Here is a 144,179-nt window from a genome sequence, read left to right as displayed (position 1 = left end):
TTGGGGTGGAACACAGTAAATATGACACATCTTTGTGAGATCGTCGAAGAAGGACTGATCAGATCAATACGGAATCGATATGTCTGCAGTATGTAAGCGTAAGATGAGAGATTGATCTGGATCTCACGCCAGCAGAGCTCTGAAATGGAAAGCCATATAAGAATAAATGGTCAGCATGGCGCTCGGCTTTCTTTTTACCGAATCACTCACACGAAACGAAAGACAGATTCCTTCATTCCGCGTCTCACCGTGAGTGATGAAAGACAAAACACGCTCGTCTTTCCACACGGTTCCGCTCCAGCGCCTGAGATTTGTTCTGCGCCGATCAGACGCGCCTCCTCAGAGCGGCTCTTAAGAAAGCGGAGAGATGATTTCAGAGCGCTGCTTTCCCACAGCGAGCGTCTCAAACACACACACACACACACACACACACACACTTCACATTCACAATTTTACAGTGACTTGACACGACGTGTCTTAAAATGAACAGAATCTACTGGAGACGAGTCAAGCGGCTCTGATTCAGACTCTACTGTAAATCACACTATGAATACAGTATGAGCCGCACGGACGGCCCCTGATGAGATTCACTCAGACCAATCGCACAAAAGCATGTTTACTTGATTATACAATCAATAGAGTACAGATCACCTCCAATTCGGTGTAAAAATGCAATGGCGCTTATTAAAATATGCTGCTTCTCACCCTGCGTGAAACTTTGCTGTTGTCATGACAATCAGAACACGTTCGGTTTCCTGCATGAGAATCAGTAAATGTCTGTGTAAACTATACACTATAGTTCAAAACTTGATAAATGTCTAAATACAGTAAAATATTATTAGAATAAAAACAGCTGTCTTCTACGTGAATATCTGTTCAAATGTAATCTATTTCTGTGATGCGCAGCTGAATTTTCAGCATCATTACTCCAGTCTTCAGTGTCACATGATACTTGAGAAATCATTCTAATATACTGATTTGCTGCTCAACAAACAGTTGTCCTGCCCAATATTTATTTTTCAAGATTCACAGATGACTAGAAAGTATCATTATAAATGTCTTTACTGACACTTTTGATCAAATTAATGCATCCTTGATGAATACAAATACGAATGTCTTACTATAAGAGTCAGTATGATTGTACCTTTTGTGGCGCTGTTTCAGATGTGACTCTTTTGCAGTAGATGACTCAGTTAAAATAGTTGGTGGGTTGTGGTTTTGTATCTTCATCAGGACCGGAATAACTGTATAATACCCTATAATAAGCACACAGAGCATTAAAATCAGTATCTGTTTGGACAAAATCAAACTGTTTTAGTTTCTGTTTAAATAACTTACAGAAATACAGTGAACAGCACCGTTGCACTTTACTGGTATTTAAGAAGCAGACGTGCATTTCTACAACAGAACAGAGAGAAAACGCTTCATTTGCATAGGTCAGTTTGTCAACGACAAGATTACACACACACACACACACACACACACACACACACACTTGAGCTGCATCAGCAGGAAAACTAGAATGAAAAAATGAAGGTGTACTGAAAAATAGAGTAAGAGAAGATCAAATATATAATGAAGAGAAAGAAAGAACATGATTCATCATCTGATCTGCTGTCATCTGCTGCGCTCGACCAACACACGGCTCTGCCAAACGCCAGATCTACCAGATGTAAACACACACACACACACCAGTGTCAGAAACTAACCACAGTAAATAATCTCCTATAGTCAACTAATATCTGTCATTAAATACAGATTTTTTTTTTTTTAAATGTTTTTAAAAATGGTCTCTTCTGCTCACCAAAACTGCATTTATTTGAGCAAAAAATAAATATATAAATTCAGCATCATTACTCCAGTCTTCAGTGTCACATGATCCTTCAGAAATCATTCTAATATGCTGATTTGCTGCTCAACAAACATTTATGATTATTATATTTTTGTGGAAATTCAAATTCAGATTTTTTTTTTTTTAAGAAATTAATACTTTTATTCATCAAGGATGCATTAAATTGTGACAGTAAAGTAAATAATAGACAGTAAATAATATTTCACAGTGTTTACTATACTTGTGCAGTGTACTTTTTCAAAAGTATTGCATTGCAATTTTATGTTTACGTTAGTAATGTGTTACATTACTTTTGCGATACTTTTTAAACCTGGGCACAGCTTCCTTCTTTTTTTTCTTTTTTTTTCTTATTATTATTCTAATTTTGGCAAACGTAAAAGTCTTTTCATACCAAAAGTCAAATTAATTCACCTCAGGCTGAAAGAAAAGTATTTAGCAATAAAAAAAAAAAAAAAAAAACCATGAAGCACAAATGTTAGTTTATGTAAAGTGATTTTTGCTTAGTCATATGGCTGAATTTGATCATCAAAGGTCAGCAGCAAAGACACTGGTTAATAAACAGGATTAAATACATAAAGGATATTTGTATTATTTAACATTATTGTAGGTTTTTGTCATATTCTGAGTTTGCATTTCACTGTTTCTATTCATTTTGAGGAATACTAAATCTGTGATGTTTTTGTGAGTGAGATGAAGTAATGCATGTTCACATTTTATCTAGAACTACTGTAATATCATGTTTACTCCAGAGATTTTTCAATCAATAAATGGGGAAAAAAGTAGCTGGCGTTACTTATTTGAAAAAGTAACTCAGATATTTTCTTAGAAATTCAAAAGTAATGTGTTACTTTACTAGTTACTTAAAAAAAGTAATCTGATTACATAACACTGCTTGTGATCAAATAAATGCAGCTTTGGTGAGCAGAAGAGACGTGTTAAAAAAAATAATCATCTTACTGACCACAAACATATGAATGAAAGCATGTTTGATTATTTTAGTTCAGTCTTGTGCTGATTTGCATGGTGTGTTTTCAGATACCGTCAAACATTCACAGTCTCACAGTGAGTGTTGTTGAATATGTGCAGTGAAGTGCTGAAAGAAAAATCAGCTCTGAGAATATTTAATGCACAGCAAATGTTGCTTATAACATGACAGAGAAGAAGAGAACTGTAAAATCTAACCGGACGCTGATAAGTCTGTTATAAGTCAACATGCCGTCCACTTTACAGGCCACACACACACACACACACACACACAGGCTGTGTTTCAGCATTCGCCTTAAGGAAGGATATTTTTCATTGTCAGATGAAGCGACTGCAGTGGCAGAGGGTGTAGTATGCTGATATCAGCAACACACTGATAAAGACATCACACACACACACACACATCACTCTCAACACTGCACACCACATCAGAAATATGAACAAATGTTAAATAAGTTCAAAAAGACAACGTTCAAGCAGCACAAAACACTGAACGCACGTTTCAGTGACCGTCTGATGTGTTTCACAGACAGAACAGCCTCAAATGCTTCTTCAGGTTATATTTATCATCTGGAAATTCCACATTCAGAGTTTCAGGTTTACTGTATATGGGTAAACAATTCTGTTACTGGCTACCATTGGATGAACAAAAATTCAACAATAATTCTATACTAATATCTTCTGCATTTTTGGTACAACTTCAAGTCTATTCTGCTCACCAAGACTGCATTTACTTGATGAAAAATACAATAAAAATTGTGAAATATTACAATAAAATAACGGTTTTCTATATGTGACTCTGGACCATAAAACCAGTCATAAGGGTCAATTTTCTGAAATTAAGATGTATATATCACTGAAAGCTGAATACGTAAGCTTTCCATTGATGTATGGTTTGTTATGATAGGACAATATTTGGTTGAGATTCAACTATTTGAAAATCTGGAATCTGAGGTGCAAAATATTGAGAAAAATCACCTTTAAAGTTGTCCAAATGAAGTTTTTAATGCATATTACTAATCAAAAATAATTTTCTATATATTTATAGTAGAAAATGTACAAAATATCTTCATGGAAGATGATCTTTACTTAATATCCTAATGATTTTTGGCATAAAAGAAAAATCGTTTTCGACCCATACAATGTATTTTTGGCTACTACTACAAATATACCCGTGATGTGCTCCAGGATCACATATGTTAAAATGTAATTTAATTCTGTGATCAAAGCTGAATTTTCAGCATCATTACTCCAGTCTTCAGTGTCAAGTGAAAGTTCGAAAGAACAGCATTTATTTGAAACTGAATTCTTCTGTAACATTATGTCTTTACTATCACTTCTCTGCACCAATTTAATGCATCATTGCTGAGTAAAAGTATTAATTTTAAATATTAAATGTACTCATTTACATTTCTGCATTGACATTTATTTGCAAGATGCTTTTATCTAAACTTACATTACACTCTGTAAGTTCACGCATTCACTGGGGATTGAACCCATGACCCTACAATTGCTCTACTATTTGATCTACAGAAATACTACAGTATGTATTTCAGATAAACCGCACATAAAACAAATTAATTGGGCCAGTCGCTTTGCATGTCGCTCAAACTCTCTCTCTGGTTAATAAGGCCGTCACAGGCTTTACATCCACAATCAAACGTCTGTCTGTGAGAATCTCCCACACACTTCAGCAGAAGAGGATTTCTGCTCTCTAACAAACAACAGACCAGCGTTGTGTTTACACATGAGCGTGTGAGTGTGTGCGAGAGACTGTCTTTTGATTAATTGCTGGTGTTGCTCATTGTTTGAGCTGAATGAAGGTTGTATGTAATTGCACACACGTGCTCTACAGCGCTGCTCTCCTCCAAAGCGTTAGTTCTGTTGCTTAACCTTTAGTGAAAGACGGACGACAGGAACAAACGACACGAGCATCGTCCATCCATAACAGGGAGCGAACATCTGTCCTAACCGCAGACATGACTGACACGACAACGGCCTTCTACTATTAGTGGTCGTCAACGATAACAATGATTTGTTGATGACAAGATGAGGATGAGACGACGCTGCCATCATTAAACACCAACTCTGACTGTATCAACATGCAATCACGCACTGACACTAAAATGTAGTGATAAAACAAAAAATTAAAATTCTATATATATTCAAATTTTCTGTTTTTTTTTTTTTAAAAGAGAAAAAAATCTAGGCCTACAGGAGTTTTCATGTTTGCGGTTGCAAACAGTCAAAGCTTCTTTCAAAAAATAGAATTTCTTGTTTAATTTATCTTCACAACCTGGCAACCACTGGCATGCACACTCTCTACACTGTGGAAAAACGCTGATGATCTGAAAACATCTGCAAGCATGTCAGTTTGTGTTTAGTGACTGCCACTGATATATTTTACTCAAATAAAAGTGTAAAACAGCCAGTCTGTACTGCTACTTCATTTTAACTGACTCAGACTAGGTTGACTAACTAAACAGGATATTTAAATGAAACAAAACCTGACAAAATGAACAGTACTACTAATACGAGCCGCCAAACAGCAGGAGCATCAGTGCGATTGTACACATCTTTGTTTGCGTGTGCACGCGCGCTTGATGCACGGCTCGAGGCGCGCGGCAGATATAATAAAGGCTTATCGTTTGGAGGCAATTTCACAGCAGCACGCGCCTAATTGAACAGTCTGTTTCAAACATTCTATTCTCCTCCGCAGGCCGACGCCGAGCCGCCGGGAACAATCTGAGAAATGACACCTTCCTCGAGTCATTGAGCAGGAGAGCGTGAGAAGACACTCTTATCGTCTGCAGGCGAAGCCGGACGGTTTGCAGGGCCTGCTTGAGCTGGACGCTTACACAGGACGCCTAAGACATTCATGGTCAGAGGAAGCAGCCATGGCTGTGAACCATTCAGAATTTAATTTCAATCAAATTCCTGTTCAATTAGTTCATTAAAATGACAGAAATTTCAGGTAGCAAACTTCAAATAACCCAAAAAAATGTTTGCATGTTGGCTTTACAGTTCACGTTAATAAAATAAAATATGAAATAATCACATCAACAGTTTAACTAATTAACTGGCTTTCCCAGTAAGATTCACTTCAAACTGTTGCTCTGCCATGACTAGGCCCGCAAGGGGGGGTGTCCCTCTCGGTAGAAATTTGCTTTCCGGGCCCCATCTCTCTCATCAGGCCCTTGGAATCGTTCTAAACTTCCACCTAGTAAGTAGGGTTGTAAAATCAGAATTCAGAGACAAAAAGTGAGAACTACGAGAAATTAACTCAGAATTGCAAGATTTGCCCCCGGTTTCACAGACAAGGCTTAAGCCTAATCCTAGACTAAAATGTAAGTCTGAGTTGTTTCAACTGAAAGAACATTGCACTGACTGATTAAAAAAAAAAATATATATATATATATACATATATATACACATGATTATATTATTATAAATATATATTGTTTTTATCTCAAAATTCTGGCTTTTAGTATTTAGTAACATTTAGTTATTAGTAACATCTTACTAATGTTTTCACAGAATTACAAGATATAAACTTCAACAAAGTCAGAATTCTGAATTTACGTTTCACTATGTTTTGTTTTGTCTCAAGATGCACACCAGAAATGTTTTTTCTAAGGTACATTTATAGGCACATTTATAAAATGACTTAAATGTCTCAATTAAACTATGGCCTAATCCTGGCTTAGTTTTAGCCCTGACTATAAAACCAGGCCATAAACTTGGACTTGCTAAAAGGAAAGTCAGAATTCTGAGTTTATATCTCTCAATACTGAGAAAAAAGGCCGGAATTGTTAAAAAGTCGCAATTACCTATTTTTTAAATCCTTTAATCCTTTTCTTTCCTTCTTTTTTTTTTCAGCGAAAACAAGCTTAAGTACAGAAAGAACAACATGTGGTGGTTAACAGTTGACTGCTTGTGTTGATCGAATGCAGCATCATCTTATAATACATTTTATCATTCACACTGTTTTCTTTCATTCTTAATTTACAGTAGGACCATGTTTCTTTGCACTATTTTCATTTTGCACTGTTTTAACTGAATATAGTAACGTTGCTTTGCCAATATGAATGTAAATCTGTACATCATGCCAATTAAACACCTTAAAACTCAAACTAGTACAGCTCTATATTCATACTTGTCTTATCTATCATAGATTTCACACGCATATTAACTTAAAACTCCATGTTCTCTTGCTGTTGTTCTGCACCTTTTCTCTTGCACATTATCCGAGAGTGAGAAATCTTGGTCTCTCTGTCATCACCCTGTGTTCATCAGCCCTTATTACTGTTGCACTAATTGGAAGATGAGTCCCGATTAATCACACGCACACACGCGGGTGACGGAGTCACGGAGAGACTTAATTGGGCCACGGATTGGCTGAGACTAATTGAGCATTGATGGGAGAGCATGTGTGTACGTGAGAGCGCGACAGTGACACGCCGCTCCAATTAAAACACACACACACACACACACACACTCCTCTCGTGTCTACACTTTAATTGCCGGTTGAAGGTTTGAACTGTTCTTCTTCTTCTTTATACTAATTGTCCGGCTTCCTTTAGCGAGACACAGAGGCCCGAACAACATCTAACTGGAAAAACAAACACATGCTTATTAAAGACGAGCTCCGCGAGACGTGTCGCTTTCTGCAGTTTTGCTTTTAATGAAACGGGTGGCATGTCAGAAGCATGATGGGAAGCTCTTAAAAAAAAAGGAGCCGGTTCCGCCCATCTGTCAGCTGGAAATGCAAACACGACCAACAATAACCGCTAAACAAATGGTGCATTTATTGCTATAGCTATTAATAAGCTAGATGGCTTTATTAATAGACGTAAAACGTGCGCGTTTGAGGATAATGATCTTACATAGCCGTCCGATAATGAGAGCGTAATGAAAAATTTAATGAAGTAAAAAAATCCAGCTAGTGTAGGAGAACACGGTGCACTCTGGGAAACTCTAAGGCTTAACTAGACGTCATCCATCACGGCTCGTGCGCGGGCCAAATATTATCTGTGAACAGTATGGAGCTGTCCTTCTGGAAAATAGAGCCATATTACCCATGCATTTCTGGGTCAAGATGTGCTGTGGGAATAAAAACGATTCCTATGAATGCTTAAGACTAACAAGTTACTCTGAACGCAGCGGTGAACTTTATGCATTTGCTCTTTGCACTTTATCCAGGTACAAATAAAGGAGTTAGTAATGAGAGAGAAAAAGAAAGTGAGAACGCAGAGCCGCTGATAAATGCGCCGAACAAGAGCTAGAAACTCACAGACAAAATACAACAGTCAAACAGCCAAATGTATTCTTAGATACAATTAACCCGCTGCCGCCTCGTCGTTGACGTGGGGAAAGAGGCTGAAACGAAGTGAGATACTGAGCCATTATAACCACTCTGTTATTAGGGGTGTTTGGTGAGTCAAGAATCACTGTTATTATTGCTCAGAGTTACAGTTAACAAACTTCAGCATCCAGCAGCTCCTTCCAGACGGGAAGAACAGAAACTACTCGGAACACCCTAGCAACCCCATAGTAACCACTCAGAACACCCTAGCAACTCTTATAGCAATCACTCAGTAAATTCCAGGACCACAAAGCTCTAGTAACCTCATAGCAACCTTTTATCAACCACTCAGAACACCCTAGCAACTCCTTAGGAACCCCTCAAAACAGCCTAACAACCCCACAGCAACCTTTCAGAATACCCAAGTAAGCTCAACACCCTAGTAACCTATTCAGAATACTCTAGGAACCTCTTATAAGTTACTCAGAACACCTTAGTAACCCCTTTTCAGCCATTTGCAACACCTTAGCAACTCCTTAGCAACCACCTAAAACATCCTAGCAACCCCATAGCAACCACTCAGAACACCCCAGAAACCTTAAAACAGCCATTCAGAACTCCTTAGCAACCCCTTATCAACCACTTAGAATTCCCTAGTAACCCTAGTCTACCATTCAGAACTTAAAAAAACAGCCTAGCAAACCCTTATCAAGCACTCAGAACATGTTAATAACCTCAAAGCCCTAGCAACCCCATGACAGCACTCAGAACACCCTAGCAACCCTATAACAACCACTGAGAACACCCTAGTAACCCCTTAGCAACCATCCAAAACACCTTGTATACACCTTGTATATCCAAAGCAACTTGTATAGAATTCACTCAGAAGATTCTAGTGACTACAAAGCTCTAGTTACCTCATAGCAATCTCCTACCTACCACTCAGAACACCGTAGGAACCCCTTATCAAGCACTCAAAACACACTAGCAACCCCTTAGCAACCACCCAAAACACCCTAACAATGTTTATAGCATTCACTCAGAATATCTTCTAGTAAAGCTCTAGTAATATAATAGCAACCCTTTATCAAGCACTCAGAACACATTAGCAACCTCAAAGCCCTAGCAACCCTATGACAGCACACCTTAGCAACCACCCAAAACATCCTAGCAAACACATAGCTACCCCTTACCAACCACTCAGAACAACTTAGTAAAATCTTATTAACTAGTCACAACATTCTAGCAACCTCACAGTCCTAGTAACCCCATGACAGCACTCAGAAAACCCTAGCAACCCCTTTATCAACCATTCAGAACACACTAGCAACCCCTTAGTAACCACCAAAAACACCTTAGCAACTCATATAGAATTCACTCAGAAGATTCTAGCGACTACAAAGCTCTAGTAACCTTATAGCATTTTCCTACCAACCACTCAGAACACCCTAGTAACCCCTTATCAAACACTCAGAACACACTAGCAACCCCCTAGCAACCACCCGAAACACCCTAACAATGTTTATAGCAATGACTCAGAATATCCTAGCAACCCCAAAGCTCTATTTCAGGGGTGGCGAACATCTGTCCTGGAGAGCCGCAGCCCTGCAGAGTTTTGCTTCAACCCTAATCAAACGCACCTGAACAAACTAATCAAGGTCTGCACGATTATGAGAAAGCTACAGGCAGGTGAGTTTTAATTAGGGTTGGAGCTGAACTCTGCAGGGCTGCGGCTCTCCAGGACTGGAGTTCGCCACCCCTGTACTAGTAATATTATAGCAAACCCTCATTAACCACTCAGGACACACTAGCAACTGTTCACAGCACAGCAGCTTGATCTGTACAGGTGAACACCACTCATGTGTTCTTTAGCTCTAATTTAAGATTCAAAGAGCATCTCGGTGGGTGATCTGAAATAGAGAAACTCATCAGATTTCATCTCTTCATCATCATTTAGACTCACTGACAGAAACAACTTACTGCAGCAAGTTTAAAAAGACAAAACCCAACTCCACACACTTCATCTTCATGAGGAACAAAATGCTGCCGAATGACACGATGATATAGAAACTCAGTTCAGTCTCCAGATCTCTAATGCAAAGCTGTTTGCTGAATCTCTCAAAAACATTCCAGACAGTAAGCAAGCTTTAAAAAGTTTAAATATGGTTACAAATATTATCATCTCACTTACATGATTCTACACTGTGCTGTCACTCATATAATCTCCTACAAGTGTGCTTATTTTCTTAAAAAAAAAAGAAAAAGAAATCTATTAGGAATATTATACAGTTGTACCAAAAACTGGAAATGACAAATAAACAACTAAACAAATCCAAATGGTTGTGTTTATTAATTAGAATTCTGTTCCCACTAGCACCGTTTATAGAAGAAACTCAAAGCAGACTGCTGGAGCTCTTGAGCTCTCAGGTCGTGATGGATCTGGATCTGTCTGGATCCGTTCAGTCTGGCTGAGAATGAACATCAGTCGCTCAAACTCTCGCCGGGACGGTCTCTCAGCCGCTCCACCACCTGCTCCTCACCCAACAGAATGAGTGCATAATGAGAGGAAGAATAACAGAGGCGAGCAGGGGGCGGCAATGTGGCTTTGTGGGGCAGTTGATGTCCTCCAATGGAGAATGAGAAGATCTGTCACTAGCTATTGGCGCCTAGATGTTCCTGTTAATTGCCAAGAGCTGCGGAGGAGCAGAGCCAAACTGAAGAAATATAAACAAGATTGCCTGTACAAAACTCACTCATGAAGATGGTTTTTTTTTAAACACGTTGCCATGCAATTACTACGGTGTTTTGAGTGGTTGCTAGGGTGTCTACTAGGGTGTGTTGAGGGCTTTCTAAGCAGTTGCTATGGGGTTACTAGGGTGTCCTGAATAGTGGCTATGGGGTTGCTAGGGTGCTGTGAATCATTGCTGTGGGGTTTCCATAGTGTTCTGAATGCTATGGGGTTACTAGCATGTTCTGAATAGTTGCTATGGGGTTGTTAGGGTGCTCTGAATGGTTGCTACGGGGTTGCTAAGATGTTCTAAATGCTATAGAGTTGCTAGGGTGTTCTGAATGGTTACTATGGGGTTGCTGGGGTGTTCTAAATAGTTGCTATGGGGTTACTAGGGTGTTCTGAATGTTTACTATGAGGTTACTAGGATGTTCTAAATGCTTTGGGGTTGCTAGGTGTTCTGAATAGTTGCTATTGGGTTGCTAGGATGCTCTGAATGGTTGCTACAGGGTTGTTAGGGCGTTCTAAATGCTGTGGGGTTGCTAGAGTGTTCTGAATAGTTGCTATGGGGTTGCTAGGGTGTTCTGAATTGTATAGGGTTACTAAGCTGCACTGAATGGTTGCTATGGGGTTGTTAGGGTGTTCTGAATGGTTGCTAGGGGGTTGCTTTGGTGTTTTGAATGCTGTGGGGTAACTATGGTGTTCTTAATAGTTGCTATGGGGTTACTAGGTATTCTGAATAGTTGCTATGTAGGTTGTTAGGGTGTTATTAGTGGTTGCTAAGGGGTTGCTAGCATATTCTGAGTGGTTGCTGTGAGGTTACTAAGGCTATGAGGTTGCTAGGGTGTTCTTAGCAGTTGCTATGTTGTTCTGAGTGGTTCCTATGGTGTTCTGGGTGGTTGCTATGAGGTTACTAAGGCTATGAGTGGTTGCTAAGGGATTGCTAATGTGTTTTGGGTGGTTTCTAAGGAGTAGCTAGGGTGTTCTGAATGGTCATTTTCAGGTAAAAAGGCTACGAATTCACTAGGGTGTTGTGAGTGGTTGCTAAGGGGTTGCCAGGGTGTTTTGGTTGGTTGCTAAGGGTTTGCTAGGATGTTTTGAATGGTCATTTTCAGGTAAAAAGGCTACGAATTCACTAGGGTGTTGTGAGTGGTTGCTAAGGGGTTGCTAGGGTGTTCTGGGTGGCTGCTACTGATTGCTACAGGGCTTTGGGTGGTTGCTATGGGGTTGCTAGGGGGTTGCTTTGGTGTTTTGAATGCTGTGGGGTTACTACGGTGTTCTTAATAGTTGCTATGGGGTTACTAGTTGTTCTGAATAGTTGCTATGGGGTTGCTAGGGTTTTCTGAATGCTGTGGGGTTACTAGGTGTTCTGAAAGGTTGCTATGAGGTTGCTAGGATGTTCTAAATACTATGTGGCTACTAGGGTGTTATGAATAATTTCTATGGGGTTACTAGGATGCTCTGAATGGTTACTACGGGGTTGCTAGGGTGTTGTGAGTGGTTGCTACAGAATTGCTGTGCTATAGTATGCTAATGCTACAGGATGATGCAGAGCAATGCTCAGCTTCAACTTAGCGCTAGAGGTTTGATCACATCACCAACATTAACTAGCACTAGTAGTAGTGATGTTTGCCTGTAAGAATATCCTGATACGCTGTTAATGTTGAAGTTCTACATGCATGTGTAATGCAGTGTGAGAATGCCTCTGTATGTATATGCTGGATCTGAAGCATGCACAGCAGGGCTGTTCTGTACTGCTGGAGGTGTCTGTGCTGTAATGGTCTGCTTTGAGGGAACAAGTGTGACACACTGGAGCAGTAACTGAACATGATGTCAGGGTGGAAATGCCAGAGCAAGTGTTTAAGTCGATAACAATCCAGAGAACTGCAGCTTTAATAAGAGGACACACACACTCACACTCACATGCTCACAATGGCCCTAATGAACTACATCTGGTTTTCACACCCTCCCACTCACAGTCAGTTTGCATTGTGTGCTGGTGTGTGTGTGTTTGTGCGTCTGTGAGCAACTACGTGACAAAAAACAAAGCAAACAGCCAGATGAGAATTTTCTCACCACCTCAAAAGCAACGCGAGCGGAAGATCCTCTGCCCTGCAAATGTTAAAAAGAGATTGAATATTTCCACGGATCATTCACCTCCACTAGTCAGGGGAAATCAGAGGTTAGCGCTCTGGAACAACTTTATATTTTTGGAATCAGTTTTGGCGTAATTGATCACCAAGGCCATCTTTCCATTGAAGTTCATCTGTGCCATGTGTCATAGAAAATAATCAAAATATATTACTTTTCAAATCCAGATGACTAGAAATGCATTTCATTCGACACATTCGGGATAAATCACATGACAGAAATGACAATCTGTCATTATCTGGCCGAGCTGCCAAACCCATTTAAAGCACAGGAGAAACAGATGGTTTATAAAAGCAATAAAACCATCTGACGTTGTGTGGTAGAGTAATTTTACCACAGTTACAACTGTTAGCTGTAAAAGTATGTCCCCCATATTATTTATTTTGCTTTACTAAATGCTTTCTTTTTAAAATAGGGAGAAAATATCTCACATTTGACATATTTTCTTCTGTGGCCTTCAGATGTTTGATTCATGTAGTTACTTACATGTGATCACGTCTGTAGTCAGTTTCATCTGTCCTGCTTGAGGAATGACTGCAGCGGTAAAGCGGTTTAAGGTCTCTGGATGTCATGTGTCGTTACTGGAAATGTCAGGTCATCACGCTGTCCAGCTGGAGGTCGAGTGTGTGAACATCAGCTTTCCCTACAGTTTAAAAGCACAAAGTCTCTACAGAAAGAAATCTATTTGTATGATGTTATGAGTGGTTGCTATGTGGTTACTAAAGCTATGAGTTTGCTAGAGTGATGTGAGTGGTTGCTATGAGGTTGCTAAGGCTATAAGGTTGTTAGGATGTTGTAAGTGGTTACTATAGATTGACAGGGTTCTTAGCAGTTGCTATGTTGCTTAGAGTTGGTCCTAGGGTGTTCCGGGTGGTTGCTATGAGGTTACTAAGGCTGTGAGATTGCTAGGGTGTTGTGAGTGGTTTGCTAAGGTGTTTTGGGTGGTTTCTAAGGGGTTGCTAGGGTATTCTGAATGGTTACTATCAGGTAAAAAGGCTATGAGTTCACTAGGGTGTTGTAAAAAGGTTGCTAAGGGGTTGCCAGGGTGTTCTGGGTGGTTTCTACAGATTGCTACAGTGCTTTAGGTGGTTGCTAAGAGGTTGCTAGGGTGTTCTGAATGATTGCTATCAGGTAAAAAAAAAAGCTGAGTTCGCTAGGGTGTTCTGCTACAGACTGCTACAGTGCTTTGGGTGGTTGCTAAGGTGTTGCTAAGGTGTTCTGAATAGTTACTATCAGGTAAAAAGGCTATGAGTTCTCTAGGGTGTTGTGAGTGGTTGCTAAGGGGTTGCTAGGGTGTTCTGGGTGGCTGCTACAAATTGTTACAGTGCTTTGGGTGGTTGTTAAGGGGTTGCTAGGGTGTTCTGAATGACTACTATCTGGTAAAAAGGCAATGAGTTCTCTTGGGTGTTGTGAATGGCTGCTAAGTGATTGCTAGGGTGTTCTGAATGACTGTGATGAATGTGTTCTGAGTGGTTTCTAGATAGAAACCTACGGTTGAAAAATAATCTTTGAAGCAAAATATTAAAGAAACATCATTTGACTCTTTAATACATTAAAAGCTCACTTCTATTATCACGATTTCGTAAACCCCTCTCAGGTCTGGTTTGTTCTATTCTTGATGTTTGTGCATTCATACTGCTGACACTACTTGCATTATTGCCTCCTTAAGATGACTTGCTTGTTCTATTCCTCATTTAAATAAAAGCATCAGCCAAATGAATAAATATAAAATGTAAACAAAAGATGATTTGTGCATACTGATTAATTGATTGTACACAATTTATTCAAGCAATACTCTCTGACCTGCTGTAATAGTAATAGTGCTGTTAATAGTTAATGTAACTTATTGCACATGTATGCATATTTGTTTTATACTCTATTTATTAATATTACTGGTAGTTCTTTCTTTAAGGATCAATTCTGTGTCCCCAGGTTTGATTAACCGAAATCAAGATTTTCCATCATCATTCACTCACAATCATGTCGTTCCAATCCAAAACTCACATGACACACATTCTTCTGTGGAATGTAAAAGATGATTAGAAAAACATTCATGCTGGTTTATACAACAACAGAACATAATGATCATATTTGTAAAGCAAAAAGGGAAAAAAAAACATGAATGTATCATTACAGAACACTGAATATACTTTGGTGCAGAAAAAAAATCACTTAAAATTGCTAGTAAATTTCACATAATTACAAAGAAACAGCAAGTAACAGTGAATTACACATTATATTTTTTCTTGTAAAACATGAAATGTTTTATTTACAACTTAAAGAAGGTTTTCTTTTCTTTTTTTTTCACAAAATCTTTATTTCTTTCCTTCATATATTATATTCTTTTTTCTATTTTTTATTCTATATTTTATGATGTGTGTGTACATCTACGATTCCTCTTGGTTCTGTTTATTGTTGCAGTGTTGGACGAGGAACTGAGGAAAAACATTTCACTGCGTTACATCACATGCATGTAATATAAACGTGACAAATAAAGAACCTTGAACTTCATTTGTCTTCTGAAAGTCTAAATGAATCTCATTTTTTTCCTTTTTGAAGCCTGATGAAAATACAAATTTGGAAGAACATGTGGGTGAGCAAATAATGACAGCATTGTAATTTTTAGATAAACTCTTGCTGTTAATGCTGAATGTGTTTATGTGTGTGTGTGCAGCAGGAGTGAGTTGTGTTTGACCTTTGCTGTGCTGTAGAGGTGGCGGCGTCTCTGACAGTGTGACAGAGAGACCAGCAGCAGCAATATAATGGATGAGCTCTCTCAAGGTTAACACCTCTCTCTCTCTCTCTCTCTCTCTCTCTCTCTCTCTCTCTCTCTCTCTCTCCTCCTTCCTTCTTTCTATCATCCATTCTTTTCCTCCTCACCCACTGCTGTTGCTTCTGTTCTGGCCTGGTTTTCCTTTTTATTTTTTATCTCTTCCTTGTTCTTTCAATCTCGGACATCGCTCCATCCGTGTGGCGTAACCTCTTTCCATCTCGGCTCCTTCAGCTTTGACTCGCTGATTTACTTTTACATTTGTGCATTTAGCAGATGCTTTTATCAAAAGCGACCCACATTGCTTTAATACAGTTCGTGCATTGCCTGTTTGCAACACGGGAGCGCTGTATTAGAGTCCTAGAATCTTCACTTACAGGTGGATTTAGTATTCACAAATACATATGCATGTTTGTCAATACATTATTCATGTGGTAATCTAACTATACATGAAGTACCAGGGTCGGTTCATAATACAGTGACACTATCAGATGATAACACCAACATACGACATGATTAACATTTATTTAGATGACACATTTAAGGTGAGGAAACTAAACCTTTTTTTTTTCATGCACAGGTCAGTTTCTATTTGGGTTCTATTATATTTCTAACATATGCATTTGATAGTCTTCTCTTTCTGACTAGTGGAAAGAAAACATGCATATTTGCAGGTTTGCTGAAGTGCACTTACATCAAAAACTCAACAGTCCAAACAAATGTCAACCAAAAAGCTGACGGTAGCCATTGACTCCCATAGTATTTTTTCCATACTAGGAAGTCAATGGCTACTGTCAACTGTATGGTCACAACTAATATTTTGTTTATCTGTCTACTACAATAAAAAAAAATGTATCTAATTTCACCTTTATTTTTTTGACTAGTGGAAAGAAAAATTTCAAGTTTCCTGAAGTACACTTATATTCTCAGTATTTGAACATCAAAAACTCAGTGGTCCAAACAAATGTCAACCAAAAAGCTGACGGTAGCCATTGACTCCCATAGTATTTTTTTCATACTATGGAAGTCAATGGCTATCGTCAACTGTATGGTCACAACTAATATTTTGTTTGTCTGTCTACTAGTTTAAAACATTAAATTAAATAATTATTTTGCCTTTTAACATAAATTTATCTAATACACTTTTTTGACTAGTGGAAAGAATACATGCAAAACTGCATGTTTCCTGAAGTGCACTTACATCAAAAACCATAGCCATTGACTTCCTTAGTATTTTTTTCCATACTATGGAAGTCAATGGCTACCGTTAACTGTATGGTCACAATTAAAATCAAATTAAATCATTATTTTGTCTTTTAACATAATTTCACCTTATTTGCACAATGCTTTTACACAGTAAAACATGGTATCATGAGGGTGCATATTCAAAACGTGTCATACTGCATGCTTAAACAGTCTAAAAATGTATATTTTTGTATGTTAAGACTCGCCAAACAAAACAAAAACACACAGCTAGACATTTGTGAATCAGACATACTCATGTTCAGTAGGATGAGTGTGAAAGAGACGCTGATGTGTCTAAATGAGCTGTTAACCTGCGGTTTGCTGGATGTTGCAACTATTGCACTGTGAAACACGTCATTACCGAAACATCGCTGGAGACCCGCGTGCAAACGGTGTTCATGCTACATGTGCGAATCATTCGTGTGAGATATCTGCAGGTCGACTGACTAGAAACAGCAAATAATTATCAGGAACATAATTCCAACAAAGTGCGACTCTACCTCTGACACGTCGCTCACAAAGTTCTAATTGCACGGTTAGCGACGCTGCTGTCGGCGCTAAGCTCCATGCTAGGCTAGCTGTGAGTTCTGCCGTCCGCGCGCGTCAGTGACAAACAGCATTCGCCGCTCATCCATCATAAGTGCCAAACTGAGACATTCATTACAGAGTTTGCCGATCTTTGCTGTTCTCCTCGCCGCTTTTCACTTAATCTCTCTCGGCGCTTTCTCAGCCGCTACCGATGCTGGAAAGATGCTGAACAGCAGTAAAGGAAGCACTACATTAATTAAATGCAGAAATTTGCCTCCCTCTATTTTGTTGCTGAGAAAGAACTGCTAAGATTGATGAACTTCTCTGAGATTCGAGAGCGCTCCGCTAGTCTCAAATCTGAGCTTAATTGAGATGGAGCGTCTATTAGGTGAGCCGCATACATTAAGGTGTCAAAACTCGGTATTCTAATCTCGCCCGCCTTATTTTTCTCGCTTCACTCTCTGAGCGCGGGCCTTCTTTATATGCGGCGCTGGGGTTAAGGTGCACGCCGTGTGAGAAACATGCTCTCGGGCGCCGGGGTCAGGAACACGGAGTCTCCGGAGACGCGAAGGCCTTTGTCTTTGGCAAGGTTGATTTTAGAGTAATTCAGCTCTGGCTGACTCACACTCATACGAAAGCAGACGACCCTGACCGGCTTTACTAATTATTTTAACATAACACAAAAGTACCACAAAAACTGCCATGGTACTGTTGTTTTTTTTTCTACTGCAAAAAACTGCTGCAAAAAAGATATTTCACACTATAATTTGTTTTGCATTCGACTTATTGTGTAAAAATAAATATATAGCTAATACATATGTGACCCTTGACCAGTCATATTCCTCCCGTAAATATATCAAAAATTAATTTTGGATTATTAATATGCATTGCCTCAAACTTAATTTAGACAACTTTAAAGGTGATTTTCTCAATTTTTTGCACCCTCAGATTACAGATTTTCAAATAGTTGTATCTCGACCAAATATTGTCCTATCATAACAAACCATACATCAATGGAAAGTTTATTTATTCAGTGATGTATAATACAAATGTAAATGTATTTTAACAATTTCTACACACACACAGAAATATGACACATATGTTTATATATGTTTTCATTTAAGTTGTATTTGAATATTAATTCTATGAATACATAGAATATACAGAAATATATGTATTCAATGATAAAATTCAATACAATACAATACAGTACATTATATTTACATTTAAATACATTCTACATATATTTTCACATTTTCTATCTGTATTGGCATTGGCATTGTTGGACGGTTCATCAGACGCTCAGACTAGCAGCAGAAGGGTAAGTGTGTCTATGCTGAAAACACCTTTGAATCAGAAATTGTTTTTTTTAGATTCTGGATGCAAAACGTGACCTGTGCGAGCCAAGAAGCTCTTGACGAGAGCAGAGCGATCTGGAGCCTGAGCCGGTGATTATTCATTCAGTCTCAACAGCAGCTCACAGCTGATCCCTGACATGTCAGGACTCTCTCATGATACGCTTCATATTTAAACATTAATACCACCTACAAAGACGGACACGAGCACAGTCTGCTGAAATATGAAAGCTCAAGGAAAGAGGAGGAAGAAGAAGACATGATCAGAGACTCATTTACACAAAGAAACACACACACAATGAGCCGTGTTGACGAAACACAGAAATCAGCCATAAATTCATTTTTATGCACGTCGCTGCATGGAACGGAATGAGACAATTTATAAAAGAAACGATTTACGCTGACATTCGTTCTGCTCCAATAAGTAGCAGAATACAAAATAACACAATGATTATTTTTAAGTTACACTGTACTGAACATGCAGCTCCGCGTTCAGTCATTACTGTGTTTGTCTGAACTCTTTTTTTTTTTTTTGCCCAAAATATATTTTAAATACACGCCAAATATATATTGTAACCAGTGAAGCTCAATGAAATGTGTTTTTGAAATTGAAAATAATTTTCACCCTGGTATACCAAAATATTTTTCAAAATGTGGCAAGAAAATACATCTGCAATCTTACAGTAGCCTACATTTCGGCTTTATTCATGACTTATTTTTATTTAAATGTGTTTTATGTTTACACGTGTTACAGACAACAAAAAGTTTTTCTTCAAATGTCACATTTGTGAATGCATTTTCTTGGACTGAAATACATGGATGGCAAAATACATTTTTAATGCTTTTAAAAAATTATATTTATATTTTTTAAATATATTTTTAAAAAATTGCCAGAAATATATTGGTTAGTATTTTAGCAAATATATTTTAGGCATTTTTTTTTTTAAATTTAAAAATATATGTTATTTTTTTACCTTTATTTATTGATTTACTAATTCATTTATTTTTGTTCATATGTTCACTAAACTTTAAGACTTAATTACATAATAATTGCAATTTAAATTAAATGATGATGTATAATTGTTTAAAATTAAATTAAATGCAATTAGCTGAACATTTGATCCACTAAAGCAGGACTTGTAATTTACTTGATTAAATTACCAACTTATGTACATTAACTTATACCAACAAATCTCATTTCTAGAAATAGAAATTTAAATTAACAACTGCAGGTTACCACTTTCTACATTGTAGCCTATAATAAGGTCAATTTATAATAAAGTTGCAATTGACTACATTTAAAATATATATACATTAACCCTCCTGTTGTTTGAAACACTGATTAAACTCTTTATTTCTTCTTGAAATGTCATGAATATTTCTCGTTTCTTGTCACGACTGTCCACGCAAATCTCACAAGGATTTCACACAACGAGGGTTCCCTCGCTACTGTACATTACGAGCAGCCTGACAATCTACAGTCTGAAAGCACACACTCATTAGCAGGACGATTGCACGGCTGCAATTTTCCTCCACGAGACGAGATTCACACGTCACGTCAAAAAAGAGAGTAAAATAAAGCTGCGTTTGAAGGCCGAGCGTAATGGCTGCGATTATGATAGCAGAACTCAAAACGCAACTGTCTGTGTGAAAATAAATAGGACGAGCTGTAAAGCGCATCAGTGCCATGGAACAACTCCAGCCATTGATTTTTTTTTTTTTTTCTTTTTTTTTTTTTGCAAGTGCATCAGTGATAAAGGTCCATAAATGGAAGAGAGTCTCTGAATGACCAGGACCGTGATGCAGGTCTGGTCGATATGAAGTGATCGTTGTTTCTTTGCACTGATGGCGCCTGGATGAGCCGCGAACGCTTCGAGGAGAACCGGACGAATATCTGCGTTATTCCAGTAATAATTAGGAACATTAGCGTCGGCTTGGGAAGAGCTGTGTGCAACCGATCTGACGCCTGAGAATTTGGTATTATGAGGGGGAAAAGATTCAATTTTAAAAGAATCTTGATCTCAACGAGAGAGAAAAATGTATTTAACCCATTCAAAATCTCTTGCTGAATCATTATTTTATTAAACAGTCATAACTAAAACCATATTGAATCTGATTATCAACTTCTCATTAATGAGAGAATGTGAAAACTATTTAAAGTATTAAATGTTCCATGTTATTACTGCATTTACCACTTTTTTAGTAATTAAAAATTATGATTTTTAAAAAAAAAATCAAATTCTACATGTGTAAAATTCACAACTGTAAACTAACTCTAACCCTACACCAGAAAAAATTAATAAATAAAATGAAAATGTTGAATTTATCAATGTATGAAATGTATAAGATATATTCTGAGAATTACCAATATGAACCCCACTGGAATTAATGGAATTTTTATTAAATTCCTTCAAATTTATAAACCACAATTGCTAAAAATAAATAAATAAAAAGTTTTTAAACAAAATAAATTCATTTTACTTGTAGAAACCTTCACTTTGAGATGCGTAAGTGAACAATTTTTCATGCTGCAGTGGTTTGTCAATAGGCATATATATATTTATGTTTATCATAAAATGTTAGTCCCAAAAGTGTGTGAGATATGGAGAAAATCCTTAATAAATTTCACAAAAGTTTTTTGAAACTAATATAACTTCATAGATAATTTAAGGAGTATTTTTGACACCTAATGGGACTCCGCACATACTTGGGTCAAAAATGACCCAAACATTTTAAATGGTCATATCTCTTAAAAAATAATTGTAAAAAAAAAATCTATAAAAAATAAACAATGTGTATTTTAAGGCTCTTAAAGCATTTACAGAGTTTTGTTTCATTACTAAATACTATGCTTTTTTTTTTTTTTTTTTTTTTTTTTTGACATTTTATGCATCTGTTCCAGGTCAAAACAGACCCAAATGCATTATGAGGGCAAACAAACATTTTTATTAAAATAATATATGCATTCATTTATATTATTTTATTCAAAAGTGTTTTATGTTCACACGTTATAGAAAAAATATAGATATATGTCTTTTTTCTTTCTAAAAATCTAAAATATAAAAATACAAAATTATATTCAATTGATATACAAAAATGTACATAAAATATAGAAAATATTTATGTAAATATATTTTGAAACATTCTTTAGCAAATATATATTTTTGGCTGTTTTTGTTTATTATTTAAAAATATATATATTTAAAAATTATTATTTTTTATTATTATTATTATTTTTATGTATCTTCTGGGTAAAAACAGACCCGAATACATTACAACAAACAGTTTTGTTGTGTTGGACCTCCACCTGATGTCCAATACAACATGTGGCTCCTGAAGCAGAAGCAGTGATAAGGAGGAACTGAAGGTGATCAGAAGCAAACATCTGTGTTTCCAGCTCTTGGGAATCATCTGTCCAGCAGATCTGGGAACAGTTATCTCACACACACTAAATATAGACGCCTCTGGCCATTATCCAGACACTTGTGGACCAGGAGGGTTTCCATCTAATTATCAGACAGAAGCCTTTCCAAGAACAAAGCGAAGCGCATCTGAAAACACCACGCTGCATCTCACGGACAGCCGGATCATCAGGCGTCCATAATGTGTGTCTCGGATGAATCAGAAAAGCAATACTGAAGCCATTAGTGTTAACAAGCCATCAAACACTGACCTATCTGCGGCTCGCAGCCGTCACTCGGGATTGATCGCGCTTTATTACCTTTAAGGTGCTTAAGAGGGACTTCTTATCAATTTAATTACCGACGCTCGTTCATTAATGAAGAGTCTGAACAACACAGTACTGTTCCTTTAAGAAGAACTGCTCGTTATTTAGATCAGCTCCTCCCTAAAGTCCACAAAACATCAAGTTTGACCTTAATTCACACCAAAAAAAAAATTACTGTCATCATTTACTCATCCTCGTCACATTCTATACTATTTTTTTCAAAATAAATAAAAGATTTTACAACTGCAAAAATAAAAAGTAGCAGAATGTTTTGTTAAGTGCATAGAAATGTATATCAATGTACAAATGGAACAAATTTGAAACTTTTTTTTAAATTATTGAACAATCATGAATTGCAAATTAAATTCTATATAAAATTCTATTTTTCCTAATCTGATACTGAACTGAGTTAATCTGAATAATGACTATTGTCTTGTGGAGCGCTGCTTTACAGCTCAAACTGAAGTTGTTTCATAATTGATGAATTTTACTACTGCTATTTTTCTGTTTATTAATGTAAAGCTGCTCTGAAACAGTATCTGTATCGTTAAAGCACTATAGAAATAAATATGACTTGATCTTTTGACATCTAAGAGGATGTCCTTGTTAGTCCAAAAACAGCTTTTATTGAATCCTTGACTCATTTTTTCCTTCTACGTTTTTCATGGTTAATTAATATAATATATTAAACATATTAAATGTTCTGAAAAGAGTTTCAGGTGTAATGCTTATTTCATATGCGAAAAGTTAGCCAATCGCAGCAGTGGGCGTTTACAATGAAGTTTTAAAGGGACACGCCCATTTAAACAATGTTTAAATCAGACAACTAAAACCAGGGACTTTTATTTATAAATGATGAGTTTCTGAAGTACAAAATATAAGTGCACCTCAGGAAACTTTATATGATTTTAAAAACATGGCCCGAACAGTCAAACGTCAACCAAAGCCATTGACTTCCACACTACTTTTTTCCATAATATGGAAGTCAATGGCTACCGTCAATTTTTTGGTTCCCAACATTCTTTGAAATATCTTCGTCTGTGTTCAACAGAAGAAAGAAACTCATACAGGTTTGAAACAACATGAGGGTGAGTAAATACATTTTTGGGTGAACTGTCCCTTTAAGAAAGCTTACTAAGTAAAATTGTCACCTGCTTGCATTAAACGCAGAGCATGATCGTTTTTGCATGAAGATTAATTTAAGTCTGATAATCTTGTTGTTGGTTCTCACTTGTCATGTGACTGATTGCATTGCAACAAGATTGACTTTTTGACACAAATGCACTGTGAAATGACCGAATGTTGATTCAGTGTGGAAGTAACCCTTGAACGTGCTGTTGAAGGATATTTAGAGATGAGTTTTCTCAGGAGGACGGAGGGTCTTTAACAAAACTGCACGTAAGTGACACCAAATGAGTGCGTTTCTACCTCTCTGCATGTTGGGATCGCTTCTGCTCATCTGTGCTGCCGTTGTTCAGTGGAGCAACATCTCCACATCTGCCGAATGACACTTCACTGAAGAGCTTCCCTGCAAAGGCATCATATTCAGAGGCGTGCAGATTACAACCTTTACGTGCCTGTAGTAGGTCACAACGGCGTCTGTATTTGACCAGCGCTCGGATTCTGTATCTATAATAAAAGTCACACACCTGACAAGCAGACGCTTTATCAGTGATCTCCACTTGAAAAGGTCTTCGTCTCGCTCTCCCTCTGGAAGAACCAACAAAAAGACAAATGGCTAAAACGGTGCGGTGACAATATTGGGCGTGATTCTTCTTTTTCTGTGTGTGTGTGGTGGCGTTTGGTTAATAATGCCCTGACCGTTTCATTATAGTAATCAGAGAGCGATCGGCCGGCGCTGGCAGAATGAGTGAGAGCTCACACACTCGCCTCATTAACTCACACACACACACACACACGCTTCCGCGGAGCTCGCGACAAATTGGAATTGCCTTTTGTGGTCGGCGGCCCCTACAAAACACACCCCCTCTCTCTCTCGTGCCCTTTCCCGCACGCTCTCGTGAAGAGCCGTATCTCTCGTGCCATCGTGTCTCGTACGCTCACATTACTCCTACATCTCCAACAGGGCGGCAAAACAGAGAAAACACAAAGAGAGACGGGACATTCCTGTTATCATGCGCTAAACATTAGTAACTTGTGATGAAATTTGAATTCAATAATGACTGTTCACATTGTATTAGATATACATTTTTAATCAAAAAAAACAACACAGAATTCATTAAATACACTGATACTGATACATCTCCCTCCAAAATGAGGTCACTTCCTGGAGGATGATGTCATTAAAGGAGAAGTCCACTTTCAAAACAAAGATTCACATATAATGTAGTCACCCCCTTGTCATCCAAGATGTTCGTGTCTTTCTTTCTTCAGTCGTAAAGAAATTATGTTTTTTGAGGAAAACATTTCAGCATTTTTCTTTTATAATGGACTGATGTGGAGCCCAGAGTTCGAACTTCCAAAATACAGTTTAAATGCGGCTTCAAACGATCACAAATGTGGTTGTAAACGATCCCAGCCGAGGAAGAAGGGTCTTATCTAGCGAAACGATCGGTTATTTTCATAAAAATAATACAATTTATATACTTTTTAATGTCAAATGCTCGTCTTGTCTTACTCTGCCTGAACGTTTTTGTTCCGGTTCATGTCAGTTAGTGTATGTGGAAAAACTCTCATCTCATGTTCTCCCTCAACTTCAAAACCATCCTATATCGCTGTTTTACCTTTTTTGTTAAGGGTGTTTGATCTTCTTTGCATGTTCACTTTGCAAACACTGTGTCTGTTCTTCTGCAGTGATGTAGGATGATTTTGAATTGATTTTGAAGTTAAGGGGGAAAATACGATTGGAGTTTTTCGACGTACCTGAACTGTCTTGAGCCACAATACACAGAGTTCAGGGAGAGAAAGACAAGACGAGCATTTGAGATTAAAAAGCATTTAAATTGTATTATTTTTATGAAAATAACCGATCGTTACTCTAGATAAGACCCTTCTTTCTCGGCTGGGATCGTTTACAACCGCATTTGTGATCGTTTGAAGCTGCATTTAAACTGCATTTTGGAAGTTCAAACTCAGGGCACCATATCAGTCCATTATATGGAGAAAAATCCTGAAATTTTTTCCTCAAAAAACATAATTTCTTTACGACTGAAGAAAGAAAGACATGAACATCTTGGATGACAAGGGGGTGAGTACATTATATGTGAATCTTTGTTTTTTATAAGTAGACTTCTCCTTTAACCCTGTAAAACATTATAGTTTAGTTTTGGAACAGTTTACGGAGCATATAGACAAAAAAGAAATGTTTGCATGTGTTGTTATAGTTCATATGTGACCCTGGAACACAAAACCAGTCTTAAGTAGCAATTTGTAGCAATAGCCAAAAATACATTGTATGAGTCAAAAATCATTAGGATATTAAGTAAAGATCATGTTCCATGAAGATATTTTGTAAATGTCCTACCGTAAATATATCAAAACTTAATTTTTGAATAGTAATATGCATAGCTAAAAACTTTACTTGGACAACGTAGAAGCGATTTTCTCAATATTTTGATTTTTTTGCACCCTCAGATTCCAGATTTTCAAATAGTTGCATCTCGGCCAAGTATTGTCCTATCCTAACAAACCATACATCAGTGGAAAGCTTTCAGATAATGTATAAATCTCAGTTTCCAAAAATTGACCCTTAAGACTGATTTTAAGCTCCAGGGTCAAATACATTAAGAATATGGGGGGAAAACAGTTTAATTTTATTCAGACTCAAACTCAGAACAGCAGAAATCCTGCTGCATGTAATGTAAATCAATGAGATCTTTATAACAGTACAGCAGATACTGACATAAAACGATCTGAATATGAGTGGTCACTCTACGTCTCCAATAATATGTCTTAGTAAGATGAGATTGAAATAATCCAAACACTGTAAAAAGTTGTTACAAGTTTAAAAATTTAAAATGTTTAAGTTAAATCAACTTAAAAGTACAAGTTATTTTAAACTTATTTCATTGTAGTGAGTTGAAATGACTTAAAATTTTAAGGCAAGTTTTTAAGTTGAAACTGGAGAAAATGTTTACAGTGTTCATATACTGCAATACAATTCAATGATGATGAACAACTAAACGTTCCTCAAAAGATGCGAGATGTTTTGGAGGCTTGTGAAGATCATTCCTCCACTGAGAAACAGTGAAAGTAAAGATTCTGGAAACAAACGTTCCTAAAAAGATCCTGATGATCAGATTTGAGACTAAAAAATTATTCAGAGAATCAAGTAAAGCCGAGCTGCTTCAGTCCAGTAAGTGTTGAAATATGACTACAGTTATTCTGACGTTTACTTGATCAAAATCCGTCAAGATTTGACAGCCAAAACACACGTGAAGCACCAGCTGAAGGTGGATGTTAAAAAACTCTAAACTATCAATTAGACGGCAGAAGACATGGAGTAGATCGTGTGTGAAACAGCAAAGTTTGATCATTTAGAAATTCAACTACAATACAGTAGATCTTATAGGGTTATTAAAGGAACTGGCTTTTTAAAATAACATTCCCAAGGGGAAAATACTAAAAGTACCTGATTCTCTATTATCCTGGTTCTCCACATTTCGACTGATTATCATATTCTGGTTCCTCAAGCGCTTTGCAAAGACGATCTCCATCGCTTCATTAGTACAAGTGTGTTCTCTGTGCAGGAACTCCAGACTGTTTTTGGCCTGTGGGAAAATAAAAGCACACAGAAGCGTTCAACAGCTCGTAATAGAAAGAGCGACGACACGTTTTAAATGCAAGTTTGTCGAGGCAAATGTCAGAGTTTCCAGTCTGAGAGCAGATGAAGCGCTCAAGCACACGTCACTTTGATGGAGCGCGCTCCATTTACACATGATTGACAGCTGTGACTTACGGTACCGGCCCAAGATAACGACACAGAGATGCAAACTTCTGCAAAACACACTACAGCAAGAAGAACAACCAGTGGTTTTTACAGTTTAGATCACTAAATGCTGCTTTTAGTCTGGAGAGGACGTTTTTTAATGAAATTTTCAATATATTTCAAAATATACTCTGCCGCTTTTGGATTTTTAATGGTTTTTAAAGACATTTTTATGCTCATCAAGGCTGTGTTCATTTGATACAGAATACAGAAAAAAATGTAATATTGTGAAATATTATTACGATGTAAAACAATGCTTTTCTATATTAATACACATTAAGATTCAATTTATATTTGTAATTAAAGTTGCATTTTCAGCATTATTACTACAGTCTTCAGTGTCACATGATCCTTCAGAAATCATTCTAATACGCTGATTTATTATCAATGTTGAAAACAGTTGTGCTGCTTAATATTTTTTTGGAACCTGTGATAGTTTTTTTCAGGATTCTTTGATCAATAAAAGGTTAAAAAGAACAGAATTTAATTAAAATAGAAAGGTTTTCTAACAATATACAATAATTTTTATTCTTTTTTAAGAAATTAATACTTTTATTCACCAAGGATGTGTTAAATTAATAAAAAGTGATAGCATGGATTTACACTGTTACAAAATATTTATATTTTAAATAAATGCTGTTCTTTTTAACTTGTTATTCATTAGAATCCTTAAAAAAAGACTCACAGGTTCCCAAAAAATATTTGTCAGCACAACTGTTTCCAACATTAATAATTCTAATAATAAACCAGCATATTAGAATGATTTCTGAAGGATCATGTGACACTTAAGACTAGAGTAAGAGCTGATGAAAATTCAGCTTTGCATCACAGGAATAAATTATATTTTAAAGTATATTAAAACAAAAACCATTATTTTATATTGTAATAACATTTTGCAATATTATTGTTTTTTTTTTTTTTCTGTATTTTTGATCATATAAATGCAGCCTTGATGAGCAGAAGAGACTTCTTTAAAAATACATCACAAGTCTTACTGATCCCAAACTTCTGAGTGGTAGTGTATGTTTCAGTATGTTTCAAAATATACTTTTTGTAAATTTTTTTAAATAAAACATTTAAAAACGTTTTCATTTAATATTTGCTTTAATAAATAAATGTTTTTATTATCATTAAAAATATATTAAAAAATGGTTAAAATATTTATGTAGAAAATATATTTACGTAAACATTTTAATTTATAGAAATATATGTTTCCTTAACTTTTATTAAATCAAATTTTTAAATAAAATGCCTTTAAAGAACCCAGAAAGCAACCCCCTGATCTCCAAAGATCCATATACTCCAGAAGCTCCACCTCGTAAAGCTCAGGCACCTTTAAGCTCAGTGACATATAATACATCTCTGCAGCCCAAACAGTCGCGGCTTTAATAACCTGCACACCTTCCCCTTCCGTGACACTAATGTTAGACCGATCGGCCTGAACACACACGTCGGCTCGCTGCTTCCTCCCTTTCTCTGCGCCGACCGCTGTGACTTATAGCAGGAGACTTCAATAAGCCAGCGGCTAATGCAATTAGAAACAAAGAACACTATTTATTATAGCGGTGCGGCGCTGGAGCCGCGGGCCAGAAGATGCTGCATGTGTGTGGAGATCAGGAGAACTGGACACATTTCATTAGGAGAACACATATTCAGAAATGATTGAAGGAGAGAAGTGGAGGAGGAGAATCATATTCCTCTCAGGATGAACTCTAGATTTGAGAGTCTCTTAAGAGGGAATATTTCAGGTTTCCTACAGAGAGATTAAAAACACATCTGACTACAGAAGAAACCTGATGATCAGACCAAACATCACCTGCAAAGTCATGAATACATTTTTTAATCGATTCAAGGTCATGGGTGAAATTTCCATATTCAACAATTACAAACAGTAGTATTTACCTAAATATACTTACTAAAACACTTCAATCTAATAAAATGCCACATGGAGACTTAATATTAATAAACGATAATGCAAATGGATTATTGAATCGCAGGCTTGAATCGATTCATGAAAATGGACAGTCTGAACTGATTCCTGGAACTGAACGGAACTTGCAAACTTTTTATGTACTTGAATCAACTTGTTATCAAAATGTCTCTGTCAGACGCTCTCATCCGTGTTATTTCTGCACGTTAACTAACCTTAGAAAAGTAACCTTAGAAATATAGAAATATTGCTTTGGCAACTTAAAGTATTGAAATCACTAAAATAATAATAATAATAAGTTTTAAATAAATATAAATAAAATTACAAAAAAATAAAATTACAATAAATTAATTAATTGCAATATTATTAATTACAATAAATAAAATTACATTATTACAAAATTAACACAACTGACTAAAGCACATTACAAAATTACACAAACCTGAATTCAAATTAAAAAACTGAAAATATAAACCTTTTTTCAAAATATGAATAAAAATATAATAGGAAAATAACGTTTAAAAATGTAAATAAATAAATATGGGTAAAATTTCTGTTTAAAAAAATAATAAATTCAGAAATTTCCTTTATACTAATACAACATATTATGCCCTCTTGTTCAGATTTCTTATAGGGCGGCTCTCATAAACTAAACTAGTCTAATGATGCTGTATTTGGAAACTTAAAACCAACTAAAAAAGCACATTTAAATCATTTTGATATTCATAATGTGATATATTTACATCTAGCTTAAAATTCATGCGAGTATTTAGTGATAGTGATTTTTTTTATAAATATGTATATTGTCCAAAATTCACTGAAAAATCAAAGACTTACTCTGTGCTTATATTTTAATCATAGTAGTGCATTTTTAGAAAGAACAGAACATTTTAATTGCTTTATATTGAACTTATCCTTTGTAATAGCTGATATTTTCAGCGCAGGGATGTTGTGTGTTGTGCGGCGACACACTGATGGTAGAAGGTGACCCTGTGATAGCGTGTGTGATGGTAACAGGGCAAAGGCTCCGACAGCGGCCACCTGGGACGAGAGACAGAGAGAGAGAGAGAGAGAGACACAGAGAGAGAGAGAGAGAGAGAGAGAGAGAGAGAGAGAGGTGCTGTCTGATGCATTTATATCTGCTGATTACAGTCAGTAGCTCTGATATCAGTGTGTGTTTGTTTGTGTGTGTGTGTGTGTGTCGCTGCGACTGGATCTGTACCAGAGATCACTGACACCAACACACGCTCGCATTTATCTAAATGAGGCCATACCTAGAGATCTATAGTTTTAAATAAAGGAAATGACTTCACACTGACTAACCCTAACCAAACCCCTAAAGAAAAACGCACACACACACACACACATAAACGCACACACAGTGTCCTGTAATGTGTGAATCTCTCATTACTCATGCAATTAAAGAGCTGAACGGCCACATAAATAACCATCGGGCTTCATTCCCGGAGGATCTGCGGACAGACGGAGGAGGAACTCTCACATACAGGTAAAGGTGTGACACGTCAGCACAAATCCAGCGTTCAGCTGATTCCAGGATTCTGGAGACGATCACACACTAAAGTTAATGTTGAGCAAGTTCAGATTCAGCAGTCAAACTTCGAAAACACTTTCAAATTCTACAATGTATAAAACATGAAGGCTGCAACTGAAATTGCAAACTTCATACTACTGTATATAGCAGGCGAAAAGCTATGTGAAAGAGTCTAAATATAAAGTCTCAATATACAGTATTTATAAAACAGTAAATACCCAGTGTGCATCTGATTCAGTTTTTCTCCTGTTTATTATTGTGAAGCTGCTTTGAAACAATCTGTACTGAATAAAGTGCTAGAAATACAGATAACAGTGGTTCTTCTGCCTTCTGGCTCCGCCCACCACTCTGCCTATTGCCCCGCCCACCCCAGCACAGGTGTCAATCATCACAGGCCTCACACCCCCAGTGTATTGACATGATATTTCCAGTTGTTTGTGATTTGCTGAATAAGGACATAAAAGAACATAAAAGGACATAAAATACTTTTATACTCACAATTTCTACTTAATAAAATATTTTAAAGTTTGAAATAACTAAAAGGCATATTCCTTATGAAAAATGGCCATTTGTGACCCCAGACCACAAAACAAGTCAATTTTCTAATTCACATGAATAAATAAGCTTTCCATTGATGTATGGTTTGTTAGGATAGTAGATTTGTCGAGATACAACTCAATACAGATGACTTGATTACCTACAACTCCCAGTGGTTCTTCTGCCTGGCTCCGCCCACCCCTCTGCCTATTGCCCCGCCCACCCCAGCACAGGTGTCAATCATCACAGCCCTCACACTCCCAATGCATTTACATGATACTTCCAGTTGTTTGTGATTTGCTGAATAAGGACATTTTAAAATACCATTTACTCACAATTTCTACCCTATATATGATTATGAAGTTTGAAATACCTAAAAATCACGTTCCTTATGAAAACGGTCATTTAGAGTTTGAAGATTTGATTAATTTTCAAGACTTTTCCAGGTCTAAAAATCTCACTTTTAAAATTAGGATGCTTCATATGTTCAGGTTTTCCAAGAATTCTGAAATAAATGCAATAAATAAATAAATAAATAAATAATTAAATTAAATTAAATTAAAAACTAGATTTTCTAAATAATTCACGTCATCTTGTGGCCCCTTGTTGGACCCCAGACCCCTGGCTGAGAAACGCTGTCCTAATAAAGCAAGTTTCTAAAACCACAGATTTAGCATTATGAAATGATATTAATATTACCAAAACATCTTTGTTTGTTTTATCAAATGGAATGTAAAGACAAAAACACATTTGTATTGAGTTTCATATAGCGACGCCTCAGATCTGCTGAGATTCAGCCTAATGTTTTGTGACGGCTCCTATATAATCGCGCAGATGTACAGTAAACGCTGTGTTTCAAACACACACACACACACACACACACTCTCTCTCTCTCTGTGATTCTGGCTAAAATCAGTGTTAGAGCAGCGGTTCATCTTCTTTCATTATCAGACCCTTGTGAACGCTCATCCTGACAGTCCAATTCCTCAGCGCTGCCACACCGTCATCCCTAATTCATTTTCCTCTTCCGCAATTTATTTCCCCTCCTGACCCCGCGCATAAAGAGCGACAGACTCTGCTCTCAGCACAGACTCACAGATCTTCAGTACATACATCTTCATCTTCCTCCTCACGTGCCTGTCAGCGCACTTTAACAATAGCAGCGGATGAAATACAATTAGCGTCGCTCACTGGCGTTTCCAAACGTTACGCTCGCGCTCCGTCAAACTCTACAAAAGCCATTACAAAGCTCTATACTACAGAAACTGATCTTCTTGACATGTTTTCCAATACAAACATTTAAACAGTCTTCAAGCAATTTTTATTTACTGGCAGTGTTGGGGAAAGTTACTTTTAAAAGCAATGCATTACAACATCGCATTACTCTCTAAAAAAAAAAGTAACTAATTACGTTACTTAGTTACTTTTTATGGAAAGTAATCGGTTACGTTACTTTTGCGTTACTTTTTAAATCTGGGCGGGGCTTGCTTGTTCGTTTTTTATATAAAAAGTTAGATTTTTGGCAAATGTAAAAGGTCTAACGCCAAAAATCCTCAGGCTGAAAAAAAAAGTAAATTCACAACATAAAATAGGAAGTCTTTAAGTAAAAATAAAGTGAGTTTATGCTTAAAATGGGAACAAATATCTCGCAATGTGGTCAGAAAATTGCTTTCACCTTTAAATTAAGCTGATTTTTCAGACTCCACTGGCAAATATTTGTTCATGTTTTAGTCTTAAACTCACTCACGTCTTGTTTTCTGAGAAATGTGTCTAAATGAAGTGAATTTACGATTAAAACAAGAACAAATGGGCTCAGAAAAATCAACTTAATTCAAAAGGAAGTTTATTTTTCTGATCCCACTGGAATATTTGTTAATCGTAACCTCACTTCATTTTTGTAAGAAAAGTCTTGTTTTCGGGGGGGGAAAATGTCATTATGCATCTTAAGTAAATATATCCTGACTTAAGAATGTTTTGCACTGGAAAATAAGACAAAAATACTGAGGAAGAAGGTCGTTTTTGCAGTGTTTGGGATCATTCAGATGTTATTCTACACTTTACACATACATTATTCTCATTCTCTGACCTATAAACACTCTCATGCCGTGTCATAACCAGGAGAAACGAAGATTATCTTACATGTTCTGTTGAGTTTCTGTCCTAACATGCCGCTTAGTTTCTTTTTATGCAGTGTTGATGTGGAAAGCCCTGCCCACCTGATGCCTGATTGGATCAAAGCTACACTCCTCATGTATATTAAACAAGATTCTGCCATCATTTACTCACAATGTTCATCCAAACCTGTATCATCTATTTGGTTTGTGGAACATGAAGATATTTTTTTTGTTGTCGTTTGTTTCAGCGTTCTTCAAAATATCTTTGTTTACATTCCACAGAAGAAAGAAAGTCTTGTAAGTTTAAATGACATGACATGACAGAATGAGGATTTTTGGTTGATCTATTCTGTTCATTGCTCCTAAACAGCACGCATAGATTGTGTTTGGTCAGTTTACATTCAGTCTGTCGGTCTCTTAGTGTGTGTAAATAGTGTGTCTCTGTGCGCTATAGTGTGATGCAATGACATCTAATCAGGACAAAACTATTTCAACATGCAAACCTCATGAGTCAACACTAAATTACATCTCATTTCTCCACTTCAGTCAATGTTTTCCTCCCCATCACCTCATCTTGCCTGAGACATGTACACACACACACACACTAAGTAAAGTGTGTCACAGGAGATGATTTTGAGCTTCTGGCATGTTTTACATTTGAAGGCGAGAGTAAAAATCTATATTTAACATTTATCCAGTGTTCGCGGCAGACAAACAAGCTGAAATGTGCAGCCGTGCAGCATGAAAACACACCACCCATGAGGACGATTTGAAAAAGCACTCACAAATCACAATTATGAGCAGAATACAGATGTTTACTGACTTCAAGCAGCGGAATATCGTTCACTGAGACTCTGAATACATTTACAACATGATGAAAATGACTCCTGTTGAATCTCATCATATTCTCAGCCTCTCTTTGGCCCATTTAAGAGACCTTTATTTGTTATTATTTCATTTCCAGAAAGGCGAGAGTGGACGCAGGATACAATACCGGATAAATAACAGCAGTACTAATATTAATACTCGTGTGTGTGTTCAGATTCATGTTCAGAGCAATGTTATTTTACTATCATTTATATACTATTTACTATTCATATATATATATATATATATATATATATATATATACATACATATACATATACATATACATATATATATACATATACATATACATATACATATACATATACATATACATTTCTCTTTTCATTTTAATTAAAGTTTTAGTAATTTTGTGCTTTTGTTAATATTTTGAACTAAATTTTATTTTTAAATTCTTAGTTTTCATTTCAAGTTGGTTGCAATAATTTGATTGTGCATCTTTCTTGATATTTTAAATTAGATTTTTTAATTTTAAATTTATTTTAGTTTTAATTATTTAATTGTGCGTTTTATTAATATTTTAAATTTGATTTTAATTTTAATAGTTTCTGTTTTTGTTTTAATTTTAGTTAAACCTGTAGTATTTTTTGTGCTTTTTGTTCATATTTAGATTTTTTTAGTGTGTGTGAAAAAGTTTAAGTAATTTTGTTGTGTTTGTCATTTGTTTTTATAAATATGCCTTCATAGTTCTATGTTTTGTTTTTTTTAGTTTTAGTTATTTTACTACAACTTAAACTAAACAACAATAATAAATGTTGCCTTTGTTAACTAGCTGAAATAAAATCAGTTAAATTTTGATTAATCACATCTAAAATAAAAGATTTTGTTTACAGTGTGTACTGTGTATATTTATTATGTAAATACACACGCATGCACACACATATATTTAGGAATATATAACAGAAGAATACACATTTTTTAAATTAAACATATTTATATAGAATATAAATTATATGAATATAAATATTTTGAATATAAATATAAATATGAATATAAATATTTTCAAAATATATACTGCGTGTGTATTTATTTATAATAAATATACACAGTATACACACATACATTATGTAAACAAAAACTGTTATTTTGGATGTGTTGGATTGATTGTAATTAAGTGTTTGACAGCACTATATTTATATATTTTATTTAAGCTAACGTTTATGTTATTTAGAGTATTTTTTATGATTTTGGTAACTGTTAATATCCCTAATTCAGAGTGATAATAATCTGTCATTATTCAGCAACTGTGACTCTTTCACAACATCGATCTGTTTGTTTGAGTGTCCCGATGTGATACTGGCAAAGAAATGACACATTGCGGCTTTAATTAAAGGAATAATTTAGAAAAAATATGAAGATTCTGTGATCATTTACTCACATTCATGTTTTTCCAAAACAGTTTCTTTCTTCTTGTTTGTGTGAGGAACAGACTGAGATCTCCCCTTCACTGCAGCTCACAAACATCATTTGCAATTCGGTCACGTGATGCTCAAGAACCAATGAGCTGGTGACCGTCTGCCTGCACTGTATGGAAAAGAGCAGCATGAACATTCTGCTAAACATCTTCAGATAAGAAAAAGTGTGAATGCATCATTTCTGGCTACACTAACCCTTTAATTTCCTACACGCATCTCACAAACATTACATTCACGCCCAGAACTCTGCGCCTGACACCCTGATGCATTATGGGTGAAGATGCTACCAGACAACGTCTCCCCAATTTTCCCCACAGGTAAGAAAACTGCTTACTTATCGACATTCTTTTAATATCGGTCCAGAAATTCTGCAAACGCGTCACTTTCTGCCTCTATCTGGCCGTTTGGCGCGCAGCGGGAGATAAGAGTGGATGGGTGACATTATTCTCACTGAGGGCGGGATCAATGCGGAGCGTTAAAGGTGAAAGATCACCGGGAGAGTAGCCACAGCTAGTTAACGTAATGGCGCTTTGGACGGGAAGCTGCGCGGAAGCAGATTGAGCCGGACGGGTCGGCTGAGACGCATTTAGAGAGAAAACAGGACAGAAGTTACCAATTCAGAGAGGAGCCGTGCAGGAGGATACCGAGCTGAAAAATATCACATATACACACACACACACACACACACACACTCAGGCAGCGGCCCGCATGCGCCCATCACTTCAGTCTAACGCAGCAGCGTGTGTCCGAACCATCTGCCGCGCTACGCAGGAAAACAACTTCATGCTAAATGAGAGAAGAGGGAGGAAACGGGAAGGCGAGGATGTGACGGGGTCCGTGTCTGTCGAGCTGACAGTCTGAAAACAACAAACACACGCCTGAATTTCACCAAACATCAACGCTTCACCTCAAAACCAACAGAGAGAAATGTATAAACTGTGAAACTACTCTCCATTATGAGTTATGCATTATTATTATGACACATTGTATCTGACAAATCAATTATCATAATGTATCTGGGTTTTTTTTTCGTAATTCTCATTAATATAATTATTATGAATAGTCATTTGCATTGACATTACATTTCACGCATTTGGCAGAGCTTTTATCCAAAGTGACTTTGCACTGAAAATATGCTGTAATACAGTAATTCCTGAATGAGATTTACATGCATTTCAGTAATGACAACTTTTCTTAATTGCTATAAAAATATAGTCACTTGCAAATCACCTTAAGCATTACATTAAATTGGCAGATGCTTCTATCCAAAGCAACTTGCATTGCATTCCATATACACATTATAGAACATTTGCTGTATTTCTGTAATTCAGCAATTCGTGAACGGGATTCACGTGCATTAATGGGAACTTTTGTAAATGTTCTTTATTTTCATTAAAATAATGTCACAGTGCAAACCACCTTTAAAGATATTTATATTTATGCATTGGTAGCAACATTCCTCAATGAGAATTTTATGCATTACAGCAACAACAACTTGAAAAAATATTCTCAAATATCATTAAACGTGAAGTCACAATGCAAAAACAATACATTTTCAGACCAAAGCAACTTTTGTTGCATTCTCGGTCATAATTATAAAAGATTTACTTCCCTATTCTGTAATACAGTAATTCCTAAATGGGATGTTTAAGCATTACAGTAAGGATACTGTATGAAAATGTTCATAATTGCCATGAAAATAATGTAATGTCACAATGCAAACCACCATAAGCAATACATTTCATGCATTTGGCAGAGCTTTTATCTAAAGTGACTTTTTAAAAAATATGCTGTAATACAGCAGTTCCTGAATGAGATTTGCATGTATTCCAGTAATGAAAACTTTTCTTAATTGCTATGAAAATAAAGACACATTGCATACCACCTTAGCATTACATGTATGCATTTGGCAGATGCTTATATCCCAAAGTAGATCCTTTAACCCAAAGTAACTTGCATTGCATTGCATTCCAGAAAAACATTTAAAAAATGTGCTGTATTTCTGTACTACAATCATTCCTGAATGAGATTTAAGTGTTACTGTAATGACAACTTGTAGAAAGTTTCTTAATTGACATGAAAATACTGTAATGTTACAATGCAAACCACCTTTGTCAGAAGCCCAACGCAACTTGTATAATTTTTTAGAAGAAAATTTGCTGTACTTAGAAATACAGCAAATGTTTTAAAATGTGTACAGTGAATGTAATGCAAGTTGCTTTGGATGTAAGCATCTGCCAAATGAGATGGTTTGCAACCACCTGTATTTGTGATTTTTATAAAGAGATTCCTATGCCTTACAGTAACATTTATGGTATGTGCTATGTTACTATTCATGCTCTGCTGCCTTAAAGCATTCCTTTTCTTCATGCAAAACAATTTCTGATTTGTTAATTGTGATTTTGGGGTCAAATATGATGAAAATACACACCTAATGAGAGCATGCAGGCTATGCGTCACATCAGGGCGGCAGCGGTCACTCAACAACAATCGCTTTCATCCCTGTGATCAGGAAACGACAAAACAAACAGTGTTATAATTAACGGTATAAAGGCAGAAGATGGCCGAGCGCTCGCGCTCGCTACTAAAGGGCCCGATATCAATTAGCACTAAAGTCAAGGGCCAATGTTTCTGCTCTAAACTCATTACAAGAGGCTTGATTTCAGCTTTAATTAAAATAGATTCGTGTTTAAAGCATTATGTGCTTCACACGCTTTACTCACAGCTTCACAAACACGATCCATACGCAATCTGTGCGAACTGACAGACGCGTTTCCATCTTACTGACACCACAAACACATGATCAACATCCACAAACATCCACAGAAATAAATCTGATTCCATCTCACCTGATCAAATGATATCAGCCTGTAGACAAGAAAAATCACAAGATATCACTTTAATATCGCAGGTGTAATAGGTCATCTTTCAGAAGAGATTTCAGGAATGTGTCAAACTGATCAAGATCCCAAGAGATCTCAATATGAACCCAAATATTATGATCTGAGCTGCTTCATATTCATTTTCTCTTTTAATTCTTATAACGCCATGTTATGCGTTTTAAGATGACAGAGACACTGACCAGGAAGACAGAACTGGAACTGTAGTTTTCATAAATTTGATTTTCCAGTTATGACTGTGTGATATAACTGCACATGGAGTCGTGATTATGCTAATATGTCATTGAACATAAATCATTTCTAATGTGCCCGTGACATTTCAATAATGCACTTGTGCTAATGGAAACAGCGATGAGACGGGACACAAAATTAGAAGAAACAGCGAGAAAGAGATGCTGAGATGAAGAGGGTGGAAGCAAATGGATTTCTTTATTTTGGTAAAAGGTAAGCGACATCATTTACACCCCTGCCCTGAAGAGCAGAGAGACAGACAGTGCGAGAGAGAGAGAGACAGTGAATATAGATGGGCTCCGGTGAGCGGGTCTCCTCCAGGCCAGCTATTAAAGACAAGAGCCAATCAGCATTTCATCAGGCTGTCCTTTTTATCTCTCGATCATCTTTTCTTTCTCTCTTCTCCATCTTCCCTTCACTGACTGTCTGTCTCTCTATTTCACTCGTGCTGCATTCGTCTTCTGAATCTGCTGCAGTAAAAGCTCTCAGAGAGTTTCGCCTCAGAACTGTTATGGGCCGGCATCATTAAAGTCAACAAGAAACACTGTTCAAGACCAACCGCTCGAGGTTTAACTGGTCTGAATGGTAAGCATATATATCTCAAATCAATTTAAAAATATATAATACAAATATTTTATAATATCATACAGCTGTTCCATCTGCTGTTTCTAATTCATGTTGCGACGTGAAGCTTTGTGAGATGTGTTCTTGTGGTCATTGAAAGTAAAGCGACAGAAGCGAGTCTGACAGCGGCGGCCCTTCTCACTCACACCTCGGCCTCCAGGGCCGGCCACATTATGAAACAATTACCCTGTTAATTGACACTTAATTAATCTAAAGTCAATTTAACCTTGACAGCGCAACCTTCAGATCCACGTCCACAACAGACATGACAGAGAGAGAGAGAGAGAGAGAGGATGAAGATCTGGCTCCTCAGCTCTTCATGTGTGGGTGTGTGTTTATCACAGTGTGTTGGTGTTTTGCTGAGTTGATAATTTAGATAATTATCACCTGACTGTCACCTCACCGCATCACTCACTGCAGTCGCTCGCCCCTCGTCTGCATCTGTGTATGAGAGTGAGTGTGTGTTTTTACTGAGGTAAGCATTACTAGTACTAGAACTCATGCTGATCAAACCCTTAACACCAAGTACTAAAATTCAGAAAAATCACAGACACTTCACGGTGGGCTCTTTCCATGCCAGATAGGAAGAAAACCCCTAGAAACCCCATAGCAACCCCTTAGCAACCACTCAGAATACCATAGCAGTCACAAACCCCTCATAACCTCATAGCAAACCCTTCTCAACTACTCTGAGCACCCTAACAACCTATAAGCAATCACTAAAAACACCCTAGCAACTCCTTAGCAACCACCTCAAACACCTTAGCAACCCCATAGTAACCACCCAAAACACTATAGCAACCACAAAGCCCTAGCAACCCATTTTCAACTACTCAGAACACCCTAACACCACCTAAGTAACTACCCCGAACACCCTAGCTACCCCTTAGCAACTATTCAAAACATCATAGCAACCACTCAGAAAACCATAGCAATTACAAACCCCTCATAACCTCATAGCAAATGCTTCTCAACTACTCAGAGCACCCTAACAACCCATAAGCAATCACTAAAAACACTCTAGCAACCACCTCAAACACCTTATCAACCCCATAGTAACCACCCAAAACACTATAGCAACCACAAAGCCCTAGCAACCCATTTTAACTACTCAAAACACCCTAACACCACCTAAGTAACTACCCTGAACACCCTAGCTACCCCTTAGCAATCACCTCAAACACCTTAGCAACCCCATAGTAATCACCCAAAACACCATAGCAGCCACAAAGCCCTAGCACCCTCATACCAAGACCTTTTCAACTACTCAGAACACCCTAACGCCACCTAAGCAACCACCCCAAACACCTTAGCAACCCCTTAGCAACCAGCCCAAACACCTTAGCAACACCATAGTAACCACTCAGAACACCCTAGCAACCACAAAGGCCTAGTAACTTAACAGTAACGCCTTCTTAACTACTCTGAACACCCTAACAACTTCTATGCAACCACCCAAAACACCCTAACAACCCCTTAGCAACCACCTCAAACACCTTAGCAACCCCATAGTAACCACTCAGAACACCCTAGCAAACACCAAGCCATAGAAACCTCACAGTAACCTCTTTTCAACTACTCCCTAACACCCATGCAACCATCCAAAACACCCTAGCAACCATCCACAGCGCAGCAGCTTGATCTGTACGGGTGAACACCACTCATGTGTTCTTTAGCTCTAATTTAAGAATCAAAGAGCAGCTCTGTCAGTGATGTGAAATAGAGAAATTCATCAGTTTTCATCTCTTCATCATAATTTATCTGTCTCACCGACAGAAACGGCCTACTGCAGTGAGTTTATAAAGACAAAACTCAACTCGACACGCTTCATCTTCATGAGGAGGAATAAAATAATGATGCTGAATGACACAACGATACAGAAACTCAGTTCAGTCTCCAGATCTTTAACACTGAATCTCAGAACTCACATGGATGCTGATCTTTCTGAATTTCTGCTTTTTTAAACATATATTTGCTTGCTAACACTCGCTCTCTCTTTCTTACACTTAGCCAAAAAACACCAGCCGCGAGGAAGGGTGCGGGAAAGAATTGTGGGTAAATTTGTCTCCTGTTTGTTGCCATGACGAGACAAAGCTCTGCCTTCACGCCCAGCTGAGTCTGTGTGATTAAAGAGACGACAAGCAAAACCATCTGCCTGTCACACTCATCCGTCATCACACTCATTCTCCATCAGCAGCCCCTCCATCACTCATACTTTCACTCTGACACACACACACACACATACGTGAACGGCTTCGGCTGGAGGTTTTAGGGAGAGATCAAATGGAATGAGTGATTTAGAAGCATCACAGAAGGAAAGAGGAAACACTGAGGGTTTGTGTGTTGTACAGGTATAAAACACTTCTGACACACGTATGTGAGCGTGAATCTGTGGAAATACACAGGTTTGATTTCTCGCATTGTGAAATTTGTCAAAACACAATTCAGAACAAGTGCACGCCGCATCACGTCAGAATAAGCATGAAAATGTGATAATGTTAATATATGTACTATATGTTCATTAGACTCATTAACAGGTGGAAACTCTCAAACTTTACAACATCATGTAACATTAGTAAAGAACCACTGACAATAAACCAGGTAATGCTGATAATCACCATGATTCTGACTAAGGGGAACACAGTATTAAATGTATTTCAAGTGGAACCAGGAATATTGTAATTGTGGGTTCTTGAGCACATGAATGACCAAATGAAGTATTCACAAGTGGGACAATAGCAATCACTCAGAACACTGAACAATATTTACAAGTGAGAAACCTGGAATTCTAGATGATACATAAGTTGCAAAAAGGGAGATGATACAGAGTAACAATACAAATCACCATAGCAACTACTCAAAACACTATAACAACCCCTCTGATCACAGAAGAATATTTACAGGTGGGAATTCAAAATGATACATAATTTGCAACAAGGAAGAACACTTATCACACCAGAAAAAATGAAAATAAAAAACACCCTAGCAACCCCACAGAGAACCATTGTAACCCCATAGCTACTATTTAGAACACCCTAGCAAACCCAAAGAACACAAAACATTTTTTTTAACAAGTGGGAAACTCTGAAATTCCAGATTATACACAAGTTGCAATGAGGGGAATTCTTTTCATGTCAGACAGGACAAAACACCCTAGCAACCACACAGAAGACCTTAGCAACCCCCTAGCATCTACTCATAACACAGAACAATATTTACAAGTGGGAAACTGCTTTGAGTTTAACAAAAATATCTGTTTTTTTAATGCATAATAATTTTCATAACTCAGATGTAGTTTAAGCTACCAGGTTGTTTGGGCTACATGCATGTTTTGTTTCTGACTTGAACACTTGAGATGTCGCAGTAATGAACGCCTGTATGATTTTCCCAGATGCACTTGAAGACAGCGCAAGTGTAAACATTTCTATGGTCAGTTTTCTGTTTTCAGGACAAATACTGTCAGCAAGAACACCTCTATTGCCCCCTGGAGTTCTGAAGTGTGCTACCAGCAAAGTACAGCAAGTTAAGTGCATGTTAAGATCTGACGGCACCTGGAGAACCGAGATCATCTGATCTGATCTCAAGTTGAACCTCCTTCGGGACGCTCCAAAGGAAAAGAGTCAGATGGATAAATAACGGCAGCGCTGGAGTTCACACGGCGTCAGCCAAATGCACAGGAACATCATCCGAGACCTGAAGCAGAGGAGCAGAAAGAGCTTATGCTGGAGGAGCGTCTCTCTCTAGTGGTCTAACACAGCTAGTTTTTTCTCCTGGACTCTATTATCAGGCCTCTTTCTCTCCATATGATGTGAAAAACGCAGTCAGCAGTGATGCAGCGCGGCCCTGAGAGACGCAGGAGAGCCCGCGCTCATCCCTCATCCTGCGATTCGTCCGTCTCTCCTCATGCACCCCATCTGGGCCTGAATATCGATTAAGCGTAAAGAGAGATTGAATCTCTCGGTCGGCGGTCGGCGGTCGGGCCCCTGAGGGCCTCCAGCACAAAGAGTCATGACTCTAACACTCTGACCGTCCGTTGTCCCTTCAGCTCCACTGCACTAGCATACTTAGTTTAGTGCTCTAACTAACCTTGACTGCAGTAGGTTAGTGCTCATACTGTGACGGAAATGTGCTATAAATACATTTTAAAGATGTGACGTCACTAACCTGGCAAACTTCAGCGAAGCCAGTGATCTGTTCTTCCTCGAGAACTTGATTTGTTCTTCTTCAGAGACACACAGCTAGTGGTTGGAACTCTTTTCACCTAGGACAGGAGGAAACATCTAGCAACACCCTAACAACTCCATAGCAACCACTCATAACACCCTAGCAACTCCACAGCAACCACTCAGAACACAAAACAATATTTACAAGTGGGAAACTCAATTCTACAGGATTTGCAAGTTGCAGTGAGGGGGAATTCGTCATGCCAGACAGAAGAAAACACCTAGCAACTCCATAGCAACCCCATAGCAACCACTCAGAACATAGAACAATATTTACAAGTGGGAAACTCAATTCTGAAAGATATGCTAGTTGCAGTCAGGGGAAACTATTTTCATGCTAGACAGTAGAAAACCCCTAGCAACAACTGAGAACACCCTAGCAACTCCATAGCAACCACTCAAAGCACCTTAGCAACCCCACAGCAACTACTTAGAACACAGAAAAATAAATACAAGTAGGAAACTAAAAATTCTAGAGGATTTGCAAGTTGCAGTGAGGGGGAATTCATCATGCCAGAAAGAAGAAACACCTAGCAACTCCATAGCAACCCCATAGCAACCACTCAGAACATAGAACAATATTTACAAGTAGGAAACTTGAAATTCTAGAGGATTCGCAAGTTGCAGTAAAGAGGAACTTGTCATGCCAGACAGGTGAAAACAACTAGCAACCCCATAGCAACCACTGAGAACACCCAAGAAACTCCATAGCAACCACTCAGAGTGCCTTAACAACTCCATAGCAACTACGAGAACACAGAACAATAATTACAAGTAGGAAAATCAGAACTCTAGAAGATTTCATGTTCAGGGAGGAAGAACTCTTGTCTCGCCAGACAGGATAAAAACAACACATAACTCCATAGCAACCCCTTAGCAACCACACAGAACACCCAAACAACTCCATATAGCGACCACTCAGAAGACAGAGCAATGTAAGATGCTGTAAAAGGGAAGTCATCATGCCAGACAGGTGAAAACAACCCCATTGCAAGCACTAAGAATACTCTAGCAACTCCATAGCAACCACTCAAATCACCTTAGCAACCCTACAACAACTGCACAGAACAAAGAACAATAATTAGAAGTAGGAAACTCAGAACTCGAGAAGATACACAAGTTCCAGTGAGGGGGAACTCATCACACCACACAGAAGAAAACACCTAGCAACTCCATAGCAACCACACAGAACACCTTAGCAACTCCATAGCAACCACCTAGAACACAGAGCAATATTTACAAGTAGGAAACTTGGAATTCTAAAAGATGCGTAAGTTGCAGTGAGGGGGAACTATTTTCATAATAGACAGGAGAAAACACCTAGCAGCCCCACAGCACTCACTGAGAACACCCTAGCAACACCATGGTAACCACTCAGAACACAGAACAATAATTACTAGTAGCAAATTCTCGAATTCTAGAAGATACATAGGTTGCAGTAAAGGGGAACTCGTCACGCCAGACAGGCGGAAAACATCTAGCAACCCCATAGCAACCACTGAGAACACCCCAACAACTCCATCGCAACCACTCAGACCACAGCACAATAAATGCAAGTATAGGAAACCTGGAATTCTGGAGGATATGCATGTTGTAGTAAAGGAGAACTTGTCATGACAGACAGGCAAAAACAACCCCATAGCAACCATTGAGAACACCCTAGCAACTCCATAACAACCACTCAGAACACCTTAGCAACCCCACAGCAACTATGCAGAACACAGAACAATAATTACAAGTAGGAATCTCAGAATTCTAGAAAATATGCAAGTTGCAGTGAGGGCGAACTCTTGTCATGCCAAACCGGTGAAAACCTTTGGGAACTTCATAGCAACTACTCAAAACACCATAGCAACCCAATAACAACCATTCAGAACACCCTAGCAACCCCAGAACCACCCAAAAACAGAACAGTATTTAAAAGTGTAAAACTTATAAAGAATTCTAGAAGATGCTCAAGTTGCAGTGAGCAGGACTCATTTTACACCAAACAGGATAAATAACCTAGTAACTCCATAGCAACCACCCAGAACACCCTAGCAACCTCATAGCAACCACAAAGAACACCCTAGCAACCCAATAGAAACCCCTAACCCTATGTGGGGGAACTCTGAATTCTTGATGATACTTTGTTAATCTTTAATCTAGTCGAGTTCAGCCTCCAACTTTACCTGCCAAATAGTAAAGAAATGATTTATAATGCCTGACTCTGTGTGTGTGTGTGTGTGTGTGTGTGTGTGTGTGCAGGTTAGACGACTTCATCAGGAGGAAGGTCTCCGTAAAAACGCTTACTGCCGTGATTTATGAGATGATATTTTTCAGCCTCCTCTTATTCTGATGACTGGACAGTGTAAAAGCAAACGCTCTCAAGCGCACAGATAGTCAAGGTAAGAACGCCGCTGAATACTCACACGTCCAACCCTGAAGTGCCATGATGAGCTACAACTGGACAGAGACACTCATATTAACACAAACACACAGACAGAGTCAGACGAAGAGCCAGTGTCTCATTTAAGAGAAACAGAATCAAAGCTTACAAAGAACATGAGCACAAACACTTCCAGCAGCACGAGCTTGATTTCATGTGCTGTTGTGTCCGTCAGGGATCCAAACTCATCAGAAAAAGACAAGCATGCAAATGCCCTGAAGGAGGTTTGGGGGCTTTTGGAGGAAGAAAAAAAAAAAAAAAAAAAAATCAGCTTTAAAATGTGGATTTACAGTCGATTTTATGAGGATACAGAGAAACTCACCTTAGTGCAGTTATTTGCTAAAATAAATAAATAAATTGTATATAGCTCTTTTCACAATACACATGGCTTCAAAGCAGCTTTGCAGAAAATCATGTTAATGTTTATAATATCTTATTATCTTCATGTGTTATAGTCTTATATAGCAGATAATAGTTGCATTTTGTGACTATCTAAACAATCATGAAGTTGAGATTTGCTATACAGTATAAATCGCTTTATGTGTTTGCACTGTATGCATACGGATAAAGTTGGTTACGCTTACATATTAAAATATGGAATATATACACCAAATTCTAATATATAATTATAATTTCTTTACATTTCATTATTATTACTATATAAATAATACTATTGTACTGCAAAAAAAACAAAGTTTTTTTTACAAAAAAAATTATTTTTAAATGATTCTCACTACAAATTTGGTTGGTGCATGTGGCAGTTTGAAAGGCCACACCTATTTTGGTTTGAGAATGGCATTTTTTGCCAGATGTTAACAGCGTTGCATCCCTGGTCTACAATTAATAATACAGCTATTGCATCCTCAGCATTAGACATTGAACATTTTCTATGGTCAGTTTTCTCCTTCAGCTCAACTACTGTGATGACAGTGCAAGTTTATGAGGATCAGTTAAATTAGTTAAACTATTGCAGTTAACTGAATAATAACCAGACGTTGGACATACTGTAAATAATCCCCTTTTGCACTGAGGTTTAATTGTGTCAAAGTAACACAGACCAGTGTGTTTCTGACCAGAGAAAAAGATCTCAGCATCTGAAACACTCCTGGAGGTTTGACGGGCCAAATGAAATTCTGTGACCTTAAATACAGACAGATACAAGACGCCTCACAACACTGACACAAAATAAAGATCAGCTCAGCATGGTGGATGTGGAGAGTGTGTTGACTGGTTGTGAGGAGTGTGTGAGTGTGTGTGTGTGTCTCTCACACACGCATGCAGACGCTCATTGTAATTCGTGAATTCTATTAGTGCGGCCCTGCAGTGAGCCTGTGCTTAGAGAATAAATAATGCTAATGACGATGATCGCTCACGCTGTCACACACACTCTCACTGGCGTCCCCAGGGGCCACGGGCCCCCAACACGCACAGGTGTGTGTGTGTTTCTGAATCTGACACTCTAATTGCTCCCAACCCTGAAGCTTCCTCTCCAGCCCTGCGTCCCTAAAGGCCACCTGAGCTCCGTCTGTGTGTGTGTGTGTGTGTGTGTGTGTGTTCAGAGCTTCTCAAGTGCTCATCTTCCTCTCAGTCGACTGTACACTCGATTACTTTGGTTAATTATATAGCGCTGTAATAGCTTAAATGATCCTGGAGCATCACAGCGTGTGTTTATCACTCACACACACTGATCTGCAGTCAGTGTCTCTTCATTCAGCACTGATTCTCAACATGTTCGGCTTTTGCAACACTGAACACTGAGCAGTGAAATAACACAATGTTACAAATTATTTACTGAACAAAGTAACAAATGTTTAAAAAGTAACATTATAGGTCTGAATAAACAAATGACCTCTGACATCAAGAACTAAAGATGGAGAGAGTTTTAAAGGTTACTTTTGTGACTGAACCCTATCATACACATCCCTGTCCCATCTGACAGCATAAAGGTGAGTTTCTCTTATATTTTAAGGTGGCAGCATGGACCCTTAATATACTAATGTGCCCCTTTTAGGGTTAGATAAGACTCAGATGTGTACTTCTGAGGGTCTGTCTCAGTCACAAGTTGTTGTGCCCCTAAAGCTACTTTTTGGCACATATTTTCTAAAAGAATTGATAGTTGCAAAATTGACTTTCAAGACTATGCTTGATTAATTTTTTTTTTCTTTTTGGCTAGTGGTGTAGTATTGATTTCTCTTTCTCTCTCTCACAGACACACACACAGGTTTCCATTTTTGTGGGGACATTCTATAGACACAATGGTTTTTATACTGCCCAAACTGTTTTTTATATCCCCTTACCCGAACCACACACCTAAACCTACCCCTCAAACAAAACTTTCAGCTATTTTAGATTTCCAAAACAGTATGATAAGTGTTTGGGGTCAAATATATAAGACTCAGACATGCCATATTTATGAAATATATGAAATATCATGTGGTGCGACCATCGAGAAACTACCATTTTGGGACTATGCTGAAATCCATTCAAAGATAGGACTTTGCATGACATACCAATTTGCCAATGACCCATGGAAGCATCAAGCAGGTTTGTAACTCTCTTTCAAATTTGGAAAAAAATAACCTTTTCAACGGCCGGTATGTAGTTATCACATTTGGATATCATGTGGTATGACCTCAAAAAAACAATGACTATTAAGTATTTATTTTTATTATAAATTTCATAGTGACCTTTTGTGGGAAGCTAGCTTTTTGTTTAGGTGGCCAATTCTGTGCTTGTAAATTTTGACTCAATCTGAAATATCATGTGGTGCAACCACTGCAGAGTGTTTTACATTACAGATACATGTCCCAGATTGGCCAGTTTTTGTGCTTTTATATTCAGTTGAAGGTTTATATATAAATGCCTGCAGTTAATGTCAGGTGCTGCACTTTTCACACATTTCTTTAAATAATGATATAAGGCCTTTGCATCATTTGGAGCGACCACTCGTCAAGTGGTGCGACCAATAATAAGAATAACTGTATTAAAATAAAATATATCTAGCTAACTACATTTAAAAAGGCAACTCTGAAATTATAAAACAAAAATATGAAATCACTATTTACAATATAAATGCAAATACTTAGTTTCTAAAGACTTCAATTACTGAGAACATCAAAAAAAAAAAAAAAAAAAAAAAAAGCATGAAAATGAATATTTTTTATATAAATCATGGTCGCACCACATGATATTTTTTAAGGCTATGACCAATTCATCAAGATAAAAAAACACTAAATCACTTAATTTTAAACAACATTCTTAATGTTTGAACAATTACAACAGATATTATTATATAATTATATATTATTATAGATAAATTCTGTAAAAATTATATTTTATTTTGCAAGGATGCACCAAACTGATCAAAAGTGAAATTTAAATAAATTAAAGACATTAATAATGTTACAAAAGATTTCTATTTCAAATAAATGCTGTTCTTTTAAACTTTGTGTTCATTTGTAAATCCTGAAAAATAAAACGCATCTCAGTTCTCATGAAAATATTGGGCAGCACAACTATTTTCAACATTGCTAATAATCAGAAAATGTTTGTTGAGCAGCAAATCAGCATATTAGAATGATTTCTGAAGGATCATGTGACACTGAAGACTGGAGTAATGATGCTGAAAATTCAGCTGCGCATCACAGAAATAAATTACAGTTTAACAGATATTCACATAGAAAACAGCTGTTTTAAATTACAAAAGTATTTCACAATTTTTACTGTATTTTTGATCAACTAAATGCAGCCTTGGTGAGTAGAAGGGACTTCTTTCATAAACATTAAAATCTTCAGCAATATTCGGCCAAACAACAACAACAACATTAAAGTAGGCCTACTTTGAAAGACACAGAGAGAGAGAGAGAGAGAGAGAGAGAGAGGAGAGGCGAGTGTTGGAGAACAGAAGGAAGCTTCTCTTTGTCTCAGACGGGATGTCGTCCTTGACGGGTGTGACAGCGTGTCATCATCACATTGTTTTGAGTGTCAGTTTGGACTTCAGGTGAGTCACATCACTGACAGATGGACCAGACACCGAAGAACAACAACAACCCTGAGCGGCTGCCGTCAGCTAATGAAACTCAATTTCATTACCTCACTACATAAAAACCACGCAAATATCGTTAACTCGCCAGCGTCGCAAAACCATTGAGAATCTGTGAATAATGAAGATTAATAAGCATACAAATCATATTAGATAATTGAATTCAGCGCTGGTGAAAAATGAGACAGAATAAGAATAGTTATTCTTCCACGATTTCCCAAAGAGCCTTGTCAGAGATTCAATATTATGCCTCATAGATTAAACCATTACAGACGGGCTTTGCGAAACAGACGCAGACAGACGGAGGGATTGAAACAAAGAGCAAAATGGAAGGAAAAAGACAGAAACAGACAAACACGCGCACACGCGCTCGGCGATAACGCGACGGCCTCGGAGACACGTGACGATCTCTCATTTCCGGCCCTAATGTTATAATGTATTTGCACGTCTTTGAGAAGCGAAAGCCAGGAAAGAAAGTAACAAAGTAGTGACCGTAATGGCGCAGATGAGAGGCTGAAACAATGTGTCCAATCAATATCAGCTCGATCGGGCACGCGGCCACTGAAACACACTTTTAATCCATTATTTTTTAACCACATTTGCAGCATTTCTCAAAGTCTAAAGGTGGAGATGGATGAGTCGACTTGTGAAACATAATGTGATTTGGAGCATCAAAGGACAGATGAGCTCTGAATGCAATCAGGTGGCTGATTGCTATAAAAATCTTACCCATCATGCACTGGGGTAAATTTGTGTTACACAAATGAGATGAAATACAGGGCTTTGAGTCAATAAACGCACAGCCGGAGGAGGGGAGAAGGCTTTTAACACATCAGAAAATGTTTTTTTTAAGTTAGACCTGCAGTTTGTTCTTTGTGTGCCACTAACATCAGCAAACGCAAATGCAAAAACGATGGTTTTCGGACAGGTTTCCCATCAGTCAAATCAGTGTTTCGAACACTTTTTTCAATGTCTGTTTCAGTGTTGAGGAAAGTTACTTTTAAAAGTCATTTATTACAATATTGTGTTACTCCATGAAAAAGAAACTAATTGTTACATTTGTGTTACTTTTTCTCACCTGGGCCGGGCTTGCTTATTTGTTTTTTAATAACAAAAAACCCAAAAGTTATTTTTCTGACAACTGAAAAAAAATGAAAAAAAGTAACGTGTTACTTATTTGATATAGTAACTCGGATGTTTCATTGTAAATTAAAAAGTAATGCATTACTTTACTAGTTACTTAAAGTAATCTGATTACATTGCTTGTACTGCATTACCCCCAACATATGTTAATGCATCCTTCACATTCTCGTTATATTAAATCAAGCTTGCGAATACAGCATGATGGTTCTGAACGCAAATCCACATGACGTTTATCTATAACGCTGAACATCAGCAGTGAATCAGTGCAGATGTGACTCCACATTCACTCCAGTGAGATACAGATACAGGTGGAGATTCACTGAGATCTGCATCAAACACACACACTGAAATCTCTGCACTGCATGATGGGAGATGTTACTGTCAGAATCCAAACAAAAGACAGTGTTAAAGTATTGATGCAGAAAGAAAGAGAGAGAGAGAGAGAGAGAGAGAGAGAGAGCGAGTGAGCGAGCAGAGGTCAGACTGGAGAATGGAGGGGCATTAGTGACATCTGCTGGCAGACGAGCGCAACTCTGCTGCTCAAATGGACACAAATACTGGAGAAATAAGAAACAATAAAAATGAAAAATACTGTTGAAATGGAGCTTCAGTCTGGACAGGAAAAAACAAACAAACAAAAAAAAAAAAAAAAACATTCATTTGCTCCATAAAGAAACCAGTTTATGAAAGTTTATGAAATGATCTATCCATCCATCCACCTGTCTATCATCCACCTACTCATCCCATCCATCTATCTATCCATCCATCATCTGTCTATCCTTCCATCTATCTATCCATATCTATTTATCTATATCTATCTATCATATCTATTTATCTCTATCTATCTATCTATCTATCTATCTATCTATCTATCTATCTATCTATCTATCCTATCTATCTATCTATCTATCTATCTATCCTTCCATCTATCTATCTATCCTTCCATCTATCTATCTATCCATCCATCCATCCGGTTGTATATCTATCTATCTATCTATCTATCTATCTATCTATCTATCTATCTATCTATCTATCTATCCATCCATCCATATATATCCACCCATCCCCTATCTATCTATCCATCTATCCATCTATCCGTCTATCCATCTATCTATCCGTCTATCCATCCATCTTCTGTCTATCCATCCAGTTGTATATCTATCCATCTTCTATCCATCCATCATCCCCTCTCTATCTATCTATCTATCTATCTATCTATCTATCTATCTATCTATCTATCTATCCATCCATCTTCTGTCCACCCATCCATCATCCATCCTCTATCTATCTATCCATCTATCCATCTATCTATCCATCTATCCATCCATCTTCTGTCTATCCATCCATCCATCCATCTATCCATCCATCCAGTTGTCTATCTATCTATCTATCTATCTATCTATCCATCTATCCATCTATCTATCTGTCTATCCATCCATCTTCTGTCTATCCATCCAGTTGTATATCTATCCATCTTCTATCATCCATCCATCCCTCTCTATCTATCTATCTATCTATCTATCTATCTATCTATCTATCTATCTATCCATCCATCCAGTTGTATATCTATCCATCTATCCATCCATCCCTATCTATCTATCTATCTATCTATCTATCTATCTATCTATCTATCTATCTATCTATCTATCTATCTATCTATCTATCCATCCATCCATCCAGTTGTATATCTATCCAACTTCTATCCATCCATCCACCCATCCCCTATCTATCTATCCATCTATCCATCTATCCGTCTATCCATCTATCTATCCGTCTATCCATCCATCTTCTATCTATCCATCCAGTTGTATATCTATCCATCTATCCATCCATCCATCCATCATCCTATCTATCTATCTATCTATCTATCTATCTATCTATCTATCTATCTATCCATTTATCCATCCATCTTCTGTCCACCCATCCATCCTATCTATCTATCCATCTATCCATCTATCTATCCGTCTATCCATCCATCTTCTGTCTATCCATCCATCCATCCATCCATCTATCCATCCATCCAGTTGTCTATCTATCTATCTATCTATCTATCCATCCAGTTGTATATCTATCCAACTTCTATCTATCCATCCACCCATCCCCTATCTATCTATCCATCTATCCATCTATCCATCCATCTATCTATCCATCCATCCATCTTCTGTCTATCCATCCAGTTGTATATCTATCCATCTTCTATCCATCCATCCATCCCGTCTATCCATCCATCTATCTGTCTATCTATCTATCTTCTATATATCTATCCATCTTCTATCCATCCATCCATCCCCTATCTATCTATCTATCTATTTATCCATCCATCCATCCAGTTGTATATCTATCCAACTTCTATCTATCCATCCACCCATCCCCTATCTATCTATCTATCTATCATCTATCCATCCATCCATCTCTCCATCTATCTCTTGTAAGAAATAAAAAGGAAAAACTCTGAGACAGTGATCACTCCTCGCCTCTAATCACCTAAATCAGCAGCAGAATTGATCAGGACTGAACGTGTTTAGCGTTGATCATACGCCGACGGTGCGTTCGGGTCCGTCCACGTCTCCTCTGTCTCTGTTTTCCTCTGTTTGAGCTCCACTAGGCGTCTGCGGCTGACAGAGGTCAGGAGTGAACTGTGACACGGCCGATCTGATGTCAGCGCGGCCCCGTCCTCCGCGCGTGACGTCTGCCATCCACAGGAAGTGACCCGTATCTGACGGGGGCTGCTGTTGGCCGATCATGCGAGCGCTGAAGCTTAGCGGGTACCTGTGCCGTCCTCGCCGCCGCTGACAGCCGCGCGCCGCCACACATACTTATAAAGACACGACTGAGACGCTGACAGCAGACAGACAGACAGAGGAGACGTCTGCACCAGAGTTTAATAATGTCTTATTTATGACACAGTCTCTTCACATCATCACAACTAAAGCAGAAATATGCTGCTTTAAACTCCAAAACTCACATACTGTTTCTATATTTCAGATTTTTCTCAGAGCAAACACACACACACACACACACACTCAGATCTCCTGTAAGATGTCAGCGGGGAAGAAGCCGAGTTTGCGTCCGGTGCTGACCTTCAGATATCCGTTCACCTCATCACCCTTCTTCACCACAATCTGTGCAAACCAGGACAAAAGGATGAAACAGACTATGAATATTCACTTCCTGCGCTCATCAAAGTGATACAGTATGTGAACATGACAGAACTGGATTCATGTGTGTTCTGAATAATCTAATAACCGAATCAATAATGTAACCAGTGTTTTATTAAGAATTTGTTACACTTTATTTAAATACTGGGTAATATTAATTAACAACACTGGTTTAGGTTAGTTACATGTAATTACTGCATGCATAATTTACTGTTATTACTACAGTAAGTATATGTACTGTAACATGTAATAACAACACTAAAATAAAGTGTTACCAAAAAGTGTTTTGTTAACTGAAATCTAAAATTATATGATGAATTGGCCATAGTCTTAAAAAATGTCATGTGGTGTGACCACGATTTATATTGAAATGAATTCATTTCCTTAACAGGCTTAACATTTTCTTAGATGTTCTCAGTAAATAAAGTGTTTAGAAACAAAGTATTTGCATTTGAGTTTTTGTAAATAATACCATTCACTTAAGCAAGCTGTACCAGTGATTCATATGTCAACCACAGAAATTAGATATTTTATTTTTATTTTAATACAGTTATTCCTATTATTGGTTGCACCACATGATGAGTCGTTGCTCCAAATGATCTAAAGCCCTTATATCATTAAAAATCTATTTAAAGAGATGTGTGAAAAGTGCAGCACATGACATTAACTGCAAGCATTTCTTTGAAAAGTTAAAGTGGGTCCATACATACAAAGTACTTCATATACATGACATTTTTTTAATGCATTTTAAAACCAATTTTTAACTGGAAAAAATGCAATCGGACAGAAAATTTAGGTGTCACATTATTGACCCATATATATATATATATAAATAATATAAATAAATAATATATATAAATGATAAATTAAAACTAATCAAAAATATAATAAAAAATAAATAAAATTATAATAAAAAATAAAAATATTAAAAAAAATAAATAAAGATGACGAAAGTGCATGAAATTACTATAAAATTAAAATGATAATTGAAACTATAAAATAAAAACTAAAATTCAACTTTTAATAAATAGTGCATTATAGTATTGAATAAATAATACAAAAAGCGCATTGAATATATTGTGTGTGTGTTTTGTGTACCTGGTCTTTTTTCAGTGTAATTTGTCCCATTTCTCTGTTTCCGACGAAGGATCGTGTCACTTTGTAAACTGTCTCTCCTGAACGAACACGGATGATGTAGTTGGCCGGAACAAATCCTGATCGATCCCCAATCTTTCCCTGAATTATGGATTTAAATAGTATTTAGTCATGTCTTTAATGTTGAAATTATTTGAAACGTCCAGACATGTAGTTTTTAACATTTATACTCTACTGTTAAAAAGTTTGGATGATTTTTTTTTTTTTTTTTTAAATAAAATGAAACACTCATTAAGGACGCATTAAACAGCAATGTGACATCAAAGACATTTATAATGTTACAAAACATTTCAAATAAATGCTTTTCTTTTGAACTTTCAATCATTTGTGAATCCTAAAAAAAAATAAAATGTATGACAGTTTCCACAAAAACATTGTTTTCAACACTGATAATAATCCGAAATGTTTGTTGAGCAGCAAATCAGTATATTAGAATGATTTCTGAAGAATCATGTGACACTGAAGACTGGAGTAATGATGCTGAAAATTCAGCTTTGATCACAGAAATAAATTACATTTCAACACATATTCAACATTTCACAGCTACTTTAGATTCTAATAATATTTCACTAAATTTACTGTATTTTTGATCAAATAACTGCAGCTTGTGAACAGAAGAGACTTCTTTAAAACTTACTAACCCAAAACTTGTACATATGGACTGACATTAATCACTGATACTTGCTGTGATGTTTTCTATATTTCTAAGCGTGACTGCAGTGTATGTTTGATTCAGTGAATCAGTGAATCACTCACTCTCCACCACTCCTCGTTAGAATCATCGATCACGGTGATTCGATCTCCTGGACTGACGGACACAAACACAGAGACGGATTGACAAAAACACAGACAGGTTGTGATTGTGTCGTCAATCATACACAGCCGACAGATGATGATGTGTATAGATATAGATGAGCTAGATGAGACTCACTGCACGTCCAGGTCGTCCTTCTCGATGGCTTTGAAGCGATACAGAGCCAGATAATAATGAGACTGAGAGAAAACGCCCAGTTTACCCGGCTGAGGCTTCTTACTCTGAAACAAAACACACAAAAGAGAAGAAAACCTTGTCATCAGGCCCATCACGTTACCACCATCATCATCATCATCATCTGCTGATCTCTGACCTTGTCTTCTGCTGCTGCTTTGTCTGTCTTTTCTCCTTCTTTTGCTGGACAGAGAATAAAGATGAGAAACATCTGCTTTAAGTGGAAGAACTTGATCTACATGTTCTCTGTTCAACATTTACAGTTAACTATAGTTGAACTCAGCTGAACGGAACATGTAAACATGAGTGTATTTCACTTAAAATCATAATCAATGGTTCTGTACCTTCCTCTTCAGCACCTTCCTCTGCTTTCGGCTGAGTCTCCTCTTCCTCCATCATCATCATCATCATCTGGAAAAATGGGGCAGAAAATAACGTGAAGAAGAACATGTGTTCATTGTTCATATAAACATATGAATGTGTTTTTTTTGTGCTCACGTTCTTCTTGTCTTCAGACGCTTTCTTGCGCTCCTTGTTGGCCATGATGACACCGATACGCAGCGTCTCGTACACCGGATCAGTGCGATTCGTCTGAGCTGCAGACACAGAAAAACTTCACTTACAGCTGAGCATTGCAACAACAACAACAATAATAATAAAAAAAAAAATTTACATACAAATTATTATTATTAAATACGTATATATTCATTTATTATTGTTGTTATTATTATTAATAATAATAAAAGTTAAATATTTAATATTTACTTATTATTATGTACTATTATCTAATTATATTTTGTTAGATTTGGTATATTTTAATACATTTTAGATAATAATATCCATGTTTCTGTATTATTATATAGCTATTATTACTATATTGCATTTTATATAATTTTATACTAATTATTATAATGAATAAAAATAATAATGATATACAGATTATTATTATTATTGTTATTATATTGCATATTTGACTTATTATATACTAATTATTATAAATAATAATAGACATTGGGTGATTAATAATAATAATAATAATAATAATAAAAGTTAAATATTTAATATTTACTTATTACTATATGTATTATCTTATATTTTGTATTATTAGATTTTATATTTTAGATAATAATATTCAGATTATTATTATTTTAATGTTTTTTGTATTATTATATAATTATTATTATTATTATATTGCATATTTTAATGTTCTTAATATAATTATATACCAATTATTATAAATAATAATAATGACATACATATTATTATTATTATTATTGTTATTATATTGCATATTTGACTATTATTGTATACTATTATTATTATTATTATTATTATTATTATATACTAATATTAGACATTGGGTGATGATTATATTATTTTTAATAATAATAATAATAATAATAATAATAATTAAATATTTAATATTTACTTATTACTATGTTTTATTATCTTATTATATTTTGTTATATTTTGTATAATTTAACACATTTTAGATTATAATAATGATATCCAGATTATTATAATTGTAATGTTTTTGTATTATTATATAGTTTTTATTACTATATTGCATATTTTATTGTTTTTAATATAATTACATAATAATTATTATAAATAATAATATACATTTGGTGGCTACTACTATTACATTACATTATATTATATTATATTATATTGTATTGTATTGTATTGTGCAAAATAAATCATTCTTTTTCTTTGGGCATCAACTAATTTAAAAGAGTGGAAAGACACAGAATTACATTAACAAAAAAAGTTTAACAAACACAAATAATTAATGTAAATAACAGCAATATCACTACAGTCACAGTCTACAGAAAAGCAGATGTGTGACGTAAAATTGAGTTAGTATGTCTAAAGTTGCTGGAAACCTCATTGTAATGAAATAATGAACAGAGTTGATCTTCTCCTCGTTAGAGCGAGTGAATCTTCAGGAAAGAGTATCTGCAAGTCTTTCTGCAGACGCAGCAAAGTTTGCGCATTCTGCTTTAAATAATGAGGCCCGTAACGAAATCACGTGACTGAGACTCACAGAACGGAAGCAGCTCCTTGACGGTGGCGTTCTGCTGACTGCTGTAGAGCGGAGAACTGTACGCCCGTCTGAAACCTGGAGGCTGAAATATATGAAATAATACGTCCAAACACAATTAAAACAAGCTAAATTACACAAGTTATTGCTTCACTAAGTGCATACGGTCTACTGCATTGACAGATTTTGAAGGGCAAACCACAAATGCATTCATTAACAGTCATTATAGCGCAGAAGAACATCAGGAGTCGCTCACAATCTTGCCGAAGCACCTCTGAAACTCCACGTAGCTCTGACACTGATGATGGATGTTGGTCTTGCAGTTTTTGCACCTCAGAGCAAATTTATTATTGACTAGAAGACACAGAGAGACAAAAGCGAGATTTATAACCGTGAGAGCGAAACGCGCGAGCATCGTTTGACCGTCGAACTCACGCACGATCATCCGCGCGCACACGTCGCAGAACTTCAGCTTCTTGCAGTAATGGTCTTTAAACTTGTGCGGCCTGTCGTTGACGGGTCGGAGCGGCTCTGGAGGCGGCGGTTCCTCCTTCTCCTCCTCCTCCACCTCCTCATCATAGATGAAATACACCTGAAGGAGAAGGAAAACACACACGCACAGATGTTGGTGCACGACACAACCTGCTGAAGGACAATGTGAATGTAATTCATGTAAAAATCATGAATTACATTTCTAGTTACGCTAGAAATGCTTTTTAAACTCATTACTCTTCTACTGAGACTAAAACGATCAACTCGAACTCCTTCTACAGCGTTAACTCTATTATCTATTGATTATTTCTAATATTTCTAATCTATCTCTCGAGCCAAACCTAGCAACTACAATCATGCTAGTAGCTTACCACTCATGTTAAAAACATGCTAGAAACATGCTAGTAACTGGCTAATCATGCTAATAACATGCTAATCATGATAGCAACATGCTAGTAACTGGCTAATCATGCTAATAACATGCTAATCATGATAGCAACATGCTAGTAACTTGCTAATCATGATAGCAACATGCTAGTAACTGGCTAATCATGCTAATAACATGCTAATCATGATAGCAACATGCTAGTAACTTGCTAATCATGATAGCAACATGCTAGTAACTGGCTAATCATGCTAATAACATGCTAATCATGATAGCAACATGCTAGTAACTTGCTAATCATGATAGCAACTTGGTAGTAACTTGCTAATCATGATAGCAACATGCTAGTAACTGGCTAATCATGCTAATAACTTGCTAATCATGATAGCAACATGCTAGTAACTGGCTAATCATGCTAGTAACTTGTTAATCATGATAGCAACATGCTAGTAACTGGCTAATCATGCTAATAACATGCTAATCATGATAGCAACATGCTAGTAACTGGCTAATCATGCTAATAACATGCTAATCATGATAGCAACATGCTAGTAACTTGCTAATGCTAAAACATGCTAACAACATGCTAGTAACTTGCTAATCATGTTAAAAACATGGTAATAACATGCTAGTAACTTGCTAATGCTAAAACATGCTAACAACATGCAGAAATGTGCTAATCATGCTAGAAACATGCTAATAACAAGCTAATCATGTTAACAACATGCTAGTAACTTGCTAATCATGCTAGAAACATGTTAGCAATATGTTAATCATGTTAAACATGCTAACAACATGCTAGTAATTTGCTAATAATGTTAAAATATGCTAAAAACATGCAGAAATTTGATAATCATGCTAGAAACAGACTAGCAACATGCGAATCATGCTAGCAACTTGCTAATCATGCTATAAACAGACTAGCAACATGCGAATCATGCTAGAAATATGTTAATCGTGTTAAAACATGTTAACATTAGTAACTTGCTAATCATGCTAGAAACATGCTAACAACATGCTAATCATGCTAGCAACTTGCTAATCATGCTATAAACAGACTAGCAACATGCGAATCATGCTAGAAATATGTTAATCGTGTTAAAACATGTTAACATTAGTAACTTGCTAATCATGCTAGAAACATGCTAGCAATATGCCAACATGCTAACAACATGCTAGTAACTTGGTAATGCTAACAACATGCTAACAACATGCAGAAATGTGATAATCATGCTAGAAACATGCTAGCAATGTGTTAATCAAGTTAAACATGTTAAACATGCTAACAACATGCTAGTAACTTGCTAATAATGTTAAAACATGCTAACAACATGCAGAAATTTGATAATCATGCTAGAAACATGCTAGCAATGTGCTAATCACATTAGAAAGATGCTAACAACATGCTAGCAACTTGCTAATCATGCAAAAAACAGACTAGCAACATGAATCATGCTAGAAACATGTTAACGTTAGTAACTTGCTAATCATGCAAAAAACATGCTAGTAATATGCTCAAAGAAATATGCTAATAACATACTAGTAACTTGCTAATCATGCTAGAACCATACTAGCAATATGCTAATCATGTTAGAAACATGCTAATCATGGTAGCAACAAGCTAATAACTTGCCAATCATGCTATAAGCATGCTAGTAATGTGCTAATCATGCTAGAAACATGATGGAATCTACCCATCCATCTATCTGACTATATTGCCTTCAAAACATTTAAGGTTTAAGCTTTAAAACTACTTTTAACTATTATCTAATCTGTTTCAGACTGAAAACCATCAAACTTAAAACTTTTAAAATCTTTTCAAACTTTCTCAGGCCAATTTCAAAGCTTGTCTTGACAAACTTTTGTATCTAGTTTACTTTAAATCTGTTGAAATGCAGTTCAAATGTGTCTTGAATTTAGGTCTCAGTGCCGGTTGTTCACACATCCAAGGCTGGACGTCAGGTTGTATTTTGTGATGGTGACATCAGAACCTACGGTATTGTCCTCCTCTTTGACCACGTTATCCGGGGCCGGAGGATTGTCATGGATGTCCAGCGAGTCCTTGTCATCCAGTCTGGAAAACAGCAGAGACGGAGCTGATGGAAACGTTCATAAGACACATGAGAGATTATAGATTGATGAAGAAACTACTTTGCATCTCATAGGAGGGAGTTATTAGGCAGTGACATTATCAGCTCAGTGACTCTCACACATCAGCAGATGAACAGTATTTATTCTGCATTTCCATGACTTTTTTCCAAGACTGGTGAACACATTTTAAAACTTTCTTATATTCAAGTGACAGTGGAAAAACTGCAAGAGGAGCGAGTGAGGAAGAGGAGCGTGACATACGCATCATACTGGCTCATCATCATCATCCTCACAGCGAATGCCTGCAGATCTCTGATCAACCAGCAGAGGGAACTAAAGAGAACAAACACAAGCCACTGTTCAAGACATTTACATCAATAACACATTTGTATTTTTACCCTAAAAAAAAAAGAGAGAGAGAGAGAGAGATTTAATAATATTTAAAAATAAATAAATAATAAGACACAAATGAGAAAATAGAAAATCAACACTTTTTTGGTGTTACAAAGGAAAGAAAAATAACATTAAACAATCCTAATTAAAGAATGCAAAAAAAAAAGGGCATGGTAATGAGTCCATCCAGCATAATTTATTGTCAGGAGGCTGCTAAATGGAAAATGCATTTTTTTTTTTTTTTTGGCAGAAGTGCTTGACCTTCAGAAAGTTTGTCCTTCACAGGAGGTCAAAGTAAATACAAACTTTCTAAAGAAAAAGTAAAGAAAAAACTTTCTCTTAACACAATATTGCATTTTATTTTATTGTTTTTGATTAACTACCTTTACCTATAATGTGAGTGTTTAATGTTGCCTTTGGCATTGTTGATGTACTGTTTCCTATTTAATACTGTACAGCCGCCTTGTCACAATTCTGTATTGTTAAAGGCGGTATATAAATAAAGGTGACTTGACTTGACTAGTCAACATTTGAAGTGGATCAAAACTTTTCATTAAAGTTTTCAAATCAAATTGTCTTGGTTTTAGGACAACTTTGATTAAAGGTTTTAATCCAATCCAAATGTTGACTACTGTATCCGTATGGTCATTATTTTCTAGCAAAAAACATCAAATAAGCACATTAATGTACACTGCTGCTCAAAAGTTTGGGATCAGTAAGACTTCTAATGTTTTTTAAAGAAGTCTCTTCTGTGCATCAAGGCTTCATTTATCAACAAAAATACAGGAAAAAAAAACTGTAATATTACAAAATGTTCTTATAAACCATTAAATATAAAATAATGGTTTTTATTTTAATATACTTTTAAATATTATTTATTCCTGTGATGCAAAGCTGAATTTTCATGAGCTGTTTCTCCAGTCTTAAGTGTCACATGATCCTACAGAAATCATTCTAATATACTGATTTATTATTAGAATTATCAATGTTGGAAACAGTTGTGTTGACAAATATTTTTTTGGGAACCTGTGATTCTTTTTTCCAGGATTCTTTGATGAATAACAAGTTAAAAAGAGCAGCATTTATTCTAAATATAAATGTTTTCTAACAATGTAAATCCCTGCTATCACTTTTTATTAATTTTACATCCTTGGTGATTAAAAGTATTAATTTCTTTCAAAAAAAGAAAGAATAAAAATGTACTGACCCTAAACGTTTGAACAGTAGTGTATATTGTTAGAAAACCTTTCTACTTTAAATAAATGATCAAAGAATCCTGAACAAAAGTATCACAGGTTCAAAAAAATGTTAAACTGTTTTCAACACTGATAATAAATCAGCTGATGAAAATTCAACAAATTATATTTTAAAGTATATTTAAATACAAACCATTATCTTATATTGTAATATCATTTTGCATTTGTTTCTGTATTTTTGATCAAATAAATGCAGCCTTGACGAGCATAAGAGACTTCTTTAAAAAAAAAACATTACAAGTCTTACTGATCCCAAACCTTTGAGCGGCAGTGTTTATTTCTAGTTAACATCAAAGCTTGTTTATTTATTATGGAATTAAAAAATGAATCTGATTCTTAATGAACCTGCTATTCAGTTTAGAAGCAAATACTGTTTTTTTTAGTTTTTGTTTAACATACATTCCTACCAATTCATACCACTAGTTTAGATCAGCAAACATCTTAGCAAAACAACACAATCGTGGCAGCTCAAACACTCTTCTCAGTTCATGAAGACAAAATAAAACATACTTTAGCAAGGTGGAAGACATTTATACCTGGATCTCTCTTTCTATAATTCACTTTGGTCAGAGTAAGTGGTTGATTGTGGTGTGTGGACTGCTGCTGGAGTTAACCCCGCTAGAAATTTTACGTTCCCAGAACGTCCTCAGAACGTCCCCACTGGTGTCAAGGACGTCCCCATAACGTTCTGAAACGGTCACGATGTGGAGTTCTTTAAAGGTTTGGGGGACGTTATTTGGAAAACCTTTACAGAACATTCATGACATTCTTGGGACGTTTAGAGGACCATATTTTATTTGGAAATGTGACGTCCCCCAAACTTTGTCAGAACGTCCACGCTGGTGTCAAGGACGTCACCTAGTAACGTTCCCAGGACGTTCCGAGACGGTCATGATGTGGAGTTCTTTAAAGGGTTAGGGGATGTTATTTAGAGGACATTCACAGAACATTCAGGGCGTTAATGGTTCTGATCTATATTTTATAACTTGAGCCAATGAAAAATAAATAATTTGCACTAAACAATATTTCTATGAAAACTGTTTTATTAAACCTGGCATGAAAGTATATTTTTCTTGTTGAAGAAAGTCAATTAATTTAAATTCTAGTTTTGATCAAAATAAAAAGATATAGATTTAATCAAAACAAAATTTCTCATTTAAGAAATAAGATTATAAATTATTTAGAATTACTGCAACTGACATCCAGTCACAGACGAAATCAACTGAAATAAAAGACATTACATTTCTTAAGATCTCAGCAAAGGAGGATTAAACTCCACAAACAGTTTGACTTTATTTGTCATGCAGAAGTTCTTACTGAGAATTAACAGAGGTTTATTTTCACAGTTTTAGTGAATTACATTTGAAGGTTACCATTTTGGTGAATAGTGTTTGCTTTAGTTGGTCACTTGGTTGTTGACGTAAAATATATGTTATTTTTTTTTTTCTTTTGCTGCTGCAATCCTGTGTTGAGAACGCACATTATAATAGCAGAGCAAACTAAGATAAAATGCAATCAGGTAATATTGGCCTCTTGATGCTGGTGAAACCTTTATATAGTGGCTTGACTCATTGATTGTTGCATTGTTTACTACAGTAGCTTATCAGTGTACTGACTGTGCTTTTGACCATGTGAACATTTGTTTTGTGCACAAAAAGCATTGATTTGTGGCACACATAGACATGAAGAATCGGCGTAAGAATCTCAACAATGGTGACAATCAACAAAATATTCAGATAAACAGATCTTTGAACATCATAAAAAACAAGCTACTAATAAGTTGCAACACAAATAGCAAAAATTAAAGCAAATAGTAAACATAAAAAAAATACTAAGACAATTCAGGTGCATAATTTATTCATGTTGCAATGCATTCTGGGAGCCATTATTGAGTTTTGATTGGAGTTCCCAGAATGCACTGCAGCATGAAGCTTATTTATTGTCACCATCATTGAGCTTCATATGCTGATTCTTGATGATTGTGTGTGGTTAAACAGAACCGATGTTCAAATTAAATCGTTACTTTTATCAACAATGTAAAGTTATTTTTACAGTCAAATGCTCATAGGTTTAGATTTGAGAGAGATCAGCGTGTCAGGCCAGTACATGACTACGTTACTGTTAATAACCAGCCAGCACTACCTGATCATATTTTTTTTTGGCTTTTTTTTACCGTAACAAATGTGTTTTGCAAACACAGAGTTACAACAGCCAAAGAAAAGCTAATATTAAAAAGTCAAGGGTCAAGAGCACAACTAAAGCATACAATGACCACATTAATGGTGACTTCAAACAAACCATTCAACACTAAACCTCTGTTTTCAATAAAAACTTTTTTTAGACATATGACAGAAGTTAAGTCAAACTGGTTAGTAATGAGTGAAGCTGCTGATGCTGTTTGTGGAGTTGTTTAATCCTCCTCTGCTGAGATTTTCAGAGATTTAATCTTTTATTTCAGTTGATTTCATCTAAGGCTGTGACTGGAAGTCAGTTGTAGTAATTATAAATTGTTTTAATAAATTATTTCTTAAATGGGAATTTTTGTTTTGATTAAATCTATATCTTTTTGTTTAGATCAAAACTAGAATTTAAATTAATTGACAAGAAAAATATACTTTCGTGCCAGGTTTTATAAAATAATTTTCATAGAAATTTTGTTTAGTGCAATTTATTTATTTTTCATTGGCTCAAGTTATAAAATATAGATGTGAACCATTACCCTAAATTTCTGTAATTGGATGAATGAAAACATTTTTTCAATCTAATTTTTTTAACTGGATGAATGAAAACATTTTTTCAGTGTGTTAACGTCCTAAATGTCCTCTTTGTAATGTTGTTATGTGACCACAGAATAACCAATAACGTCCTCCTAAAGTCGTACTGTGAACGTTATTATATGACTAAAAGAGGACCATGTGAGAACGTTCTGTTAATGTCCCAAATGTCATCTTTGTAACGTTCTTATGTGACCAAAAAATAACCAAAATGGAACGTGCCCCTAAAGTCGTATAACGAACATTGAGTACCAGCACTTTCGTAACCAAAAGAGGACGTTTTAGGAACGTCTCCAATGTCCTGTAAAGGTTAGGGACATTCGTCACCTTTAGAGAACTTTTAGGGAACGTTGCGAGAACGTCTCCTCCTACGTGGGAAATCAGTGATGATCTCTTACCTTCAGCAGGACTCCGGGTTCAGATTTTCACCAGTGGACCCCGTGTGGAACTGATCCTCAAAGCGGGTGGTAATGCTGGTTGTAGTGCGTTAGCTCTAGTTCAGATGACCCGCGGGAGCGACGGCCGTTCCCAAACACACACAACAGTTGGTGGATTCAGTCAGCAGCAGATCTGTGTGTTTATTTAGAGAATTCCAGCAGCTGCACCTGTCCGAATCTGAACTACCAGAGACGCTCGCACAGCTGACATTCACTGCTGACCGCAAACCATCGTCATCACAATCATCAATCAGAAATCTATTGTGGTAATGCCATGTTTGTTTTTGGATGTGCATCATGGCAGTACAGTAATAACATGGTAAAAGTACAAGTAACTCATGCTTTATGTGCTTAAATGTTTTTTTGTTTTTTTTTACTACTTTTTACTTATCAAGGCTGCATTAAATTGACCAAAAGTGACAGTAAGGACATTTATAATGTTACAAAAGATTTCTATTTCAAATAAATGCTGTTCTTTTAAACTTTCTATTCATCTGTGAATCCTGAAAAATAAAATGTTTGATGGTTTCCGCAAAAATATTGGGCAGCGCAACATTGCTAATAATCAGAAATGTTTGTTGAGCAGCAAATCAGCATATTAGAATGATTTCTGAAGGATCATGTGACACTGAAGACTGGAGTAATGATGCTGAAAAAATTCAGCTGTGCATCACAGAAATCAATTACATTTTAACAGATATTCACATAGAAAACAGCTGTTTTAAATTGAAATAATATTTCATACTTTTTACTGCACTTTTGATCAAATAAACAGAGACTTTTTTTTTTTTTTTCAAAAACATTAAAGAAAACAAATCTTGTTTCTTTCTCCAGTTATCAAATATTGTAGAAAGCTGTCAGCTCCTATCATAGGTTATTTCAGAAAGGGGTAAAAACAAAGTCAAAATCATTTTGATCCATTTGTTTGACGTGTGTCCTTGTTTTTCGGGTTCATTTGTTGTGTTCAGCTGTTTAACTCTATGAAGCTTCATTAAGTGAAACGGTTTGGAAAGATTGTGTTATGTGATGCTCAAATCCAGAAATACTTCACAGCTGTGCAGTTTTATAAATCATCTGTTAGTTACGGTTCTCCAGTCTGATTAACTGACAGCGCTGGGACTTTTCACTCTTTCTATCAGTGTTCAGTGACTCAGATCAGTGATTACAGGACGCTCCGAGTCACGTACTGTACGTTACTCAATAAGAACGTCTTGTATATCGAACACTTGTATAAAATCAGCATCACGCTTGCATCTGTGCCGTTGATCTGAATTTGAGCACGGATGTGATCACCTGCTGTCTAACTATAGACCACATTCACGTCATAATGGATTTTCTGAAACTTACAATCCTCAGAAATAAGAGAGTTTCTATAGCAACACTCAATGTTGCAACTTGCATGTGCAACATAATGACAGCAGAACGTCATCACTACATTAACTTACCACTATACGCCTCAATAAATACTTACGTATAAATAATTATAAATAATTAAGTATAAAAATAATACATGAAGAGGCTGACACCCGTTTACCTCTAATGGTTGAAACAGACACATCACAGCGCTCAAACAGCAGAAGCCCTTAAAATTCCATCTCCAAAAAACTCCAGCATGATGTGAATGCAGCATTAATCAACACCTGGAACAAATCAGCCAATCAGAATGAAGGACACAATGCTACAGTATGAATGTGCTAATCATTCCAGTGTAAACTTAAAAAGCATTTAACATTTAATATTCATTTCAACATATGTTATCAAAATCAAAAGTGTTAATATTAATGAACCTGAGCTAACATTAATAATAAGTATTTTTATTAACTATTGCTACCAAAGATTAATAAATTCTGTAACAAATGTACTGCTCACTGTTAATTAAAGCATTAAATACAGTCCACTACTGAAGCCTTATTGAAAAACATTAGCTTTTCTCTTTACATTATAATAAACAATGTTGAAATAATTTAATTACTGGTATATGTGAGTGCAAAAAGCTTGACTGGTGAACACATTTTCACATCAGTTTTTTCCTTTATACAGGGTTCATACAGATACTGTAAAATTTAATTCCAGAACTTTCAAGGACTTTTCAAGCACTACTTTTTGATTTTCAAGGACTTCAATCAGAGATCTCACTTATCGAACGTTTCCTATTTCAAAATCTAGAAAAAGAGAAATAGATAAATAAAAATGGCAAAGGATTACTACTAAAGTATTACAAAGTATACTACACTTTTACTTTAGTAAATTTATAGTAATTTTCTTAAAGAAACTGTATTTGTGTATACTTTTTTCTTTGTTTTGTTTTTATAACAGTACTGCCTTAGTGGTCTGATATTTTCTACTGTTTAAAAAAAAAAAAAAAAAAAAAAAAAAATCAGAAAAAAAGGTTTAAGGAATCATTTCAAAATCCTGATCTGAATCAAATGATTCGCACTCCACACTCCGAAATTTTAATCCTAACCAAAAGATTCACAAACCCTGCTCCAAAGTTCCCATCTAAATTAAATGAATTGCGATCCAAGCTGGATGGTGAATCATTTGATTTGATTCATTCAATTTGCAAAATGATTCACAAAACCGTTACGATCTAAATCAAATGATTCAACTGAAAGAGTGAATCATTTTGCAACAGTGCTTTTGTAAATCCTTAAAAGCGATGTCGAAATTCAAAAATGAACGGCTCTTTTAATGTGATCTGGTTTTTGCTAGTGAATCGCTTGAAATGAATGATCAAGTCACAAGTTTGAATCATTTAGAGCGGTTCCAGCGTAAATGACTCAATTGATTCGGTCTGTCTGTTCCTCTTTTCGCGTCTTCAGCCATATTTACACAACACTGGCAGTACTACTACTGGCTTAGCTCAACTGTGTTTTGACATTAACTGAAATAAGCAAAAAAGGTGTTTTTTTCTTTTTTAATTGTGTGAAAAGAGATGTGCTTTTTGACCAAATGAAACACTTCATTCACACTTCATCTTAGATACATTGTCTTTTAAAAATTTAAGCACATTTCAAGCACCTCTTTAGGAATATTGCTATTTTCAAGGGTTTTCCAGGCCTTAATAATAATAAAAATAATAAAAACATTTATAAATCCTTTTTTTTTTGGACCTAGCATGCTAGCATGAAATCTATGGAATTTAGGATCAAATCTGATCATGTGTGCATTATAAAATTAAGAAAAAAATTTAAAGTAAACAACTCCTGATTTGATTTCTGATGTGATGAACACGCTCTCATTTCATCTGGCATTCGTACAGATGTAACAAACTCAGACGCTACAGGAATCTTGGAGTTATTTTATATTTTTAAAAACAAACAAAAAATAACAGATTAAATGGAATTTACAGTAGACATTCGCAATCATTGTGCACTTTTAAATACCTCAGATACTTTCTGCACAGCTGTCAACGGAAAAACGCAAACACAACGAGGAGAGGAGGAGGAGGAGGAGGAGGAGGAGGCGCGAGAGAGGGGAGCAAAGGGCCGGGAAAAGGAGCTTCAACTTATCCACGGGAAAAGAATCACTGAATATATAGATTATTTCTTATAATCCTTACATCACTTATATAAATATACTGAACCGAGAAAAGAAGATTCATCTGAGAGAGAGAGAGAGAGAGAGAGAGAGAGAGAGAGAGAGAGAGAGAGAGAGAAAATAAACAGCGCGATACAGAAGTCCACAACAGCGTTAAGGCAAAACAGAAAGCAAGAAACGCTCGAAAGTGAAAGAGGAAGAAATCCAAAGTGAACAACGTGAGAGAGAGAAGATGAGGAGAGAGAGCTCGCCAGAGGAAGAGAGACAGACGGAGACGGATGGAGAAAAACATGAGCGCGTGGAGAGACGAGGCTTCGACGGCGAATTAAAGGGACGGTTCAGATCAAACCAGCGATTCTTCTAACGTTTCAAACCTGCTTGACATCTTTTCTTCTGTTCTGGAAGAACATCAGAGCTTTATTTGCTCATATAAACCTGTCGAGCTCCACAAATGAGAATAAAGTACCAAAAAGCCAGTCGTGTTCATATTCCAAGTCTTCTGAAGTCACATGAGGCTTTATGGGAGTCGCTGACCATCTGTGAAAGTCATACGGACCGGAACACAAACACCACTGACTTTTGCTCATATGGACCTTTCTGTAATACTTTTTCAGTGCTCGATATATGTTCTAAAGTTCTCAAAGAACGATCTTCAAAAACCTTCCGTTTGTGCTCTACTTAACGTCAAACAGGGTTGGAATGAAATGAAGACAAGGTCTTCATTTATGCCTGAACTATTCTTTTAAAGGGATAGTTCACCCAAAAATGACCGGTCATTATTTGTCATTACATGTAAGTATGCATTTCCATCTTCAAAAGCAGCATGATATAAAAAACACTGGCAAACATGTTTGGTTCCCACTGATCTCCATAAACTGTGACGCAAGTCAGTTTTGATTCCCAACATTCTTCAGAATATCTTAAGATATTCTATATTCAGACTGATTTGGAAAGACATGAATGTGAGGAAATGACAGAAATTAAATTTTTGGTCAAACTATCCGTTTAGCTCACCCAAAACCAAAAAACCTATCATTTACTCACATTCATGTCACTCCACACTTAAACGCATGATATAAAAAATGCTTGCAAACAAACATATTCGGTTCCCATTGACTTCCATTGTATTTCCAAAGAATGGAAGTCAATGGAAACCAATACTGTTTGATTTTCGACATCCTTCAAAATATCTTCTTTTAAGTTTCAGAGAGGAAATTCAGTCAGACGTGTTTGGAACGTCATAAATGAGAGTAAATGATGACAGAAATTTAATTTTTGGTCAAACTATCCTTTCAGCTTGCCCAAAAATTAAAAATCTATAATTTATTCACATTCATGTCGTTATACACTTGTAAACATCTCTTTCTTTCGCAGAAGCATGATATAAAAAATGCTGGCAAACAAACATTTCAGGTTCCCACTGGTTTCCATAGAATGGAAATCAACGGAAACCAAAACCGTTCGATTCCCAACGTTCTTCTTTTAAGTTTCAAAGATAAAATTCAGTCAGACAAGTTTGGATGACTTTAATTTTTGGCCAAACTATCACTTATCTCTTTAAAGTGATAGTTTGCACAAAAATCAGAATTGTGTCATGACTTACCTTCATGTTGTTCTACACCTGTATGACTTTCTTTTCTCTGCAGAACACACATAAAAAAGCATAAAAGAGCTGGCAATGAAATGTTGGCCATCAAAAAGTTTTGGCCACTGACCTCCATAGTATTTTCATAAAGTTAATGGGAACTGAAAATGCCTCATCAAAACATCTATTTTTCTCTTCCACAGAACAAAACAAGTCACACAGGTTTGGAACGACATGAACGTGAGAATGAATTTTCGTTTTCATCTGAACCGTCCCTTTAAGACGCCCGCGTGTGTGAGCGTGCGCACGTCATACGATACACATACAACGCGCCGCGCTTCTGCGTCACATGTGCTCTTCTGTCAATGATACAAAACAATAAAAAAGATCCCTAAGGAACACCAGGATGATCTCTTCCCTTTGACATCTTCGACTTCCTCTCCGTCCTGCGGTCTCTCTCTCTCTCCCGACTCACTGTGAGCTCGCTCGCTCCAGCACGCGCAAGTCATAGTTCTTTTTGGTGGCGCGTAGTTTGAACAAACTCCCGCCGCTGTTGTTGAGTTTGAAGGAGGCGCTCTGGGCCGCCATGGTGTTGGGGAACACGGCCACCACGGTGTAGAGGTTTGCGGGGTCGTTGGCGTCTCCCCGTCCTCCACCGGGGCCCCGGGGACACTGAGGGTCCTTCAGCCACTGGATCTTGGCGCCACAGAGCGAGAGCTGGTTGAAGAGCTTCTCGGCCTCCGGACGAGAAATGCCCTCGGGGAGGTCGGTCACCTCCAGCACCCGACTCACCACTAGAGGAAGACAAGCAGAGATCGTACTAGTGTTAAAACCACCGCTGCTGATTAGATCATGTGTTTCGTGCGCGCACAGAAAGGCCATTTCAGAGAGACTGATGAACGAATCATCATGCAAACTAAGACCAGGAACACTCTGACAGAAAATAGGCTTCATTTTCTTGTCACACTGGCTTTACATGAGCAGAAAGACTCCGGTGAGGAGTTTTTGTGTTTGGTCTCTTACCCACGTCAGTAGTTCCGAGGTCTGTAGAGGCAGATTTGAGCGTTTGTCTTTTACCCCGCGCTCCGTGCTTCATCACTCCCTGACTCTGAGAAACACATAAACACACTGTGAACAACTACAGACAGAGATGGAGATATAATATGGGGATTGATGGATCACGCAGCAGTTAATGCTCTTGCGCACAGAATTAACCATAACTTTAAAAACATGCCTTAAAAATAAAATGTTGAGTTTTTAATTTATAACCTTAGTGACAAGAATATTATAGAATATAATACAAGTAGTAATAACAACAACAACAACAACAATTATTATTAGGTTTTTTTTTCTTAGCTTTTTTCCCCTGATCTGACCTGTTTTTTTTTTGTTTTGTTTTGTTTAGTTTTTTTGTTTTTAAAGAAACCAAATAATAAAGTATAAGGAAAAAAAAAAAAAAAAAAAGTTAAATATGTTAACTTTAAACATGCATGGTAAAGTGCTTGACATGGTGTTTAACAGTAAGAGTTCTGTGCATTTTTAAATGTTGATGCTGAACCAAAGTGTGAAAATTGGGGATTTAAAGTCTAATTTAAACCAATATATAAGCAAGATCTAGCAGAAAAACTACGTTACAGTTAAACTTTTTACTCTTTACCTTTTATTTTTTTAATAGTTTATAATTTGTAATTTATGATATTTTATACAATTTAATTTAATAAACATTTTATTTAAATGTAATTTATATTAAATTTGCAACAATATGATTGAAAATAAGATGCATAAATTATTCACTAAAAAGTAGGGCTGTCAATCGATTCAAATTTTATCTAATTAATTACATGATGTTTCGATTATTGAAATCTAATAAAATAAATTTGACTGAAAATATCCACAAAAGCTTTTTTTGTCAATTTAGAAAGAAATATTTTTATTAAACATAAAATTGATTGCACAAACATTTATGCTGCAATGGCCAAGCGTAAACTATGGAACATAAAAGAAGATAATTAAATGAAAGTCTTTGTTACCAACAGTCTTCAAAACACCTTGTTTCATGTTCCACAAAAGAAAATAAGTTGTTTTTTGTGTCATTCATTCATTCAATTTGTTCAAACGGCTGATTTATTCAGGAATTAAGTAAATGGCTCTCTTTATGAATGAGCTTTTGAATCACTGGTTCACACGATTTGTTCAAAACGCGGATTCATTCAGAAACTAAACACCTGTGTGTTGCTCAGACACGCACAACAATTCTGGTATGGGTTCTAAAGTGGCTTATAATATGGCTTATAATACTGTGTTTAAATAACACAATATCAACTTCTTATTTACTGAACTGTTGTATAAAATCACATCTAGACAAAGTAAGCACTTGTGTCATGTATTGCTCTTGCTGCCCGTGTTTTTGCACCAATATCTTGAATTTTAGGGCATAACTGCACTTATGGAGTTGTTTCCCTGCATCATATGTGTCAACAGTCAACTAAATGAAATATAAGACGATGTACAGGTCTGGGGGCGGGGAAGGTCTGCGTTAAAATATTTTAAATTGCATTATTTTTTAACAACTAATTAAGTTAACACAAACTGACAGCTCTACTAAAAAGATGTAAACGCTCACTATCCATGACAAGAATGTGGGTAAACGTTAAAACGGACACATTTCTGTTAATTGACAGTTATTAACATATGTTAATAATCTCAATGTACTGGTGTGTAAAAACTAACACTAGAAACTACTTTTTTGGAGAAACTTCTCTCAACACACAAACACACACACAGAAGGCTGTACCTGGTGGGAGCTGTAGGAGGACTGATTGTGGTTGTGCATGATGGGAGGAGGACACAGACTGTACTGCAGCGGCTGACCCAGTAAAGAGTAGCGTCCATCTGCTGACACACACACACACACACACACACACACACACAGCGTCAGTCAGATAGTTGGAGGACAGCCAAACACAACACCGGCAGCTCACTGGGGCAGTAGGACACACACATACACCCACACACACTCTCTCAGTGGGTCACGGTGACTGTACACAGGCAGGGTCACCGCAGTTCCAGAGCTCATCATTATGTCATGAGTGTGTTGGATGACTAGTTATAGCTTGCATTTTGCATCATAATTCAACAAGAAAACTCAGCAATGAATCCCATCTAGGTGAATCTCAAACAGTTGTAACCAAAAACAAGCAGCAAAAGCTTCCCATTGGTTGTCACGTAGCTCCGCCCGCAGTAAAACATCAATGGTTACTTTTTTTTTTTTTTTTTTTAAATAAATAAGCCTTAAACGGCAAATTAACAAGTTAGGATACGTTCTGATATGATCAAATACGTTCTGATTGACCATTTTGCTTTCAGTGTGGACAGAAAAATGCCATGATCTAATGCTTTGTAGACATCTGATGTAATAAAGTTTGTGTGTGTACCTTGTGCTGGCCCCCCAGGCCGAGGGAACTGTGAGATGAGAGGCAGCGGGCCGAGACCCGGACACACGGTGTTCACACTGCCAGACGGAGAGGGAGCCGGAGACTGTGTGGGAGACGCCAGCGGGCTGCTGAGCTGAGTGCTGACCTACACACACACACGCGGGGGAAATGATGATTAGTGTAAATCTCCATGATGAATCAAATGCATTAGCAAATATAGCCAACTATAATGCGTGTGTTCATACCTGCGGCTCAGGCTTGCTGGGTCTCTGCTCCATGCTGTAGTACTTGCAGGGGTTCCACTGAACCAGTGGAGGATTCTGGGTTGGCTGTGGTCCGTTAGGGACACTGAGCTGCATTACCATCACACCAGGACCGGGAGGAGGGACCCCTACAACACATCCACATCAACGAGTCAGTCACTCCCAATACAAAATAAACTAGACTGAGAGGTATGATAACCCTAAATCTAATTCACACAACCTATCGCCAGATATTTACTGATGCACAATGGGTAAACTACATGTAAATTGTAGTTTATATCATAACTGATCATGATATTCAGTATTATTTTAGTATTAAATATCGTATGAGTGTAGTATTATATAATATAAGAGTATTTATTAATTATTATTTTTTTAATAGTTTGATATAGTTTTTTATAGTTTATAGTTATAGTAATGTTTTTTAAGTTTAAGATTTAAATTTATATTCTTCTATCATTTTAATTTTTTAAAAAAATATATTTCTCAGTTTTTTAGTTGCCAATGTAACATTGTGTAACATTTAATGTAACATTTAACATTTAATTTTTAATGTAACATTTGTAACATTGCTGTTACAAAGGCTTCTGTTACAAAGCTTTTCATCTAATATTTTTATTTTATTTCAAATGACAACATTTATAATTTTTTTCTTTAATATCGGTTGTAGCTAACAGTAGCATGGCTATATCTGCCGCGTGTTGTGTTTGTGGTGTACACTGTAAAAAACAAAAACAAAACAACCAAAAAAAACAACAAAAAAAAAAACAACAATTTGTTGAGTCAACTTAAAGACTTAAAATTTTATGTTCAGTCAAATCAAATAAGTTTAGTCAACTTGAAATGTTAAGTTGTGCTAAGTGAAAACTTAGATTTAGTATTTGAGCTGACTAAAGAAAATTTGGTTTGTTAAACTTAAAAGCTGCGCTTGTTACCCAGCTGCCTTAAAATTTAAAGTTGAATGAACTCAAATATCTAAGTTGTCACTTAGTACAACTTAACATTTCAAGTTGACTAAACTTTTTTTGAGTTGACTGAACTTAAAATGTTAAGGCAGCCACGTAACAAATTATTTTAAGTTGAATCAACATTGTTTTTTACAGTGTACCTGAATACTGCTGTTGCATTGGCTGTGGGCTGCAGGGTGAGGCAGACTGGGTCATCTGGTACTGATCTGAACTGGGCGGCTGCAGGTAACCCACAGATGGACTGAAACACACAAAAACACACAGTTAAAAAGAATTTGCACAAAAGTGACAATACAGCATCAAAATGTAAATTTACACTTGTCACTCTATACGTTTCTCCACTGTAGTCAATGCATATTTTCTTGTTGAATATAACAATTATGCGCCTCAATTACAAATTTTAATGCACATTTTATGCACATCTGTTATTGTTTTTTTTTTTTAAACATGCAATATCCCAAAATACTCAAAACAAAACATGGATGGAAACACAACTATTGAAGCAACTCAGGAGATTTTTCTAATCATATTACAACAGATTACATAACATATTGAAATAACCAGAGCAGAATTAGCACAAAAACAACACAGATTAAAGCATACATTTATTCATTAAAAAAATCCCCCATAAAAAAAAAAAAAAAAAAAATGGGGAACCTAAATTTGTTCTGTTTATGAAGTTTAGATGTCTAAACATTAAGTTGGAGTCACTTACTCCATGCAGTAAGAGTAAAGGTTTTTTCCAGCACTTCTGACACTGTTATGTGACAGCCAACATGTGACATGCGTGCTTAGGTGTAGCGTGTGCGTACCTTGTGCTGTTCTGTTGTGTGGGTGTCAGTACGCCATAGTAGACGGGCATGGGTGCCGCGGTCGGCATGGCTCCCTGTACGGACTGGCTGGCGGGAACCATGACGGGCTGCTGGTACTGCTGCTGCACCACAGACTGACTCTCATTGGCTACAGGCACCTGCGGCGGCACACGAGTGGAGTGGTTAGTCTCACACACACACACACACACTCAAACACACATAAACACACACAAACACACACACAGACTCACACACACCTGATAGGAGGGCATGGGAGGGTACTGAACCATCATGCCCTGCATCTGTCCGTTCATGGCCGTGCGCTGCGTGTTCATCATGCTGGCGCTCTGAGGCTGCTGGACTCCCATCATGCCCTGGTACGCAGGCTGCTGATTGGTCATCATGGGCTGGAGAGGAGCTGATCGCGCAAAACAAAAGCACATCAAACTTCTAGCGCTCATCGTGAGGGAGCCGTTCAGAGCTTTAATAGTCAGTTTAATGTGAGACATCCATATAAGAGAGCATAAAAATGACAAGAATCAGCAGAGACAGACGATCATGGAAGTCATTTGCTCCACATGAGAAAGAAAATCACGCTTTGGTAAATCAAGTCAAAATTATGGAAAAAAAATTACTTTTTATTCTATAATTGTGAGTCTAGACCACGAAACCAGTCTTAAGTAGCACAGGTATATTTGTAGCAATTGGCAACAATACACTGTATGAGTCAAAATGATAGATTTTTCTTTTATACCAAAAATCATTAGGATATTAAGTAAAGATCATGTTCCATGAAGATATTTGTAAATTTCCTACTGTAAATACATAAAACTTAATTTTTGATTAGTAATATGCATTGCTAAGAACTTAATTTGGACAACTTTAAAGGCGATTTTCTCAATATTTAGATTTTCAAATTATTGCAACTTGGCCAAATATTGTCCTATCATAACAAACCATACATCAATAGAAAACTTATTTTATTTATGGATAATTCTAGTTTTTTTTAATTGACCTTTATGACTGTTTTTGTGGTCCAGAGTCACAATTATGACTTAGTATGTCATATTTCCACTTCTCATAAATGACTCACAAAAAAAAAAATAAATAAATAAATAAATTTTGACAATTTTGATTTCTCAAAATTACAGTTTCTCAATCTCATAATTATGGATTAGGATGTCATAATTTTGACTTTTTATGTGATTGCACATCATGATTCAGTAGGTCAATTTTCACTTTTTAATCTTTAAATTCTAACATTTTATTTTAAAACGTATGGCATTTTTTATATCATAATTATATCTTTTAGCTCATAATGACTTTTTATAATTTATATTTTATTAGTTATATTAATATTTTATATTTAAACTTTTTTTTAATAATTTTTATTTTGTCATAATTTAGAGTTTTTCATAATGATGACTTAGTATGTCATAATAGATTTTTTCCTAATAATGACTTAATATGGCATAATTATGGCTTTTTTCCTCATATTTAGGACATTTTGTCTCATATTTTTGATCTACTTTCACATGATTTTTTTCTTAATCGCTGGAAACAGGCTTCCATGAGTGTCTCATCTGATGAGCTCTGCTCCAAAAGCATGTGAGCTGGTTTTACAGGGAGGATATCATGATGCTGTCTAGAAGCAGAGGAACAGGAAGTGATGTCACACTGACCAGAGGGCTGCGCCGGCGGAGGCAGCGGCTGAGAGCGCTGTGCGGGGTACGACACCTGGTGAGAGATGGAACGGTACTGCTGGCCTGAATTCGGATACTGTCCTCCAGTGGAATAATACTGAACCTGGATCTGAGACAGCAGAGAGAGAGAGGGATGATGACAACACATACTGCACATCATTACCTCTGATACTGCCCACACACACACAACCTTGAGTATTATGTGCTGCTCATATTACAGGAACGCTCTGATGGAATATAAAGACTGTGATTCACCGTTTATTATAGCGGTGGGTGCAAGGACCATAATCTAATATCACTGTATGAGTCATTTATTAATTATATCACAGTATAGTAACTTTGCTGGATGTTCAATAAATACATGGGATATATTTTATACTACTCTTTTGCTTTATACTCCGGTTTGTTAAATATAAACATTTACACAGTGGATGTCGCAAGTTGATTTCATGACAGATTTATTGAAACACATTAAATGTTGAAAAAATATTGATATTCATCAAAATGATAACTGATTAAAAACAAGAAATCAATATTTTGAAGCCAGCTCTAAAAATTTTTGCACAGGATAAACAATTCTCCCGCTGCACGTTATCAGCCGCTCGGTATAAAGCGCAGCGGAAACAGCAGGTGTGTGCGATTACAGCGCGTTTGCACCAGGAGAGTGTGATTCACAAACACAAACATTCCTTCACAACAATCACACTCAGCTTCCTTCTCACACTTCCTTTTCTAACTAAAGTTCTCCATCCCTGCTGTGCCAGCTTCCCGTTTCCTCCTCGCACAGCGAAAGAGAGTCTGCTAATACTTTTTGGAAATTACAGCTTTTCACCTCAGGATTGGAGCTGAACGCATTTGACAGCTGCTGTTTTGTTTTAAATCCGGAGTATCTTGTGATTTGATGAGAGGGTCAAATGCATGTTTTTTTTTTAATTTGTTTTTTTTTTTTTTTTTTTTTAGATTTTTACTGTTTTGATACAGTAAAAGTTGTAAAATATTATTACAATGCATAAGTACAGTTTTTTTTTTGTATTTTAATATGTTAAACTGTATGCAAGTCAGCTTCTGCCACTGAAATAAAAAATAAAGAGAATTTCCACTTTCTTTCACAATTCAGATTTTGTTTTCTGCAATTCAGAGAAAGTCAGAATTGCATGATGTAAACTCAGAATTGCAAAATGCAAGTTTGTATCTCACAACTGCGAGTGTATAATGCAGAGTATTATAAAAACATAAAATATACAAACTTTCATTTTGCAACTGAGTTTAGATCATGCAATTCTGTTCCTTTTTTCAGAATTTTGACTTCACATCGTGCAATTGTTTTTTGTTGTTGCCATGGAATAAAAAAATCAAATAGGCAACTTTTATCTCACAATTCTAACTTTTTCCCTCAGAATTGCAAGTTTATATCTCACAATTCTGAATTTAAACAGAAAACCTGAATTGTATTTCCAATTGAGTCAGACCTGTAAGTTATAAACTCAGAAAAAAAAGTCTGAATTTAGAGATAAAGAACCACAATTAACGTTATTTTATATCCTTTGACAAAAACAAGCTTTCATAAAACTGTAATTGATTGCCGCAATCAAAGCTGAATTTTCAGCATCATTACTCCAGTCTTCAGTGTCACATGATCCTTCAGAAATCATTCTAATATACTGATTTGCTGCTAAACAAACATTTATGATTATTATCAATGTTGAAAATGTTTGTGCTGCACAATATTTTTGTGGAAACTGATACATTTTATTTTGTAGGATTCACAGATGAATAGAAAGTTCAGAAGAACAGCATTTATTTGAAATCTTTTGTACCATTATAAATGTCACTTTTGATCAATTTAAGGCATCCTTGATGAACAAAAGCCTTAATATGTGTGTGTACCTGCTGCGGTGGAGGTGGCGGCTGCATGTATCCCTGTGCGGGCGGTGCTGTCTGTAGGATGGGTTGTGTTGGCGGAGGCGGTGGTGGGGGTGGATGTGGGTGTGGAGCGGCGGGCTGGTATCCAGAGGGCGGTGGGGGCATGATGTAGCTGGGCTGGGGTGGAGGATGCTGGGATAGTACGGCGGGCGGAGGTTGGTAAAGGCCGGGCGGCTCCGGTGCCTCGCTGGAGCCCTGACGGCTTAAAGACATCTGCCCGAAACCTGGAGTCAGTTCATCTCCCTGAACAGAGACGGAGAGAGATCAGCAGGAGTCGCTTCAAACCCTAGTAAACAATCTCACTGTCTACATGAACAACATCCTAACAGTCATGGAGATTCATATGCAACTGATCTGAAACGCTCTTCATGCACAGCATCTCTGTTAATCACAAGAATGCAGCACAAAATTGGAGCTTCTCACATGAAATTAAAAAAAAAAAAAAGACTGATTCAAACTGAGTCAAGTTTTAGCATTTTGTTAAGCTAACAATGCAATATTTGAAGCAATACTCTCTATCTTATTGAAATTGTCAAGGCATTCTGGGATAACTTTACTTGCAACTATTAGTATATAACTAAAATAAAACGAAATTTAATAAAACAAAACAAAACCAGAAGATAATCCACCCAGAGTAGTTGACAAAAAAGCATTAAAAAAAATAAAAATAATAAATTAAATTAAATTAAATTAAATTAAATTAATAAAAATGGCATCTACTTGAAATAAAAAACGAAACAAAACCACATAAAATAAAATAAAAAATGAAATAAAAGATATTTGCCCAGAAAAGTTGTAACAGGACCATTTTTCATCTCAAATAACACATTTGGGTACAAAATATTTAATACATGCTCATTAGCAAAAATAAAATCTGCACATTTCTGCTTAGCTCTTTAAAAATCTGCCATATTTAAATTTGTTCAATCAGCAGATTTTTGCAACAAATACCTAAAAAAAATACCTAACAAAAGAGAAAAGAATGGCAAAACACAATATCCAGCAGAAGAGCAGAAAAGTGAGCGAGAGCAATTGAAGGGAAATGAAGGGCAAGATACAGGACAGGTGAGCAGAGCTGAAGTACCATGTTGTACTGCTGGGAAGGAGAAACAGGCAGGATGACCTGAGGGCACGAAGGGTTTGAGTAAGACACAGCCTGCGCAGACGGCTGCAGAGACGCCACCGGCTGCAGAAAGACAGAGAGAGAGCAGAGGAACAGACGTTCAGAAGGAGGAAACCAGAAGAAGGAATCGTGTTAGAGGGACGCAAGCGGAAGGAGAGGTTAGAGAAGAATGTTCTGTTCATGGACCGAGAAACTGACATACTAAATCTGACAGGAGCTCTGCTGTACTCAAAGGACATATAATTAAATATCAAATCAAATACCAAAAAATATACATACATTTTTTTTTCCAGAAATGAAAAATCTAGTTTCCTGCAAATAATTATCTCCTAAATTACTGAGTTTAAATATCAATTAAGATTTTTTTTTTTTTTTTTAACAAAATACTTTTTTCTTAATTCACAAAATTTGATCTATTCTTTTATTTCAAACTGTACAAACTTATTTTTTATTTGTTTTATGAAATTTTGTCTGTGCACCTTATTCCACAATAAATGATAGTTGCTGCTGTGATATTAAAAGACTTTTTATGGCTACTGTAAGTTTAAAGTGCAGTTCAGATGTTCAGTATAGTGGCTTTCCAGTACGATTTCTGTACTCACCTGAGGCAGCATGTGATTGTGTGCGCTGATGGCGTGCTGTGCGTGCTGCGTGTGAGTGTGTGTGTGTGCGTGTGTGTGAGTTGGGGTGGGCAGCAGCGGCGGGGCGGGCGGTTGGCTCTGGGGCTGAGGGGCTCCGGAGGGGCAGTTTGGGGGACACGGCAGGAGGCCACGGCTCTGCTGGGGCGGCTGAGTGGGCGTACAAATGTCCGGAGCGACTGTGGGAAGACCTGAGAGAGAGACAGACAAAGAGGGGACAGAAATGCAATAACGTAGATGGCACAATAGATAGAATAGAATACCAGAGCATATAAAATATTGCAATAGTGTTATATTCCTATGAAAATAAGATTCAAAAATAAAATTTAAAAATAAAAATATATTGCAAAAAAAAAACAAAAAAAAAACAAAAAAAACAGTTATTACTGTTATTCACCTCCCTTCAAAAAGAAACTAATGCATTTTGGAAAAAAAAAAAAAAAAAAAGTATGTCTCTTCCCAGCAAAAATTGAAAGATGTGAACTTGAAATGCAGAATTGCAAAATGTAAGCTCAAACTGCAAACTGAAAACACAATTGTGAGTTGTAAACAGAACTGCAAGATGTAAACACAGAATTGGGAGTTATAAATGCAGAACTGCAAGACGTAAACTCAAATTGCAAGCTGTAAATGCAGAATTGCAAGATGTAAACTAAACTGCGAGCTATAAACGCAGAATTGGGAGCTATAAATGCAGAATTGCAAGACCTAAACTCAAATTGTGAGCTGAAAAAACAATTGTGAGTTGTCAACTTGAAATTGCATGCTGTAAATGCAGAATTGTAAGTTGTAAACAGAATTGCAAGATGTAAACTGTAAACTCAAAATTATGAGCTATACTCAAATTGCAAGCTGAAAACAATTGTGAGCTGTCAACTCGAAATTGCAAGCTGTAAACGCAGAATTGTAAGTTGTAAACAGAACTGCAAGATGTAAAGACAAAATCGCAAGACGTAAACTTAAACTGCAAGCTGTAAATGCAGAATTGGAGGATGTAAACTCAAATTGCCAGCTGTAACTTGAATTGAAAGTTGTAAACGCAGAATTGCGAGATGTAAACAAACTGCAAGCTGTAAACGCAGAACTGCAAAGTTTCTTCCAAGCAAAAATTGTTTACAGAGTATGCTGGGATGTTTTGTTTTTAAAAACTTGTAGTGGCAAAAAATTCATACTCTTTTGTGAAAATACTAAGATGCAATGAGCAGCAGGATTTTGGCCTTTGCATCTGCATCTCTTGTTCTACATGACTACAAGATCACAGCTTTGATATATGATGGATAGCTGCTGCATTGTGCTTACAAAAGAGAGTTTTCTCCCAAGCACATTCAGCAAGAATGAACCTAACACAGGGTGCATGCGTTACCTGTGCGGGAGCCCCTGGCGCTGCCCTGCGACCCCTTGCTGCCCAGACTGTCTCCGCGCGTGAGGATGGAAATCCCGCTGAAGCTGCTGGCTTTGGTGACCGGAGGTCTGAGCGTGCGGTTGGAGCTGTCCGAGTCTGTGCTGCTCCACGGACGCGGTTCCAGGCTCTTCATGTCGCTGTCGGTGCTGCTCTGGCGACTGCTGGACGCCCGGCTGGAGCTTTCCCTGTTTCCCCTGCGGATGGGACGAGAACACACACACAGATCTCTGTGAAAACAAAAAGAAACACTCACAAATGCTCACTGTGACAGTCCAAACACACACACAAACAAACATGCAGATCCATCACTGGAACTACACACAAACTCGGTTGCAAGTTATCGGACACAAAAAGGAGAAAAGTGCTGACAAGAAACACAAACCTGAACTTAAAACACACGTAAACATCAGACACGTAACACACACCAGGGCTGCACCGCACAGCCACCACACTCGCATTAATGCAACAGCATGGAGCGGCTGGTTTGCAGTGCTGCTCATGCGCTCATGCATGAGGATTTTCTTGTTTAAATGCATATTTAGAAACTTTGCTTGTGTAAATGATGAGTTTTATTTACCGTGCAGCCCTACAACAGACACAAACACACACAGGTCCATCACTGTTAAACTATTGCATTCACACTCAGATCTGTGTGCTGCACTGCCCTCCTGCAAAAGAGCAGCTTTTGAGAAAACCAATAAACAATCAATCAATGGCTCTGTGCATTTAACAGCAATTCAAGAGTTCAGTAAATGTCCATCAGTCGTCTTATGTTAAACCGATCATCTTTGCTTGTGCGTGGCTTTCTTTAAGTTTCATGAGCAATTTTACAAAATGCAGATGCAACAGACTAAATTTAAATATTTTGTGCAAACAGTGAAAAATATTTGTATTAAAAATGCACATTAGCATAAGATAATTGAAACGACTAATCTGTAAAACGCATCCCGGTATTGCCAGATGACTTATTTGACTACGGAAACTGGGATTGGAGCTGACATTTACGTTTTAGAGCATCTTTTCCACATTTTGTACACTGAAGACTAAAACTACAGAACAAAAAACGACTGGGAACACACACACACAAGTTTCCCCAAGACATACAGAAAAAGGTGATGAAACCAAGCATTTCATCTTATAATCTAATGCAACAAATGTGATTTTGCATCAGCAAAAAGATTAAAGTAGATCCACTCCAGCACAAAATTATCAGAATAAAGCTGATAAAAAGTACCAATTTGATTGGATGACAGACCTCAAAGGCAAAACTAGGACTTACTCACAAATTACTTTATAATACGTTTCCTTGCCTTTTCATAGTCTACAACCATGACAGCACACTTTGGACAAGTGACACTCTCTCACAGTTTGGACAATTTTTCTTTGCAAGTCTGAATTTATATCTCACAACTTAGACTTTGTCATAATTGCTAGATGTAAATTCAGAATTGCGAGCTGTCAATTTGAACTGTGAGTTGTAAACACAGAATTGCAGGTTGGAACTCAAATTGTGATCTGTAAACTAGAACTACGAGCTGTGAACTTGAATTGTGAGCTTCAAACGCAGAATTGCAAGATGTAAACTCAAACTGCGAGTTGAAAACAGAATTACGAGCTGTCAACTCGGAATTGTGAAGTGTAAACAGAATTGCAAGATGTAAATATAGAATTTTGAGGTGTCAACACAGAATTGCAAACTAAAAAAAAAAAAAAAAAAAAAAAAAAAAAAAAAATCGCAAGCTGTAAGTCAAATTGTAAGCTGCAAACAGAATTGTGAACTGTAAGTGTCGAATTGCAAGATGTAAACTCAAACTGCAAGCTGTAAAACACAGACTTGTAAAAGCAGGTGTAAAAGCAGAATTGCAAGCTGTAAATGCAAAATTGCAAGATTATGAGCTGTCAACTCAGAATTGTGAGGTGCAAACTTGAAATGCAAGCTGTAAATGCAGAATTTAATTCACAGAATGTAAATGCAGAATTGCAAACTTTAAAGTCCAACTGTGAGCTGTATACATAGAATTGCAAGTTGTAAATGTAGAATTCAAGCTGTAAGAACTGTAGAATTTTTCAGTGCAGCAGTCACTGTAATCAGTCTTCTGATGTACAGTGTGTTTGATCTCCTGCTTATGGGAATCACCAGCAGACTGAAGTGTTTTCTGTCAGATGAACCTGTGAACACTTGAACACTGAACTAACACATGTCTGTAATGAACCCCAATCTACTGGGAAACCCAACAAACCCTGCAATCTGTGTGTTTGTGCAGTGTGTGTGCCTGTGTGTGTAATTAATGAATGAGCTATTTTAAGCGGCAGCTGCACCGTCTATTTTAGAGCTGCGCTCACTGCAGACACGCAACGCTCTGCTGCTCCATGACATTTGCCTACTTTCATCCACTCGCGCCCACATTTCTCTTCATAATCACGGAGATGAGATCTGGAATATGATGCAGGAACGTCACGCATTCAACACAGATGCAGGAAGACACTCCAGAAATGCGACACTGGCGTTATTGTGTTACATGAGGAAACATCACACACACATTGGCATCGGTCATACTGTTGTAGCACGGCAAGCAACCAACAGATCCAGAACGTCCTGTTTTGTAACCATAGCGACCGGCAGGATTGGGCGGTATGATGGGATATAGAGACTGACGGCAGATTCAGCCGTGTTTATGGGTACGACAGCCATTTAGACATGGAAATGATGAAGAAACGCAGAATAATGTGAAAATACAAGCAGGACGTGTCCTACAATAGTTAAGGAGAGTTAATGAAGCACAAATTAGTTGTGTACGACTGCCACGAAATAGAAAATGTGAAAATGAATCATCCAATCAGAATTTAGAGTTTATATAATTTAGAGAATTACCTGTTTGTATTCAAATTATATATTACAAAATCATAATACTTATGATTTTAAATACTTCAGAAGTTTCTCTACTTATTATGTATATTAATATAATATACTTAATATACATAAATTACATAAATAGTATATTGTTTTTAATAGGTTTTTTTTTTGCATTTTTTATTGTAAATTTGAATAATGCAAAAGTAAATGTTTTTAAATTAATGTATAAAAGTGACAACGAAATGCATTTTATTATTTACAATAATATGCATTTAAATATCTAGAATACTGTTATTAACATTTAATATTGATTTAATAATTATATATTAATGTTACACGTTAATAATATTTATCATATATTAAATAAGTCATAAGCCACATATATAAATTTGTTATAATGTAACAATATAATGTGTTGTGTGTGTGTGTGTGTGTTATTTTTTTTATTATGGAATGTATTCATCTACATGCAATTGTAAATATTTAATTTATACGATTACACATAAACAGGCAAAAATACTTTGTGATTTATTATTTAGCTATTTTTAGCATTGTAGTATTATAGTATATATGCGTGTGTGTGTGTGTGTGTGTGTGTGTGTGTGTGTGTGTGTGTGTGTGAAACATGACCTGATATACAGTGACTCATACTATGATTTTTGATGTGAGACTTTGATCATACCACCCACCCCTAGTGACTGACCAGCTCCTCCACACACACACACACACACACCAAAATGCAGTTGCATGTCAGAGTGCAGTGATGTTGGTCCATTTCCAGAGACTGAAGTACACAGCAGCCATGCACGGGCCGACAGTGCACTGAGCCAACGCAAAGCAACACACGCTCACCACCGAGACGCAGTGCATGAAAACACACAGCAGAGACTGTACCTAAAAATCTGCCTCCGCTTTTGGGAGGACGAGGAGTAGCCATCAGTGGACAGTCTGTAGGGTCACATTGGAGAAAAGAGTGTCCGTGGGTTACAGGAGGAGTGTGTGTGTGTGTGTGTGTGTGTGTGTGTAGGGACCCACACATGGAAAAAAAAAAAAAAAATAAGAAATCACACTCGCTCTACAGCCTTACAGCACTAGAGGAAGGACTGCTGTGATTTGGACTGTGTCCTTCCGTGAAAGGAAATGAAATGCACACAAAGCATCATTGCTGATCATGCAAGTGCATTTTATGCTTTGAAAACATTTGGTTTGTGTGATGCATTTATCACTATTGTTCAGTCTGATAATTTAATCGTGTAACTGAAGTCACATTGTATATAGACGGATACATAGATAAAGTTGTTTTAAAAAAAGTGGTTTTAAGAGTTGTAAAAACAAACAAACAAACAAAAAAAATAAAGTAGTTAATAGAGTTGAACATTAAATTGTTACATGGTAAAACTATTTCAGCATTCGTTACATCAGAGCTTTAAAAAAAAAAACGTAACCATCATAAATCATAATCACAACTCACCAATTAAAAAAAACAAAAAAACAAAAACAAAAACCTTTTTAATTATAACAGTTTCCAAGCATTGAGCTTTTCTGTAAAGAGGACTTCTTAAAAGTAGATATTAAAAATAGTTAAAAGAGTTGGACATTAAATTGATAGTTGAACATGAATTTGTTAAATTGTAACACTGCATTCAAGAATTAGTTACATCAGCGCTTCACACCCACACACGTACCAAAAAAAAATTAAAACAACTGAAATAACTACAATCTCGCTAAAATAGATATTTTAAATAAGTAGGAGGGTTAGAGTTAACTTGTTAAATAACTTTTCCAGCACATTTTTAAACAAGCAAAATAAATAAAACTCAATTTAAAAAAAAAAAAAAAAAAAAAAAAAAAAAAAAAAAACTTAATTCATGGCTGATCATGCACATTTTTTGTCTTTAAAACAAAACCAAAAAAGCTTTTGTCTGAATCTCTCATTTGTAAAACATACAACTAGATTAAACTATAGATGTAGAGTTAGCAGTGGAGATCAGTTAAGGCAGGTTTGTGTCTTACCTGTTGTCATTGATGTACCCATTCTGTGAGGACTGTAATGAAAAACAAAACACATGCATCTGCATATTATTGCTTTTGCCTGATTTCACTGTATTATGTGCACCGTATTTTGTCATAGGCGATTTTTTGCACTGAAATGAATTTAAGGATTCTATAAAGCTGTCTATAGGGTTATGGTACTTTTTGTACTTTTGAGCTTGGCAGATGAAGCACTAATTATTCCAAAGCTGTTCCACAGCAAACAAATAAGAGCTTTTGTATCACTGAAACATGCATTTTCTGTAAAGCTGCTTTGAAATGTTCTGCATTGAGAAAACTGCTCTACAAATAATTAAATCAAAATTTGGCCAGAATGCATGCATGCATGCTTTTGAGTGAAGCGTTCCTTAAAGGCAGTGATCTTACTTCTCGCGCAAAGATGCGATCTCTGACGCGCTGGTACTCTTCCTCTCGCTCCTCGATGGACTTACTGCGACGGCCGTCCTGCAGCGGTACCCGGATCTGACCGCCAGAGAGATGCGACAAAAATCAAAAACGTGTCACTGAAATATAATGATAGAGTAAAACGGTGTGACACACAAACCTGATTATCGTCCTTATCCATGCTGGCATCGTCTCGCTTCAAAATGAACTTCTTCTGAAAGTCCATGTTGCGCTCATCTTTAATGTGCTCAGAGAACCTCTGCTCAGGGCTGAAACACACAGAGATTGAGTTGGATTATTTTCAGAGACGACGCATCACGATCATTCGCATCATCTGCCGGCGTCTTACATGCGTGTGTTGCTGGTCTTGTTGATGATGACCGCTTTGCCCGTTTGGTCCACGTTGTGATCCATGCCAAAGTAGGCAGCGACCCGATGCAGCAGCATGCGATGATATGAGGTCATTTGAGGAAACTTCTTATACTGATTACTGAAAATATAAATGCAAAAACAGCCTTAGTACAAAGAAATCACAACACATTAACCGCAGCAGCACCAGCCTTGACCAAATTAGTAATAGAAAAAAACTGAATAGAACCGTTTAATAAAACTCTCTCTAAAATTCATGCATATAAGTAACAGAGTAAAACCACATTAGTGCAATGCTCACAAACCACCAAAAGGGGGCAACAAATATCAACTACACAAAGGAAAAAACACCAACATATACTATGGCAAAAGGGAGACATTTTCATATACACACACTTTAACCATTTCAATTAATATATTTTCATATTTAAAAAAAAAAAAACAATTTATGAGAATATCTGTACATATGTAAATATATAGTTATTTAATTTTAATTAAATGTTTATATTATATAAAAATATTATAATACAAATTTAAAATAAAAATAAGACAATATGCACACATGTAAAATAATATATCATAAAAATATAATTATTTGTTATATTTTATTTTTTACTTATTACTATTTTTTATGTTTTATTTATTTTTTTTTTTTTTTTTTTTAATTTTGACTAGATAAATAGAAATTATTTATATAATCTATTTTTATACATTTTATCACATTTTACTTGTTACAACCAGACCTGTTTGTACACATGAAATTAAATAATTTGAAACTATATACACATACGTACAATAAATAAATAAATAAATATTACATATAAAATTAAATATAAATTAATATATATAGACTTACTTCTCATCACTTATGAACTCCAGAATATCCTGTTCCAGCTTGAGCAGCATCATTCTGTCTCTAAAAAAGTAAAGAAGAATTCAGAAGTAAAACTGATGCAGAAGAACAGAAAAACAAATCAGATTAGTTAAGGTACAAGTTAAGGTACACACATTTGTTACACATTATCACATTTAAAATGTCCTACAACTTCATATGTTAAATAGACAATACTAATCTTGGTACTACTGAACACTTAATAACATAATACTCATGCAAACATCAGCATATAAATGCATTACCGTAAAATCCACGACTAATTCACATTTAGGTTCATACACTGAAAAACGCTTTACAACTGAAAGCTGGAAAACATCACAAACTCTTTTTCTCAGTTGTGAAATCTGGGCTCCTTCAGCACACTAACTACTATAATACAGGACTTCTTCTCGTATACTACTTAGGACAGAGAGTGTGTGATTTGGGATGCAGCCAGAGTGAGCCTGACAAAGGAAAATCCGAGTGTAACCAGAGACAGAAGAGTTTGTGCGCGAGACGTCGGCGGTGTCTGATATCAGTGTTGTGTCTGAACGTCAGGACGGAGGCTGTCGTACCTGGGGTTGTTTTTCAGTGTGTTCACCAGGAACTCGTGCACGTCAATCCCTGTGGAATCAGTGTACTCCTGACTGGAGTCTGGAACAGAACAGAAAACAGAGTCAGAATCAGATGTGAACATCACCCTTTAGAAAATGAATGATGGTTTAATCATGAAGCGGGTCATCGGGTTAAACGAAAGCCATTATTATTCATGTTTTACAGTATTGCTTAGTTGCACCACGACTCGTATAGAGTGAATCTTATTAAAAAAGACTTACTAAAAGCTAAAAACCATGAATCAAACCAGCCAGCAACAAGGAGAATCACATTACAAGCTTATTTGAAGTAAAAAAAAACATGAAAATTGGGCAAAAACACAAAGATACAAGACCTAAGAGCTTTAATAATAGAAAAAAACTACAGTCCCATGATGCGTTGCAAATGTCAATCAAAATGAAAGAGACAAAGAAACTTATAACTATTTAAGGTTGTTTGTTATTTACTGTAGAAATGTTTTAATTTTAAATGCATGTATAAACAAATATTTAAGTACTTTAAAATACTATTTTCAATTGGAGTGGGCGGAGCTAAATCTCTTATCTGGCATGCTCACTCCGATTGGTGGATTGGTGCACAGCATCATGGGTAATGTAGTTTTTCAACACAGATTCTGCTGTTCAATTAATGTAAACACAAGGTTCAACAAAAGCATATACATCTGTCAACAACCTCGGAGTTCACAACACAGTCTTTAAAGGTTTACGAGTTATTGTTGAGAAAACGAATGGAGTTTTTACTTCCAAAACCCACTGTTGTGCTCTTTTGTATCGTATCGTGAAAACAGGAACTAGTTTTTGAGGATCTTACCGCGTGAGAGCATCTTGCGTGGAGTTTTATCCTTCTTTTCCCTTTCCTCATTCTCGTACTCGTCTTTTGAGGATTTCTCCTCCTCTTTATCAGACGGACAGCTGATGTGAAGCTGAATGATGTCCTTCATGGGCAGAGTCAGATTAAACAAACAAAACAAATGAATATTAATAAATACTGAATATTTATAAGCATGAATATATGAATGTTAATTATTAACTAATGTTAGCTTGATAAGAGAATCTTATCAAGAGATCTTGCACAGGTCAGGCTTTACAAATCATGATCTTGATTGTTCATAATCGCTGGCCTCATCAAGCCACCAGTGTTTGTGTATTTACCTGTGATTCTGGAGGACCATCGGTTGAAAACGGTCCTGACGATTCTTCACAAACTGCAAGACTCCTCACCAGTTTTAGCTTTGCATTCGACTGAGATACAAGACAGAACGTTCACAGACATCAACACCACAATCAAATCTGAGAGATTATTAAAATAAACAAGGTGAAGCTATATTTCAGGCAAATGGAACAGCTGTTAGTTTTGAATACTGTGCTGCTGCTGTCCACTAACGAATTAGAATTTCACATTTCAGTTCATATTGAGCATGTGAAACTTCATTCTGCATTCATAAACTTTCATTAAAAACATAGTAACTCTGTCCATCTCTGCAGCATCTTTTCTGCTGATGCAAACGAGACTGTGACGCAAGGAATCATATGCTGCCTGGATGACTGTATTTATGCGACTAGTACAAAGTAGTAATTACTAGTGGGAAGCTCTCTGACAGGAAGCCTGTCAATTAAAGAATCACAACGAGAAAGAGAAGGAGAAGAATTGCCCAATGCATCTACTTTGTTCCAAAAAGAACTTACAAATGCATCATACTGTCAGTATCATTTCAGAAACTGTAAGTAGGAACAGTCCCACATTATTTCTTGCTGAATGTTTCACTAGTGTTGCATTACTGATGTTAATGTTTTGGAAATGTTTAGTTTGTGAGGGACGGTTAATGTGATCCGTGCGTGTGTGTTTGTAGAACATCTGGAAAGGACCGGCATCACACTTGGCAGGTTTGCCAACTAGTGCAAAGGCAACAGAACTGAGCAAGAGGTCGACAGGAAGAGAGTCTCGCTTTCGCCTTGTAGAAGCAGTGATGAAAACAAGATCTCAGACCCGGCATTCATTAAAAAGACTGGTCTGATTTCATATGCATTTGATCCTATTAAACAGGGGAAAAAACCTCCAATGTTTGAATTATTTTAACAAACCATAAATGAAATACTAATGATATATAACATACAGCTCTAAAATGCTTATTTTTAGAGACTTGGTAAACTTTGAAACTTGTCATGATTCCTTTGACCCAAGTCCATACAAAATATAATCCATTGTTAATGCACTGACTGCATTTAATTTTTTTGTTTTGTTTTTTAATATTTTTCGCAAAGATTATTCTTGACTTTTGGATGTGTGTATTAATTGCTTATTTATTCGTTTTAACTGCATACAATTGAGATGTTAATTCTAATTTTTGCACTGAAAAGTAATATATAAACAATAAACGTTAGATTTCATGTAATGTGATATGGGAATGAATCTACATCCAAAAACACAATGTTATGGGTCTGTAAAATCGAGGTTAAACTCATGCTCAGGACTGAATTACAGACAGCAGCAGCAGCAGCAGAAGCGTGTGTCGTCACATACTTTACCTTGGCTCGTTTCCTAGTGTGTCCGTGATTCTGACAGCGTCGCTACGGGGAAAGACCAAAACACTTATTAGTGACCATTTAAATCATTCATTAATGATGAACTTCAGCACCAAACAAAACCTCAGCGGGAAAATGACACATACTTCACAAGTGGGTAGTTCACAAATAGCATGGAGAACACTATATTTAACGTCAAGATTTCAGGTTAAAACGTACAGGTGTATGAGAGAAAATATACAAAATATAATATATATTTCGGGTGCTGTAACTGGTCACTATTTCATCACCTTTTAGTCTTTTTTCCACTTCACTTAAATCCTGTTCTCTGGCAGATCACAGGATATTGCAAGGCATTAAACTTTTTAATATAGGTTTGAAAAGTTTTAACCTGTTTTACACTTTACAATTCTTGGGTCTGTAAGCTTTTTTTAGAAATAAATTAATACTTTTATTCATCAGTGACACATTAAATTAGTCAAAAGTGACAGTAAAGTCATTCCTAATGTTACAAAAGATCTCTATTTCAAACAAAATGCTGTTCTTTTGAACTTTCTATTTATCTGTGAATCTTAAAAAATAAAATGCATGATGGTTTCCACTAAAATATGGTGCAGCACAACTCAGCATATTAGAATGATTTCTGAAGGATCATGTGACACTGAAGACTGGAGTAATGATGCTGAAAATTCAGCTGCGCATCACAGAAATAAAATACATTTTAACAGATTTTCACATAGAAAATATCTATTTGAAATTCTAATAATATTTCACAATTTTACTGTATTTATCAAATAAATGCAGCCTTGTTGAGCTTTTAAAACAGTAATACACTTTACAAACCCCAAACTTTTGAACACTAATGCAAATGCAAAAACAACATCTGGATTTAGGAAGGATAGTAAGAAAAGTGTTTCTGTCTCACCTGTGCATCCTGGGAGAGGTTGTCGTCGGGTTCTGTGCTGTCGGCACTGATGTCTTTAGCGGGCGCCGAAGGGCTGCTTTTGCCACGGATGCCCACGGGAGCGTCGGTGGGCAGGGAGCCGTCGCCCTCCTTCATCCCATCGGGAGTGAAGACCACAGACATGATCCCTCAAAGCAACACCCGCACACCTCACAAACCCTGAACCACAGACACGCACACACAACAAGAGCATGTCAGGAGGAGGAGATGCAGTATGAGACATAAAAATAGATTTTTTAGTCATCATATTTATCATCAAACACAGTTCAGTCAGTCTTTACCTGACACACCTGGGGCTGTAGAGTGATGGTGTGTGTTCCTCTGTGTGTGCGTGTGGGCGTTCCTATGGCTGAGATGAGGGCGGGGGGGACGTCATGGTGAACCAGTGTCTTCTCAGTTTCCTTGCATCCTGTCCGACGTTCTTACACACACAATTGTCACAGCTCCACCTGCTGGAAAGACACACATTGGTTAGATGAGATGGAAAGCACAATACAAATATATTAACTCAAGATATAGGTGTTTGAGTATGAATACGGCAGCGCACGGTGTATCTCTAAGGCTGAATGCATCTAAACATACACCCAGCAGTAGCGTGCATGAAGCCATAAGCCGTGTTTAGCATGAAATACAAGTGCACTAATTACTGGAGAATGTGCAATATATACTGCACACCGCCTACTAGGTTAAAAACAGCAGTATACAATAAACAGTTGTCACACAACCCTATTATGAGAACCAAAATCAGAAGAGCTTTATAGCCAAGAGCGTTCAAGCACACGAGAAATCTGTCTTGGTGACAAACGTAACCAGAACACAGAAATAAATAAATAAATAATAAAATAATGAAAAATGCTAAAATTAAAAATAAAAATAAAATAAACAAAAAACAATATACATTTAAAAAAAAAAAAAAAAAAAAAAAAAAAAACACAATAAAATTACAAATACATAAAAATAAAATTCACAAGGCACAGACAGAATAATATATATTCAGATATTACACACAAATATGACTGAATGCATGGTTCAAGCACACGAGAAATTTGACAAAAGCATCCAGAACACATAAATACAGCAAAATAATACATAAAATACAGTATTAAAAAAAAAAAAAAGTAAACCAAATCATAAAAAATACAAAAACAAACAAAAAACAAAACAAAAAACAAATTAAAATAAATCAAAGCAAATGAAGACAATATTACAGATAATTTATAATATTTAAAAATACAAGGCACAGACAGAATGACATACATGCAGATTATACAGAGATATGGGAAATTTTAATAAATATAATTAAATGCATAATTAATTGAAATTATATATGTACATATTTATTTATTTCTTAACAAAAACATTTATTCTTAAATTTATTTAACAAATTTCGTACAAATGTCATAACTGCTCAAAGTCTGAAAAAAATACCAAGTGAAGATCGCTTTCTGTTCACTCATCATACTTGAAATAGAAGATTGCATTTTGGAATACAGTGCATCTAACGCAGTGTACTGCACAATTGGCCAAATGTAGGTCATCCAGGATTTCCGCAAGCAGAACGTTCACATACTGAACAGGTTACACACTACATACTGCAGAAACATGACGACGAGCGCGAACGTGATTCTTACACAAAGACAGGAACGACTGAAGTGTGGCATTTGAGCATTCATTCATCCAAAAAACACATTAGACCAGTGTGTGTGTGTGTGTACGTGTGTGTGTGTGTGTGTGTGTGTCAGTATGTGGGGACAGTATGTGCACTAGGTTCAGGATTGAGTAACTTGCCATCTGCTGTAAAACACACACACACACACACACACACACAGAGAGAGAGTGGAAATGCTTTTAAAAGCACAAGTCAAAGCGCATAATGCAGCAGCGGAGTGATGGAGGGAGCGCTGGAGGAGCGAGAGAGCGAAGGAAACTCCAGCGCTGACGTCATACTGCAGAGAGACTGAAGCAGACGGGTGGGGAGAGCAACTGAGCGCGCTCAGATAGCTGGGATTCCCGACTGCAGAAATGACGTCACCGGCAGCACATGACACCACTGACCAATCATTCACACACACACACAGAGGCGCTGCAGCGACGAGGCCATCCTTCAGAATCAACTGAAGCAGATGAAGAAGATGGAGAGCTCTGAATGAGGGAGAAGAGCGTTCATGAATGAGCCATTCGCTCATTCGCTCATTCTCTCCCGCTTTCCTTCTGTTGCCAAGGAGACGCGGACGTCAGCCTCAGCTGCTGGTGTTCGAGAGATTTAAACATGAATATGAGGCAAACACAATGTCTTCAGGTGTAAAGCGCATCGCTCAGCCAGACCACCACATAAGCTTAATGGTGCCAGATAAAAATAAACCCCAATCTGTCATACACTGGCACATTATACAACACACCTGAGCAGCTGTGCACACATGTGCTGCTACACAACACACACTCACACACAGTGACCCAGTTAAGAGTGTTTTCATGACAACACACTCCATTGTGTCAAATTACCTCAGCGTGTGCATTCACTGCGGTACATGCAAAAATATATAAGAAAATAGCTCAAAAAATAATTATATATGGTTGTTCGGAGAACAAAATCATATAGTACAAAATAAATAGGACATGTTTTACATACTGTTTACAATGAAAAATCATTTTCATTTATATTCACCCAATTTAAACTCCAAACTTCCTGCCAGTGGTGGGTTAGAAATTTTACAGGCCATTAAATTTCTATTTTGCATTACTTTTATTATATAAAAAAAAAAAAATTTATAAACATAAAAATATATATAAATGCATTAGTGCCGTGCAATGATTAATCGCATCCAAAATAACAGTTTTTGTTTACATAATTTGTGTGTGTACTGTGTATATTTATCATGTATGTATGTATGTATGTATGTATGTATGTATGTATGTATGTATGTATGTATGTATGTATATATATATATATATATATATATATACACACACACACACACACAAACACACATATATACACACACATATACATATATATATATATATATATATATATATATATACACACACACACAAATACAAATAAACACACACATACAGTTTATATTTTGAAAACATTTACATGTATTTACATGTATATATTTTTATTGATATAATGAATATATATAAATATATTTAATATATAAACATTTTTCTTAAATATATTCATGCATGTGTGTGTTTACACACATATATTATGCAAACAAAAACTTTTATTTTGGAAGCAATTAATTGAAATGCATAAATTGCACTGAAATGCATATATTAAAAAAAATCAAATATTTAATTTGCAAGACAGTCTCTGTCTCTCAGATAAACAACATCTAACTAAACATGTGAAGATGCATGATTAATATATCGTAATTGGGTTTTAGTTGCTTTATGCATGCAATTTAAAATAATAATGATGGTGTAAAAAAAAAAAAAAAAAAAAAAGAATAAATATGAGTGCCCGAATAAACACCATCGACAAATTAAGGTATTTGAGAAATCCAGTTTAAAAAAAAAAAAAAAAAAAAAAAAAACACACACATCTTAAATGTCAAAATGCATCTTTTGTGTGTGATTACAACAACATTTCAGTCCTAAGTGAAATGAAAGAAATGATAAATTGCACAAAGAAAGTAAAGCCTATTTCAAGGCCAATATTAATGAGAGATAATGCATGTTATAAAAAAAAATTCTCTATAGTCACATAAACAACTAATTTCTAGTTGTGTAATAAACCTGTAATTGTATATTAGGAATATTGTTCGCTCTTAACTCATTGCTTTTGTTCTGCTTTGAATAAAATCCTCTGCTAAATGCATAAATGTAGACAGAATGCGAGCAGTGCATGTTTTCATGAGATTTACTCAAAACATACTGAAAGAGAAAATGAGAGCAAGAAAAAGAAAGCGAAGGACTTCTTGTGATGCTGTGCTGTGGTTTTATAACACTGCCTGTGTGTGGGCAGATGCTGTGTGTGTGTGCGCGTGTGTGTGCGAACGCTCATTGATGGTCAGATCGCTGTAACGCACTGAACTGCAGGGAAAATGCGTCACTGAAGGATTCCCTGCTTTAACAGATCGTGGGGCGAGCGGCAGCGCAGACTGAAGGACAGAACGAGTGAGGAAACAAATAATGAGAGAAGGGAAGGAGGGACGGATTGAAAGAACAGCAGAGGAGGGAGAGATGAGTCAGAGTCGGTCCCACCGGACTGAGTGGGCTGAGAGGGGGAGGATGACGTCACATGACCTGACGATACCAGAGCGAACGAGCACTACACAACCTAGAGAGAGAGAGAGAGAGAAAGAGAGGTGGGTCTGCAGAGGGTGTCCCGTCTCCAGATCATAATGTGAATCAAGGTGACGGGTCAATATCACGACATACAGGTTCTGCACAAGATTCTGCTGCTTTGAGTTTTCAAAAATCCATTATTGTGAATGTGTGCATTCCAGTAATCAGACGCAGCGGTTGTCCACTATAATGATTTTTTCCACAATTTACATCATAAATCTATTTTAATGTACATACATTTTTAATGTAATGCATATTTATAGCGCTATACTTTGTGCTATTTTACCATTAAATTGATCCGAAGAGTAGCAGTTAACTTCTAGTGTATTTTTTTTCCATACTATGGAAGTCAATGGCTACCATCAACTGTTTGGTTCCCAACATTCTTCAAAATATCTTTATTTGTGTTCAACAGAAGAAAGCAGGTCATAAAGGTTTTGAATGACAGGAAGGTGAATTAATGACGACAATTTTCATTTTTTGGTGAACTATCCCTGCAACTATTCTGCAACACTGACTTCATGCATTTTTCTTTTGCCATTAGAGTAAATAGTAATGCAAAAATCATACTTGCTATAGAAGTCACCATTTACCTAAGTTTAGTTTTTTTTTTTTTTTTTTTTTTTTGATGTTATTGAAGAACCGTTTTTGGTTCCCCAAACATCATTCCAGCAAACAGTTCCTAGAAGCACTATTTTAATAATCTAAAGTAACTTTACACTATAAAAGTTGTGCAATGGAAAAGTTCATAAAATGTTATAGGTTCTTCATGAAAGCACAAATAAAAAACAGGTTAATACAAAACAACTGAAATGAAAACCCGAATATTTTGCACAATATGTTGTTTAAAAGGTAATGCAATAATCTCAAAATAGCCAAAAATGCACTGCTTACATCCTGGCAAGCCTTTAAACACCAGTGAAAGAGGAACATGTGTGATTCATAATGCTTTTTCTTCACAAGTTTCCTCGACAAAAACAAATGTTCAAGCATTTAAGCAAAACCCAAACTAAGATCACAAATGCAATCAAATGCATTGAATCTTTTAGCTGCTGATGTCCAGATACATCTGCATCATGTGTCGTCGGAAACAGTACAGTACATTATACAATCGGACATAACAAAGCTGAATCAACGCTTGTGAACTCTGATCAATAAGAACATGAACTGGGATCCAGGAATAACACAAACAGCGCTCCGCTAGACCACGATGGACGAGCCGAGGCTGTGTGGGAGAAATATCGTTCAGCCCATCTCCATCTTTTATTCTCTAAAAATAAGTGTGTCAGGTTAAAATCTGGGCCTGTTTTGGCTCCCATTACAAGCCTTATGCAATCCTCACTTCCCTCCGTTTGAGACAGAGAGAAAATTCTCAATGATGAAACTGACGCCCCATTGGACGAGGCCTCCGCCAATAGCACGAGGAGCTCCATGGCAACAGGCTCTGTCACCAAGAGAGAATAGATCTCCCTCCGCCCCATGTGGTGCACATCTGCCCCGTACCCCAATTACACACACACGTCTGTGAATCACCCCAGTTACACGCGTGTGTGTTTGGAGGGCAGAACAACACACTTCACCCCGTCACGCCCCTGCGCTCATTCTCTCTCTCTGTCCGTTCTGTCTTCAGTTGCTCATGGAGAAAAACGCCAATCACATCTTTCTGTTTCTTCCAGACTGACACAGGTAGCAGGCGACATATCAGCCAATAATGTTTGCTATTTCTGTACCGGAGCGGCGAGTCTGTGCAAGCAGAAACACAATCAAGACTTCTGATGCCAGATCGCTGGTTTGCCATCGTCAGTCAAATCTCAGTCAGTTACCGCTGATAAACAAGCATGTGACGTCACTAGTCGGAGCTTTAAGTATTTACACATTGATTGTGTTTACAGCATGATTGAAAGTCCATCCTTAACCACTAAAGGCTTCTTCACACCAAAAGCGTTCATTAAATCGCTCTAATAGATGTTTTTCCAGTACGCGGAAGTCACGCCTGACTCTTAACCAGACATTAGCTAGTCAAATTAGTTTCTAGTCAAATTAGTATATATTTTGAGCTGATAATCTAATGTTAAACCTATTAAAATGCTTTTAAAAAGCACACGGCTCTATCACTTTGTATGTCGCAATGACCGTCATTTGTCAGTGCATCACTCCTCAAAGTAATGGCGGCGCTCAGCGTTTAAGTTAAAAATTAGTACATATAATTACGGTTATAATTACATTTACAATTGCTTGTTTTGTTTTGTTTTTTACCTACTTGCCAAACCAACATTTCTCATTTTCATTTTTGCTGAACTTGCTGTAGCTAAAACTACTATTGATATAAATACTTAAAACTAAATAGACATTTGAAAAAAAAAAATAAATAAATAATATTATAAGGCAAAACACAACTACATCACTAAAACTTTAAAGGAGAAATTCACTTCCAGAATAAAAATGTACAACAATCAGTTATTTTCTAAAAAAAAAAAAAAATTAATAATTGACAATTTATATATTTTTTTTAAACTCAAAAGCTCGTCTTCAATACTGTTAGGGTATGTTGAAAAACTCCCATCTCATTTTCTTCCCCAACTTCGAAATAGTCCTACATCGCTGCTTTACCTTTTTTTTTGTAAAGGGTGTTTGATTATCTTTGCATGTTCACTTTGTAAACACTGAACTGGTACTTCTGCAGTGATGTAGGATGATTTTGAAGTTTTTCGACATACCCTAACTGTATTGACCCGGAATACACAATAATAACAAAATAATATAAAAAAAAATAATAATAATTAAACAACTGATCATTTTGCTAGATAAGACCCTTCTTCCTCGGGTGAGATCGTTTAGAGCTCTTTGAAGCAGCATTTAAACTGCATTTTGGAAGTTCCAACTCGCAGACACCACAGAATTCCATTATATGGAGAGAAATCCTGAAATGTTTTCCCTCAAAAAACAATTTCTTTACAACTTAAGAAAGACAATAAATTAAAAAAAAAAAAATAATTCAAAACATTCAAAACATATAACAATATCTCAATGATACAAAAAACAGTTCAACAGGGAAACACTTTGTTTTTGTAAAGCATCAGGGTCGCATCAAGACCACCAGCACTCAGAATGGCCTCACACAATCACCAGTTCTCGTATTAACCCTGCTGTCGTGAGAGCTGAAAACTAAAACCACATCAAAAGCAACAACTCATCAGCATCAGAACCACATGAAACCCATGCCGTGCATCATCCAGGAAAATCATCGGAAAAAGACACAGATGTTTGCATACAGAACATGTTGTTAATGTGATCAGTAGTTCACCTAGAGAACTCATCGATAACTACAAATCTATATAAAATAACATGCAAAAATAGGCATATGCTGAAGCCTATACTCAAAGTTATTGTTGCGTACAGAGCTGTATTTTGGCACTGGTGTTTTCTGATAATAATACACGATCAGTGAGCAAAAGAGAGACCAAACTAATGGGTTCCCATAAAATGAGCATAAAGCTAGCATGAGTGATAATTTGCTCTGACAACCATTTGATTCAATTACAACTCTTTACTAAATGATGTAATGCATCACAAAATCTGAAACATGGGCATGATTTGATTCAGTGATCTTGGAGCGATTCATAGTTATTTTCAAAAATGTGTCGACAAAAGACACTGTGGCTTCAAATTGGGCATCTTTATTTGGTTGGTTTTAACAGCTGAAAGCAGATCACGAATTCATATTTAAACCAAGTACTTTTTAACATCAATAATTCCATAACAGATGAACTGAAATGAACCGTCAGATCAATGCATCCTACATCTCTGCATCAATAGGTTCTGAAGATGCAAGCACACTTCTACCACACACAAAACAATAAAGCATCTAAGTGATCTGCATTTAATGAATGAGTTTCTCATATTTGTTACTTCAAGGTCTAAACCTGAATCAACTTCTCAGAAGGGTTTCCACAAAACTAGGCTGTACAAATGCATCAGGGTCCATGGGTCCATCAGCCTAATTATACAGACTTCTTAAGAATTGACAACCCTGAATCAGAAGTTTCTGATGAACGGACACACCAAATAAATCCACACTCTCTGCTCACTGTGGTCCACCATGCTAAATTAATAAATAAATGTACAGAAATAAGCAGCAAACAGACACAATCAGTGGCATTAGTAGCCCACGCTAGCGCTCTGTGAGCAAGGCAGACTAGCAGCCATTAGGATGCAGCAGGACGATCCGTGACTGCTGGACTCACTTCGGCTCGCTGGATTTTGATTACAGCAGGTGTGCATTTCACCCGGTCACATGAATTCTCAACGCTAAAAATGCACCATTATTTATTTAAGTAGGACTGTCAAGCAATTCAATCTGTAATCTATTTAATTACATTATTTGCAGACCAATTAACATAATTAATTGCAAATTAATCGCACATCAATTACTGATGAGAAATTACCTCAAAAGGTCAAAGTATGTGTTAAATGAGAAAAGCATTGAATAGACATTACAAAAAGCAGCATTAGAAAGAATTAGTAGTAGTAGTAGCAGCAGCAACAGCAGCATTAACGCTTTTTTTAGATAACTGAACATTCAAATATGATTATATGAAGCTAAAATTGACAAATCACTGTCTTAAGTGAGTCACTGAATCATTCACTCAAACGATTCTTTCAAAAAGCTCATTCATTCAGAAAGTAAGCAAGTGAGTGTCTTAATGAATGAGCCATTGAATAACGTACTCGCTCTGTTTGTTTCACTAAATCATTGGCTTACTTGATTTGTTCAAAACCGTGGATTGATTCAGTAACAAGTTGAATGGCTTTGATTGGAACCATTTCCATTTGCAAAACTGACCAAACAGATCATAGCCGAGTTTCCATTACCCTTCAAATTGCGCAAATTGAAATTGCGAATTGAAAACACGCCTAATGGAAACAAGTCAATTTCACTAAAAACTCCCATGTTGCAAAAAAGTTTTTACGCTCACATGAGCTCACATTAATTGCGTCCACGCTGCTTCTGTACAGATAAATGCCTGTCGCATAACATGGAAACGCTAATGTTAATTTCGTTAATGGAAACGCTGTAATTTCTGTAAAAAGGTTTTTTTTTAACCAACACTTGTACAATATCGCAATGCACCTACTGTGTCTAAAATGTAACAACATGAACTTGATTATTGCATTGTTGTATCAAATCACCATCACATTTGCAATTGTGCAGATATTGCGAAAAAACAGCATTTCAAATGATATGAATCATATGATATGAATATATTTGCCTCGTATCTTGAATTTTAGGCTTCTAAGTGCATTCTAATAGACTTCACACAGTCAGTCATCCTGCATCATGATCATCAGACACTGCATCAACGTAAGATGACAGCGCTGTGTTAAATGCAATTTTTATTATTTTTAACTGCACCACATTAATGCAGTGAATCAACAGTCCTATATGTAACACAATGATTTGTAATGGTTGATTGAGTCCATTTCAGTGATGTAGTGGTGCCCTCGGTGACGCGTTTAGCCCTTGCGCTGCCCGCTCACACACTGCGCCACGCCATCTGCTCAGGTAGCACTGTATCCCGTCCTTACACTCTCCTTCCTACAGCTATAACTCTCTCTGTGTGGAAAAACACATCTATTTTCATCCATCCTCCTGCTGCTTCAGCCAAGAGAGAGAGAGACAGCAGCAAAACCTTCAAACAGTCGGTTTAAATAGAGATTCAGAAAAACGCACAGAGGATTATTGCATTAGCCTGGCATATGTCGCGGACTGGCACTCAAACTGGCACCAATTGACCGCCACTCATTCTGACCGCATGAATAAACGTCCAGACAACAGTTCGCTGTCGGTCACTAGAGCCTGTGCTGATACAATCGGCATTTATCGCTACTCTTTTCCTCACAATGAATGAATGTATTAAACTATATACACACACACATACATTACATAATGTATAACTTTGGGCAATTACATGCATAAAAACATCAATTATCATGAAAAGGATGTAAAATAGCCATTGTTAGGTCCTTGCATTGATATATTTGTGTGTAAACATTGTGAGGTAACCGCCGATACATAGCTCTAGTTGACAGTGCACAGATCCTCAGAAACTTTACAGAATGCAAAGAGCTGAATTTAGACACTGGGCTGAAAGCAACTCCTGCTAAATCATCAGGGTCACGGCGGTGCCGGCGGATCCACCGCGGGTCACACACATCTGAGCCACAAATCACCACGTCTGGAGTCAATGACTGATGTTCATCAACACCAGAGTAAAGTTACAATCCTCAAACACTCTCAGTGTGCTTCTGAAAGCAGAACAACGTGATTTCAACCATAAAGATGCACTGAAACTATGAACTTCAGCACAGATTCATATAAACACAAACAGATGGACATAAGAGATGATCCATTCATATGCAGGAAGTACAATAACCGGGATAAAACAGCAGATGACAGGACTACACTTATTTTCTTTTAGGAGCACTTGTGCTCTTAACTTGACTCCTTAAATTGATTTACAGGGGAATTTTGTTTTTACCTTTGTAATGATATTTTTCTAACTTTATTAAATGTCATTTGTCAAATTGTTTAAAAAGTATATAAGCTTTTTAAAAGTTACCAATCAAATCAGTATTAAAATTAATTTGTACTACAGAGGTGCACAGAAGAACACAAAAGTGACTTGTAGGTGCATTTTTACGTGTTTAATGAGGCTCAGAGGTGGCATGAGTGCAATCAAATTCATAAATTCATGTTGAGATTAATGTTTTAAATATAAAATTTCAAAAACAGAAATATTAAATGATTTAAATAACTGAAAAGATACTTTAAAAACCAAACTAAATCTGCCAGTAGGTGACGGCAAGTCACTGATTTAATTACTGAATCATTCATTCATTTCATTCGTTCGAAAGGCTGATTCATTCAGGAATAAAGCAAGTGACTGTCTTTACAAATGGGAAATTGAATCACTGACTCACTAGATGTGTTTAAAACGCATGTTCATTCATTAACAAAACACCGCTGTGTTTGAATGGAGATGCGCAGCGGCTCAGTTGTGACTTGTTTCAAATTTGAGGATAGAATAGAAATAGAGCAAAATTAGGCGATAGTGTTACAGCCGGACAATGTAAGTCACTTAATATTAACTTCGCTTATTTAACTGTTGTGTTAAATCAATATCTCATTTACAAACTCCCATAAAAATCATAAAAAGCTGTCACTCATCTTAGTTCATCGCAATCTCACAAATTTCCATTATAATCAACGAAGCCCTCTACACTACACAATCAATCTCTTATTTACACTTTCTACACTTTGTTTATGAAAGGTTTCGTGAGATACGTCTGTGATACATTACTCAATGTTGCAAAAACACGTAGAAACCTTTGAAACTCCCCTCAGCACAAACACAAATATCCCGATCGGTTCAGTCACACTGCTGCTCCTAAATATATATTCATAGTCACACGCAGTAGTTTCCAGCAACAAATGCAACTGAAATGGTCGCACTGTACAAACATGCAAGCACATAAATGATCAGTCACGAGACGTTCTGTCTCATCTCTATTTATTTATCATAAAACAACAAGGACATCCAGAACACATTAGTACTTTCTAATATGCAAGTAAATGTGTAAATGTGCATTTCACTATTTGTCCAACCATCACAGAGTGTCTCATTGTTAAAACGACACCTAATCTAGTCAATTTCAAATTAATTAAAAATTGCACACAAGTAAATGATTAAATGTTTGGAAACACAGAAATGAGCACAATAAGACCAGCAAGGGTCGTAATGACTTCAAAGTGAAAACATCCACATTTCAGGTCAGGATTCACTAATGCGCACACACAGACGCTCAGCTACTGCTACTGTATAATATATTATTAACACACTATCCGCTGATTTCACATTAGGACTGTACATGAGAGGAAAGCAGTGAACCTGATGACTTTGAAGCCAATTACACAGTTAGCTGCTCTCTATGGGCTGCTATTGATTTTTCCTTTCCTTTGCCTCAATCTCTCTTCTAGCAAACACACACACACACACAGAAATTACACACAATTATGCAGCTTTTTCCCACGGTTGCTCATTAGTATGCAAAGAAGACACCAGCTATCAAGTACACAGACAGCACAGATAAACAGACTCCCAAACCAAAGCACATCAATGCAGACTGGGATGTTCACAAACTATGATCAATCTTATACGAGTTCACCAGGAAGAAAACATGAATCGTCTCAGTGTAAAACCCTTCAAGCCTAGAAGATAAAACAACAGTAGATGCAGAACATGTACCTAATGCAAACGGCAAAAACATACATGCTAAATTAACCCTCTGGTGCTCTTTGTTTCGGAGTCACACTTGTGCTCTTCGCGGTCAGAAGTGACCGGACACCTGTAACGCATCTTGTAATTTTTTTCAGTAAAACCATTCAAATTCATTTTTGTTTAATAATATTTTTTATTTTGCATTTTGAGAGGGTTTTGTGGTAATAATTAATATTTATGCTGTAATTAATATCCTTTTTTTTTTGCCATTGAGAATAATTAAAATTAATTCTCAAAACTCTGCTCTGTTTATAGACACCGTAGTTCATAGGTGTGTTTGTGTGTGTGTGTGTGTGTGTGCACGTCTGTGTGTGAGTGGATGTGTCATCAGTGTCACCCCTTCACTTTTTTCAGCGTTGCAGCCGATTTGTAGATTGTATACATAGATACTCTCTGAATTTGTATATGCAAGAGAGTGTGTGTCTTTTGCACTCTGGATATGTAATTTTTTTATATATATATTTTTTATTTTACATATTCTCAATTTGCTGTGTTACAGTTCATTTGTGCGTGTGTGTGGATGTGTGAGAAAGAGACAGAAAAATTCTCTAAATTTTTGTATTTTTGTCGATTTCCCATTCATTTCCTGTGGTCGGTCATTTTTGACCAAAGAGCACAAGTTTTTTTTTTTTTTTTTTTGGAATCGTGCCCTCATTTTTTATGTGTGTTCACATTCCAAATGCCATAAAAGTCACTGAATTTGGTACCGTTCTGATGAAGCTGTGATTTTTTTGAAAAATTCAAAACCGAAAATGTTTTGGTCAAAAGTGACCGAAGAGAGGTGTGTATATAATGTGTCTGTGTGTCTGTGTGTGTGTGTGTGTGTGTGTGTGAATGGGTGTGTTTATGAATGGGTGTGTTTTAGAGTGTCAGCCCTTCACTACTGTGTACTTTTTTTCAGCATTGTGGAGGATTTGTAGATTGTACACTCAAAAATTCTCTGAATATTTGTATTTTTGTCAATTTCCCATTCATTTCCTATGGTCGGCCATTTTAGACCGAAGAGCACAAGTGTGACTATTTTTTTTTACGACCACTTAGCCTGCTTGAATCATGCCCTCAATTTTTTTTTGTGTTGACATTCCAAATGGCATAAAAGTCACAGAGTTTCATACCATTCCGATGAAGCTGTGATTTTTAAAAATTTAAAACAAAAATTTTTCAGTCAAAAGTGACCATTTATGAATGAAGCATGCATTTAAGCTTGAACATGCCTTTAACAGAAGTGCACAAACAGCCAAAAATAGAAAAAGGACCACATCATATTTTTGAGTACTTAATCTATGGTGCATGATTAATTGAAATAAAACCAAAATCACAATACAGCTTAGTGCAACTATTGTGTAAATTTAATTTAATATACATATGCTCTGCATGTTTCAGAAAAAAGTGCAGCACTGTGTTCATTTACATGCAAGAAGGTCATTAGTATATTAAGTGTAATTTTATTTATACTGTAAAATAAAATTAATTAAATATTTTAATCTCTTTTTGTTTATTTTTTATTTAGCAATTTTTATAATTTATAAATAAAACAAATAAATAAATATTTTTATTATTATTGCACTTTTAATTTATTTTCATATTAGTAATAGTATTTTGATATAAATTTAATGACTGCTACTACTATTACACTACTAATAACTTATTTTTTTAAATAAAATTTCTTATTTAATATTTGCATTGAATACACAAACAAATAATTATATAAAATCTATTAATGATTAATATTATTTTATTTTTAAGTAGTATCTTTTGTTTAATATTTAGAAATATTAATTTTCATATTATTGGTAATAGTATTATGATATTTAATACTACTACGACTACACTACTAATAACTATTTTTATTAAAATTGTTAATATTTCTTATTTAATATTTTCATTTAGTACACACACAAATAATTACATAAAACACTATTGATGATTTTTATTTACTTTAAGTAATATCTTTACTTTAATATTAAGAATATTTATATATTTTTAATACTTAATACTGAATGTTAAAACATTATTACAATTTAATATTACTATTTATACTATATTTTATAGTAATACAACAAAAATTATATAATAACACACAGCTATCCAATAATAATAATAATAATAATAATAATAATGGTATTATAATTTTTTATTATAATAAAAAATGTTATTGTTTCTTTATCATTATTATTATTATTATTATCATTAATAATAATAATAATAATAATAATATTTTGTTCTAACCCTACAAACAAGCACAGCAACAAAATCACAATTTTTAATCCGTAAATTAAATGAATGCCAAATTTAGCAGCCCTAATACAGAATTCATTTAACATATAGAGGTTAATTAAACCATATGACTCCTAACATGCCGCATCAGATCTGATGGTTTAGAGTCAGTGAGGATGCGACGTGTCAAGCGAGGGCGTCACATGAGCAGATGGCCGGTGAATGACGGCGAGTTCACAGTAAGCGTGAAGATGCCGTGACTGAACCTGAAAAAAAAACTCAACCACACCTGCTACACACCAGCACTGATGCAGAACCATCCAGATCAACAGCATAACACACACCCACAGAGGACCCAGAAGAGAGCAGGCTGACAAAACACCTCCACCTTTAACACACATGAAATAATGCCCATCTTAAACTTTAAGTCGTCATGTGGCTTCTCATCTTCTAGATCAATGCAGCATCACATGTGAGAGTCATCCACCACCTTACAGCACTAATTCACTTATTTTGAAGTCGTAGAGCTGTTTAATTGAATTCAGGACCTTATATTTGCTCTAGCTGAATTCCAACATCTTTTCCGATGAATCACTTGTTTGGTTGCATTTGACAGATTTGGTTATTTAGCGTAACGACTGCTATAAAAGGACTAGATTGTGCAAATGAGATTCCAGACTGGCATGATGTTCAGTTATTGAGCTAATTGAGACTGCACTGATTTCTGTCACAGCTCGATAACAAGATAACAAAAGGCTAAATATTTATTTTCGGGGAACATGTTGACTCAGCGCTCGGACATCTTGCGTGTCGTTGTCAGAAGCTGCGTGAGTCATGAGCAATATGTCGAGCGACTCAGTTCTTCACAATCCGTCAGCTGTTTCGCGCGTCACTCAAAACGACATCATCTCATTAATATTCATGGGGACAGACACACATGACTTTAACACATTTACTGCACGGATCACGGAGGAGAAACTGCACAAATTTGATTTAATTAAGTTCAGAGAAGTGAAAACCTGGCAAAATAGGTAATCAGTATATATGTGGATGGGTCATGGTGGTTGACTAAATTGACTAGTCGTCAGATGAACTTAAGTCAGCCTAACTATACAGGCCTTTTTTTTTTTTTTTTTAAATGAGCGTGCAATTTACTAAACTGACTAGCTGTTCACGCAATTTGCCGACTAGTATGCAATTAATTTATATTAACAAGTGTTACAGAAGCAAAATCTGTGGCAAAAAAAAAATAAATTAAAAAACGCTAATAAAAATATTAACTGCAAAAAAAAAAAAAAAAAAAAAAAAAAAAAAAAAAATTCAATAAAAATATTGAACAAAATAATCCTATTGTGATATTTTATGAAAAATATTGTAATTTTTTTACAGTACGAAAAAATTATAATTAAGATTATAATTGATAATTTAGAATAAATAAAATAATACTATGGTGATTTTGGTGAAATATAATTTTATTTTACAGAACAACTGCAAAATTACAACACTAATATTTTTCTTGTTGATACCAGCCTGTTTATAAGTGCTTCTCATTTCACATTTAGAAAAATATTTTCTGCAAAACGAGTCACTCAGACAAGAAAACATCAAATCTTTGCACACGTGTAAATAAACGCAGTGCCATATGAAACATCCTCTGCATGTATTTAATTAAATCGCAGCCTTTGCTAATCACACCAAGCCATATTAAATTCATTTTGATAAATCATGCAGCCCGACTTAACGCTTGAGGTTTTCACATCACCAAGCACACACCACAAATTATAACATGCACATATTCATGTATTATGTAACATATATTCATGTAATGCCTGTAATCAGAAGCTGCACGACTATCAAAAAATGGGAAAACGTCTCCAAACAGGTGTTTGAACATCAATTAACACACCCAAGCCATCAAACATGTGATTAATTTCCAAATAACCGCATCAGTACATGGTGAAAAATGAAAAGCGAACGATCAAATGAGTGTTACAGGATGAGGAGGGAAAATGTGGTGAAATAACAGTGTGAGAGCGCTGCGTGTTATTTATAGACACAGATACTTTATTCAGGAGAGCAGCATTGTGCCGACTCCATTTCTCTGGCTTTATTCGCATCTCTGCTGAGGATTCACTCGCTCTTTGTTTCTCTCTCGCTGACACTCTGTTCTGGCACACAACGTCCAAAAATAACTGTGTGTTTGCGTGAGGCTCAGGTGGAGACGCACACGCGTGGATCGGCTCTGCAGGAGAACATCGCTCTGTGTGTGTGTGTGTGTGTGTGTGTGTGTGTGTGTGTGTGTGTGTGTTAGGGGGGGTTGGTGCCAAGAAACAACCAATACCCACTATAAACGCACACTGATTATACAATATAAAGCAACACTGTAAATCCCACAAAGGTTTTTTTTTTTAATGGCCAAGACCAGCATGCAAGCCATTTTGGTGCAACATTATCTTTCATTACTGTAGTACCAGTAGTAGGATTATTATTATAATTTTTTATCATTATTTTATTATTATTATTATTTTACGCCATTTTTTAAGTTAATATCTCTTGTTTGGTTTAATAGTTTTAATTAGTAAAAATAAAAAGTATTATTTATTATACATTAAATTAAGGATTTTTTTTTTTTTGTAATACAATATGTATAATATTTATGTAAAAATGCTAATTATATAATATAAATTTTAATAATAAAGTTTTTATTAAAAAGGCTGACTTTGTAATCTTTAATCATAAGGTCACAGCTGGCTCTTCCTGTGAAATGCTTGCTTGGCATTTATAATGCATGTAAGTCTGCGAAACTAAAGCCAAACGCATTCATATCTCCAACATCAACCTTATTTCTCAACCTAGAAGCAAGCTAATTTGTGTCTGAAGCAAGCTAATTTTTCTGTTTCACAGACGCAACATTTGTGCATCTCAGAGCAACACTGCGTTGTGTCGTTCCTGAACGAGTGAATCATTTGAGTCAGTAATTTAATGATCCACGCATATAGACAGTCACTTGCTGATGAATCAGCCGTTTTGAACGAATCACTTGAATGAATGATTCACTGAATGGCTCATCGGGACTTGCAGCCACCTACTAGCAGTTTTAGATTTATTTATCTGTGACAGGCCTAAACCAGACAAAGTACCAGTACAAAAACATTCAAAATATTGTTTAAAAAAAAGCTCCAAGACACTGAAAACACTGAATCATGAGCTGTACACAAGTATATGAACACTATAAGACAACACTATTTACCTAAGTCAGTCATAGCCTTGCAATTTGATAGTCACATATGTTTCACTTTGCGTAATTATGCCTAATGCCTAAATAATTCTTCCTCATGTCACTTTTCAGAGCAAATGCATGAAAAACAAAGAGCATACTGAATATGGCGCAACAACTAAAGCATCAAGACATTAAATCTGAACTGCTAATAATAACAGCAATAAACCTAAAAAATGATTAAACAAAATAAGAAAATGTGATTGTAGTATATTTTACTGTAAGAATTACAATATTTATGAAAACAGCTATAATCATTTTATTTTACAACACAACTGGAAAAATTACAATACTACTATTTATTTTTTGTTGACAACATTACGTTTGGGAAGATGCAGCATTTACTGTGAAAAAACTGAACATTATTTACAACATTATTACCATGTTTGAACAAGAATCATACTTCACAGTTTCCGTGAGGCTGTGGATTATAGGCAACAATGTTGTTAATAATGTTAGATTTCTTGCACAGATGGATCGTTTCACTTCATAAAAGCTCAATATATTATTAGACGGCACATGAATTACTTTTGTGTTCCTTAATATAATTTTTTTTTTAGTCTTAAATCCCAGCAGCCACTGACTTGCATTTTATGAATCACCAAGGAGCACGGTTTCAGCTCAAAATGTTTTTTACTGTTCTACTGAAGAAAAGATAAGTCACCTACATCCTGAATGGCCTGAGGATGAGGAAAATAACAGCAAATATTTATTTTGGGGCCAACGATACCTTTAATGCTAGAGGTTTTGGTTATGATGATTCTTGTCTCATCCTCATCAACTCTCAGAGCAAAAGCATGAAAATCAAACTACATGCGATACAACAGCTAAAGCATCTAGATATCAAAGAGGAAAGTTCCTATGCTATGCCTCCTCCTGATGTCCTGCTTGTTCTGCTCTCCTCCGCTCTGACATGAATGACGCCTCTCTCCTGTAGCGATCCGCCCCCGGCGCGCGGGACGAGGACGCGAGGACACGGTGGAAGGGAATTCCTCATTACCTCAGCAAACACTCAGCCTCCCGCACCGCTGTCTCTCTCTATCGACCTGCACGCGAGTGGGCAGACGGGGAGCGCTTGCGATAGCACCCGCGCACACCCACGAGCGACTGACCCGCGACGAAGCCTGATGCTCAAACGCCTAACATACATGTAAAGTATTGCATGAAATGCATTCTGGTATCATTCAAGCGAATCAACTGCATAACATTCACAAGAGCAAGAAAACGGTTCCGCTCATTCACCTCTAGCAGCTCCATCTGACGTCAGCAATGATGTCAAAACCCACGGCAAGAGAGTCAGAAAGCTGCAGCCGTGTGTCATTTCTGCAGACACAAACACATGCTAATGCATTTTTTAACAGCCTTACACAAACTTCAGCGCATCTCTTCTAAACTCTCTGACCCATTTTCTCCTCTCTCCCAGTCACACAGCTTCTGACTACATATCCCATAATGCACCTGCGGGTTTAGTCATAAGTACATCGGTTTCAGAGTGTGATTTTAAGATCGCTGTGAGAGCGAGGTACATGCAAGATGCAACAGACTCAAAGCAGTTTTCACATGCATGCATGCCTGCGCGCTCATGCACCACACACACGGCTTACTGTATCGGCTGGTTTATCGCTGATCTCCGCGCATCATTAGCTGCTTGCGGCTCTGAGGCAGCGGTGAGCGCATTTCAGTCCACGCTAACAGAGAACAGACAGATCTCCACCTCTCCGCTTAGTTTCCTCCCTCGCTTCGTTTCTGACGCCCCCCTGCTTTTTCTGAATGAAGCACAGCCGCGCTCTCGCTCTTTCTCTTCTCTCTCTCTCTCTCTCTCTCTCTCTCTCTCTCTCTCTGAGCGAGCATGCGCTCATTTACTCATCCTCCCTCCCGTCTCCTTCACTTATTCGCTCTCACACTAAGTGTAACTGCATTGATAAGAAACTCAACGCTGATGAAATTGGGACTCTTCCAGATTATGGGTTAAAAAAAAATAAAAATACTAGCATAAGAGACAGGATGTAGATAGGATGCAAGAAGAACTAGTTCTTGTGTACAAAATTAAACTATAAAAGCACAAATATTTCATGCATCTCTTAATTATTGCGTGAATAAAAATTATGCACACCAATTATAAAACTGCATGCACAAAAATTGTAAGATGTGTGTTATTTTAGTGTAATTTTTTTTTTTTCAATAATTTGAATTAGTTTTAGTTATTTTCTGTTTTTATTTTAATTTATCAAACTATTACTTTTTGGTTTGATCATTTAGTTTTTTTTATTTGCCTTTATAGTCCATTTGTAATTTCAGTTTTAACTTTTAGTTATTTTAGTATCAACTAACTTGAGGTTTTAAATATTTTAACAGTTTAAATATTTTATTTCAGTTAACATTTATTTAGTTTCAAGTTTTGTTTTAGTGTTTTAACTATAATAACCCTGTTTGCAGATGTTATTTAGAGTGTTTTCATCTATTGTGAGTCATTCCAACCAATATATTGCTGCAGCCACATAAATCAGTACTTTATCTTATTTAATGCTAGAAATCTCTGGAGGAGTCACGCCGCAGAACTGAATAAAGGAACATCAATGAAATATTACAAACTGTACTACAGTAGGATGTAAAACTCTTCCTCGGATGCCCATGATAAGGTCCATTTAGAGTAACTAAAAACAAATACTGAATAGATATTTTTGGTTTATGGCCAAAATCTGTGTTCTTTGGTGTTCAGCCAAATTACGAAATATAAATAGAGAAAAAAAAATTACTTTCTATGGCAAACACAGTAATATTATAACAGTAATACGATAGGTAATATAACATGACTACTGAGATTATGTTCATAATGTAATAAAAATTAAAATGAAAACAAATAAAAATATGCACTACTTAGACACTCAGTACAGCACACAAACTAAGTACATAAATCAGTGTTATTTTAATATCACTGATACTAGAACTTTGTTAATATTTTGAAATAGAATTTATTTTTGTTTTGTTTTCATTTTAATTTTAGTAATCTTGTGTATTTTTTACTATAAAGATGTCAATAAAGATTTTATTAAGTTTTAGTTATTTTAGTACTTCAAGTAAAACTAATAAATTGAGTTTTTTTTTAGTTTTAGTTAATAATAACCCTGACGTAAACGCAGACAGTACTAGTTATGCAAGCTTGATTTCACATGTTGCATGAACAACCGAAACGTCAGAGCAAAACTGAAGAAAAGTTAAACCGCCTACCGCTTATATCTATTCCTGGATAACACCACAAGTGGTTAACTAGTGCATATTGAGGGAAATTCAATCGCACCCTTGAGTGCTGAGGTTGTTAACAGGAACACATGTTAAGTGGTACAACAGAAGTGTGCAGATACAATGCATTGGTTTGCATACTTGCATACAGTTCAATTCCGGCCTAAAACTTCTGGAGTGAACAGAAAGACAAGGAACAGGACATGCAGAACAAGACCTGCACTATTAACATTTGTAAAAGCAATGCAACAACCAACTGCAAACCTACAGATGTTAAAGAAAACGCACTTCCTGTCCTCATTTACCAATGAGTCAAACACCTTTTGACAGCGTGCTGAATGCCGTGTTCGGTCACCACTTGAAGGCCATGTGAAATCTGTGCAGCAAAGCAAAAGCAGCTGGGAAAGACTGTGATAGTAGGTCAGAAAATCCTGGTCAGCGTAGCTCTTTATCGCCGATCAACAGAAACTGGAGATGCGTGTTTGTGCTGTCGGTCTCTGTTGCTTTTACTGTCCATCTCCAGCAACAGGACAGACACTACTGTCAGAAACAAAACCTTCCCGCGCTCACCTCGTCCCGTCATCATTTACTCATCCTCATGTCAACCCAGCATTTTTTGCACAGCATTTTCTGTACAAAAGTTTACCACGACCAGATCTGTCAAACTCTGGAATACAAACTAAAAAGTGGAGTAGGATTTACAATTTTCACTGCTTGTAAATTTCACAAATAATGTAAAAGCAAGTGGTATCAATAAACTAAACATGAAATTTTGAAATAGAAAGACAAAGTTCAAAGGCACAATTGATAAAAAAATAAAATAAATCCACTTACATTATTCTGCTTTCTTAAGGTGTGTGGGTGGGTGGTTGTGTGTGTGTGAGAAACAGTGTGTGTATTTTTCCTACAGGTTATCTAAAGGTTTTTTTATTGTTTTAATTTTTAAATTTTTACTTTTTTTATATTTAAAGAAGAAACTATATATAAAAATGTGGCATGCAGTTGCTTCAAACAATGGTATAAAGCCATTCAAAACATAATTCAATGTAAATTGTGATCATCTTAATTAAAATCGCAATTACAATTTCAAAAGAATAATCGACAATTATGATTTTTGTCATAATCGTGCAGCCCTACTTCACAGTATCTTCTTGTAAAACACATTCCAATAAGTTTCGTTCCCAAATGTTTCTTTTCTGTTTTTGCTTTGTTTAGGAGGCCGGCAGACTTTGAACTGTTGCGCGATGGAAAAGAGCAGCATGAATATCTTCTACACTTTACCTTTTCTGTGGGTTCGGAATAACAAGAGGACAAACTGAAGCTGAACTGTTGCTTTAAAACTAGAAATGCACCAAAATTTCAGAATAAACTTTCAATCTCAGCAAAATCAGTTCTAGAGGACTGAAACAACGGATTGAAACAGTGATGTTTATCTAGCGATTCTCCAATGATGCATTTAGACTGTGTCAGCATCTGTTTCACGCACACAATGACAAGCTACAAAAAAGCAATGATGAAATAAATATCTGAAACTGTCAGATGTGATTTGTTGCTTAACTTAACTAATAAATGAGCTGAGAAAACCACACTTACACAAATTTAGTTAACGGATTTTCTTGAAAATAAGTTGAACCAGATCAAATTTGCATTGTTGAGTGGACAGCTGCATCACTGTATCATTCACATTGTATTATAAAATTCAGAAATAATGTAACATTGATATAATATGAAATGTTTACAAACATGAAACATTTTAGCACTTTAGTTCCTCTCGCTCCACAACAAATCCTTTAAATGTATCAGCATTCGGAACAGGAATGAATAATACATAAAGTATTAAACAAACTAATTACAGCGCCATTCGTAAGTAACAACATTTGTTATAAATGCCAAACCTAAACTCATTTATTAAAAGTAAAAGTGCGTGTTGGGAAATGCGCTTTACAAATAAACGTACCGCTATCATTCAACACCAACACAAATACACTGAAACAATATTTACTCAGAATTGCCATTAAATCTACAAATAATTACAAAGAAACGGCAGATAACGCATTGAATGAAACAGAAAAGCTTAAAACGGTAAAAAGCACTGCAATAATACATACTCCAATAATAACACGGTGTGTGTTTTGAGGGTTGAAGTTAACTGCATAACATATATAATAATGTGAATAAGTTGCAGCATGTTTTTATATTACTAAAAACACTTTTATATTCTGGAAAATATGGTAACTAAACATCACCTGTTTTGGTTTCTGGCAAAACAAAAACTTTATTTCCTGTGCATAACTAGATTTGAAAGCATGTAGTTTTGCACACACACAGAGCCAAAGAAAACCAAAGGAGTCCCTGTCTGTCTGTCTGTCTACTGTCATATCAGCGCATCTCATTCTCTGTCCCGTCTAAGTGACGGTTATCCTCCGTAAGAGCAGCGATTCCTAGCGTCGCCCCCAGTCACTGCCATCTAGCAACCATTAATAATTCACACGCAGAAATCCACAGGGAAGCGGAGGGGAGGTGGTCGTGCCGAAAGCACGGAGGGAAAGAGCTGAGGAAACACAAAATGAGGACAGAATGACAGAAAAACAGATGAGAAGAAAAAGCGGGAATTAGAGGAAGAAAGGTGTGAGATGAGGAGGGAGAATCTAACGGCATCATGAATCCGGGAGGCGAGATGAGATGAGATGAGCGGGAGGGAGGGAGGAGGCGCAGCACATGCTCGCTGCTCCAGCAGGCGGCTATAAATAGCTCTTCAAATCTCCCAAGAAAAGAAAAAAAAACAAACAAAAAAAAACAGTGCTGCTGCAAACCCAACACAAGATGGACCGAAACCACACACATGTACACCGTAACACAAGCACAATCACTCCGACACGGAGCCCGCCGGTGGATCCGGAGCAAACGGCACGTTCAGGTTCACAAACGCACATCGTGATACGGCTCCTTATCAATATTACAGCAGCCCTTCCAGCTAAATATGAGCGAACACCCGCCATCTCATATGTGGGAGGACTGCGCCAAAAGCACCCGCAAACGTGCCTTCAAAGCGCATTACAGTCCACGGCAAACACGCATCCTAATGTGTTTTAATTAAAGCGCAACTTTAAACACACACCTCGAGATCTGGGCTGATTATTAAAATATGAAGCCTGTGAGGCGCGCTTCATCAATCAGATGTCATGCGCGTGTGTTTATAACTGCGGACGGGTAATTAATCTATCAAGACGTGATTATCTGCCAGTCTTTAACAACTGTAGATAAAGTCCAGATTAACAGCCTTTATCTGACGCTTGAGCGTATGTGTATTAAATGAGTTAACGCTAAAGTTGGTACCAATGCAGCAGAGATGAGAGCGTTTCAACAGGTATGATGGGACAAAGGTCTATTTTGACACAGCAATGCCAGCAAACCAACAATGCATTTTCCAGATCAACCCAAACAGACATTACATGCTTTTGGGGAATAAATCTACAAAACAGATTCAAAAGTAGTCAGACGTGTTGATTGCACTTCATTCGTATTGGTAGCTGAGAAAAGGGCTGCACAATTAGGTCAAGTCGCATTAATTTAGTGATTTATACAATACAGATTGTTTCAAAGCAGCTTAAGTAATAAACAGGAAAATAAGTATTAATGTTGTAAAATCATGAAAATTCCATTTTAACCGTAAAGCAGCTCTACAAGAGACAACAGTGTCTTTATTCAGATCAATTCAGTGCGGTTGAATTGATAATATTAATCAATTGTCTTTTATGTCATTTAGGAACATTAGTGTGATTATCAGTATACTGTAATTCAAGCTGCCTTCGTGTGCTCAGAAATGTCCCACTTCTGAAGTTGTATTTTTAAGTTTGTCGCACGCTTTGTTGTAGGAAAGAATAGCAATCATGGAGCACTGCAGGTTCATTCTTGCCTATTTCTTTGGGAATGTCAAAGCCAAAATGTACAGAAGATACAATCAACACCCAATATCAATAAGCAGCGTCCCACTTGTCGACAAACATTCACAGTGATATCTAAAAGAAAATTTGGTCAAACAAACACCATTGTCACTGCAACATGGATCAAATGGTTGTTTGTATGCATTGTGTTATTTCAATAAACATCAGAAAAATAATCAGTCTATGCATGAGTTTTCTATGTAAAAAACGGGAAATAATCAAGCGTTATGGATGTGACAAAAGAGGACACCATTATTGAGAGACTTAAATTGCACAAACCAGACGCAATAATTGATGTGTCTATTTATGCAGAATATGTACTGTTATGGATATGACAAGCCTGAAAATACCAGACTATGAAAAATCACGCACTTAAAATCATGACAGTATTTTACAGTATTTCTCATGGTCAGTTAATTATGACATTTTCAATAAACAATAAAAACTTTAATTCAACTTCTAGTGTTTCCCCTACCATTATTTTAAAACTCATGTTACATTGTCCTCTAGAACATCAGAATGACAAGTCTGATTCAACTGTCAAATATACTAAGTAGTGCATACAAGTACATTAAATGAACAAAACCAATTTAAATCATAACTTTCATTAAGCATCTGATGTTTTACATCTAACCAATGCATACTTCCTCAAAACACAGATAATCAGCGATTCTAACAGGTGATTGCAGATCAAACCCTCCAGAAGAGGGTCAACAGGCCTCAGAATTCATCACCGACGCTCCTCGGCAAACACAAAATGCTGATAATTAAGTGTTTCTGCACTCGTGAATAATTCAGCAAAGATTGATTTTCCCATTTCTGCACTCGTTAACTAAAACAACTACCTCTATCTACTGTATTAGTGACAACAGGAACAGAACGTCTTGATGCCACAACACTTGGATGCCACCTCTCAGGACAATCTGCCCGTTCATATGATAGCGACAATCGCGAACACACTCAAGACTCATCCAGGAATTTTAAAGCGACACCAAGCATTTCTTTCTGCCATGCAAAGTCAAACACAACCCTCAGCATACAAGACTCAATCATAAAGACAGATCAGCTTGATTTCAGCTCACAAACTTTACACTCCTTTCACCAAGAACATGTGGACACGCATCGGGAGTGACTGCTGGTTGAGTGTTGACTTCTCAGAAAGCTCGACTGAAGCTCAAAGCACCTTTAAACAAGACACACCTGATGATCTGACATCATAACTTCTGCCTGAGGCTGCGTTTCTATTAACAAGGTGTGTATCTTCAGCTTTTCATGAAGTAAAACCGTGTAAATATCATGATGTAAGGTCAGTCGTTCAAACAACGCTGTGATCTGACAAGCTCGATTACCGAAACTGCGGGTAAAAATGTTGTAAAAAGCAGTGCGAGAGTTTTGTTCTACTGCATTTCATGGGAAACCTGCTGTGACGGGATCTAAAGCATCACACACACACTCAAGATTTCTCCAGAAATCCATCATGAACGTCTTTAACCTACACGAAACATTTATTTCTTCAATGCTAAGCCAAAAACAAAACTGTACATACAGACGTCACACAAAATACTACTTGTTAGACAAGATTTTCCTCACAACCCTGATTAAATTAAAAAATAAAGGTTCTTTATTGGCACTGACATCCATGGAAAGTTTCCACTGCAAATAAGGTTTTAAATATGGTAAAAGGTTCTTCACATAAATAAAAAAGTTCTTCACACTAAAAAAAAAAAATACTGACATTGCTGACAGAGCAAAAACTTGTCTTTCTAATGCACTGCTGTCAAAAAAAAAAAAAACTTTATTTTGAAGAGTGTAGGACATGCAGTATGGAAAATCTATGGATTGACCTGTTGCCCTTTTGAAAATAATATTAAACCAAGTGCAAACTGCAAGACTGAAGACTGTCGCATTGCACTGTCCACAATTACAGACTCCCGAAGCATGCATTTGGCGATACACAACATTTCAAAGACCTCTCACAGAAAATCTGAGCATCTCATTACTCAAAACTGCATTTGATTAACCTCAGCACATACACTGTGCAAAGGTAAATTCCTCATATGAGCAATCTTTCCTGATCAATACATTCCTACTCCCATTCTGATTCCAAACAAATCAACTTGAGCTCTAAAATAAGTGGAAAGTGTGCATCTAGTAGACTACACCGATGAAGCAAAAGCATTAGAGGTTCATGATGTAAAGCTCTCAACAGTTCGTATGAGTTCTCCAGAACGGAATAGTTCACCCATAAAGAAAACTGCCATTGTTTGCCCATCCTCAAGTTGTCCCAACACTATAGTTTTTGTGAAAGATGATAAACACCTGCTATCTAGATGTTTACACTGTTTAATGTGTTTAAATGAGAAGTCACATAACATCTCAACAAGCTAAAAAAGAGATATGACTTCCATAGTACGGAAAAAATTACTATGGAAGTCAATGGCTACCAAAAACTGTTCAGTTCCCAACATTCTTCAAAATATCTTCTTTTGTGTTCAACAGATGAAAGTTTGAAACAACTTGAGGTTGAGTAAATATAACGATTTTCATTTTTGGGTGAACTATCCTTACTAGAGATGTTCAAAACAGCAAATGTGTATATCCACTGTAAAATCTTCCACATCTTTTCTATACTTGGTAATCTTTTTGATATTCCAAATCAAGCACTGACTCAACAAACCGGCCTGTCCTCCTGCCTGTTGTGTTGCTCACCTTTAACGTTTATGAACGAGTATTGTGATGCTACCATGACAGTACCACATGCACCATGGTACTCAAATGGTAAAGTGTTACCATCATGGTTATCCCCAAAACAAATATGATAACAACTTAGTGAGCGTTTAATTTGTTTAAACAAGGACTTGCAAGACACCTTGCCATGTTACCCACTAATGCCAACCCCAAAAGAAGTGTTCGGGCCCGTTCACACCAAGAACGATAACGTTCCGTTCATTAGCTTGTCACTTTAAATCTTTTATCGTCGTAAAAATGATTCCTCCAACATTATTGCTCTGTGCCATCATCGCTACAGTTGTGGTGTGAAATTAGAAGGATTATTAAAACTTTATTGTTCTAGTTGTGCTTGTTGCTGTTGGTGTGAACGGCGCTTTAAACATACGAACTCTGACGGTTTTTAATAATAAGCGCGCTATTTGAACCGCCACGCGACGCGACGCATCTAGAACGCCGCCGTTCAAATCAGCGTCTACCGTAATGGGAACGGCAGCGTTCTGCTTCTCACGAGTCAGTGTAGTCACGCTTCAAGTGAAGAATTACCCATTACTCTTTCACTGACGACTTTTGTGAGCTTCGCTAGCGACACACAGAGACACACACATCGATACCTGTTCCATTTAAAGCGTTAAAACGCGAGTTACTTACCCGTTAATCCCTCGCGTTCATTCAGGACGACGAAACAGCGCTGGTCCTCGCTGTGGGTCGGGGTTCTGGATGCGTCGTGGCCTTTTTGTTGCGTTTCTGCTGATTTGGAGTGATTATTTACCTCAGACTACGGGTTAATTAATTAGCCTGTGGCGGCTAAGCGAACGCGAGCTAAGTCAAAATGACAATCGGCCGCCTCACGAACTCGTGAGCGCATTGCTAGCGCTCAGGATGGGTTAGGTGAACATGTTTAAAGTGGTAACCCACCGCGCTCGCACACCGACCCCCCCGGTAGCCGAATAACGACAGCCCGCTGCCGCTTAATGCCGTTTAATCGCCACCAAGCACGAGTTCGCGGCAGCTCTCGGCGACTGTCAACAGCGCGCAGTGATCAAACCAGAACTTGAGTGGGCGGGGCCGTGACGTCAGAGGTAAACCTCACAAAAAGAGCGCAACAAAACACAAAGTCTGACAAACGAGCGGCGTCTGAGAACAAAACGAGTCTTGGTTTGTGTTCTTATGTGTTCGTGATCAGCAAACGGAGGAATTAAATAACGGGGAAGCTCTGAAACACAAACGCTGGCTCTTTCTGTGCTTTACGTCACTGTTCCATGCGTTTGTGCTTAAAGTAAACAGCAGATGGCGCTGTCGGCGTCGTTTCGTTTTCGGATGGATATGCAAACAAGTGTTTAAAAACAGGCGATTTTGCATGCGATAAGTAAAAGTTTTAATGACATGTTGCGATTTATTCTGTAAGAGTAAATAAGTAACATACAATTATAGTGGCCATTCTGCAGAACTCGTTTCCACAACCTAAAATACATTTAAAACGCATTTAAATATTCAAATCTTAGATGTTTACTAAGATCATTTTATTATCTAATGAAACTCACAGTAATGTTTAAAATATCAGTAAGCTTAATATATATAAAATCATCATCTAGTGTGTACTTTCAGTTGGGAGGTGGCTGTCCTGGACCCTTACCCCTAAATTTCAACTTGAAATAATTTTTGCATTTTATTCCATTGTTGTTGTTGTTTTAAACAAGTGAATATCAAAAAATAAATTATGAAACTTTATTTAAAAAAAGAAAAAATTCTCCTGTATTATTTACAGAAACAATGTATGTTTTAGTCCATTGGCTGAGACTGATTTTAACTACACCCTGATCAGGAAATATTCCTGTGTCCCCCTCTCTCATAGCTACATGGCGAGTAGATATATAGGCCCCATCATTTTGAAATAAACGTGTTCAAAAGTATGAAAAATACACTTTATTTTACGGTTTCTTAACTACTTGCTTATTAGTAGGGCTGTCAACGATTAATCGCGATTAATCGCATACAAAATAAAAGTTTGAGTTTGCCTAATATATGTGTGTGTACTGTGTGTAATTATTATGTATATATAAATACAAACACATTCATGTATAATTTAAGAAATATTTACAAGCATATGTATTTATTATAATTTTTATATAATTTATATTATATATAAATAAAATCATTTTGTATAATAACATATTTCTCATATATATACACATTCATTTGTGTGTATTTATATATGCATGATAATAACACATAGTACACACACATATATTAGGCAAACTTAAACTTTTATTTTGTATGCAATTAATCGCGATTAATCGTTGACAGCCCTACTTTTTAGCATGCATATTACTAGAATTTAAGCCATTTATTAGTATTAATTAAGCACATATTAATGCCTTATTCCACATGACCTTATTTTACATCCCTAATCCTACCCAATACCTAAACTTAACAATTACCATACTAACTATTAATTTATTAAGGGAAAAGTTGTAGTTAGTAGTGTATAAGTGTTCCCTATTCTAATGTGTTACCGAAAAATCTGTGTAACTTTAAAGAAAGTCATTATACTGATCACTATTTTTCTATAATTAAACACACTTTTTTGGGAGTTATTCCATATTGTTTTTATATATGTACCACTGTCCAGAACTGTGCTAGCTAACCATGTGCTGGTTAGCATCTTTGAGCAGGTTCAAAAGTATCTAAAATTGTCACGACCAAAACATTTGGTAGAGTTTCTGTATTATTTTGTGGGTTTATTTTCTGTATTATTTTGTGGGTTTTATTTTTTTAAATTGTTGTGTCATCATTATTTCGATAGTGACAAAGGGGAACGCATACTCCTTTATTTGGGGAAAATAAACAAAATTTTAGTACAGTTATGCATTTTTACTATGCATATTTTAGTATGTTTTGTCAAAATAAAGTAATAAAAAAAATAAAGTATACTGAATTATCACCCAAGATGTTATGATAGTGTTTGGTTCAAACTAATGAATCCTTACATTTGAAATCAGTATACTCTTTGTTTTTTACAAAGAAAAAATTGTATTCAAACTACAAGAAGTCTCATAAATCACACTTGAAATATTGTTAAAATTGTAATTGTTATTGATTTACCTCTGAATTTTTTTATAAAATAGAAAAAAACATATTATTTACAATGAAGATGTAAGCAAAATCTTAATAGGTCAATATTAAATGAAATTATATCTTACCGTGTTTCGGTAGTAATAAATTTAGGGAGACGACAAATAATCCAAAACTTTCTGAAAATACAATATGTGAATTAATTACTAGAAATGTGTACCTTGGATATTACGCATTTTGCACACATACAAACTTTGTGGGAAAAAAAACAAGACATTTCCAACTTCTGTAGAATGGCCCATGAGTTGTCAAAATCAATGTCAAACCAAATAAACCAAAGCTCATACTTTATTCTATCTATCATTTGATATATTTCATATAACATCCATTTTATTTTGTTATAACAAGATCGTTGTGATCCTGCTGGTATTGTGTATATTGGCTGCTGTACAAGGCAAACATAAAACAATATTTATAATTTCACAAAACATAACATATATTTTATGCTCTTCTATAGTATTATAAGTGTACACTGAAAAAAATGGGTGTACAAACAATTTTCACTCCGAAACTGCTAATAAATTGTACAAATATTTACAAAGAAACAGCAGGAAACATTGAATTAGATGTGAGATTGTGAAGTAGAAAACTAGAATAAAATAATCTTTATTTTATTTACAACTATTGTGAATATGCTGTCATTGTGTATATTGGCTCCTCTGCAAAGCATTTGTACAGAACTTCTTATATTTTATAATAAGAGTGTTGTAAATGTGCTGGCATGGTGTGTATTGGCTACGGTACACTTTGAAATCTCTTTGATTAGGACAATAAAGTCTTCTAACTGTGGTCCATTGTAATATTTCAGTACATTTCTCCAAAGCAGAGTCTTTAGATGTCAGACTCGTATTGTTAATGTGTCTCCTTTATGATTGTACATTTAAAACAATGACAGATACAGTGTTTCTGTAGCCTATCAGTCAAATCAAAAGCTGGAGTTTGTGGTTTTTGCAGCACATGTTGTGTACATGATATCAGAGCGCTTCTCACGAGTTACATGCAGATCTAGTGACTTGGCCTCATTTCAGCGCGTGTGTCCTATCTGTCACTTGTTGATTTTTCTTCTTTTTCTGAGGTCAGGAACATTCCAAATAAAGCACAGAATGAACTCACACTTCACTTTCACCTTTCTCCTATATAGTGTCACTTCAGCAGATCAGATGGTATCGATGGATTGTTTCTTCTCAAATACGAGTCGAGCCCTTGAGGTCAGTTTGTGGGGCTATTTTCACAATCTTGGGGTTTTTTGTGCAACTCATCTGGTGGAGCGGCGGTCGGGTCATTGTCACTGACAGAAACAAACTGATGCGATACTAGTGCACTGGATGAAACTGGATCGGTTTGCCAATGGTTGTTTTGTGTCCTGTCCCGAGAAAAATATCACGAGGGCAATTAAACCTTGTGCATTGCATACTAGTTTATAGTCCGAAATTAAATTACATTTTGTTTAAGCAATACGAAAATAACCATTTTATGCACCATTCTAATCAATATGAGCTGCAACCGTTTTTTATTACGTAACAGTATTACATGATTAAATAATTTTTGTGTTTAAATTATTAGCTTTTTATCAACTCACAAACCCCATTAACTACCCAGAAAATGGAACTGGGCTCTGTTAAGACTTTTGAATGTTACTTTGTTCAATATCAGAATATTCAGATTTTATAATCTGTAATTATGGGGGTAAATCTGCTGTTAGAGGTTTCATCAAGCGTCTTTTTGACAAACTTTTGGTCAAACTGGCTGTCAAAACCAGTCATTTCTTACGATACTTTTTGAGTTAGAACATTTACATGCCTTGTTTTTGTCTAAATACATTCTGTGTTTTAGCTTCAGCAAACATGTTACATTTTTAGTCTCTCCTAAAAAAAAAAAAAAGAAGTCAATTATGATGTCTGAAAGAACATTTTTCAGAATCCATACATTTTTGATCCGTTGTGATGGAAGTATTTAGTGACACGACAGTCGTCCGTGAAGAATTTAAAGTGTAAATTTGTGAGGTATTAGTCTGAAACGATCAAATTCCACATTTAAATATAACCTGAGAGACAAAATAAACCAAACCAAAGCATTTAACAGAAAGTGTTGTTGACTGACTTAAAAGAAGAAGAAAAAAACGTGCTCAAAAAAGAAGTCAGAGAGTTAAAGGTCATCAGGACACATTTGGTACAGCAAACATTTAGTTGCATCATAACATGAACGAGAATGCAAGTTATTCTTAAACCTTTCAGGTACCATTTTTAAAGAATTCTGCGATTATCAAAAGAAAACTGGCAGATGATGAACCAACATTAGCAAATATAACATCAAACTTTAATAAAAGAAAGAGAAACGTGACATGCGCGCAATCAAATTAATTTAATAAACGCAACAGTTGTAGAGTTCACATGATGTAACCCACGCAGAGATGTCATAATGCGCCGAATGACAGTGGTCTCCAAATGAACACTGATGATGTGCGTCCACTAGACGGCGCCTGCGCACTGCGAGCACAAGCGTCCTGTGAATCTGAGCCGCTTACAGCATCCGCTGATGCTCTGATCTCCCGCGCTCATCATGTGTCTCAGGTTCATTATCTGTGTCAGTGAATCTCCTTGAATTACACCACATGCCCATGTACGGCACTGATATTCCTTCCCGTTGCTTCTTTGCAGATATTACTCGTGCTGCTCACATATTGCAATATTCAGTATAAAAGTAACATCAGAATGGCCACACAACGCATAGTGTTTAAACCACTAAACAACGCGCGACACGGTTCAGAAAACCCGATGCATAAACTCACTGCCTCTAGTTTGAACACCTCATCACTGACATTAAATCATTTAGAATCTATTTTCACTCAGAAATCGACTGCAAAAAAAGTCCAGCGCACAATTCTCAGCTTAAAGTTTTTTTTCCCTAAAAAATGAAATTCTTAAATTATTCTTTTGCAATATTCGATTTTCCGTACTAAGCAATCCTCAGACTTACAGACGATACCATAAAAGAACCTTTTTTTGTCTAAATGGTTCCATAAAGAACCTTTAACATCTGTTTCACAAAAGGTTCTTCAGATTATAAAAAGGTAAGAAAGAGATGTTTCTTTGAAAGAAACTTTGACAGAATGGTCCTCTTTTAATAAATGAACACACATTTATGTATTTACTTTATGTATTTTAGTTCATCCCAAAATGGTCATTTTGTTATCATTAACCTCTTTGGCTTTCTTCTGAGGAACACAAAAAGATATTTTAAAAAGGTTGGGAACCAAACAACACCGGTCCAACACTTTCACTGTATACAGACAAAGAGCAGAGACGTTTTCTTAAAACATCCACACTCGCTTGGAACGACAATAATTGATGAATGCTCGTTTTTGAGTAAATCACACCTTTGTTTTGGCACCTTTATGTTAAATAGGGCCAACTGGAAGAGTTTCCGCACTAAGTACGAGGAGATGCGCGGCGCATCTGCACCACACTGGTTTTCTCCATTTGAATAAGCCGGGCTTGCGTCACATTTACCGATCTCGTGTTGTCTTGTGATCTGTTTGGTTTGGATGCTTTAGGGTTACAATGCTGGGGTCATTGGGGCATAGGTGAGAGTTTGGACTTCGCTTGGGTAGCCGCGGCTCGACGTGGCACTGTAAGTGTCGTATGTTTATTTGTTCGCGCTAATGATTAACTCCAGCAGAGCTATATATGCTTCAGTGAGGAGAGTGCATGTGTATCCCAGCAGCGTGTCGCTTACCTGCGCGTCCTCCCTCCCCTCGAGCGAACGCACATGTGTGAGCGCACTCGCGGTCATTGGTGCGTGTCACAACTTTTGATGGATTACCCCACTTCTGAGTGCTCAGGTGCGGCTCACTCCTCTCCGTCCACTCGCTAGTGCGCGTCTCTCCAAACCTGTTTGAGTCAAACGGACAGAGCAAAAGCAAAGTCAACATGTTCTTGGTGTCGTTCTCTGGGGCGCACCTGTGCGGGCTTGCGTCCACGGTGCTGTCCACGCTGGTGGTGCTGAACGCGATCACGGTGAGAGGAACGAACGCGGCCACCACCGCCTGCCCGACGTGCGGCATGCCGGCGATGGAGAAGGGCACGGAGGAACGTTACCTGATCGAGATAGCCAAGCAGCAGATCCTGAACAAGCTTCACCTGCGGGAGAGGCCGAACATCACGCAGACGGTGCCGCGGGCCGCGCTCATGACGGCGCTGCGCAAGCTCCACGCGGGCCGCCTCAGACAGGACGGAACGCTGGAACTGGACAATAACGTGCCATACACCCGCACGAATAACCAGGCATACGAGATAGTCAGCTTCGCTGATGTCGGTGAGTGCGTTTAACTTATAACTAGTTTTTAAAGCATCCTTAAAGAGTTCATTGTAAGTGCGTACGTGCGCACATCCCTTCGCACAAATCCTCATTGAATTGAATGGGTTTAGGAACGATTTACACAGGAAACCTTTCCAGATCTAAACCTCGTTCTAAAAGGTCAAAACAAACTATACTTTAAAAGATGTTACATACTTTACGAACTGAAAGGTGTGTACATCTGACTCATAAATCGTTCATAAAAGCATTTTTAAAAGTTCCTGCGTTTAATGTAAATTGGCACGCGCACACGCCCCCTTACGTAAACAAAGCTCCATTTTTTAAACGATAAAATACTGACATTAATGACTTTACGAATGATTTGCACTGTTCAGATCCGGTTTCTTGAACAAACCATAGCCAACGCAAAACATTGTTATATACGTATTTACAAACCGAAGGATCAGTACATTTGACTTATTGTGCCTCTCGGTTTAGTAAACTGCTATGTGCACATGCAAACTAGACATTAAAATATTTTATATACTTATACATACACGGTAAAAATGCATGTGAACTAAATACTAGAATGTGCCGATCCAATCCACCTGGTTTTGGACTTGAGAGTGGGCGTGGCCATTTGTAGAATGAATGTGCCAGACTTCCGGTATCATCCACTTTTAGTTATTTTAGCTGTAGAAAATCAGCGGTTATGCTGCTTGATAATGCAAACCGATTTTTGTCATCATACAATTTTAATTTATTAAAAACAGTGCTGTCAAACGTAAATAAATATATATAGTATACACACATATATTATGTCAACAAAAACTTTTATTTTGGATGTGATTAAAAGTGATTAATCGTTTTACAGCACTAATTAAAATAATCATAGGAAAATTGTTTTGTAGCACAAATGATTCTACAGTTTGCAATTCCAAAAAAAAAAAACCTCAAAAATTGGTAGTAAATAAAAAAAATAATTACAAAGAAACTGATGTGAATTAAAAGCCCAGTCTCACGAATATGCATATAAACAGCACAAATTTCTGTTACTATATGGAGTGCTATTTCCACCAGAAACTGAGTTTGACATGCATATAATATGCACTTTTCACATGCATATGCTACGCAGTTTTGATGTGCATATAATACGCACATACCGCACACCCTTAATCCTCACAATTGCATATCATATGCACACCAAAGTCAATTTCTGTGTATAAATAGCACAAAACAGAAAATCATGGTACTGATATGCACTTTAATGAGATCGGGTTGGAAATAAACGTGAAATTAAGTTATTTTATAAATCTTCTAGAATTTTTTCTGTAATTTTTGTTTAATTTTCAACTTCAAAAAATATTGTTTATAGCATACAGCACCTTATGAATTGGAAGTCTTGCACATTCGCAGAAAATACCTTACTTCCACGTTGTATAACAAGCACTTCTGTCTGATTTCTCTCCAGATGACGAGGTTTCTGGCGGCATCGACAGCAGCCTGTCGTTCCAGTTCCTGCAGGAGAAAGGTCACAGCGTGCAGGTGCTGCAGTCGTCGCTGTGGCTGTACGTGCGTCCGGCCGACGCCCCTCATCAAGGCGGCCGCGCGAACGCCGAAATCTACCTGCCGGGGACGAGCGGCGCCAATCGCACGCTGCTGCTTCAGAGGAGCGTGGACGTGTCGCGGGGCGGATGGCACACGTTCCCGGTCACCGCCGCCCTGCAGGCCTTCCTGGACGGCGGTCAGCGGAGTCTCCGTCTGGAGGTGCACTGCGAAGACGGCGGACTCAACTTGTGTAGCCGCGAGGCGTCCGGCGACCCGTCCCACCAGCCGTTCCTGGTGGCGCAGGTGCAGCTGCGCGACGACGCCAACAAGCACGCCCTGAGCAAGCGCTCGCTGCGGTGCGGTGATGACGTGAGCGTGTGCTGCAAGAAAGACTTCTACATTAAGTTCCGCGACATACAGTGGCAGGACTGGATCATAGCGCCCGAGGGCTACCACATGAACTATTGCATGGGACAGTGCCCGCAGCATCTATCCGGCTCGCCCGGCATCGCCTCCTCGTTCCACGCCACTGTCTTCAGCCAGCTGAAGGCCAACGGCATCCACACGGCCGTGTCGTCCTGCTGCGTCCCCATCCAGAGACGACCGCTCTCCATGGTCTACTTCAACTCGCAGCACACCATCGTAAAGACCGACGTCCCGGACATGATAGTCGAGTCCTGCGGGTGCACATAAGGAGAACACAAACTCAACAGTACCCCTGTTTATCAGCTTTATCAGGGTATTCTCTAATCAAGGCTTTCTGTCTAAGCAAAGCGTATTCGTTATGGGTTTTTATAGATGTTTAAAGATGTTGAAATACTCAGGGAAATCAAAGCAACTGTAAAAGCCACACTTAGGCCTGACTCAGCACGGTTACCCAACATGACAGGTAAACATTTAGATATTGCCACATGCCCAGCAAAGGTCCGACAGCAAGCAAGCGAAGTGGTGCGATGGTATCTCATAAATGTTTTAATAGTTCTCTCACAACAGTTCTCAAAGCTTACTTTCGAATGTTTACGCTAAGCACCAGCGAATGCAACGACATATGCATGCTTGCTTTCTTTTCAAGACGCTTGTTTTGCATTCAAAGCGATACGCTTACTTTTATTTGTGATATTAATAATACATTTTATTTATACAGCGCCTTTGCAAAAGCGGTAATCTACAAACAGTACATGTTGTACATGTTACATGTGTATTTTTGCCATGTTTTGTGTTTATTTTGACTGTTTCTTGTGTTGTCATTTTGTTTAGTTTAAAGCACTTCCTAGAGATGCAAATGCATAGTTTAGGGAATCTGCAACTGCACTTTATATGTTGTTTTGCGTAGTCAATTCGAATCAAGCCATGCAAACCGATCTACGTGTGTTTTGTTTATTGTTGCTTTGACAAAAATGATACTGTAACTTATGGCGCAATATTGAAGGCTCTTTGAAGGAGCAAAACTCACTGAGATTAATTTCTATAATTTTTTAATAAAGGACTATTTTCTTACAAGCTGGAAATCTGTACTGTATTGTACGCTGTAATTCTGCTGATGTGTATTTTTAAAAATAAACGTTTTATCTATGACTTCATGTGTACTTTATTAAGAGGACTTGAATGAGGACAAAGGTGATGTCAAACATCAATAAAGCAAACAACGCCTAATATTTGACATGTTCTTCTGCACCCCTTTGATGAGCAAATCCAGACCGATATTACAATATTTTACCGTCTTTGTGTCATACAGTCTCTTATCACTTGACAACTAATTGATCATAATCCTTGGAAAAAGGCAGCAATTCTATGAAGGCAATCAATAACGTCTAAAAGGCAAAGAGCGTGTTTGCTTGGGCAAATAAGTGAATTGGTTTTTATAGATGTCTATATTTGACAAGCAAACAACGGTGCAATTTTTCTGGCATGATTTCAGCCTACAACAGAAAGACATAAAAGCGGCTTTTCATCATTAAAATGTAATAATAACATAAACAAATATAAATAAAAATAAACTCACCGAATGACACAATCTGTTGCTTGTGCGACGGGTCGCTGCGTGTGAAGCACTGAAGTACAGTGGCGTCCGAAAGTCTGAGAACACAAGCTTGGATTGTGTTCATTTAGACCTGCAAATAAACAAAGTTTTAGCATTTTGAAACACATAAATCGAAGATGAGTTATGTAAAATGAAGAAGAAATCTCTAGATGAACTTTACAGTTATTAAACTGAACTGAATCAACACTGAACTGACGAACTGAGAAACTGACTGTCTACCACTGTCCTCTTTTTAGAGGACTGAATTTTGTTTGCATTATTGAAACATTCTCGTGTTTCATAATATTCCATTGATTGCAGCTAAAGATGTTCTTTGGTTCATCTCAGATCTTGCTACAGAACATGAGCATCAATTGATGTAGTTTCAGTGCTGCTGACAGACATACAACAAATACTGACAAATTCTCACACTTCACGTTCACCTTAAACCTACACTTCAGTATCAAATCATCATATGATTTATAATGCAAAAAGAGTCTTCAGTCAGAATGCAAAAGAGAAGCAGATTCTAGGTCTGAGACTTTTGGACCTAACTGTACGTGAGACATAACTTGATGTAGCCAGTTAAAGAGAACGATAAACTCTTTGGCAGTTCTCGACAGGTTGTGTACAGAAGAGTTGCATTTTGTCCCTGACTGACGGCGCGTGCACCTGCATGCGTGATCCGATATGTAACTGTGACTCAGACCGTCCGTTTGTTCTGATTTCAGCAGGTCAAATAAGTTTTGCCACGTTGAAAAGGGTGTCATTCATTGTACTTAGTAAACACACCAGCCAAATGCCAGTAATATTACTAAAACACCAAAACAGTGATGCAATAAATCAAAAAACAAAGCAATGCCTTTATATACCGGTAAATGCTCATCGACCTCAAACAAGCATTGCACGTTGATTTACAATAAACCTGTAACTGCGATTATTAACTCACAATTCACACTGAATGATGTTTTGAATGGCTTTATACCATTGTTTGAAGCAACTGCATGCCACATTTTTATATATAGTTTCTTCTTTAAATATAAAAAAAGTAACAATTTAAAAATTAAAACAATGAGAAAAAAAAACCCTTAAGATTACCTGCAGGAAAAAATAGACACTCTCTCTCACACACACACACACACACACACACATATATCTTAAGAAAGCAAAATAAATGTAAGTGGAATTTTTTTTTTTTTTTGTAATTGTGCCTTTGAACAATTACATAATTGTAGCATTTGTAATTGTAATCACGATTAGAAATTTGATGAATTGTGCAGCCCTAATTTTCTTTTCCCTAGTTTTTAGTTTTTAGTTCATTTTTAGTTTTAGCCATTACAATCAACCAAAACACACAGCAAAAAAATATTTTTTCATGGTCAAGATTATTAGAGAGTTACAAGAAAATACCAGATCAGACACTTTTTTTTTTTATATCTAACATGTTACTTTGCTGATTCTCTGTAATTATTTATGAAACTCACAAGCAATTCATCAGCAAAAAAAAAAAATAACAATTTCAGTGCAGGACAAACTAAATTCTAAAAGTTTCTGAAACTCTTTGAAGATATCATTAATTTATAATGATTCTGAAGTACAGTAACAAAAATTGTACTTTTGTGTTTTTTGCAACTACTCCACACTGAAAAAAAAAAAAAAAAACTGGTGTAGAAACCATTTTTATTCAGAAAATGCTTGTAAATTTCACAGCTACACAGAAATAGCAAGTAACATTGAATTTAATGTAAAATTTTCAAGTACAAAGCACTTGTACAGCACTATAGCCATTTTTGTGAGGTAATTTTTCCATGCAGGTAAAACGCTATGGACAACATCTTGACCCGTGTTGGGTCAGAGAAGGCCGTGTGTGTGTGTGTGTGTGTACTTGTTTTTGCTACATTGTGGGGACCAATTTAGGGTTAGGGTTGGGTTAGGGGATAGACAATATTGTTTGGTCAGTATAAAAACTATAGAAGTCTATGGAAAGTCCCCACAATTCACAAAAACAAACGTGTATGTGTGTGTGTGTACGCATGCAATGAGTGAACTTGCGCAAACGCAGGAAGCAGCTACTTTGTGCGTTTAATTCAAAGACGTTTGTGTTCCGGTGAAACCTACTGACTTACTGATACACTGACATACTAACCCACAGACCCACTGAATTACACTAATCCTGCGTCCATAAACACACACACACACACACACCCTGCGCACTGATAATCTGCACGCAGCGTGATGTGTAAGACGTGTCCTCAGAATGCAAGAGTGCCCAAGAGTGCCCTAAGAATGTCACAAACCGCTCGCAGACTCGTACGGGACATACAGAACCAGGTCAGGTGACGTGGCGAGAGTAGACTGAAACTTGCTCTTTTAAACATTAATTAATTAAAGTAAACTGATTCTTCATCAAGACAGAAAAGGCAATACAAAAAAACTACCTTCTGGACTAAACTGACAAGCGAAAGCCAGAACAACCGACAGACCAGAAAAAGGCCAGCAAATAATATGAAAAATATTGAAATGTTTCATTTCTGCCTTCAAATCAGCACCTTGGAATATGAAAACAGAATATTTGTTCACTTCAGACTCACTTATCAATGTGTGAATGTGATTATATATATTCGATACAAAATATAAAATCAAGTGTCATTTATTGTAAAGACACGCACAAACACATTTTTAAAATAAAAACATCTGACAGACAAGTTTGTAGGGTTTAAATGCTAACAGAAAAAAAAAAATACAAAGCTGTCATTGGGGCAGTAAAAGCTAAAAGGTACACCTTATTTACCATTAACTAGTACATATTAGTATCTTAGGGTTAGGGCTACTGCAACAGTGACAGTTTTGTACCTTTTTTCAGAGTTTTTTTTTTTTTTTTGTGGACAATATTGCTAGTTTATGTGATTCTCTACATCTGTTGTTTCTCTACTGTAAATTTGAGAAGAGTTGACTTAATAATAAATCCACTAAAAATCACCAAAACACCAGCTGATTCAAACACATTAAAACTTCATACATGATGAAGAAATTTCATAATATGATGCTCAGACAGTGACTTAATGAAAAAAAAAACACTTTTTAGGGTTGCTGTATATATATATATATATATATATATATATATATATATATATATATAAATTTATAAGTCACATACAACATGTTTATGTGCATGAGTGCATTCCCACAATGCAGTGCGTCAGCCACTTCAAATAACTTGTAAATCCACAAGCTGATCCTATTACTGTAGACCCCATTACCTGAAATATCCACTCAGTTACATCACATTTAGAGCACAAGCTCTTCTCATGAGTGACAGTGACTGGCGTTCACTAGATAACATCATGTGTTGTGAACTCAAGAGCTCAAATCAGTCATTTTCCAGAGTTAAAGACATTAAAAAGTGCCAAAGTGAAAGTCTTAAATTCAAATCAGACAGTGGTTCCTTTACAACAACAAAGTCTTTCTCTGGAGTTTATGATTTAATTCAATTTCAAATTCTACTGGTTGCAATGTGTGTAATATTTTACCTTTACATTAACATTAATGCATCTGCATTAAATGTATACTATACATTTTAACAGCTCATGCATTCCCTGGGAATTGAACCCATGACCTCCACTCTCTCTCTCTCTCTCTTTATATATAGGTTAAGAGCTTTTAACCAACTTCATTTCAACCAACTTTTGCCCCCCTAAACTTTCATAATTAGGTACGTCTGCTTCCTGGCTCCTGCTTGCTTATTTTACTAACTAACTAACTAACTAACAAACCATAAATGGACTATTATCAGTATTACTAGCAACACTTATGAATCCAGAAAAACATCTTGATTCCAGGTTATCATGCACAGGATAGTGACCCAAACACACCACAAGAGTATAGTGCAATAATCATGACACATCTAGTGAAAGAATGATGCAAACACAACCAGGAATTGCACGCTCATGTTGTACAGGTCAACCAGGACAGAAGCTCAGAAAACCTGCAGCCTCACATTTACAAATAAAGCGCATTTTCAAGGAATTTCATGAATCTGGGGTCAAATGGTGTTATCTCTGCAAAGTAAATTGCAAATACTAAAACATTAATAACCTTCCAACACAAACCGATGACAACAAACCAGAACAAGACAGCATCCAACATGTATTACAAATTAACTAATATTAACTAGCTAATGTAGCTCTGCTCTCACTGCATTCTAACTCAAATGGATCTACAAAAGATTTGAAACTTTATAGTTTCAAAAAAAAAAAAAGAAAAAGAAAAAACAAAAGCATTCAGTACAGGTATGAAAAGCATCACAATACATTAATAACTAAAACATGCTCATATGATCAATATGTTCTGGTCCTAAAGGTGCGTGTAATACCAATGTCATAATTTCGAATCCTAGAGAATGCATGAACTGATCGAATGTATATATTACATGCAATGTAAAAGTGTCCACCAAACTCTATCTGCAGAATTTTATAGATATGAATTAATTTTTCATCACTGAGAAGGATATCATGGGATGCATAAAAAAAGACTTAAAAAAAAGAAAAAGAAGGTCAATGTCAATTCAAAATCATATGTAACTTGTAGATTTCTCAATTTTGTTTTGAAAATCGAGTACCAAACCATCAATAATAAAAAGTGGTTGACCAGCCTTTCAAGCCTGCTGAGGACAGCCTATAAGCATAACCTCAGTTTTATCGCCATTTAAAGAAAACTGTTAGCCATCCAATATTTTATCTCAAAAATGCATTTAGTGAAAAAATGAGACGGCTTCACTTTGACCATGTCTGCCGTGAATATACATTTGAGTGTCATCAGCATATGATACTTACTGTGAAAAGAAGTAAGGAAAAAAAAAAAAAGTAAAGGTCCTAGAATCGAGCCCTAAGGGACACTATTAGAAACTGGTCTAACATCAGACCTTAGCAACAAACTGTCAGTGTCCAGCCATGTAAGGTCTAAACCAGTTTAAAACATGGCCAGAAACACCAAAAACAATTGCAAGGCAAATAAGTAAAAGTCAGTGCTCCACAGTGTCCAACTGCTGTGCTAATGTTGATGAGAATAAGAATGGAAGGAGATTCAGTATCAGATGCCATCAGTAAGTCATTTGTTACTTTAACCAAAGCTATTTCAGTCCTACGAAATAGTATCTGGTCAAAAACCAAACTGCAATGGCTCAAAAAGATTACTGACAACCCCTAGTTGTGCAACTGTAAAGGAACAACACAATCTAAAATGTATGGCAGGAAGGTAAGATTTGACATAAGATGGGAGTTATTTAAATTGTCCAAGTCTAAGTTTTGCTATTTAGTACAGGGGTAATGGCAACTCATTTTAATGCAGCTGGAACAACAGTAGAACTCTAGGATTCATTCATTATATTCAGCACCACTGGGCACAACAATCAAGCATGCAAGTGGTAGTTTTCATACCTTAAACCACTATGAAGCAGAATCAAGTTGCAAAAAAATGTAAAAACTTTGGTCAAAGAAAGGCAACACAGTTAAAGGGATGGTTCACCCAAACATGATCAATCTGTCATCATTTACTCACACTCACATCATTCCAAACCTGTTTGACTTTCTTTCTTTCTTTCTTTTGTGAGGTATAAAAGTAGATATTTTGAAGAACGTTGGAAACCAATCAACACTGAGTGCATACATGGATAAAAAACATTTTCAAAATACTTTTGTTTGCATTTTGCAGAAGAAAAAAAAATCATACAGGTTTGCAATGACATGACTGTGAGTAAATGAAGACAGCTACAGACGAGACACCTTGGCATGAGACAGTGGACTGTCACTCAAGACGTGGACCATAGACTTCAGGAAGACTTCACACCTATGAAGTACATTACAAACACGTGTTTCATGACTAACTGAACTTTCACCTGTCATCAGTCATTAGTGTTCAGTCATCAGAAACAGCGCCCAAATATGAACTTTATACTTCTACTATAGTTATGAAGTTACGTCACTGTTCAACAATGCATGCAGCGTATGCACATGTTCTAAACAAAATAAATCACATAAATATCTTAATCAAAAACAAACATAAATTCAGAGCATATTTGTGCCTAACTATTCAGTAAGTTTTATCCCTGGTAAACAAAAGACTATAAACAAGTCTATAAGACTAAATCAGAACTGTCAAACGCATCGCAAATTCTAGACAAAATGACCCTCCGCCTTGGTTACTGGTACTAAGACGAGCTGTACAGAACTTTTCATTGAAATGCACTGAGCATTTTGGTGATTGTTTAGTAAAATGCAATTGTCTGAGATAATAGCGAAAAGCAACATATGCTTAAGGATGATTGGTCAGTACCATTTTTAAGGCGGGGCTTAGCAATTGTTAATGGCGGAATGTGAAAATAACACTGATTTATCCATAATAAACAGAGGATCCTGCCTCCGTCACTACAGGGCAGTTTCCACTAGGTGGCACTGTTTCAATAACAGAGTTAAAGCTCAAGTGACTCCTTGGTGTAATTCCCCTTTCTGCCACAAGAGGAACATATTCACACTTCTTAGAGCAGTGGTGCCCAAACATTCCCGGAGGGCCGGTGTCCTGCAGAGTTTAGCTACAGCTTGCCTCAACACAACTGCCGGGAAGTTTCTAGCATGCCTAGTAAGAGCTTGACAGGTTCAGATGTGTTTAATTGGAGTTGGAGCTAAACTCTGCAGGACATCAACCCTTCAGGACCAAGTTTGGGCACCCCAGTCGTAGATCAAAGGTCTTCGACTCTGCTCCTGGAGACTCACTGTCCTGCAGAGTTCAGCTCCGACCCTAATCAAACACACCTGAACCAGTTAATTAAGGACCTTAGGATTGGCTGAAAATCACAGGTAGGGGTCTTGAAGTTTTGTAGTTTAGTTCTGTATGTCAGTGGGACCCCAGAAGATTGATGGGTTCTTCTTCAACTACCATCAGCATAACCTCTGCTTACTTGCTGTGGTAGTTTAGCATAATGTATTAACATTAACTGCTAATGTAAAGAAACTGCACCTTTATGATGTACTCTCACTTGTCTCTAAATACAAGCTTGAGTGACTAAAGACACAGGTGACGCATCTTAGTATCATGACACATCTTGCAACGGCAACGTCATGGGTTTGATTCCTAGAAAATGCATGAAGTGTTCAAACGTATACTTTGAATGCATTATGAAAGTGTCCGCCAGAGCATAGATATAATTGTAATCATTGCTGTGCACTTTGACCATTATTCTGATATTGATGGTGTCTGGCAGGGTTAGATACGACTCAAGGTAATGTAATGAGGTAATGGTAAAGAACTTACCCTTAGTTTAAAAAAAACCTTAGAGGCTGATTTGCACTAGGCCATAAAGAAACGCCATGTGACAACACTGCACAGTTCTCAGAAATGGTCAAAGGCGTGTTAGTGACCTGTTTGCACACTTTCATCACTTCTCTACCACTCAAGATGATTTATATGGTTGAATTGACTGTAAATGTGCATACAGAAGGACTGCTTTCATACAGGGTAAGGGAAGACAGGTAACCAACTAAACTTCTTTCTCAGACAAACCTTAATTCTGTGATATACGACCAAGGCCTTGATTGTCAGACTTCTGACTGAACATCATTCTTGCCCCAACATGCAACTCTGGAGAAAAAAAAACAACAACATCAGTAGGTTGGGATTTATTTTTCTAAATGGTTTAGATTTGCATTTAAAAACCCTAGAAGGTTGATTTTTTCAGGTGTTATACCTTACATAGACAGCAGGTGGCGCCTGAGGATTTTTCAGAGATCGTGAGTGTAACTCACTTAATTCTGAATTCCTATATTTCAAATTATAAGAAAAAACCTTCATTCAGCAGACACGTTAACCCAATGCAACTTACAGTACACACTTAGTACAGATACGTGTACGATCGTCTAGGAGGAACATGTGGGAAGCTGCCTGTGCTCGAGGGCCGATGTCTTATTCTTTACAGGGTTCAAACTAGCAGACTTCTACATTTCAGCCCTAATGTTTAGCCAATCCACCACACAAATATGTTTGCAAAAGAGAATGTTTGAAAAGACTGAACTATCACACAATTCAAAGCATCTCTGGAAAGTCCTGACGTACGTAACTGTAAAAGCTAGCTGTTCATTTGACAATAAAAGCATTTTTTAACATGTATAGACACTGACACACATTTTACCAACTTTTTTAGGTGTTTTGTGGAGTGGTGTGGGGAGGTTTAGTGCTTAAGGATCTCCATTTGTAACTGAAAGACTGCAGGTTCAAATCCTAGAAGGACTGATTCATGAACTACCATCATTGGGATGAACAAAGGTTCCTACAAGAAGACTGTACCTGTGGTAAAGATGTACTGTAGGTCCAAACATCGGCGGAATGAAGAAAACCCAACCAAAACAAAACAAGAGGCACAACAAGTGTTTTGTTTTGGAATCTGACAGTGCAATGGAGTTTGAAATTTGGTCCTCCAACCTAATTCTTGGTTTCTTTGCTTGCAACACACCTTGATTCTTCGACTGATCAAACAGCTTCTTTGACCGCAGGTTGAAAAACGGAGGAAGACAAGACAAAGAACATTTTCATCAAAAACCAGACAGTGTACATACCCAAGTCATTCTGCTTGTCTTCTAGTGGATCTGGTGGTTCTTGCACTCCTAGAATTCAAAGATTGTTACCCGTTTGTTACAACTGCAAGTCATCTTCGGTCGTGAGCACTAACTGATGAATAGTTCCTGCAAATTGAACTCAAGAATGGATGTTTCTTGCATCATCGAGATCAGGGGTAGGCAAGTTCAGTCCTAGAGAGCCTGCAGAGTTCAGCTCCAACCCTGAAAGAAAAACTCACCTGCACATAGCCTTAGTAATCCTGAAGACATTGATTAGTTCAGGTGTGTTTGATTAGGGCTGGAACTGAACTCTGCAGGGCTATGGCTCTCTAAGACCAACCTTACCTACCCCTGATCTAGATGTAACCTTTCTGGTTATACTCTCTCAGCTTGGGAGAATCGAAGTGGGAATTGAACTGGTGTTTCCGGCATGGGAGGCAAGCATGCAAATAAGGATTCTAAAGACCACGGCCTCTAGCATCAGTCACTAGTCAGGCACCTCCTTAGATAAGTGAGGTCTACCTGCACAGCTCTTACTAGTTGGCCTCCAGAGGGAAATGAATCAGTTACCCAAGAAGGGTAATGATCTAGAGGGAATGTCAGATTGGTAACCTTGGACATTGTGCCCACCAAAAAACCAAGGTCCCTAGCATATACAAGTAAATGAGGCAGCAAACAATATTTTGGAGTCCTTACCTAAACTTTGTTGTAGGTGTGGTCTGGTGGGTTGTGTAGTCTACTGATGCAAGATCTGGATGGGTAACAGATTGCTTGAAACCCTGTAAGGATGGATCCTTGATCCCAAGCCCAAGCTGCTTCAGGAGGACCATCCCTACAAGAGAACAGGATGACAGTGAGTGAAAGCTCTGGGAAAAAATTCATTCCAAATGGAATTGAAATGAGGGAACTCTTGCTCACTGGGACTGAAGTATTTTTGTTCCCAAGCAATTCAATTGCAATGAAACGAGGAACAGATGGAATGAGGGGCACTGCTTGCAATGAAGAAGCTGGTTCAAATCTTTTTGAATTTATCATCACCTGTTTTCTTGTCTGTCAATTTAAATAAGCGTCCAAGTTTTGGAAGCTTTATTCCAGTCATGATTCCGGTACCAAAGATGGGGCATCTAGTAACTCTAATATACAGACTTGGAGGTTCTTAGACAGACTCAGTCTGAAGGACCTTCAACCCCTTGACAAAAATCAATTGATCCCACTGCACATAGAGTTGATCAAAGGTGCTTCCACTGGAATAAAGTTTGCCAATGCACAACATTCACCTGACCAGTCAGGACCACAGTTTATCATCTGTCCTGGGCTACTTAGACTAACATCGACTAGCGCCATCAGGTCGTCTCCCACCCTGTTATTGTCCTGGCTCAACCCTGCTTAGTCTCAGTGGGTAACTAGTCAAGAGCTGCAGGGTGATAGGCTGCCAGCAGACAACTCCCGTGACAATATTTGCTAAAAGGGTTGGGAAAAAAAGATAGAAGGTATCGGTAGGAGGACTTTGAAAGTGCCACTGCGTGACCCCATGCAAACTGTATGGGGTTTCGGTAGGTAACGTCCCACTACTCAATCTTTGCCAAAAGGGTTGGGAAAAAAAGGTAGAAGGTATCGGTAGGAGGACTTTGAAAGTGCCACTGCGTGACCCCATGCAAACTGTATGGGGTTTCGGTAGGTAACATCCCACTACTCAATCTTTGCCAAAAGCCACCAGGT

The 144,179-nt window shown here is 36.7% G+C and overlaps 3 protein-coding genes and 1 long non-coding RNA gene across 14 annotated transcripts in view; 1 reads left to right on the top strand and 3 right to left on the bottom strand.

The window, feature by feature from the left end:
• Positions 1-54,533: 54,533 nt before the first annotated feature.
• LOC127167057 (SH3 and cysteine-rich domain-containing protein 3-like) lies at positions 54,534-68,557 on the bottom strand. Of its 3 annotated transcripts, XM_051112875.1 has the most exons (14): positions 68,328-68,557; positions 66,755-66,926; positions 62,195-62,266; positions 61,838-61,916; positions 59,401-59,557; positions 59,222-59,319; positions 58,969-59,050; positions 57,420-57,517; positions 57,266-57,332; positions 57,061-57,104; positions 56,865-56,968; positions 56,690-56,741; positions 55,877-56,014; positions 54,534-54,742 (listed from the first exon to the last, which is right to left on the bottom strand). In XM_051112875.1, the coding sequence occupies exons 3-14, from the start codon at positions 62,218-62,220 to the stop codon at positions 54,644-54,646; spliced, it is 1,044 nt and encodes a 347-aa protein (XP_050968832.1). In that variant the 5' UTR covers positions 62,221-62,266; positions 66,755-66,926; positions 68,328-68,557; the 3' UTR covers positions 54,534-54,643. The 3 variants fall into 3 exon arrangements, with proteins under 3 accessions (XP_050968832.1, XP_050968830.1, XP_050968831.1); XM_051112873.1 differs by having other exon boundaries at positions 59,222-59,557; XM_051112874.1 differs by lacking the exon at positions 68,328-68,557 and having other exon boundaries at positions 59,222-59,557; positions 66,755-67,496.
• Positions 68,558-70,084: 1,527 nt separating this feature from the next.
• LOC127166718 (R3H domain-containing protein 2) lies at positions 70,085-123,911 on the bottom strand. Of its 9 annotated transcripts, none has more exons than XM_051112208.1 (26): positions 123,510-123,911; positions 95,100-95,270; positions 94,780-94,977; positions 93,858-93,899; positions 92,484-92,573; positions 92,143-92,266; positions 91,293-91,371; positions 90,700-90,759; positions 89,824-89,964; positions 89,635-89,743; positions 89,457-89,552; positions 89,052-89,083; positions 87,933-87,986; positions 84,146-84,378; positions 82,747-82,973; positions 82,106-82,207; positions 80,986-81,264; positions 79,078-79,207; positions 77,653-77,813; positions 77,396-77,553; positions 76,724-76,824; positions 75,598-75,743; positions 75,353-75,497; positions 74,713-74,813; positions 72,942-73,026; positions 70,085-72,712 (listed from the first exon to the last, which is right to left on the bottom strand). In XM_051112208.1, exons 3-26 carry the CDS (start codon positions 94,939-94,941, stop codon positions 72,390-72,392), a joined length of 3,180 nt encoding a protein of 1,059 aa, XP_050968165.1. In that variant the 5' UTR covers positions 94,942-94,977; positions 95,100-95,270; positions 123,510-123,911; the 3' UTR covers positions 70,085-72,389. The 9 variants fall into 9 exon arrangements, with proteins under 9 accessions (XP_050968165.1, XP_050968171.1, XP_050968168.1 ...); XM_051112214.1 differs by having other exon boundaries at positions 74,713-74,810; XM_051112211.1 differs by having other exon boundaries at positions 95,109-95,270.
• Positions 123,912-129,693: 5,782 nt separating this feature from the next.
• On the top strand, positions 129,694-133,406 carry LOC127166309 (inhibin beta B chain). Its single transcript, XM_051111468.1, has 2 exons — positions 129,694-130,307; positions 131,761-133,406. The coding sequence occupies exons 1-2, from the start codon at positions 129,923-129,925 to the stop codon at positions 132,528-132,530; spliced, it is 1,155 nt and encodes a 384-aa protein (XP_050967425.1). The 5' UTR covers positions 129,694-129,922; the 3' UTR covers positions 132,531-133,406.
• Positions 133,407-142,388: 8,982 nt separating this feature from the next.
• The window catches only part of LOC127166425 (uncharacterized), a 3,694-nt gene continuing 1,903 nt past the window's right edge, over positions 142,389-144,179 (bottom strand). Inside the window, exons 2-3 of the long non-coding RNA XR_007827906.1 lie at positions 143,157-143,292; positions 142,389-142,508 (exon numbers count right to left, since the gene is read on the bottom strand). This is a non-coding gene — a long non-coding RNA (uncharacterized LOC127166425). The remainder of the gene's footprint in view (positions 142,509-143,156; positions 143,293-144,179) is intronic.

The sequence above is a fragment of the Labeo rohita genome, chromosome 6, assembly GCF_022985175.1.
Source record: "Labeo rohita strain BAU-BD-2019 chromosome 6, IGBB_LRoh.1.0, whole genome shotgun sequence".
In the NCBI taxonomy this organism is placed as follows: Eukaryota; Metazoa; Chordata; class Actinopteri; order Cypriniformes; family Cyprinidae; genus Labeo; species Labeo rohita.
Note: the sequence above shows the minus strand (reverse complement) of the source record. Positions and strands in the feature narration are given on the sequence as shown.

What these genes read in the sequence shown, in the direction of transcription:
- LOC127166309 (XM_051111468.1), top strand. Translation starts at nt 129,923, where the DNA reads ATGTTCTTGGTGTCGTTCTCTGGGGCGCACCTGTGCGGGCTTGCGTCC. An exon ending in AGTCAGCTTCGCTGATGTCG is followed by an intron (nt 130,308 to 131,760) that starts GTGAGTGCGTTT and finishes ATTTCTCTCCAG; the next exon opens with ATGACGAGGTTTCTGGCGGC.
- LOC127166718 (XM_051112208.1), bottom strand. Translation starts at nt 94,941, where the DNA reads ATGTCTGTGGTCTTCACTCCCGATGGGATGAAGGAGGGCGACGGCTCC. An exon ending in ACCTCTCCCAGGATGCACAG is followed by an intron (nt 93,900 to 94,779) that starts GTGAGACAGAAA and finishes CTTTCCCCGTAG; the next exon opens with CGACGCTGTCAGAATCACGG. An exon ending in AATGCAACAGCAGTATTCAG is followed by an intron (nt 75,744 to 76,723) that starts GTACACTGTAAA and finishes GATGTGTTGTAG; the next exon opens with GGGTCCCTCCTCCCGGTCCT.
- LOC127167057 (XM_051112873.1), bottom strand. Translation starts at nt 62,220, where the DNA reads ATGATGATGATGAGCCAGTATGATGC. An exon ending in AAGCAGCAGCAGAAGACAAG is followed by an intron (nt 56,969 to 57,060) that starts GTCAGAGATCAG and finishes GTTTTGTTTCAG; the next exon opens with AGTAAGAAGCCTCAGCCGGG. An exon ending in TTACACTGAAAAAAGACCAG is followed by an intron (nt 54,743 to 55,876) that starts GTACACAAAACA and finishes TGGTTTGCACAG; the next exon opens with ATTGTGGTGAAGAAGGGTGA.